General features: G+C 50.5%; 5 protein-coding genes across 7 annotated transcripts; 2 read left to right on the top strand and 3 right to left on the bottom strand.

Annotated features, from left to right (window-relative positions):
- Positions 1-11,155: 11,155 nt before the first annotated feature.
- Positions 11,156-22,942, bottom strand: NELFB (negative elongation factor complex member B). The gene is made up of 13 exons (XM_036394123.2): positions 22,754-22,942; positions 22,465-22,628; positions 22,194-22,293; positions 20,732-20,962; positions 19,638-19,823; positions 17,976-18,088; positions 17,067-17,169; positions 16,047-16,142; positions 14,663-14,805; positions 13,673-13,779; positions 12,671-12,812; positions 11,821-11,929; positions 11,156-11,573 (listed from the first exon to the last, which is right to left on the bottom strand). The coding sequence occupies exons 1-13, from the start codon at positions 22,853-22,855 to the stop codon at positions 11,436-11,438; spliced, it is 1,734 nt and encodes a 577-aa protein (XP_036250016.1). The 5' UTR covers positions 22,856-22,942; the 3' UTR covers positions 11,156-11,435.
- Positions 22,943-24,690: 1,748 nt separating this feature from the next.
- On the top strand, positions 24,691-37,989 carry LOC118693483 (ectonucleoside triphosphate diphosphohydrolase 2-like). Its single transcript, XM_036394124.1, has 9 exons — positions 24,691-24,804; positions 26,807-26,924; positions 28,424-28,574; positions 29,304-29,463; positions 30,982-31,209; positions 33,497-33,757; positions 35,246-35,341; positions 36,349-36,480; positions 37,702-37,989. The coding sequence occupies exons 1-9, from the start codon at positions 24,691-24,693 to the stop codon at positions 37,927-37,929; spliced, it is 1,488 nt and encodes a 495-aa protein (XP_036250017.1). The 3' UTR covers positions 37,930-37,989.
- An 8,854-nt stretch (positions 37,990-46,843) lies between these two features.
- Positions 46,844-48,968, top strand: TUBB4B (tubulin beta 4B class IVb). Its single transcript, XM_036394126.1, has 4 exons — positions 46,844-46,970; positions 47,057-47,165; positions 47,242-47,352; positions 47,761-48,968. Exons 1-4 carry the CDS (start codon positions 46,914-46,916, stop codon positions 48,819-48,821), a joined length of 1,338 nt encoding a protein of 445 aa, XP_036250019.1. The 5' UTR covers positions 46,844-46,913; the 3' UTR covers positions 48,822-48,968.
- On the bottom strand, positions 48,958-64,559 carry FAM166A (family with sequence similarity 166 member A). The gene is given in 8 exon segments (XM_054516944.1): positions 48,958-49,046; positions 50,679-50,796; positions 53,588-53,613; positions 53,616-53,681; positions 55,161-55,266; positions 57,098-57,372; positions 60,999-61,168; positions 64,504-64,559. Coding segments are annotated over 8 exon segments (906 nt in total).
- A 3,750-nt stretch (positions 64,560-68,309) lies between these two features.
- On the bottom strand, positions 68,310-132,931 carry LOC118693440 (discoidin domain-containing receptor 2-like). 3 transcript variants are annotated; one of them, XM_054516955.1, is made up of 18 exons: positions 132,872-132,931; positions 104,856-104,987; positions 100,673-100,775; positions 98,007-98,235; positions 94,109-94,256; positions 93,387-93,492; positions 91,640-91,826; positions 87,916-88,162; positions 85,118-85,210; positions 84,479-84,636; positions 84,044-84,239; positions 82,184-82,428; positions 79,176-79,297; positions 78,645-78,842; positions 75,146-75,380; positions 72,210-72,359; positions 70,819-70,856; positions 70,339-70,480 (listed from the first exon to the last, which is right to left on the bottom strand). In XM_054516955.1, exons 2-18 carry the CDS (start codon positions 104,917-104,919, stop codon positions 70,432-70,434), a joined length of 2,568 nt encoding a protein of 855 aa, XP_054372930.1. In that variant the 5' UTR covers positions 104,920-104,987; positions 132,872-132,931; the 3' UTR covers positions 70,339-70,431. The 3 variants fall into 3 exon arrangements, with proteins under 3 accessions (XP_054372929.1, XP_036249916.1, XP_054372930.1); XM_054516954.1 differs by lacking the exon at positions 70,819-70,856 and having other exon boundaries at positions 68,310-70,480; XM_036394023.2 differs by lacking the exons at positions 70,819-70,856; positions 132,872-132,931 and adding an exon at positions 116,880-116,960 and having other exon boundaries at positions 68,310-70,480.
- Between the last annotated feature and the right edge of the window lie 7,793 nt (positions 132,932-140,724).

Genomic DNA, 140,724 nt, shown 5'->3' with positions numbered 1-140,724 from the left:
AGTGCCTCAGGATTTGGGGCTGCACCGAGCCAATATTGTTCACGAGTGTTACTGAGTATTTCGCAGCTGAGAATTTTTTCTCCTGTTGTTCTCTCACTCTCTTATTTTGTTTTCCTTGCTGTTATCCCTTACCTGAAGGTTCAGCTGCTGTTTTCCCGGTGTGAGGCTCCGACAGGCTCCTGATGTGCAGGAAAGCTGTGGCCACAGCCTCCAGGCTCCCCAAAGCACAGCTCCTCTCCCTCCCCCTCGACCTCCTTCCCTTAGAGTGGAGGATCCAGCTGAGATCTGGTTGTGTCACCAGATCACAGAATCCCAGACTGGTTTGGATTGGAAGAGACCTTAAAACTCATCTCATTCCACCCCTGCCATGGGCAGGGACACCTCCCACCATCCCAGGTGGCTCCAGCCTGGCCTTGGGCACTGCCAGGGATCCAGGGGCAGCCCCAGATGCTCTGGGCACCCTGTGCCAGGATCTGAACACCCTGAGATGCATTCAGCCTCTCCCTTTTTTTCTCCATGGACACAATGCAATACTTGTGCCTGGAGTTTCTAGCAGGATAAAAACACAAAGTGTCTTGCTATGACACTTGTATGAACCCAAAAAAAAAAAAAAAAAAAAAAAAAAGCTCCCCTAATAATCGTTTTTAAAACCATCTTAGTCAAAATTCACCTTCTTCCAGTGCAATATTTCCATGAGTGAAACAATAAGCCCTCAATAACTATTTATGGTTATCCAGAACCAGACCTGTGCCCAATGGAGCTGTGGAGCTGCAGAAAGGGACCCAGAGGAGGGGCAAACCCAGGGAGCCCCAGGATCCTCCTTCCCACAGCTCCTGCACAGGCAGGGAGAGCTGGGCAGTGCAGTTCAGGTGTGACAAACACATCACAACCCTCCCACCATAAACTCAGCTCAGGGAAGGTGCTGCCCACCCAGCCCAGCTCACCTCACCCACCTGAGCCAGAGGCTCCTCAGAAACTTTCAACCCTTGGGTGTGTAAGCACAGACAAGTGTGCAGCAGCCAGGGCTCTGATGATTTTCTATTAAGTACCAATTTAACACACATTAGGGAATGCTAATTCCATGCTAGATCTGCACATGAAATCAACCCCAGGGTCCCCAGACAAACACCTCCAGGTGCTGTGGGACTTTCCCTCAGGCAGCTCATGAGGAGCCCAGAAGTGCTGAGTAACTCTAAACTGGGAGGAGAGGAGCTCAGGGAGGGAGTGAGCAAGTGAATGAAAGCAGCCAGGACTGGAGGTGTCCTAGTAGCTCTGAAAATGGGAATATTTGAGGTTCTCCATGAAGGGATAGTGGAGCTGCTCCCATGGCAACAGAGAGAGTTGCCAGGCTGTGGGTGATGGGTTCCAGTGTATGGCAGAGTCAGACATGGGGAGGGGGGGACACCAAGGACAACACTGATATTTTATACATGTGCAATTTTTGATGAGTAAACCCAACGTGACTCCTTTGTTCCAGGGGAGAGAAGCTTCTCCCACAGGGAGAGACATTACCAGGGCAGGAGCAGCAGAATAACTCCTAACAACTCACTCTGCTCTGTAAGAGATGCTCCAACAGCTGAACAAAAATAATACTTAATACTACATAAGGTAGAAAAGCCAACAATTCATGAGCTGAGAGCACAGCAGCTGATTCCCAAACTGTGACTAGCCAGGAGCAGTAAGTTCTGTGACAAATGAGTAAAAAATATTTAGATTTTAGAGTGATTAAAGCCCAGTTTGGCAGGGCAGGGTGCTGCTGAGGGACCCCTGTGGTGGCCACGGGGTTCAGGGGGTACAGGACCCCCCTCACTGGCATGTTGGTGTTTCCTCTCTGCCCTCAGCCTGAAGGTAGATTTAGATGAGATATTGGGAATTGGGAATTGTTCCCTGTGAGGGTGGGCAGGCCCTGGCACAGGGTGCCCAGAGCAGCTGTGGCTGCCCCTGGATCCCTGGCAGTGCCCAAGGCCAGGCTGGGCAGGGCTGGGAGCACCTGGGACAGTGGGAGGTGTCCCTGCCATGGCAGGGCTGGGATGGGATGGGCTTTAAGGTCCCTTTTAACCCAGACCAGTCTGGGATTCTGTGATTCCACAAGTTCAGCCCAAGGGCAGAGCCTCAGTGTTCCCCTGAAGTCTGGTGGGAGCAGAACCTGTGAGGACCCTTCATGCGTCCAAGCACTGCCAGCAGAGCCCAGCAGGTGTCTGCAGGGTTGGGAGCCATGAACAGCTGGGCTCTTGCCCTGTTTGATAATCATCAGTACCCAGAGATAAGGCAATAAAATGTGTATTCAGCGTTATCACTCAACACAGGCACCAAACAAACTCACCTGCAGAGCCTGGAGCTGCTCCCCAGCTCTGCAAAGGGCTCTGATGGAGAGCCAGCACTCCTCACCCTGTCCCTGCTGCTTTCACACAGCCCTCAGCAATGACAACCCCTGGGAGAGGCTGCAGGACAGGAGAAAACTCCCCAGCTTGAAGGAGAGGGAAGCAGGACCTGGGCTGGTGTCAGAGTGAAATAGGAGCCAGGTCTCATAAGCTTTTGGAGGTCTATTTTACACTTAAGATCGTTTAGCTACTTTAGAAGGCATAAAATCAGCAGGATGGCTTCTGTTGCAGTGTTGGAAACAAAGAGGTTTTAATGAAAGGCAAAATAACAAACTCTTTACCAAGAAAAACTCATTTAGGTGCAAGAGGCCCTCCTGCCTTTGGTAAAACACCTCACAAAAGCCATTGGTTTCTTCGTTCTCTTCTTTTTTTAGTAAATTGCCCAGGTGGGACTTTTTGGCTCTTGTCCAATTGGCCATCCTTAAGTTTGAGGTGAAATCTTCCAGGTCCTATGAGATTTGAGATATGAGGCATTTTCACCTAATCGAGGAGAGAAACTTCTGGGCTTCTTTCCTTTTTAAGGGGACAAAGGAGAGTTTTGTCACTCCCTCAATAAGGGGCACATTCGTACATCAGAGGGGCTGGAACTCAGGCAGGCTGTGGAGAGCAGGGAATGAAACCAAACCTGGGGACACAAAGCAGAGTGCCCAGCTCTGGTGGGACACAAAGCCAAGCAGAGGAGCTGGAAGCAGGCACAGAAGGGATGCAGCTGAGCCCTGAGCAATGACAACACCTCATTCCTAAGCAGCAGCAAGAGCAGGTTGGAAATTCCTCTGTAAAACCAGGCTGGACATGAGGCCAAGCTGCTTTGTCCAAGGCTCAGTTCAGCTGGTTGGGCTGGAATTAAAACCCAGAATAATTCACCAGCCCTTCACCCCTTGCAAGCCCAGCTGCTGCAGCATTCCCAGTGTTTGGGCTGGGCATTGCTGTGACAAAGGCTCTGAGGTACAGGACTGTGTCCCTGTCTTGGTTTGGAAAGACAGGAGTCTGCTAAGGAAGGCAGGAGCTTCCCCTGAAATGGAGAATGTGAACTCTCCCCACCCCTCCCAATTGCTATAAATTTTAAATTAAGGGGCTCTCAGGAAAAAAAATATGGGAGCAGGAAATAACAGTCCTTTAATAGAGAAAAGAAAAAAAGGATAAAATCAACAATGCAGTGAACGAAACCAACACTGCCAGAGTCAGAACCCAGCCTGACACCCTGTGGGTCAGGGTGTTGGTGGCAGTCCCATTGGAATTGTGGCTCAGCCCTCCTGCAGTGTCAGGGGTGGCTCTGCTGGAGCAGGGATCCTGTAGAGAAGGATGGATTCTGCCTCTGAAGATCCAGGGGAAGGAGAGGCAGCTGCTGTTCCTCTGGGGAATCCCGTGCGGAAGCCGTGCTGGTGTCTCCAAACCTCTGGATTATATCTGGGTAGAAATGCTTGGCTCCTCCCTCTGGGCTCACATCTCCCAATGGGATGCTGTAGTTCTTATCAGCCATGCAGGGACATTCAATGGCTGTTATCAGCAGATGTCCCCTCCCAGGAGGTCTGAATGTGGTCACTCAAAGAGAGAGATCAGGCAAACTGCCCACTTGACAGAGGTGATCTGCCATACAGATGGCAATTGAAAACATCTTGCATTGCAATCTTCAACAGTCCCTCTGCTCCCCAGGGCCCATTTCCCTCAGTCTGGGTGTCAATCCAAGCCTCTTTATTCCTGAAGAGATTTTAACAACCAGAGGTGGAGGTACCAGTTAATATTTATATTCATTGCAGCCCCAAGGGCACCTGCAGCACCAACAATCACATTCCTTCAGGCTCCTGGGAAGCAGCCAGCGTCCCATTCTTCCTCCTGGAATGTGGTGTGGCTGAGTAACAAAGGGAAAACCCACCTTCCTGAGGCTCACCATTGCCCCAGAACTCACACAGCCCCCAAGGTGCATCACAAAAAGGCAGCAACAACTGGTTTATTACAGCAAATCAGATTGACCTAAACCTTGCTGCAATTTTTGGCTCTTTAGAAGGAATTCCTGAGTTTCACTGCAAGGACAATGATCTGCATTTCCCTTTTGGGGCCCAAAGGCTGTAGGATCCCTGCAGCTACCAGGGCAGACAAGTTCTGGAGTCACCAAACCTCCCACACAGAGGTCAAACTGAAACATCAGGACAAGGAGCTCTTGCAAGAGGAGACCAAAATTCCTGTGGCACCCAAAAGGTCCAGTGACCCCCCCAGGCAGAGCCCGGCCACAAACACCTGCAAGTGCAAGTGCCTCTGCTTAGACACAGCACTGGCCAAGGTGCATTGGAGGTCCTGGTGTCCCCAGATCCCCCAGCAGGGCTCTGTTGGTTTCAGGGTTCTTTCCTGCACCTCCATAGCCAAGCCCATGAATGTTGTCCTGCTGGGTGTAGGTGAGATGGAAAACTGATTCCCTTCCCTGCCCTTTGGCTGCCCTTCAAGGAAGGAACCTGTAAAAATCCCTCTGGAATTCTGGGATTATTCAGTGGACACTGAGCAGAGACCTTGGTGCTGGTTTGGAGAAGGTGGCTGGGAACAAACCTGTGACCCACTGGAGCAGGTGTTTTGTTGTTTCTGGCACCCAGGCTTGGTTTCACAAGTGCCTGGCGACACCTTGACCAAGGTGTGAGCTCAGGGGAATAAAGCACAGCAGGCACAGCCCTCTCTCTGCTCTCTCAGCACACCAGGGCTCCCTTCCTTCCATGGAACAGAGAGGAGAGTGGACACAACCTGCCAGAGCAGCTCTCAGCCTGCAGAGCAGAGAGGAAAATGGAGTTTCTGAGTTTAAAAGAACAATGAGCTTTGCAGATTGTGTCAGCTCCTTCCACAGGCTCACGTGAGTCAATAATTAACAGAAGAAAGAACAGATGCTATGAGACACATTTCTTCTGAGGGTATTTACTTGCTTCTACCTACAACTGTGCCTGAAAAAGTGGTAATATGAAACTGCATTCCTAATCACTGGCTTGCTTTGTATCAGATTGGTAATGATTCATTACCAGGATTTTGTACACATTTCACCACTTCTTTGTTCTGTTAACCCTCATCAGGCAACTCAGCTTTGGCACAGCAAATTGATGCTGGCCTGAGGGGAAAAAATTAATATTAAAACTACAATAACAATTGTCTCCTGAGTCCTGGACTGGTTTTTTATGACAATAGCACAAGAACCAGCACGGTTTATTCTGGCTCAGGCTGGAGGGCTGGTTATAGGAACTACAAATATTACAGGAATATTTGAGGGCAGGGAGGCCCTGGCACAGGGTGCCCAGAGCAGCTGGGGCTGCCCCTGGATCCCTGGCAGTGCCCAAGGCCAGGCTGGACAGGGCTGGGAGCACCTGGGACAGTGGGAGGTGTCCCTGCCATGGCAGGGGTAGCACTGGATGGGATTTAAGGTTTTAAGGTCCCTTCCAACCCAAACCCTGCTGATTCTTTCTCCCTTTCTTGCCACAGAATGGCATTCACTGTTGAAGGACAGACCCCAATTCTCACTCCTGGGCTGCTCTCTCCAGCCCAGCAGATGTGAGGCTGTGAGATGTGAGCATTTCCCAGGGATGTTTTTCCCCTTCCCTGGGCCCAGGCCCTGCTGATGAGGAGAAGCAGAGCTCAGACTCAGCCCAAGGCAGCTCTGGCAGCCCAGCTGAGACACCTTTGCCCCTTGTGCAATTGTTTTGCTAGAAAAGGAAGCAGGTTTCACTGCCTCCAGTTGTTCAGCCTCGTCCTTCTCCTCAAACTCCCCTGGCAGGTCCAGCAGGCTGAAATCCACCCACTCAGATGGTTCAGCTGCTTTGGTGAATTCTCCTTCCAGCTGGAATGACCTTGTTATCTTTGCTGTGGGCTCCCTGTGCTGCTGGACTCTCCTCAATTTGCTGATGGTCATTTTTGCACCACAGAGGGCAAGAACAGGGAAGGGACTTGGGAAAGAGCAGGGAATGCAGAGGATGCCCATGACCTGTGTGATGTGTCTCAGCACTGAGTGGCCCTGGGGGGAGCTGCCCTCAATCGAGGTTTTACACCCACCTGAAGCTCTGAGGTGCTGATTTGCCCCTTTTTTTTAATGCTGAGCCTGGCCCTGGTGGAAGGGGAGTGCTGGCAAGGACACCCAGAGCATGCCTGGGGTTCAGAGCCATGGGGAAGGAGCTTGGTCCTTGTTAACAAAACAGCCTGGAGGGCAAATTAAGGTGAGAAAGGCAAGTGGAGAGAGCAGAGAGGTCACAGAAGGATCTGCCAGAGCTGCAAGGACAGAAAGTGCAGAAATACTTCATCCTCCTGCAAAGCTGCTCCAGCAAGGCTCCCATGCACGGACACATCTGGAGGAACAGGGGCACTTGTGTGCCAGGACAGGCTTCTCACTGCTGTCCAAAAGGGAACATAGAGTTCTGACACCTGTGTGTCACCCATCAAAACTGAGATAAAGGCTGGAGAGCCCCATGTGCTCTGCCTCTGCCTCCAGAGAGACCCAGAGCAGCCAGGCCCAGGTGTGGCACAGCCCTGCCCCACAGAGCTCTGCTGCTGGGCACCTCCAAACACCCCTCCTGAGACAGCCCCAGCCTGAGGAGAGCTCAAACAGCATTGAGAGCAGATAGAAACACCTTTAATGCACCTACAGGCAAAATCAGGGATGTTCTCTACCCTCAAATGGCTGAATCATACTGAAAAAGTAATTAAATAACTAAGAAAAAATTACCTCTCTCCCAGCTGAAACTGGGACAGGAGTTAACAAGATTTTTCATGTCGCTTCATTTTCTGGGCTAGATGCAACTCCTCCAAAGCTGAAGACAGACATTCATCCCAAGGAGCTGGATAAGGGGAACTTCTCCTCCTTTACAGGGGAAGTCACAAACCAAATTCCCCACCACACACAACTCATCAGAATTAACCTAAAGGAGACTGCAAAGCCTGAATCCTGCAGCAGCACTGCCAGAAAAGTCCCTTGGAGAGAGATCACTGTTTTCACTGGTTTTGGAGAGAGCACCTGCACAGCAGAGAACAGTGACCTCTCTCCAAGGGACTTTTCTGGCAGAGCTGCTGCAGGATTCAGGCTTTGCTGTCTCCTTTACCAGACACTGCTTTCAATGTCCATCTTCCCTCCAGCCACCTGCACCATTCCCATTCATTGTTCCCAAGCATTTTCCAGTGGGTGCAGTGCCCACAGCACCAGGACAGGGGGTTCTGCCCAGGAGCAGATGCTCTGCAGCATTCAGAGGTTGAGGACACCTGACAATGGTTCAGTTGTCCACCTCTTGTTATCCTGTAAATCACAGCCCAGCTGAGCCTCACTGAGTTCCTCTGATGCCTCAGGAAAGCCCACAGACCTGAATTCTTTGTGAAAATTCTCTCTGCAGTCAGGCTCAGTGGGTTTGGAGAGAATTCGTGGTTTGTTCGTGTCACAGGGATCCCACCCGTGCTGTAAAGACAAACTGTGACCTCCAAGTGTGAGCAGGGAGCGATTCCAGCTCCCCATGTGCCAGTCTGGGAGATCTCAGGGCAGGCAAGGCTGCACCACCCTCTAGTGCACACCCACAGCAGTGCCTGTGCTGAAAGGCTGGGAAAAATTCCCTAATCCAGCCCGGCTGAGCCTCACCCGAGCTGGGCTGGCACCAGCCCTGCAACAGCAGCTGGGAGCAAAGGGAGAGAGCTCTGAGAGGGAACCCCAGAGCAGAACCAAGGGGCATCCTGGCCTTGGCACAGGGAAAAGCCACTGCCCTGCACCCAGCACTGTGCACACCCTGCACCCCAGATCCCTGGGACCCCAGATCCCTGGAATCCCAGACCCCACACCCTCAGATCCCTGGAATCCCAGACCCTGCACATCCAGCAGCCTGCACCCCTGGGATCCCTGTAACCTGCATCCCTGGCACCCCAGCACCCTGCACCTCACACCCCACATTCCTGGATCCTGGCAGCTCAGATCCCTGGAATACCAGGCCCTGCAACCCATATACCTGTATCCCTGGAATTCCAGACCCTACATTTCCAGCACCCCAGACTCCAGGACCCCTGGCAGCCCAGATCCCTAGAATCCCAGATCCTGCCCCCCACACCCCTGTATCCCCAAATTCCAGATTCTGGACATCCAGCACCCCACACTCCTGGATCCCTAGCAGCCCAGATGCCTGGAATCACAGATCCTGCACCCCACACCTCTGGATCCCTGGAATCCCAGACCCTGCACCCCACATCCCTGTATCCCCAGAATTTCAGACTCTGCACACCCAGCACCCCATACCCCACACTCCTGGACCCCTAGCAGCCCAGATCCTTGGAATTCCAGATCCTGAATCCCATATCCCTGTATCCCTGGAATCCCAGATGCTGCACCCCACACCCCTGCACCCCTGGAATCCCAGATCCTGCACCCCACAGCCCTGGATCTCTGGAATCCCAGACCCTGTACCCCATATCCCTGTACCCCTGGAATCCCAGATTCTGCACCCCATATCCTGTATCCCTGGAATCCCAGATCCTGCACCCCATATCCCTGTATCCCTGGAACCCCAGACCCTGCACCCCATATCCTGTACCCCTGGAATCCCAGATTCTGCACCCCATATCCTGTATCCCTGGAACCCCAGACCCTGCACCCCATATCCTGTACCCCTGGAATCCCAGATCCTGCACCCCATATCCTGTACCCCTGGAATCCCAGCCCCTGCAGCCCAGTGCAGCCAGCTCAGCTCCTGCCATGCAGGGTTTACCTGCACAACAGGGGTCTCTGTAATTCCTGGCACAGGAGTGAAACCTTTCTCATCTCAAAACATGGAAGATTTTCACTACCAAAACGTGCAAGCAGGAGGAGATGTTCACTGCTAAAATTGTTTTCTGGAATTGTGTCTCCTTGAGCAGCACCAGGCCAGGAGAGCACGGACTGGCAGCCACTCCCTCTCAGCTGCCCAGCTCCCCCCTCCTCAGCCAAACTTGCCACCAGCACTGGGAATGGCCAGTTCATACTCTGGGCTTGAGTTTCTTCATGGATATAAAAAAACTAGGAAAAATCACCATTGTGTGTGTGACAGTTCCACAGGTACAGGCCTTTGTACCAAGCAGTAAAAAAAATAATCATCCTGGATGAGAAATTCCTGCTGCAAGAGAGCAGCACATCAGCCTTGGGATATGGGAAACCTGAAGTGACCAAGAGAATCCCCAAAACAATCCTAAAATAACCTCAAAGTCTGAGCAGAGCACGGGCCTGAGCAGGTTCATGGCCAAGGTTTGGCAGCAGCGTAGGATGTTATTTGGTCTAAGTTACCAGGACAGTTTAAACAGTTTGAAACCAAAACTCTGCAGGAAAGACCCAATTGTTACACCCAGGTGCTGTTTCCAACAAATCCAGTATCAGGAAATTGTTCCACAGGTGCTGTTTCCAACAAATCCAGTACCAGAACTGCTGAGAGGCTCCCAAAGGCAGCTCTGACCCCAGGAGCTGCAGTGGAGACAAGAGGAACACAGGAAATGTGGGGTACAGGACAGTGCCCCTGTGTCAACCACAAACATCTCCCACCTTTCCTGCTCCCCCACAGGGTATCTCCTTCCTGCACCAAAGCAGAAACAAAGCACCAAGGTGGTGAAGGGAGGGTGTCACTGCCCTCACACAGCATTTCTGAGCTCAGGAGGAAGAAAAACACCCAGAGCAGGAGGGAGCAGCACTGGGGAGGGAGCTCCACCCCTCCACTTAACTCCTGTGTTTGTTTGGGTGTTTTGGACACAGCTTCAGGAAACAGAGGAGTCTCCTGAGCATGACTTGGCACTCAGAGCTCGAGTCCCAGGAAACAAGAGTTGATGGGGGAGAAAGAAGAAGGAGGGCTTAGGTTGGGTATCAGGACAAGGTTCTTTCCTCAGAGGTGGTTGGGCACTGAACAGGTCCCTGCACACTCCAGCTGAGGCAGAAACAAAAGCAGAAGTGGAACAGAAACAGTGACACAAGTGAGCCTTGAAGGACAGGCCTGCCAGCCTGGAGGAGGGAAGCTCTGGGTGACCCAACTGCAACCTTCCAGGGCCTGCAGGGAGCCTTCAAGGAAGGTGGAGAGACTCTTTACAAGGGCCTGGAGTGCCAGGACCCAGGAATGGCTTCCCAGTGCCAGAGGGCAGGGTTAGATGGGATATGGGGAAGGAATTGTTCCTTCTGAGGGTGGGCAGGCCTGGCACAGGTGCCCAGAGCAGCTGGGGCTGCCCCTGGATCCCTGGCAGTGCCCAAGGCCAGGCTGGACAGGGCTGGGAGCACCTGGGACAGGGGGAGGTGTCCCTGCCATGGCAGGGGTGGCACTGGGTGATGTGAAAGGTCCCTTCCAACCTAGGAAACTTCTATGATTCTGTTTTTTCACAAACTGAATCTCACTGCACCTACACTCAAGCCCTACTGTCACTGAGGAATATCCCAGCCTTGCTCTTTGTAACTGGCTCCAGGACTCACCTCAAGCTACTCCTTTGGAGAAAAGTTGGGAGGAAAGGGGAGAGACTGGTTCAATTTCTGGCTCTCTTTGTGGAAGCCCATCTGAGAATGGGCTGTTGACTGCTGCCCAGGTTGGTGGCAGCACTGGACACCTCTCAGAGTGCAGCACATCTCACCATGTGCCACACGAGCTGGAACCTCAAACAGGAACTGGTTTCAGTGGAGCTCATCTCCTCTGAGTCTTCCTCCTCTTGAGCATCTTGTCCAGAGACCCCCAAGGGGCAGACCAAGGCCAAAGGAAGCCATGTTCAGCCCCAAGAGCCCACACCACCTGCTCAGCCACACAGGGCTCCACACTCACTGAGCAGAGGTTAAAAACACAGGATGCTAAGCTTAAAAATATGCATTTTCTTTTTTTCTTTTAAAAATGTACAGTCAGATTTCAAGTGGATCTACAAGAAGACACTCAGCTATCTTTAAGAAAAGTAAACCTTGCAATGCACTGCATACAGTTTTCTAACCAGCCAGAGTCAGTGAGTTGGGTGAACTGCAGCAAATCCTGAAGGAGCTTCAGTGGCTTTGTTTTTGTCTCCACCACGTGGGCACAGACACCCAGAAGGCAGCAGAGGCTCAGCTCCTCTCCCCTCAGGCCTGCCCTGCAGCCCAGCTCAGCGTGAGGCTGGGGTGGGCACGGTGGGCAGGGGCAGCTCCATGGAGGGAGTCTCAGTCACTTCAGCTGGGCTGGGCTTGTGCAGCTCCAGTTTCTCACTGAGCTGGTTGTAAAGCTCCTTCACAGCTTCCCCACTCTGCAGGATGAGAATCAGGGACAGGGAAACAGGACAGTCACACTCCATTCTAGCCAGGGACACCAAGTGTGCTTCACCCTGTGTGTTTAACACAAACCAACACAGGAGGAGGAAGCCACCATGTAATTAATTAGGCCACAGCTTGGTAGCCTTGGAAAGCAGAGCTGGTGTTCCATTAAACAGTGTCTGGCAAGGCAGCTGCTTTCACTTGCAACCAGAATTCCCCTTCTCCTGCTTCCCTTCCTACCTGCTTGGTGGGCTCCAAAGCTTTCTGCAGAGACTCCAGTTTGGCTGGGGCCACTTTGTGATGCAGATGCAGCAGCAGCCTGAGCACATGTCTGTGCACGTTCTCCTTCCTGCAAGAGCCATTTGAAAGCACAGTAACCAAGACAAACAAACATCTTGAGAACAAGGAAGACAGAGCAACAGAATAATTCAACCCACCACAGACTGCATTATAATTATCCCAAAACCCCTGAAAATTGCAGCTTCTGGAAGGGGCTAACTTAGTGTAAGCACTATCACTGCCTTAGACCTTCAAGGATTCAAGGAATTGTTCAACAGGAGTGGATTACCTGCACAGCCATGAGGAGGGAGGCGGAGATTTTAAGCACAGAGAGTGTGGAGGGAGCAGCAGAAGCAGCAGCAGATGCTGCTATGCTCCAGCAGGAATTTCAGCCACTTTTAGGGAAGCTTTCTGGAGGCTGAACTTGCCTGCAGGCCACCAGCTAAACCAGAGGGAGTGACCAGAGGTAACAACAGATTTTTGCACACTGCTGATACTGCAAAGAGCTGAAGTTAACTCTGCATAGCCAGAATTACTGCAAAGCCTGAAGGATATTCTCCTTTGCAACTCCACCTTAGGGATAGTGAATAGCAGTTTAGATAATAATTCACAGTCAAGACATATCCATCTGGCTGATAAAAACTTCATCCCAAAACATGCACCTTTCCTTAAAGGAAAACAGCATCAGGCTGATATTTCTGCTGCCTGTGAAGAAGAATTTGATGAACTACTAAACTATTGCTCAGAGCAGTAAAAGCTCTGTCAGGCATTCTGTAAACTCCCTCTCTCCAGTGAGAAAAATCTGCTTTACCTGGAGCAGGCAGTGAGGAAGAAGCCATCAAAGAGACTGGTGCAGAACTCCTCAAGTGCAAACTCATCACTGAGCAGGGTGAGGTTACCAGTGAGCAGGTGCAGGAAAATGTCACTGAAGGCCAAGTCACTGAATGTCTCAACTACAAAACATGGAAAGAGACACAGAGTGACAAGGATGTGCCAACACCTGTCCACACAGCTCCTGTTCATGCTGAAAATCCTGCAGTGAGGTTTCATGATGGAATGGTTTGGGTTGGAAAGGACCTTAAAACCCATCCAGTGCTACCCCCAGGCATTGTCAGGGACACCTCCCACTCTCCCAGGCTGCTCCCAGCCCTGTCCAGCCTGGCTTGGGCACTGCCAGGGATCCAGGGGCAGCCCCAGCTGCTCTGGGCACCCTGTGCCAGGGCCTCACCAGAAATTCTCAGAGGGAAGAATTTCTTCCCAGTATCTAATGTAAGCCTACTTCCTTTCAGCCATTTTTTTCTCATTTCCTTTGGTAACAGGCAGCCCAGGCAGGTGGCTTTGATCCTCAGACATACAAGATTAGGAGCAGATTGCTCCAGAGCCCTCCTGCAATTCATCCCAGAGGAGTCAGTGAACAAGATAATACTGGTGAAAAAATTAAGGCTGTGTTCAGTCTTATTTTGTTACCAGTTTTTCCACCACACAAAGCCAGGTCCCAGCAACTTCTGGCCACCTGCAGTCACTGTGGGCAGCAGCAGAATTGGGGCACCTGCTCTGTTATCTTCAGATTCATTCTCAAATGATCTCATTGTTAATGGAGGCCTTGATGTAAGGAACCACTGACCTCAGCACTGCCCCTAAACTCTGACATCAGCAGAACCCAAACACTCCTGCAAGGACTCACAATTAAGTCACCAGAAGAACCAAAGGCAGAAGAACATCATGTCCGTGGTGTGACATCCCTGTCACTCCAGGTTTAGTGGCCTCCTGGGTGTCCAATACAAAGCAAACAGAAGATGAGACAAAAACTTACCAAGTGCTGGCAGGAGCCTCAGAAAAGCATTCTTGTTCCTCTGTTTGGTGATGTGAAGGATGTAATAGAGCCCAATCTCACAAGCTATTCTGTTCTCCTGTAGGAACCTGTTATGGCACAAGCAAAGTTTATTCATCAATCAAGCAGTATTTTTCTAATTTTTAAGAGGTTTAAAGTACTTTTGGGATGGTTATCAAGCAGGTACAGCTGTGGCTAATCTCAAACCCACTGAAGAGCAGCTACTCAGTGAGTGAGCAGATGAATCATCCCTGTGTTCACTACCACACTCCAGAAAAACTGAACAGTCAGCAAACAGCTGTGTTGAACTGTCAACATTTATAATGTATTCCTGATTAAAGTGCTGATCAAAATGGGCTTTAGAAGAAGCTCAAATACTCAAAAATTATACAAAATCCAATGTTTTAGTCTCCCAAAAGTCAAACATAACACTATGACAGAGGAGAGCACAACTACCAGGACCCAGTATCCCAGATTCTGGCACACAGACAAGAGTTGTGCTAGAAATCAGTGGAAGATCTGAACACAGCAGAGCACACAGAGGTTTTAATTATCTTTCTGATGTCCCTGGAGTGACAGGTTATCAACAGAGAGAGTGTGGGTGTCAAAAATGCCAAAACTTTATGATTTCCAATAGTGCTCTTCAACATGAGCACTCACCCAGCTGTACCCAAGTATCACCCCAAACTCAGCATCCACTGCCTGGGAAGCTGAACAGAAACACCAAATACTCTCATATTCAATGACAGAATGCTCCATTATAGGAAATAGTCCTTCATGTAGATAAATTTTATTTGAGGGAGCACAAGGGAAAGCTGGTTTGTTAAAGGGAAGGTTCAAACTCGATGAATTAGCACTGAATCTCATCCCAGGAAGCCCTGCCTTTAGCACAGGCAGTTTTCCCCTGCCGGGTCTGGTTGGCTCCCTGCTGCCTTGGTGCCAGACCCTGCAGGGGGTGGGCCAGGCACGTACTTGGTGAAAGCCTCGGGAATGGCGCTGGGGTAGGGGATTGGTCCCTTCTCCTCCGAGGGCAGCTTCTGATCCACTGTGAAGGTGTGGTCATCCACCACAAAGGACATCAGCAGCGGCAGGAACCTGGTGATCAGCTCGGCTTCCTGCGAGGGAGGGAAGGACAAAGGGAAGAGAACAAAGCCATCATCAGTTACTTCATGCCACCTGATGGTCCTGAAGTGCTGTGACAAAAGCAAGGCAGTGTGAGGAGCCTCATCCTACTGTGAGGAAAACCAGCTTACAGACATCCAGTTCCAGTCAAAATTCCTGAATAATTCACTTCAACATGTTCCATGGTAATTAGGAAAACTCTGCTTCATCTCACTATAGGAACACTCCTGCTCAAACCCTTTCTTTGGACAATCGTGTTCCATTTCTTCTGAGAGGCCCTTCCCAGCACTGCTCAGGCATGGGATGTGTTCAGGATGACATCAAACTGCTGATGTCAACAATCACTGACTCCCAGCATGGCCCAGGCTTATTTGTGGTAACACAACCACAAATAAATCAGATTTTAAAGACTGATTCAGAGACTCCCTTTGGAAAGAAACTGAGCATTTTCCCTTATAGGTTCATGAGAGAGCACAAGTGACAGCACTACCTTCAGAATTACTGGTCCCTCTCGCTGCTACAGTCCCAGTGTTATGCACACCCTCCCTGGGTGAATTTAAACATCCAAGCAGCCAGGAGTGGATGCATTTTAGAGACTTCAAATGTGCCCCTGGATGTTTATAAAACATTTACTGCTTTATTAGCTCAGAACAGAAACAGCAAATTCCTCCTGAGGAACAGCCCTGCTGTGCAACACCAGGGTTGGCCCTCCTGCCCTCAGCTGAGCTACACCAGGGATTCCTGTAACACTGGGAAAGGATTTCCAAAGCATGGAAAGATTACAGCTCAACGTGGCATTACATTAAACTGCTGTAACAGAGAGCTGGGAGGGAAAAAACATTCTTCTTGCCAATGAAAAGCTTCTGAACTGCTACCAGAGTTTGAGACCAGTCCTGGAAATCCTGCTTTCCTCGTGCAAGACATGTTCTACAAACACATCAGTTGTGTGCAAGACTCCAGGAAAAATGAGAGAGCAACGAGCAACCAGTGGAGTATTTAACAGAGGTACAGGCTGATTTTACAACAGTAAGGACCAGGCACCCATGGAAATAAAAAGGTGGGTAATGGAAGCTCTCAGCATGTCCAGATCAGCTGCACTGTGACCACTGTTTTTCCCCAAGAAAGCTTTGATGAGACATTTGGAGAACAAATGTTTAATCAGAAATGCAATAAAATAATAAACAAGTCTAAATTTGATTACTTGTGTTAAATTCTTAACATCAAAAGGGCTCACCATTTTTGGTTCCTTGAAGACTTGGCTGTCAATCATGTCCCAGGCCCCCTGTCCCAGGGACAGCATCCTAAGGAGCAGCAGCAGATCCGGGCTTTCCTCCAATTTTAAGGGAAGAAGAGAAACAGCTATTTTGATCTTCACATGAGATATTTATTTGGAAGAAGTGGTTTATATTCAAAGCTGTTCTGGATTAGCAGCTTTGTCCAAGACTGCTAAAGGCATTCAGTTCAAGTTAATTGAAAACTGATCCTCAAATGGGCATCAAATAACTGCCACACCTCAGGGTTTGGGGAGGGTTTGTAAATTTATAATGCACCAGGAAGTTTGAGCACATCTTTTTAAAATGTGTCCAGCCCAATTAGTGCACTGGAATATAATGTGTGAGAGGATAACCCAAGTCATCTCAGCAGAAGAAAGGAGGAGAAAGGCTGTGTAAGAATGGATTGTTTGTGTCCTGAAACCCAAACGACTTTCAGTCTTAAACTGTCACAAGGAAGTTGCTCCATGCAAGAACATTTAACAACTCAGGGATAAAACAGCAAGTGGCTCCCATTGCTCAGACACCTGTCAGGGTGCCCTTCTTTAACCCTTCAGCACCTCCTGCAGACTGCACTTGCAGGAGCTGTGTTTTATCTCAGGCACCAGACCAGAGCTGTGCAAACAAACCCATGGCATTCAGCGTGGCAGGAGGAAGGTGCTGCTGTCAGACAAACTGATGGAGGGACAAAGCAGGGAGGCACAGATTCTACACATTATTCTGTATTTGCACAGCTGCCAGCCAGAATGAGCCATGCAAAGAATTCATGGTCAGTTTGGAGAGTTCCAACATGCCCACCATGTCCAAAGAGCTCCTGCAGAGCTCTGCAGGAGGTGCTGCAAATGGACAGGAGTCATGTTTCCCTTGTTCCAATTGCCACATTTGAGAACTTAATGAGAGTTGGATGGTGCCAGTCCTTCCCTGAGGGCTGTCAGTCAGCCCAGAGCACAGCCCAGGTTAGCTACACAAGCTGCAACGCTTACCCTGGGTAAGGTGTCCTGCCCAACCAGGTCTTGCAGGTGCCTTATGGTGCTCAAGGCTAAGGTGTTAATGGCAAAGGGATCACACAGGATCATTGACAAGTCCCTGAGAAGAAGTAAAAACCAAACACTTGTCATACACAACCAACAACCCCATTGTACAGGTCCAAACCCAGCTGTGTGCACCTGGTGAACCTTGTCCTGCCTTGTAAAGAAATAACACTCATGGTGGTTTTGATGTGAAAGAGCACAAATAACAACTGCAGAAAGTCTTCTGCACTGAGATCAAGCACAAAATCCCCCACAGCCAGCTGAAGGTCAGCTGGGAGACAGCCCACAGACAGTGGAGCTCTGGTGGCCCCAGCTCTTTGAGTGGCAGGTTTTAGCCATCTCCAGAGTGCTGAGGACAGAAAGGTCTCAGAGGCTTTTGAAAAACAACAAGTAAAAGTGAATTCTTAAATAGTTTAAAATACCAATGGACAAAATCTGAAAGTACCAGCTAAATAAAATACTGTGAGGGCAACCTTGCAGAAATATAAGTGTACCAGATCACAGCAGGGTTGTCATTCGAAGCTAATGAAGTACTTCAACTGACAAACATCAGCAGCCCATTTTCTCTGGGTTTAAAGCCAGAGAAGTCATTCATAATAAGTTATTCTGACTCCTTAAGAAAGGCTAATGAATTTTGTTATGAGGCCACAGGGGAGACTCAAGGGTGGCAAGTGAAGCAGTGCAAGCTCTGCCACCAGATGTGCTTGGCTGTGCCCCAGCACACTGAGGGATGTTTGGGATGTGACTGCACAGAGGGGCTGTGGAGGTTTGCTGGCTTTAGGGAAGAATGAACAGCTGTCAGATGCTGTGAGTGCCAGGAAGCCAGTGTCACTTTCCCAATGAACAGCCCAAGTGCCTTACCCCAACACTTGTTCTTGTCCTTTCTTCACCCCATCCAGGAATCCTTGCAATTCCCGAGCTCTCTTGTTGTCCACGAACTTCTCCCGAATGCAGGCATCGAGGCACCAGGTGAACTGCCAGCAAATGGAGGGAGCTTTATGAACTCATTCAACCAGCAACAGAACACATGATGTCAGAGAAAACAGGCTCAGAATGACCTCAAAATATCTGCAGTTGAGATGCTTCATTAGGGCACCTAGGCACAGCACCACACTCGTGACAAACACCCCAAAAGCACGTTAGGAATGCCCAGGGAAGTTAACCTGGGGTCACTTTCTCCACTTCCAGGGAAGGCATTCCCTGGCAATTAAGGAGCAGGCATTTATTAAATCCACCAGTGCCCTGCACACCTGTAGATTTACACAAGCAGGAGACTGAGAAAGAAGCAGCATTACTTAGAAACAAAAAATGTGGTTTATTTTGGCCATTGCAATAGCACTCCCACTCTCTAAATAAAGGAATATTGACAGTGGAGGTGCTCCTTCTTTAGAGCTGTATTACTGAACTATTTTTTAAGCAGAATACATGTAAAACTTAACAACTACCTCAGAGAAAAGGCCTTGTTCCAGGTCAGAGTGATGCTACCACAAACAAGGGGCCAGTAACAAGATCCTGCTGTGACATTACCACATCTGTCACTTCCCAATATTTGAATAGTTTCATGCTTTCATTTTCATGTTTTCATTCATGTTTCATGTTTTCATTTAATATTCCAAGTATTTACTGTTACACACACAGTTTACTGACAGACAGAGCAAATCTACAACTGGGAGGGAAGCGTGGAGTAAGAACCTGGGGCCAGCTGATGTTTTTTATTATTTTTGCAGCATCCACATAGAATAGATGTCAGATTAGACATTGCTTTTAACACTGCCAAAGTACCCTAAATTTGAATGATGCATGGACTATGAAATGAAAGCAAACTGCTGGTTAACTGTAGTAAACCCCATAGATTTAGGAAAAGCACCATGGAGGATATGAACAATAGGAATGCTGAAACAGCAAAAGAAAATTCCTGTTTTCCTGTCCTCCACCCCTTAACCTACCTCTGTAACCCTATAAGGCAATGTCATGTTAACCCCTTACCCATTGGTCAAGCTTGGATCCTTTCCAACCCTATAAAAGAAGCATACTGTACCCCATTAGGGGAGAAAGAAGAAGAGCAGAGACCCTTCATGGACCTCCCCAAACAAAGCCATCTCCGTGGAACAGCCTGCGCCTTCTCCTTCTCCTCTCTCTCCGTCTGCTGCAGCCTCCAGCCCAGGGCACCACTGCCTAGCAAGCAGAGCTGAAATCCTGAGAGCTTGCAGTCACTATAGAGCTGATAATCACCATGCTTGCTGGATGGTAGCCCTGCGGCCTTGGCATGAGCGAGCGAGCTTCGGGCACCCGGTCCCTACCCAGGGACTGAGCTCCTGAGCCCTAGTGCTCTGCTTTATGATAAGGCCAAATAAGAGGCCTTATTAGTTAACCAAGATGATGTTTTCACCCAAAGGTCTGAGGAATATAAGATGACATTTAGGTCCAAGGTCTGAACTCTCTTTACAGAAAGGACTCATCTTCTCAGGGCTTTTTCCAGCAAATTCTCCACAAATACCCCCATGTGCCCCACACGACTGGTACCTTGTGGCAGGGATCAACAGTGCAGATCTCACTGATCTCCAGGTCGTGCAGGGACATGAGGAGCTCTGCCCTGAGCGTGCAGTAGTGGACGTTCCTGGTGCGCAGGAACAGCGTCCTGAGGAACTGCAGCACCATGTCATAGAGCTTCACGTTCTTCCCGATCATCTGCGTCAGCTTCTGCACCACCTGAGCTCAGGGGGAAACGTGGGCTCAGCACCACGAGGTGCTCTCATTCTACACACACACAAATGTAAATTCATTATCTAAGGTGATTTACCAAGACTGAAACATCTGCAGGGATATGAGGTCCTGAAGAGGAATTGTTTACCCCAAGTTTTCCAAGAGCATTTGTTTGAGACATTCACCAAATCTTCAACAACCACAACCTGGTTTTGTCTCAACCACTAGTTTCTTTTTTCTACCCTTCTGATTCTCCCCCCATCCCCTCAGGGGAGTGACCTAGTGGAGGTGTGGTGCTGAGTGTCCTGCTCTGCAGTACAAACCTGGAGTAAATTGCACCAGGGCACCTACACCAAATGATTCTGAAAGCAAAACAGGCCTAAAACAACCCCTCATGTAACAGATGTGCTGCCCTCTCTGAAATTAAAGCTTTATACTGCCTTAATTTAATTCAACTTTTCTGGATGCCAATTAACTACAACTTTCTACATCCTTAAAAAAAATAAAGGCAACTTCAGTTAAGCTATGTCCACTAAAAAAGTTCCCAAGAAAGCAAATTTAACATATCAGCATACTCAAACTGATGTGGTAAGAGATGCTCAGCCTTAAGAACAGCTGAAGTGAATTAAAACCAGACTGACCAACAGAGAAAAAAATCTGCCCTTTCTTTTTTTGAAGTGCATAAACAGCTTAGAACATTCATCATTTATTACACAACAACTAAAATAATTCCTGCTCGTTTTCATCAAGATGTGTAGAAGAAAATGGCCTGGTGTTCCTTGCAAAGAGTTTGTCCAGCTAAACAACTTCAGCAGTGAAAGTGGGCTGGAAGAAACCAGCCCAGGTTATGTGATGGTTGATTGAAAGCTGATAAATTCCCCTCACACACACTGTGAGGGTTTCCTTGTCCTTACCTCTCCTTGACGTCTTGTTTTGGGAGATGGACTGAAGAAATTTTGCAAGAAGGAAATATCATTGCTGAAGAGAATGTTCTCCTTCTCCAGGATGTATTGCTTCAGCAGGGGTGACACCTCATCCCCAAAGAGAGCCTGGTTGTCCTGCCAGATCTGTCTCTTCACCTCCACAGCACAGGCCTTGTACAGGTCCTTATCAGCCATCACCAGCTTCAGCTTCTTCTCAGGGACCTGCAATCCCCAGAGCAGTTACACAGTGAGCAGCACCTCACCTGCCTGCCTGCCCATGTAACCATCCAAACCATGGAATCACAGACCCTCCTCAGCTGGGAGGGACCCCAAGGATCATCAAATCCAGCCCCTGTCCCTGCCCAGCCCCCCCAGCAGCCCCAGCCTGGGCATCCCTGGCAGCGCTGCCCAAAGGCTCCTGGAGCTCTGGCAGCCTCGGGGCCGTGCCCATTCCCTGGGCAGCCTGGGCAGTGCCAGCACCCTCTGGGGGAAGAACCTTGCCCTGAGCTCAGCCTGAGCTGCCCTGGCCCAGCCCCAGCCGTGCCCTGGCTCCTGTCCCTGGCCCAGAGCAGAGATGGGAGCTGCCCCTCGGGAGGAGCTGCAGCCCCGGGGAGCTCTGCCCTCACTCTGCTCCAGCTGAACAACCCCAGAGCCCTCAGCTGCTCCTCACAGGCCCCTCCAGACCCTTCCCCATCCTTTTAGCATTTTCCAACAGCTTTGGATGTTTTTTTGTCTTGTGCCCAAGCAGCCCCAGGACTCAAGGTGAGGCTGCCCCAGCACAGAGCAGAGCAGGACAATCCTCTCCATGCCCTGATCCCCACCTCAGGCAGCCTGGGCATTCACCCACCTGGTGTAGCAGTAGAGCAGCCCTAAGAGACTTCAACAACCAAATCACAAACCATTAATTCTTTCAAGGAAGAAAAAAGATCTACTTTAAATCTCCAGTGCTGAGATTTGAGGTGATATCCAAACTCAGTAATTTACTGAAGTTCCAGCAGCGTTTTGAGTCCATTACCTTGAGTGCAACATGATGCTTTTAGTAAGGACACTCCTAGAGATTTTTGTTTCACAGATCTGATTCTACCTCCTGCCTAGTTTTAATTGCACTCTTCAAGTCTTACCTTCCACTTGTCAGAGATTTGTAAAACAGCTGTGGAAAAATTCACCTATCAGCAAACTTGGCTTTTTAGGAAGCTGCATGGATTGAAGGAAATAGGGAAACAGTCTTGTCTGATTATGAAAATGAGAAATGTTTTTTGAATTAGTCCACTGAGCTATTAGCAGACACAAGAATGTACTGAATCCTCAGTCAGTCCCTGACACTGAACAACACACGTGCAGAAGGTGCAGAGGGAGCAGAGCCCACCTGCCAGAGGCACACCAGAGATGTCACACCAGTGACACACCAGTGCCACACCACATCACACCAGACCAAGCAGTGCAGTGCTCCCACCTTGGGCAAGTGCTTCATGACACACATGACCACGGGCTGTATCGAGGGCATCTTGACCAGGGAAAAGCTCTTCTCTAGGAGATCTTCCAGCTTCTTGTATCTGAAATCATGGAAAAACACCACACTAGGTACCATGCAGCAGTAAAGGAACAAAGTGGCCACCTCAAAGCCACTGGAGCCCTGAGGAACCTTTAGAGAAGTCACTCATGCACGGCACTTTCACACAGAACTCCCAGCTCACTCCAAGGAACCAAGGACACTGCTGACAAACCTCTCCTCGACCTTCCCCTCCAAAGCGATGGCAGACACTCTCTCCAGCAGCTTCTCCCGCAGCTCATCGAACACGGACTGGTGGAACTCGAGCCGGGGGGTGCCGTGCAGGTCCAGGAAGGGCAGGGCATACTGCAGCGAGGGCAGCAGCACCCCGTTCTCCGTCTGCAACACAGCCAGAGGCAACTGACAGCGGCACTCGGGATAGCAAATAAAGCCAGGAAAAGCCCAGACAGCACTGGGGGCCGTGCCGTGCTCTCGGTCCCCGCTCAGCACGGCCTCTAACGCACCTGGAACTGCTCGATGGCCTTCAGCGGCTCCGTGCAGTTCGTGAGGGTCTCCTTGAGATCCTCGCCGTTGGCCACTCCCAGCTCCTGCAGCCCCGCGTACATGTCGGCCTGGCCGGGCCCGCGGGGCCGCTCCTGGCTCAGATCCCGATCCCGCTCCCGGCTCAGATCCCGCTCCCGATCCCGGCTCAGATCCCGCTCCCGATCCCGGCCCCGGTCCCGCCTCAGCTCCCGCCCCGGCTCCGCGCGGTGCGCCCCAGCCCGCCCCCGCCGCGCGCGGGCCCCGCGCCGCAGCACCAAGGTTCCGCCGCACCAAGGTTCCGCGGGCGCTGCCCTGGCTGTCCCGGGCTCCCCCCGGCCCGAGGAGCTCGGTGCGGCTGGCTACGCGCCGGGCAGGGCAGACGGGGCTCAAGGAGCCTTTGGACAGCGCTGTCAGGCACATGGAATCACAGAATGATGGAATTGTCCGGGTTGGAAGGGACCACAGAGGGTCATCCGGGCCCACCTTCCTTTCCAAGCAGGGCCATCCCAGAGCACAGGGCACAGGATCGTGTCCGGACAGTTCTGGAATATCTCCGGCAAGGGAGACTCCACACCCTGTCTGGGCTGTCTGTTCAGTGCTTGGTCACCCACACAGGAAAGAAATTCTTCCCCGTGTTTGGGTGGAACTCCCTGGGTGTCAGTGCTGCCTCTTGTCCACTGCTGGGCACCAGCAGAGTCTGGTCCATGCTCTGACACTGCCCTTTAGACACTCATACACATCGATGAGCTCCCCTCTGGGCTGTCACTTCTCCAGGCTGAACAGGCCCAGCTCCCTCAGCCTTTCCTCACAAGAGAAATGTTCCAGAGCCTTGACCAACTCAGCAGCTCTCTGCAGGACCTGCTCCAGGAGCTTCCACATGGTGGGACTCATGGGGTGTCCTATGCAGGGCCAGGGGTTGGACTCGATCCTTGTGGGTCACTTCCAGCCTGGGGTTGGACTCGATCCTTGTGGGTCACTTCCAGCCTGAGAGATTCTGTGATTCCATGTTCCTGTGCAGGGCCAGGGGTTGGACTCGGTCCTTGTGGGTCACTTCCAGCCTGAGAGATTCTGTGATTCCATGTTCCTGTTGAGGGCCAGGGGTTGGACTCGATCCTTGTGGGTCACTTCCAGCCTGGGAGATTCTGTGATTCCATGTTCCTATGCAGCAAAATTCCGAGTTCCTGGGGGTGTCTGAGGCTTCCCTCATCATGGGCATACAGCAATGAAAAGAGGAAACATCACCAAAAAGAGAGAAGTGGCCTTTTTCTATTCCTGGTTTGATTTTCAGATCTATGACCAGTCTGTGGACATGAGCAATCAGCCAAATGCCTCAGTGTGAGCAGCCACAGAGTTTTCTTCACAATTTCCATTTGCAGAGATGAGACTTTGTGGCACTGTCAGGAGAAAGCAGGCATGTATTTCATGAAGCCTGAGCCTTGGTTATTTTCCACAGGGAGGCTGTCAGGAAGTGGGGCTCAAGCCCTCAGGAATAAAGTAAATCCAATGACAAGCAGTTTCCCCACTTCTAATGTGGAAGCTCACACTGCCAGACGTGGAATACCAAAGGGATGAGTTTTGGCTGCTTTCTGCTCATTACCCAGCTGAGTTAAGCCCACGTTTGTGTTTACCTCAGCCCCGCTGCCTGGGGCAGTTTCGAGGTTGCAGCGGTGCCGTTGCACAGCTCGCCCTGGGACGGGCACGGAGCCCTCCTGTTCTGTCTGGGCAGCAGGGATGGAAGGGAAAGCAGAGCAGCCTGACACATCACAGCCAGGCCCACGCTCCCTGTGGTCCCTGTGGCTTGGGGCTGGGCTGAACTCAGAGCCTGGCCCCGGCCACGCCTTTCTGCTCTTTTTAAAGGGTGTAGAAGAGCCGGGTTGCTGTGCACTGCTTCCTCTGTGGGGAGAGGAGAGCGCTCTTCATGTCCTGGCGAGAGCTGCTGCCCCCCTGGCTGGTGATCGTGGCGGGGCTGACGGGCATCGTGCTGCTCTGTGTCTCCACCAAAGATGTGCCTGTGGCCCTTCTCAGGACCAAGGTAAGGGCTCTCCAAGGGAGGAGACAGGCAGCTAAGCTGGGCTGATTTGTTGCTTTTGACATTATTTTATTATTGAGCTGCTTACAAACCGAGGAGGGAACTGGGACAAGACTGTCAGGACAGGTTGGCATCTTTTAACATGCTGTAGGTTTTCAAACCAGAAACAAACCCACCACTTTGATTGGTCAGGGAATACAGGCTGGATATGGTCCATGGATCTGTGGAGATGCTCAGGGCAGGCTGAGGGGAGGCAGCCCATGGCAGGAGCTGAGCCAGAGCAACAAAGAACCAGTGGTGTCAGTGCAGGGAAGTGCTAGGTCCCACTCCAAAGTCAGTAGGAATGTGCCCCTGAACTGCTGCTTCTGTCCTAAAAACAAATTGTCTTTCATGCCTTCTTCTCTTTGGTCCTATCTTGATTTCAGTCAAAGAGCCAGTGTGCTCCTCACAGCTGGGTCAGGTCTGAGGGAGTTAATGCCCACCTGCTCTCTCTCTGATGCTCCCGTTGCTGAGGTGAGCTCAGTGGCACACCATGGTGTAACCCAACAGAAGGAGGCTAGCCTGTGTATTTAGAGATAGCAGCCCTCCTCCATGCTCCTCTCAGAAACAAATCTGGATTAAAAACCCCTTAATGCTCCTTGTTCTGTCCTTTCCTGGTGTTGAGCTGGACATAAATGTGGTGATCCCTCCCCTCTCCCTTGCGCTCCCAGCAGCAGCCTCTAATTTTCTGAAGGAGGAAAAAAAAAATCCATATTTCTCCACCAATGCCATTCCTTTCTTCCTCTTCTGCAGCAGCCAACATGTCCCTGCTAGAAACCCGAGCTGTCACTGGTGTGGGAGGGTGCCAGCAGGCTCGGGCAGGGAGCTCCAGTTCCTTCCCTTCCGCATTGCTGCTCCAGCCCAGCCCCAGCCCCTGGCCTGGGTGCCTGGACTGGTGCAACTGGGAGCTCCAGGAGGGCAGCAGGCAGCCAGCCTCACTGAGAGCCTGCAGCCAGCTCAGTCTGGTGCTGAAACCCTTCTGGTGGCATTAACATCAACCTCTCAGGAGGTTTCTCCTCCCACTCAGTCACAGCTCTATTTGTGTGTGAGATCCAGCTTCGACCACACACTGCCATGCAGCTCATGGGTTTCCTTCCTCTCTGGGTAGGAGATATCCCAAACTGGGGTCATGTAATAGGAGCAGAGGAGCCCCAGGCTAGGTCTGGAGCTATTTTGGATGTGGGGACATCCAGAGCCGTGCTGCAGGGTAGTCCAGTGGCCTCCACTTGCTCATCATATACTGAGAGCAGCAAGGCTGGGTCAGCAGCAAACAGACAAACACTGGGGACAAAGAGACAGAGAGCTGCCAGGGGACAAGGGGCTGAGCTGCTCATGTCCACTGCTGCTGCTCTTCCTGCCAAGACATCATCTCTGTCTCTGAGGGCTGCTGTGCTGTACAGTGTCTGTGCTGGTTGCTGCAGCTCCCACAGCTCTGCACACATCAGGGCAAACCTAGCCTGTGTCACACCATCACTGCAGTGGGACATCAAAGAGACACAGGGCTCCTTGGGACAAGTGAGCTGCAGCCCTCCAACCTCTGCACAAAAGCCTGAGCAAACCAATCAGCAGCAGTTTGAGTCCCAGAATCTGTGGAGAACTCGTACAGTGCCATCTCCCACTGCTTTAGGACCTGTTTTTCCTGAGCTCCAGGTGGCTCAGCTCTCAGGAGCAGCCCTCTGCCTGCTTTCAGGAGCAGCTCCAGCACATGCCACTGTAGGGCTGATGTATTTCTGGGCATTTCTCCACTCCTGCTGTTCCTCATATATATTCAGAAATGCAGATGGCTCCCTGCAAATCCTCATCATCTTCTGGCTTTGGCTGCTCTTTGAATGTAACAAGCAAACTCAAACACTGCAGTGCAGGCCCAGGGGTCACCCAGAATACTGTATATGCTGGGTAACCCTACAATATCAATCAGCATGCATTCAGTAGTGGTTTTCAGTAGAATGTTCTGGGGTTTTTCCAGTATGGCATTGTTCTGGATGCTGGCCCATCCCACACCATCCTTTTCATCTACCAGTGGACAACCACCAAGGCAAATGAGACCGGGGTGATCAGAGGATGCAGTTCCTGTCCTGTGCAAGGTAAGGTGCCCATTTCCTGCTCAATGGTCTGTGAGACTGCCATGGGATGGATGGAAAAACAGAGACCTGTGCATGGACCAGTGCCACAAATTCCTTGGCTCCTGCACCACCCAGCTGTGCACAGAAATGGTGAAGCACAAGTTGCTTCTTTTCAGCATGGCTCTTCTCCACTGGGCAGATTTAGCCACACACAGCTGGACATCAGGCACTTGGCAGTAGCAGTGTCAGGATTTTGGGGCTGCTGCAGGCAGGGAAGCATGCAGAGGGGATGTGCTTGTCCTGATGTCCACATGGATCAGTGGTAGGACCAAGGCTGCTGGAGCTTCTCACCCAGGAGAGGCAGTGAACAGCAATGGAGACAAATCTGACTGCAGGATGACTCCTGGTGTCTTCTGCCTCCTCCTGACTGTGCCATGGGCAGTGAGTGGGGTAGCTCCAGGACAACAGAGCTTGAAAATTGAAAAGACTCCAATCCCCTATATGGCATTTGACAGCACAAGCATGAGTTCAGCTTGCCTTTAGGTGTCCAATTTCAGAGAATTTTGGGGTTTTCCTCACAAATTTGAATCAGTTTGGCCCTGCCAATGCCAGCTGAGAGGGTTTCATGCATTAATGCATGGGGTTTTCCTTCCCTATCTCCTAATCTTGCTTTGATGTTGAAGCCTGGTTGTAGTGGGATGCTGGGAAGGACTGAGCCCTCAGCAGCAGTGTGCTGTGGGAGGGCAGCTGCACAGCAAGCAGGGAACAGGGTTTGTGCCCTTGCAGGCTGTAAACAGCACAAATCACACACAGAAGATGCAAGAAGGGCTCCCTGAAACCTTGTTCATGTCCCTCATTCAGTGGCTGGGTTAAGCTCTGTGAGGCAGTTTGCTGCCAGCAGCAGCACAAGAGGCCCAGGCAGGGCTGGAGCCCAGGTGTGAGTGGCCCTGCCTGCATGGCAGCACAGCCACAGAGAGCAAAGCACCTGCTGAGGGAATCAGGAGGGTGGGGAAGGGAGACTCTTCCTGGGTAGTAGTTCAAAACCAACATTTAAGACCCCATGACTTGCTGGAAAAATGAGTCAAGGCTGGCACACAGCTTCCCTCTGCAGAGCACTGGCTTCCTCCAGGGCAGGGGTGTCTTGCTTGCCAGCAGGGGCTCAGTGGCTGGAGGACAGAGGTGACACATCAGCCTCTGTGTCCTTTGCTTATTTCTATAGCAACTAAAGCCACACTTCCTCCTCTGTGGGCTGAGACAGCCTCAGCTGTTGCAGCAGTCATGTGGCTGGTATAGATGTCTCAGCTGCAGAGCTACAGTAGTCTTAGGTAATTTGGGATTTCTATGCACATTTTGGTCCCAGTTCCATATTTTAGCAGGATGGATACCTGGAAGACCTCCTTCATTCCAGCTGTGATAGGTTCTGTCTTAACCATGTCCTAGGATAGCAATTTTTGGGGTAACAGCTCTCACAGTTCTCCCATAACTTCCCTTGAAATTCCATTCTGTTCCATGGTCCTCAGGTCCAGGAGTCTCCAGCTACTCAGATTCTCCTCAGAAAGCTGGGAAGAGCTTGGAGCCATGTTTGAACTGGGCCCAGAACGAGATCCCAGCAGAGCAGCACAGCCAAACCCCCCTGTACCTGGGAGCCACTGCCAGCATGAGGCAGCTGAAGTGAGTGAATGTTGCAAACCCATACCCAGAGACCAGCACACATCACGGGATCATTCTGTAACAGGCAGGGTGAGCCACCCCTAATGTGCTAGCCAGGTAAAGCTTCCCCAGGCCCTGAGGAGAGGAGCATGGCATGGCTGTGTCTCCATGTGCTGCCCCAGGCAGCCATGAAGATGACAGTCCTGCAACTGCTGCCAGGCTGGCAGTGTCTCCTTCACAATTACACTTTCACAATTAGTGCTTGGGAAAACACCCATCAGTGTGGAAGCTCAAGTGGTTTCAGTTTGTGTGACAGCCCAAGGGCTTCTCATCAGAACATTGGAAATGGTGGTGAGAAGGTTCCCCTTATCCCACACACTCTTGTGGACCTCTTGTCAGTCACCACATTACTGGGACCTTTATCTCCTTTTAGACACTGGGGAAAAGTGAGGTCTGGAGGGGAGCAGGCCAGTGGGATAGGGCCAGAGGATTTCCTCAGTGACAGAGAGTACTGAGGTCCTAAATTCTTAAACAGTGGCACAATTGTTCAAACCAGCTCTCTGCTGTTCTTGTCCCCAGTGCCATGTGAGGGGAGAGGGAAGCAGCAGCAGGAGTGGGATTGTCACTGTGTCTCGGGGCTATTCCCAAAGCAGGGAGCACAGCAGAGGCCCTGCAGTGTGCCCCCACTGCAGGCAGCTCCTGGCAAGGTCCTGTAACATCAAATGTGCCTTCTTTTTCTTTTGTGTTTAGCCTCACCCATCCCATCCTCTCTGCCAGTCTCCTTGCAGCTCTGACTGACACCCTGAAGTCATCCCCCTTCAGCTTTCAAGGGGCACAGATCCTGTCCAGCCCAGAGGAAGAAGCATTCAATTGGGTTGCTGTTAACTACGTCCTGGAGAACTTCTTCCAGGTAAAGGATGATTCTCCCTGGGGCACACAGAGCTGGGCTGAGCAGCTCCTGTTAAGAGACAGACACAAGTGGTGGGATGGGTAAACCCCTGTATTTAAAACAATGCTTCAGCACAACTTCCACTGCCTTTCAGAGGAGGCAGCTTAGATCCAGCACCAGCTGGTTGAGGTGAAGAGGTGAGGCTCTGGCACAGGGTGCCCAGAGCAGCTGGGGCTGCCCCTGGATTCCCCCACCCCTGGCAGTGCCCAAAGCCAGGCTGGACAGGGCTTGGAGCAGCCTGGGACAGTGGAAGGTGTCCCTGCCCATGGCAGGGGGTTGGAATGAGGTGAGCTTTAATATTCCTCCAAATCCAAACCATTCTGTGGTTCCATGGTCATTACTAGGCTGAAGAACCAAATCTCTGCTCTGGCCTTCCATGAACTATCCATGCATAGGACACATCCTTCCATGACCTATCCATGCATCCTTCCATGAACTATCCATGCATAGGACACATCCTTCCATGACCTATCCATGCATCCTCCCATGAACTATCCATGATAGTTCCCTATCAGACATGGGGCTCCCTGGCCAGCACATCCAGGATGCTCATGTGGGTGACCTTACACAGCCTGGCCATGGGGCATCCCCAAGAGCTCCAGTGCAGCTGTAGCTCAGTGCCTCTGTCAAACAGGAGTTGCTGGTGTTTGAGGAGTGCTGTGGGATTCCCACTGGAGTCCAGCTGGCCCATGGGGAGTCTTGTGGATGGCAGAGAAGCAGATTCTGTTGCTCTCTCAGTGAGACACCAGGGAGGCCTGCTCTGTATTTAGAAAGCACTTGCTAAACAAAAAGAAAATAATTTCAGTTTCCTTGTTTCACCCATCACTTCTCAAGCCAAAGGGTCTCAAAAAGAACTCAGAGGGCAAGAGAAAGTGGGTTAGACTGAGTTATTCCTCATCAGGGATGTGAAAAGTAATTCTGATAACCAGCAGCAAGCACTCACCGGTTAGGGGATTGTCAGACCTGTTGGCAGCCTCCTCCAGCCAGGCACAGAGTGTTTGCCCCATGTAAACTCTCCTGCCTGCGCTGCAAACGTCAGCATTGCCAAAGTCAGTTCTGCAGGACTCCAGAGATGATGCCACAGGGTTCCTCTGACAGAAGGATCACTTTAGTATCAAGGCAGCACTTGAAACCCATATCTGCCCTCTTGGAAACGTCCCTGCCACTCCCCAGCACCCTCTCACTGTCCCCTTCTCCTGCCTGCTGGGACCACTGCCAGTGCAGCCATCCAGCCTGGGCAGCCCTGTTTGCCCCCACAGGCTGGGGGAAGGCTCTGTGCAGGTGGCAGTGCCTGTACACTGGCTCTTCTGTTCCCTCCAAAGCCACTGCTTCAGCATCCTTATGTCCTGTGGGCAAAAAAGAGTTGGGCTGTGGGCACCATGGAGCTGCTTTCCCTCCCTGTGCACTAATGGTGCCACTTGGCTGTGACCGAGATGCAGAAGTCTCAAGGATTGACCTCTCTTGTTCTTTTTGGGTCAGTACGACTGGCAAGGGCAGTTGGTGCCCTCCAGGAAGGGCATGGCAGCAGTCCTGGCCGTGGGAAGAACCTCAGCACTGCTCACTTCTGAGCTGGAAGAGGAGCAGCAGGCGCCAGAGGAGGGAGCGAGGCTGCAGCTCTACGGGCAGACACGCAGGGTGCACACCCGGCACTGCCCCTGCCACGGCACGGAGCAGCTCCGCAGCAGGCTGGTGTCTGTGCTCCTGCAGGTGAGGGTGAGGGTGAGGGTGAGGGTGAGGGTGAGGGTGAGGGTGAGGGTGAGGGGGAGTGTCTGCTCTCTGTGCTCCTGCAGGTGAGGGTGAGGGTGAGTGTGAGTGTCTGCTCTCTGTGCTCCTGCAGGTGAGGGGGAGTGGGAGTGTGAGTGTCTGCTCTCTGTGCTCCTGCAGGTGAGGGTGAGGGTGAGTGTGAGTGTCTGCTCTCTGTGCTCCTGCAGGTGAGTGTGAGGGTGAGTGTGAGTGTCTGCTCTCTGTGCTCCTGCAGGTGAGGGTGAGGGTGAGGGTGAGTGTCTGCTCTCTGTGCTCCTGCAGGTGAGGGGGAGTGGGAGTGTCTGCTCTCTGTGCTCCTGCAGGTGAGTGTGAGTGTGAGGGTGAGTGTGAGTGTCGGCTCTCTGTGCTCCTGCAGGTGAGTGTGAGTGTGAGGGTGAGTGTCTGCTCTCTGTGCTCCTGCAGGTGAGGGTGAGGGTGAGTGTCTGCTCTCTGTGCTCCTGCAGGTGAGTGTGAGTGTGAGGGTGAGTGTCTGCTCTCTGTGCTCCTGCAGGTGAGTGTGAGTGTGAGGGTGAGTGTCTGCTCTCTGTGCTCCTGCAGGTGAGGGTGAGGGGGAGGGTGAGGGGGAGTGTGAGTGTCTGCTCTCTGTGCTCCTGCGGGTGAGGGTGAGGGTGAGTGTGAGTGTCTGCTCTCTGTGCTCCTGCAGGTGAGGGTGAGGGTGAGTGTGAGTGTCTGCTCTCTGTGCTCCTGCAGGTGAGGGTGAGGGTGAGTGTGAGTGTCTGCTCTCTGTGCTCCTGCAGGTGAGGGTGAGGGTGAGGGTGAGTGTGAGTGTCTGCTCTCTGTGCTCCTGCGGGTGAGGGTGAGGGTGAGTGTGAGTGTCTGCTCTCTGTGCTCCTGCAGGTGAGGGTGAGGGTGAGTGTGAGTGTCTGCTCTCTGTGCTCCTGCAGGTGAGGGTGAGGGGGAGTGTGAGTGTCTGCTCTCTGTGTTCATCCAGGTGAGTGTGAGTGTGAGTGTCTGCTCTCTGTGCTCATCCAGGTGAGTGTGAGTGTGAGTGTCTGCTCTGTGCTCATCCAGGTGAGTGTGAGTGTGAGTGTCTGCTCATCCAGGTGAGTGTGAGTGTGAGTGTCTGCTCTCTGTGCTCATCCAGCTGAGTGTGAGTGTGAGTGTCTGCTCTCTCTGCTCATCCAGGTGAGTGTGAGTGTGAGTGTCTGCTCTCTCTGCTCATCCAGTGCCTGCTCAGGGCCACAACGCCACCAAATGGCAGCTGCACGAGGTGTGGAATTGAGCCCAGTGTCGATCACTGGAAAGTCAATCCCTCTTTAGTAGAGGCTGTTTCCATACATTAGAAAAACCCAGTGCATTTGTAAAGCAGACACACAGGCACCAATTCAAGGGTTTCCTACTTACAGGCTCTGTTTGGCTCCTACTTAACACACACAAGCAAAAATTGCTCTTCAGAGGTGCCAACATCACCTTCAGGGTGAGGAGAGGCAAGGCTTGCCTTGGCTCCCAGGAACTGCTCCTCCATCCTAGAATGGGAGCACCCAGGAACCAACTGGGACCTTCCATTTGGGATAGTTCCTTTGCTGACTTTAACCCTGAAGCATCTTTAAAAGAGCAATATTTCATTTTGAAAACATGCCAGTGTTTTGGTGCTTCCAAACTTTATTTCACTTGGGGAAAGGGGGGGAGGAAAAGAGTAGTATAGGATGGTACAAACTCAAGAATCACTGTAGTCCTCATCAAAATTATTTTTTTCAGGAAATAACTGCTCCCTGCCCCTTCACTTTCTTCCCTATAAACCCCACTTGCCCTTATTTATCCATCACACATTGGACACCAATTTCACCACAGTTATAGTGCTAAATTGCTAGAGATAAGAACCACTGATTCTTGCAGGGTTGAACCATGCTAGAGATAAGAACCACTGATTCTTGTGGGGCTGAACCATGTGGAAGGCAGATCAGAACAGCCTTCCTCTTGCAACTAGAAAGAGCACAGGATGCATGAGATTGTATTTGTGCTCTAAGGGAGGGTGGTAGGGCTGGGACTCGTCACCTCTCAGCAGGTCCGGTCACTGCACTGACCCTGAGCTCAGCTGGGACCTGGCTGGGCTTCGTGGTTGACTCAAGATTTGCCATAAAATTTGGCAAAGCTTTCACAGCCTCCCTGCTCAATCTCAGCACTGGGTGTTTGGGGAAAGCTGTTCCTAACCTTGTTACATTTTGTCTTCCTGTGTGAAGCCCTGGGATGCCAATGTCCTCTCTTGCTCCTTGTTTTACTCTGCCTCCAGGATCAGAGAAGTGCTAAAACCGTGTCCAATCCCTGCTGGCCCCTCAGCTACTCCCAGGAGGTGCAGTGGCAGTCAGTGCATGCTGGGCCTTGTGCTGCCAGTGATGACACCTGGGACATCCCTGGCCCCAAGGAGGTCTTCAACATCACAGGCTCCAGCAACCCTACAGCCTGCATGAACCTCGTGCAAAACCTGCTCAACTCTTCCTCCTCCTGCAGCTTCTTCAGCAGTGGTCTCAAGCCCCTTCAGACCAGGCTTCTGGTGAGTTCTCATTTACACTGGGATAAGCAACTGGCATGAGGAACCCATGAAATGGGACCAGTTTGGCCATTAATCAATACAGTGGGAATAGATCCAGACCATGACACTCCTCCCTCTCCCCCTCTTTGCCACACAGCTGTTCAAACATGGACCACTGGCTTCCCACAGGGACTGTGGGGGAGCTTTTTTCATCTACGTCTCCTCAATGTTGCTGCTGAGACCAACTCTAGGGCTCCATGGAGCCAGCAGGGATGGGACAGTCAGGAGCTGTGTGCTGAGCAGGAGCCAGCAGGGATGGGACAGTCAGGAGCTGTGTGCTGAGCAGGATCCAGCAGGGATGGGACAGTCAAGAGCTGTGTGCTGAGCAGGAGCCAGCAGGGATGGGACAGTCAGGAGCTGTGTGCTGAGCAGGAGCCAGCAGGGATGGGACAGTCAGGAGCTGTGTGCTGAGCAGCTCTTCCCACACCAGGCCTGTGGTAAAGCTGGAGATCCTCTGCCCCTCTCTTACAAACTTCTGGTCATGCTGCCCCACAAGCACCTTTCTGCCTGAGAACCTGGGCTTAGTGGCCAAAGTCATTGGATTGTTAAGCCAGGAGTAGCTCAAGATCCTAGGACAAGCTGAGGGCATTTCCAGGGAGGGTAACTATGGAAATTTCCCCAGCTCCCTGCTCCTGAGTCTCCCATGGACATGGTGCTGAGGAGCATTGGGATCATCTCCTAGTCCTCAGCACTGGTGAGGTTACACCATGAATATTGTGCTCAGTTTTGGGCAAGAAGGACACTGAGGGGCTGGAGCATGTCCAGGGAAGGGAACAGAGCTGGGAAGGGTCTGGAGCCCCAGGAGAGGCTGAGGGAGCTGGGAAGGGGCTCAGCCTGGAGCAAAGGAGGCTCAGGGGGCCCTTGTGGCTCTGCACAGCTCCTGACAGGAGGGCACAGCCAGGGGGGTCGGGCTGTGCTCCAGGGAACAGGGACAGGAGCAGAGGGAACGGCCTCAGGCTGTGCTAGAGAGGTTTAGACTGGATATTAGGGAAAATTTCTTCACCAAAGGGTTGTCAGCCCTAGCATGGGCTGCCCAGGACAGTGGTGGAATCACCATCCCTGGAGGGATTTAAAAGCTGTGTAGGATGTGGCACTTGGGGACATTGTTTAGTGGTGGGCTTGGCAGTTCTGGGTTAATGGCTGAACTTGATTTTAGACATCTTCTGCAACCAATATGAGTTTTTGATTCTACGACCAGTCTACTTATCCAGGCAGGGCCAGGAAGGCTGCAGGATGCATGCTGGGAACAGATCTGTTTCCATCTCCACACAGCAACAGCTCTGTTCATGTCCCTTGAGCCCTTCCAGGGCACTGGAACCAACCCTGCACACCAAGGGCACCCTGGCAATGCTCAGCCACTGCCCCTCACTTGCCTAGGGGCAATTTCTGGTGTGCAGGGCAAGGACACAGGGCACAGTCCCACCTGATTGATTATTTCTGCTGTTGTAGGTGGTTTCTGAGGCCATGGACTTCATGAGAGGAACTGCACCTTCTCCTGACTTGGGCCAGGCTGTCCAGAGGCTGTGTGGGATGTCTGTCAAAGAGGTAACTGTGGAGTAACTCTGTGTGCAGGGAGGGAGGGAAGCAAGGAACAGTTTGCTGCAAAAGCCCTCAGGGCTCAGACTGAGAGCTGTAACTAACCAGCTCCCTCAGGGAAAAATTTGGATTTGTCTGGATTATGTGGATTTTGGTTTTTTGTGGGGCTTTTCTTTGGGTTTGGTTTTTTTTTGTTTGTTTGGTTTGGTTGGTTGGTTTGGTTTTTTTTTTACTTTGAAGAAACAAGCTCCACTTATTTTCCTTCCTCTCAAATCCCAGCTGCTGCTGGTAACACCTAGACCTAATTCAATGAAAAGTCCACAAATACCTTTTACAGTATTTTAAGGAGTAAACAGAAAGGTTGTCTACTCACTCCTGCACATCACCTTGGTCTTTCTGTTATCCTTCTGTCCTTAAGTGCAAGGGACACGTCCACTCAGACTCCAGGTTGCTCCCATTTCACCTGGGCTCGTGGAGCCCAAGCCAGAGGGAGTTTGTCACTTCTTTCCCTGAGTTGGTGGTTATGAGGTCACCCTCATTTGCATTTCCACTAATGGAGCATCCACAGTAACATTCAAATGGGGCAATTTCTCCAGCGTTTGTTAATGAGCCATAAGCAATCCCCTAAAGCATTTTCTTCTGGAAGGAGGAGAAAGATCCCAATGTTCCAGTTGGGAGAAAGGCTGCAGCATCAGCTCAACCTAATTAGAGAGCAGGGAATCAATCCTACCAAGCAAGTCACCAGCAAGGCAACCTGGCTGTCAGTCCTGCTGCTCTTGGATCTGCCTTAGTCAGATGGCAACACAGTAACAGATGACATGGATTTCTACCCACAGCCCAGGGAGTGCAGGAAACGTGGCTTCAGTCTGCACAGGACACAAACCCCTCCTCCAGTCCCACAGCCAGTTTCACAATAGGAAAGGAGAGGCTCTAGCAGGCCTGAAATTCAGCTCTTATTTACTTCTCTTCTTTTTCTCCCCCATCTTCTTTTTTTTTTGTTCTGGAAATGGCACCAGCTGGTTAGGGAGTCCCAAGCAAGCCTGGATACACTTGTTGATTACTGCACTGTGTCTGCCTTCATCTTCCATCTCAGTACAAGAGGATACACACTTGACTTTGACCAGCCTGCTTGGACTGCATTCCAGAAGGTCAGTCCCTACAGCACAGTGCTCCCAGTGACCAGGAGGCTGCTCCCAGCACAGCCAGCCTGCTCCCACACGGACAGGCCCTAACCAGCTGGGCTTCTCCAGCAGGACACTTTTGTAAAATGGATTCACAGCTGTGAAAAACAAGAAAACCAGTGTCAAAGAGCCAGGGATTAGACTTGTCCTCTCTGAAAAACACATGGGTTAAGAAAAAAAATTCAAAAATCTTCTGTGGATCAGCACTATCTTTAGAAATCTGTGTTGACAGGGAAGGAAGTACAGCTTGACCTCCACTTAATGCTAAGGACAAGCTGCTGGTAACATTTCCTGAGCCAAAAGGTGCTTCCCTACCTTTCTGCAACCATCTTCATACTCATGAGGGTTGATAAATACCTTATCATCATAGAATCCTAGACTGCTTTTGGATTGGAAGGAAACTTAAAGCTCCTCTCATTCCACCTCTGCCATGGGCAGGGACACCTTCCACTATCTCCAATCCCCATCCAACCTGGCCTTGGACACTTCCAGAGATCCAGGGGCAGCCACAGCTTCTCTGGGCACTCATCACCCTCCCAGAGAAGAATTTCTTCCTAATATCTAATAATCTAACCTAATCTGTAATAAGACCTGAAATTGCCCCAGGATCTGGAGGCCCTAAGGACAGGGGAATTAGATTCAGGTCATCCCCTTCACAAAAGAAAAGAAAGCCTGTTCCTAGACCTCTTCACAACTGACAATCACAGCCATGGTCCCACTGAGCAGGGCCAAGTAGTGACCATCAGAAAAGGCAAGGTAATGAGGTAGGTCCAGGATCCCCAGGGAGCCCAGCCTGGAAAGACAGAGACAAGCAACCTAAACCATAGGTCTGAGGTTCAACCAGGGCCAGAGAGACAACCATCCACAATGCAGATTTGAGATCCACTAGAACAACCCATCAGTAAGCAGAGAACAGCCCTCCCTGCAGCAGAGCTCAGGAGAGAGGGGGCTGCCCAGGCCAGAGCTGACATGGAGTGCCCATGCCCACGGGCAGAGGTGTGGGTGGAAGTACCATTAAGGCCTGTTGGTGTTCTCAGGGCACTCAGAGTGGGAGAGCTCCTCTCTGCAAGCCAAATCCTTGCCTCAATCTCAGATAATACATCCAAAGCCTTGGGCCCATGCACACAACCACAGCTGGGGTCCAGGCCATGCTCCTTCTCTTCTGACCTCTCCTTTTTATTTCAATAGATGGGTGACAGATCATCTGGCTGGACTCTTGGCTACCTGCTGAGTCTGACCAGCAGCATCCCCCAGGACAGCCCAAGCTCCCTCAAGGGCATCGAGCCGGGGGTCTGGTCCTTGCTCCTGATCCTCTTCGTGGTGCTGCTCGTGGGCTCCTTCCTGCGCATCTCGTACCAAGTGATGGCCAAGGAGAGCAGCCCCAGCCACAGGAACAGCAGCGTTTTCGACGACTGATGGTTCTCTGTGACTCAGGACTTGGCAGAGCACAGTTAACAGGGTCCAGACAGAATCACACTGGAGGATGTAAGTGAGTTTCCTGCAGGGCTCCCAGCAACTTGCTGGTACTTGCACTGCTGTACTTTGAGACAATGGAGCCTGCTCCACAGGAAGTCTGTGATTCCTGGTGGATGGCAAGCTACTCATTCTCCAAACAAGAACAGCCTGCATGGCTCTTCCTTGGGCTACAGCTGGGATTACTCATGTCAGACATGAAATGATGCCTCTGAGCAGGCAGGCCCTGAGCTGTTGTGAAGCTAATACTGTATAATCCTGTCAAATCAGAAGAGGTGGTGTCTGAAAAATGTGCTCTGTCCTCTTCTGTTGCCTCTCAAGAGATGATACCTGCAGTATTGCCATTAGTGAAGACTGGAGGGGCATTAAAACAGAGTCAGAATATAAGAGCCAACTGCTTCCCTGTTCTAGGGAAATGCAGGTATGTTATGTCTGATCTGTCTGTGCTTCCATGTCAGTGATGGTGGCCACATGGCCCTTCCAATGAACACTCCTCGCTGACCAGGAATCCTTCAAAACCAATCCTTCTTAGTCTTGGCCTCTACAAAATGTGCAGAGGATCAAAGGAGAAACACAGGGCACAGACACAAAGCTGAGTTTTTGTCTCTTAGCTGAGTCACGGCCACACAGGGTTAAAATTGCCAATTTAAACTCTTTAATAAGGACTCAAATGAACACATTTAATTTCACATTTACTAAAGCTGGGCTCCTGCTGGGCTGAGGCTCACCTGTTTGTTCATTTGCACTGACCTGCTTCTCTTGCTGACTCTGGCAGTGTCTCAGCTGACACTGCCCTTTAGAGCAGAGCAGACTCAGGAACAGAAGCTTTCTGAATTGTCACTTTCATATTTCACCATGACCAGAGCTACTTTATGATCTAATAATCAGCATTCCCCTGGGACCTGGCAGTCATTCCAGCTCCTCTGCTCTGTTCTGCATGTCTGAAAGATGAGGTGCTGTCCAAATTCTGAGTTACTGTGAGAAAAGGGATCGATTCACAAGCACTGTCCTTTGACTAAGGCATTTAGAGCTCTCTTCTCAACTGCTTCAGAGAATTAAACACACAGACTGTTAAGAGCCTCGGGGACAAGTGTCTCCAAGGCTTTTCAGACCACTTTAAACAGAAATGTAAATGCTCACAGATGCAGTGGTGCGCCTTGCAGGATTTTTAAAGCTACCATGGCACCTAAATCCTTTCAAATCTGATTATTCGTCCCTTGTGCTCCCAACTGATAATATAGGACACACACACCCCATAATATTGGGGTATTCATGCATTTTCAGGTCAATTAATGAAGGCTTGGAACCTGCCAGTCAAGTTTAGAGGGCTGTGGAAACAGACTTAAGCTTCATATTCATTTCTTTGAGTTGCACGTTAGATATTTTTAAATGTATCATGTCATTAAAGATGTTTTAATAGACTGTCTGTGTTATTCTTGGCAAGAGATCAAAGCAGGGGGGTTACTGTGAACACAGAGTGAAACAGGGAGCAGGATGGGGGTGCTGCTGCTGCCTCTTCTCGAGAGCTGTTTTGCTGTGTACTTTTGGGGTACACACTGAGAACCCCTGAAGGCACTTTCCAGTGAAAGAAAAAGATTTCAGATAACCTGACTGCTGGGATTTAGCTGATGAGAGACATGCCTACACCTTTTGATGTGTTCTTTGCTCAAACCATCTGAAGAAGGTAGGAGGCATCCAGGCAAGGTGGCAGAGAAAAAATAAAGAGGTTATCATGGAGTCAGCAATATCAGGGAAATTCCTGAGACTTCACTCATCCTGCACCTGGAAATGCAATCCTTTAACAGAGCTCTGCCTCAGTGACCTGACAGCATAGGGGTGAGCTCTGGGATTCCTGGCTCACATTTGGAACATGCCAAGGAAGAATCCCAGCACTGTCAGAAATGGAAAGAAGCCAGTGAGATGCCAGGAACTCCTGGACTCCAGGTGCCCTGGCCTGTCAGCCACTGCACCTTCCTGAATTGGAATAGATCACAGGGTCCAAGAGGAAAGGATGTCAGCCAGACCTTCCCCAAGCTCTTGTTTAGAAGCTTTGGGACATCCACACAGATAATAAGTGAGTAATTAGGCAATGAGCTCAGCGTGGCCTCCTGACACTCACTTTTGCCTTGCACATGCCACTGAATTAAATCCCTGCCCCTTGAGCCACCTTGACAATGAACACTGCTCTGCCATGAAGAAAACCACAACCACTTCTTTTTCTGACAGATATAAACATTTATAGATGTTTTTACTAGATGATAAGATAGATTGGGATTTTTAAACTGGTGTTTTGGTAATAAAGAAAGGCATAAAATAATAAAATGGGAACCCATGAGAAGAAAGGAGACTAATACTGGTAATGTATTCCTTCCTCCCTGCTCTCTATAGAGCAGCTTGTTCATGTCAGCCCCACAATAAGTTTGCAGAATAAATCTCCAGGTTGCCTGGACAGCCAAAATCTACTTAAAAGGAGATTCTAGATGAACTCACTCACTTTGAAACAAAGATGCTTGCAGGCCTTTGGTTACAATTCAACCTTGGAAATGATAAATAATGAGGATTTCCTAACTGTCTGTAAATTCTTTATGTTTATATACAGGGCCCTCACTTCTCACTCAGGCTGAACCATGGCAGAGATCTTCTGGCAGATAATAAAGTCTGCTCATGGGCAATGGCAGTTCTGCTTCTGTCAGCAAATACCAATAAGAAGGAAATAAAAGTATTAGATTAAAAAAAATTAACACCAGAAAGCACTTTCTCTATTTTAGCTTCAGACACACAGCAGGGTGACTGATCTGCCCCTGGCTATTAGGGCTTAACTGTCATTTAGGCATCCCAAAGCACCATGGATTCTCACCAGTACATCCCATCTGAGTTGTTCCAATCAATTCCCATGAATACTGAGGAAATAGTTTGTTGCCTGCAGTTCCCCTCTGCAGCACCCACAGGGCCTGAGTTGTTTCTTTCTTCCCATTCTGACATACCCAGGCTCCCTGTGGTAGGAGAGACCCAAGCTGAGGCCTTGGAATCCACAACTCTTATGGAGAAAACCCAGCAGAAGATGAGAGGAATGCCTTTCATGGCTGGATTTAGTAAATTTTCATGTTGTTCTTCTACCCTGCCTCTGATCCTGTCTCTGAGTGTCTCTCCAGAGAAGCAGGCAGCCATATGATGTTTATATCCTACCTCATGGACTGTCACTCCTACTTCAAGAGCTAATTCTGAACACACTGAAGAAAAACAGGCCTGAAGGAATACTGGGATCAGAAAACCTGCAATTTTTGCCACAGCTTTCTTAATATAAAAGTCCTCTCACAATGCCATCAAACCCAGGCAAGTCCCAGTGTTTTGGTGTTTTCTGAGTGCAGACATCAGTGCACACTGAGGTGACCAGGTTCCCCCCATGTGAGATACTCACAGCCCTCCTGCAGTGGGATGCTGCCAGATCCCTGTTCAGGTCACACAGACACAGAACAGGAACTGCTGCAGTAGTGGTGTGCAATGCCAGGGATCAGGCACGAGAGGGAGGCTGGCACAGCACCCCTAAAAGCCTGAGGAAATCTCTGACACAGCCAGCAGCTTCTCCCACAAATGACATCACTTAGCAAGGAGGCTTCTCTGGGAACACCTCGGGGATGCAGGGGAAAGCCACTGCAGTATGGGAACTCTCTGTGTGGGATGTGAAAGCCACTCTGACCAGGGATTTAAGAAGCCATGGCAGTGGAAGAAGTCCTGTGTGCAGGGAGACAAGCACTAGCATGGAATATGGATGAAGGCTGTTTTGGAAACAAGAAGGAGAAAGAATAATCCCTACCAGGAAGAGAAGTGCCCTGAGAATGAAGAGGAGGTTTGAGAGAGACAGAGGAATGACAAAATCAACTTTTGTGTGAAGGAAAGCTTATTTTTGTTCACAGCAGGGGTGTCACCATATGTGCACCTCATGACCGAATTAGTCACCACTTCTTGGTGGAAAGTCTCAGGGGAAACAGATCCTCCACGTGGAAGAAGGCAACAGCTATCAGGCTTATCACTGGACAGGGAGCAGCAGCAGAGCTGTGGAACCTTCATGGGAACAATGTTCAAAGTTCACAGGTTTCAAACATGAAGGAGATGTAAATGGCCAATTAATGCTGAACACTACACAAAGTAAAAGCTGGTTTAGCATTACCTTGTCTCACACTATGACAGAAAATGTTAAACAGACCTGGAGTGAAAGCTCTGAAGGGACAGACTCACAGGCCTGTGAATGGAGTTACTCAGTGGAAATTATCAAACCAAGTGGAAGGAGCTCTTCTTCCACACCAATCATAGTCAAACCACAGGACTCATCAGGACAGGAGGCTGTTCATGCCATAAGTTTACATGGCTGCAAAAGGTGGTTGGATAAATTCATAATAACCCATTGGGGCTATTAAACAAAAAGTTATTTGCTTGTGGCTAAAGAATTGCCCCAACCACCTGCCACATCCATATCTGTTTGCCCTGTTCCTCTTTGGTAACTGCTGCAGAGCATTAGAGACAAGATGCTGGCCTGGGTGGGTCTGTGGCTTGATCCCATTCAGGTATTCTGATTCCCCTTAGGCACAAACCCCACAGCTGCACCTCTCACTCACTGGTCTCTGGAAGCAGCCTCTCACCTCCATAACTTCCATAGCACAGGAGCAGTAATTTCTGGAAAACAAGACTGTTTATCCTTAGAAGTAACAATCAGACGAGAATAAGAAAACACCTGCACATACCCACGTCTCACTTCAGTGTTACCACAAACCTGGAACGACCCCAACACCAAAAACCCTCTAGTTCTGGAGGCAGCTCCCACCCACACTCATCCTCCAGTGTCCCTCCCTTAACTCAGGGCTTCAGGTTTTTACCTACAGAAACAGAATCTGTGATTCCTGTCTGGGCTGCTGCCAGCCCCAGGTGGAGGCTCAGTTCAGATCCTGTTTCAGACAAGGCTGCAATCTCACTGGTTAAGCAGCCAGAGAGGATGACAGTCGCTGTGTGCCTGCCTGCTGAGGGGAGGGATCAGCTCTGTACACACACACAGACAGCACTTGTTCAGTAGAAGGGGAAGGTAATATGCAAAAGAGAAAAGAAAGTCCCTCCCCACTCTGGCCAAACCAGTTGTGTTTACAGTAAAATCTGTTTCCAAGCAAAAGGCAATACAGGTGGTTACAAAACCAAAACAATTGCAATAAAAAGTTTTTAAAAACTCTAATACCTAATTCAGCAAAACAGAAATGCGATTTCCAACTTGTTTTAACTTCCCTGTGTGTCTCTTTGGGTTATACCCAGGGTCTCTGGCCATGTAACACTGCCCTGCTGTTTTCTAGGACCCCTCTTACAGCATTAATTTATGCAGCACTTACAGATGGGATCTGCCCCTAAATGAGGTGAAACCTCCCTGCTTGTCACTTGCAGCAGAGCTTGAGGAGAGCTTTCAAAGTAATCAAATACCAGCCGAGACAGATGTCTGCAATGAAAACACAACGTGGGAGCCACAAACATCTCACCTCAGCGCTGCTCCTTTCTCTGCCCTCCCAGCTGCCTTCCAGCATTCCCTACTCTGGCAAGCTGCAGCCTCTCCACTAAACCAAGAAATGCACTTCAGCATTTGGCTCAAGCAGGACCATGGAATTTGTTGCTTTTTGTCCCAGAATTTGCCTCACACTCAGTATTCCATGCAGAGGTTCACCCTGGAGGAATGCTCCATGTGAGCCAGGGTTCTGGCACAGAGCTGCTGTGGCATTTGCTAGCTCACCCCCTGGCACACACTAATTAATGCTGGCCTGCCACAGCCTTAGAAATACCAGGGCTGACATGGTCAGCAGCTCCAGCAGCTCTCCATGGAGATTCCTCACTGTGCTCCTTCTCAGAGAAAAGTACTGGCATTTTAATTTAATTTAGAAAATGGAAAAATATTTAAGATAGAATTGTCCTTTCCTGTGGATGTGCAGGTAGCTAAGAACTGAAATACTCACTGACTGGGCTAGAATTAGCAAAAATTAACATTGCACAAATAATTTGAAGTTCCTCCTCCTTAGACATTCAGGTGGCTGAATCTCCTGGGGAAACTTCTAGAAGCCCAGAGAGCAAAGCTGAGCTGCTCCATAGGGTCCTAGCCCTGCTCCACTGGGTTCTGCAGACAGGTATAGGAGCCTTAACCAAGCAGAGCATTTCCACTCTCACACTCCCTCTGGGAATGCTGGGGGTGGCAACAATTGCTCACTGCACACATTACAGAGCAGCTTCCCAAACATGAAAGGCAGTGCAGACTGGAGTAGAGGCTGTGGGAAGCACAAAGGCTCAGGATTGCTCATACAGTGAGGGCATGCATGGCACTAATGCACAGGCCTTGGCTTTCTGGCCCTGGCTGAAAAAACCCCAAACCTGTACCTGCATTAAATACAGCAGCACTTGTGGCAGAAAACCTCCCCCAAGCCCTGCAGTGGCTCCCCCAGTCCATCTCAGGGCAGGTTTTCCAAGGTTTCCCAAGCACACATGCCTCTGAACGCTGTGCTGAGCACACCTGAAGAGAATTGATGCTGAATGTGCCTCCCCAGACAGCACCACACAGGCAGCACACTCCACATTCCCTTGTTTTAATCAGAAAGAAGCCAGGATTCTTTTTCTACTCTGAAGAGATGGCATCACATCCTGCAGAAAAAGCTGTCTTGACTGATTAGCACAGCCTTGCGTGAAACCTTGAGCATGTCTTATCCAGATTCATCCTGGCTGCCTTTAGTACCTAAATGATGCTGCAGTTTTTGGAATTGGTCACCTCAAACACCATCACAGAGAACAGAAAGGTGATGTCAGAGGACTCCACTGAGCTGGAGTGAGCTGAGATATCCCTTTCCACTGATTCCAGTGTGAACACTATTTAATCAATGCCTGTAATTAGCAGGATAAATCTGGACCCTAATGGCTCTGCATTACTCAGCTATCTGAGGCAAAGGGAGCTGCATGAACCTCCTGCATTCCGGCTGTGGATGTGAGGGATGAGCTGTGTGTGTCTCACAGACACCTCAGAGGCAGACACAGGCCTTTCCCAGGACCCTCTTGGTCACTCCTGATGCCCTGGGGCTGCTCCAAGTGTTCCTGGACTCCTCCCAGCACCTCTGCAGGAATAGGTTGTTTATATGCCAGAAATATCGACCATCAAAATCTTTGTATTAAGCCGACTACCAGAGGCCATTCAGCCTCCAGCCAAAGCCTTCACGGGGCTTCTATATCCTGCTACCTCCTCCTCACCTGACCCAGGCACAGGATTGGATTATTGTTATCCAGGCACAGATTCCAGGATGTGTATGAGCCGTTTGTGTGTCACACAGAGCTGGCCTGTGTCAGCAGAATCGAGGTCATGGCTGCGTTTGCCTCAGCCCACCCCACGGCAAGGCAGCAGGACCAGACTCCCTGCCTTGGGAGCTCCATTAGGAGCCTCTTCCAAGTTTTTATTCCAGTATGAAACAAGAAGAGATGCTGGGACTTGTAGACCAAGCTGGCATCACAATGAATAGACACAACCATAAAAAGATTCTGCTGAAACAATAATCAAATATGCTTAAAAAAACTGTGACCAATGGATGCACTGTCTGGGCAAGAATGTGCTCACAAAGCTGGGAGGTAGAATAAGGGACAAGGAAAGGCGAGGGTGGTATTTATCCAGCACGGGGTGTCTGGCTGCCTCATGACACGGCTGCAGCACCCACACACAGCCCAGGATGGAGGCACCCATGTGGGGAGGCCTTGATAAATAAGCAATGTCTACCTCAGATCCCAGGGCAGGAAGGAGGCCCTCACTGGGGCCTTCCCCTCACATCACAGGGGCCCCTACAGAGCTGCCACTGCAGGGCTCAGAGCAGCTCTAAGCCCTCGCAGCCCCTCACAGCAGCCAGACCCCCCACTGCCCTCACAGCCCTCTCACTGCTCCCTATGCCCTCAAAGCCCTCAAGCCCTCACAATTCCCTCACAGCCCTTACAGCGCTCCCAAGCCCTCACAGATCCTCCAGCCCCCAGAGTCTTCTCACAGCTGCCAGACCCCCTGAGCCTTTAGGGTCCCCCGAGCCGCCACAGGAGCCAGGCTCCCTCAGAGCCCCTCTCAGCCTCATCCTGCCCTCACACCGCCCGCCCCAGCCCTTCCCGCCACCCGCGCGCCATGTCGCCATGGCAACGGCCGCGCGCGGCCCCGCCACCCTCGGGCCGGGGCCGCGCGCCAGAAAGTGCTGGAATGTCGCTACAGCCCGCGCGTGCGCCGCGGGGTCCTTCCCCCACCCGCCGCGGCGCTGCGGCGGCGGCTGGAGCGGGACGGGGGGGACGACCCGGGAAAGGAGGAAGACCTGGCTGGAGGAGCGGGGGCGAGGGGCGGGGGGAAAGCGCTAAGGACCCGCGGGGAACCCGCCCTGTCCCGCAGTGAGGAGGAGCCGCGCCTCCGCTGCGCAAAGCGCGCACTCGGCTCCGTGAATGGGCGGCTGCGGCGGCCACCGCCCAGGGCCCGCTGCGGAGTCACTGCGACGGTTACCAGGGCACTTCGTTGTCCGCCAATCAAACGGCGTTAGCTCATCCCCCACGGCCGGCAGCCAATCGGCTTCGACATCAATCATTCAATTGAGCCAATAAGAAACGCCGTGAGCGAGCTGAGGCGGGCACTCGCGGCTCCCGGTTGCCTAACTGTAAAGCCAACAGATAGGGGGGCGGGGCGAATGGGAGCCGTCAGTTTGAGTGACAGCGACGCAGCCAATTATATTCCGTCATTTGTAGAGCCTCGCTATAAGCATCCAATCGTTGCTGCGAAGGGCCTCCTGGGCGGGGAGAAGACGGCTGCGCGCGCACTCCGCTGCTATATAAGGCCTGGCGGTTGCTTCTCGCAGCCAGAGTCGGTTGGGGAAAATCTGGGGCTGTAGTGAGCGCTCGGAGCTGCCGCCATCATGAGAGAGATTGTGCACCTGCAGGCCGGGCAATGCGGAAACCAGATCGGAGCCAAGGTCCGGGCGGGGAAAGAGGGCGCGGGGGCGGGAGGGGAGCGCGCCCGGTCCGGCGCGGCCGCCGCTGACGCGCTTCTCTTCGGCAGTTCTGGGAGGTGATCAGCGACGAACATGGTATCGACCCCACCGGCACCTACCACGGGGACAGCGACCTGCAGCTGGAGCGCATCAATGTCTACTACAATGAGGCCACAGGTAGGGCCCGGACCCGCCCCGCCGTGCTCCCCCCGGCCCCCCCGGCGCGGTAGTCATGGCTCTCCCTGTGTTGCAGGCGGCAAGTACGTGCCCCGCGCCGTGCTGGTGGACCTGGAGCCCGGCACCATGGACTCGGTGCGCTCCGGGCCTTTCGGGCAGATATTCAGGCCAGACAACTTCGTGTTCGGTGAGTGCGCGGGGGCGGGAGGAATCGCGGGGTGGGGCGGGCAGGGCACTGCGGGGCTGCCCCGCCGCACATGCTCTGAGGGACCAGCCCGGACGGGGCTAATCCTGGCGTGGAATACCGGGATTGCGGCTGGGAGCAGCTCCGAGGTGGCACCAGAGGTCGTTGCTTTTCGGTTTTTCGTTACCGCCTCCGTGCGTGCCACCGGGAGAAATGGAGTGGCTGCTGTATCATTGATAATTAATGTTAGCCTGTGTCTGGCGAGCCACTGCAGAGGTGCCTGTGTGAAACCACAGCCCTGCGCTCGATAAGATGAAAGCTTTCATGGAGCCTGATGCTCTTAGGCTTTGCTTGCAAGCAATAAGCAGGAAGCAGTGACCGTAATCTAATACGAAAATGGCTCTTTTCCAGGTCAGAGCGGAGCAGGAAACAACTGGGCAAAGGGCCATTATACGGAAGGTGCTGAATTAGTCGATTCAGTGTTAGATGTTGTAAGGAAGGAGGCAGAAAGCTGTGATTGTCTCCAGGGCTTTCAGCTTACTCACTCCCTGGGTGGTGGCACAGGCTCTGGCATGGGTACCCTTCTCATCAGCAAAATCCGTGAGGAGTACCCAGACCGAATTATGAATACTTTCAGTGTGGTGCCCTCCCCTAAAGTGTCAGATACTGTAGTAGAGCCCTACAACGCCACGCTGTCGGTGCACCAGCTGGTGGAGAACACGGACGAGACGTACTGTATCGATAACGAGGCGCTGTACGACATTTGCTTCAGAACACTGAAGTTAACGACCCCCACCTACGGTGATCTGAACCACCTCGTGTCAGCCACCATGAGCGGTGTCACCACCTGCCTGCGGTTCCCGGGCCAGCTCAACGCTGACCTGCGGAAGCTGGCAGTGAACATGGTTCCCTTCCCACGTCTGCACTTTTTCATGCCCGGTTTTGCCCCGCTCACCAGCCGTGGGAGCCAGCAGTACCGGGCTCTAACCGTGCCAGAGCTCACCCAGCAGATGTTCGATGCCAAGAACATGATGGCGGCGTGTGACCCTCGTCACGGCCGCTATCTGACGGTGGCCGCTGTCTTTAGGGGCCGCATGTCCATGAAAGAGGTGGATGAGCAGATGCTAAACGTTCAGAACAAAAATAGCAGCTATTTTGTTGAATGGATCCCTAATAACGTTAAGACAGCAGTCTGTGACATTCCACCTCGCGGCCTCAAAATGTCTGCCACCTTCATTGGCAACAGCACGGCCATCCAGGAGCTGTTCAAACGCATTTCTGAGCAGTTCACTGCGATGTTCCGCAGAAAGGCTTTCCTGCACTGGTACACGGGCGAGGGCATGGACGAGATGGAGTTCACAGAGGCTGAGAGCAACATGAACGACCTGGTGTCTGAGTACCAGCAGTACCAGGATGCCACAGCTGAGGAGGAGGGAGAGTTCGAGGAGGAGGCTGAGGAGGAGGCAGAGTAAAGCTATGCAGTTGAACACCTGTAAATTTTGTTTAAAGTTGTATGAACTCTCTCATTCAAAAGTTCTGTTTGTGTTGTGTTATTATTGCTGTTTCCGAGTCACTCCCAATGCTGTACAGGCACCATTAAAGCAGTTTTCACAGTGCAAGTCCCCGTCTCCTCTGTTCCCACCGGTACGATTCCCGCGTGCCGTCCCCATAGGTGAGCCCGCAGATGTCCTGCAGGTCTGCAACACAAAAACAATAAAACATTGGGCTTAGCACGAGCACTGTCACCCTGTCCATGGTAACCCCCCTTCTGTCCCTGCCCTCAGCCAGGTGCCTCTGCTGTGTCACTGCCATGGTGTCAGTCTGGAGTGGGGACTGAAGCTGTTCCCTGGTGTTCTCTTACACTCAGGTACTGCTGGAGGGGGGCACATTTAACAGGGAGGGTGGAATTAACTCCAGGCTGTGTCTAAATTTAGGTACCTGCCTGTAGCCTGGTGCAGCCTGGCCTGGCAGGAGCTGAGCAGGGGTCACAGGAGCTTTGAGCTGCCTGGGCACAAAATGGTGTCCCAGAGCTGCACCCAGCACTGGGTGTTCCTGCAGCAGCTGAGCTGCTCCCTGCAGCTCCTCAGCACTGCAATCCCAGCAGGGAGCCCTGGCCTTGCCCAAGGGTGCTGGCTGCACTGTCACAAGTGACACCAAAGCTGTCCCGTGCACACAGCCCTGCTGCAGTGATTTCAGAAATCACAGTAGGGGTTTGGATAATCAGGTGTTGATGCAGCCTCTGCTCTTTGGGTGAGCTGAACACCTGACAGGGGTCTGGCCCTGGTTTGTCTCATGAAAACCCTGTATTAACAGCAGGTTTTTACAATGGAACCGATTCATGTTTGGTGTCACTTCAACTGACAAAGCTGTCACCGAGGAGCTGGACAGGAGGGAGCAGGCTTCTTCCCTGCTAAAAACATTCTGTTCAGTGTTCTGAATTCTAACTGCTTTTGTTTAAAAGGGTTTTCTGCCTTAATTAATTTTCTCCACCCAGAGCCGGACTGGTTGGAGCAGTTAAGGCTGTGCTGACTGGTGGCTCCAGAGGCAGGGAAGTGGCAATGTCTGCAGAACAGGGCCCAGTGTCAGACCTGCACTCAACATTCTCCTCTCTGGGCTCAGCCTCCCCATCAGCCACAGCCCTGCCTGGAGAGTTGTTTTCCCACTCTGCTGTCAATCCTGCCATATTTCATATCTTCTCTCCCATTTCCCCCTCTGCACTGCAGCAAGGATGTGCAGCAAGTCCAGTTCTTCCCAGCTGAGCTCCATGATTTCCCACCCACATTACTGAGCTGTGAGCAAACACAGCAAGGCATTCATTGCTGATTTGTTGAGATTTTTTAGCCTGGTACATTAATGCTTTCAGGTGCATGGACACACTTTCCCCTTACACACCAAATTCCTCCAGACCTCTCCTTCCAGGCAGCCCAAGACAGGGCTCAGGCAGGGACCTTTCCTGATGGCAAATACCATTTCCCTGCACTTCCTGTGCTTTCTCAACCCCTCCACACCATCTACCTTTTCCTTTTTATCAGACTTCAAGCTTTTTAGAGCAAACCCCTTTCCTGGCACGTGACAGGTGGGATGTCACTGAGCTCAGCAGGGGATGGTGGCTGGAAATGTGAAGCCTGGGAGCGCCTGGCAGTGGGAATGCTGGGCTCTCCTGCAGCCAGGGCATGGCAGAGTTCCAGCACCTCAGCACGGACCAGAAAAAACCCACGTGGAACACCTCAGTGATTGTTCACTGCTATGCCACTCCAGCCAGTAGCAGCACTACTTAACCCAGTAATTAGCATTAGTGACTTTCGTTTTCTCTCAGCTGATGAACTTACGTGGTACAAAGCCCATGTAGTTGGGGATGAGTCCAGCACGGTTGTAAATTTTGGTGTCTGGCCAGTGTGTCAGGGGGAATCTCCTGCCCAACGTGTAAGGTGGATTTCTCTCCAAAAGCTGGAAAACAAAACAAAAAAGACCCCACAACAACATGGAATGGTTTATTTTAAAACACACTATTTTTACCAAAGTCATGTGCTTTGACTCTGCATTATATAAAATATTTAAGCCAACATAAAGCAATTCTCCTTCCAGTCCTGCTTTTTTCTAATTAAGAGCTACATTGCATTGTCCCTTTTTCCACTCCATAAATTTTTCTCCTGGCAGATGCTGGCAGCAGTCCCTGCCAGCTCGTCCCCCATGCCCACAGCATGGCTCAGGTGCTGTCCTTGGCATCCTGATCCAGGCTGCAGAGATTTATTCCCTTGAGGGCCATCCCCAAGTCCCAAAGCTCCTGCTCTGCTGTTCCTGGAGCTGGTGTTCCTGTGCTGTGGCTGTGTTTGGGCTTCACCCCCTTTGTGTTTCCATGAGTCCCACCAGCAGGAATGGCCTGGAATTCCCAGGCCAGGAGGAGCAGGAAGGCTTAGGGAGCATTAGCTGAAGGAAGAGTGCAAATCATCTCCTGCCCTCTGAGGCTGGGCAGCAGCATGGGTGTCACAGAAGCCCTAAAGGTGTCCCTGGAGCTGTGTTTGGGATGTGGAGCGGGGATGTGGGTCACGGAGCCCAGCACACCGAGCCCTTTGTGCTGGGAGGGAGCCCAGGCTGCGGCTCCTCCAGGGCGTTTCTGCCGTGCTGCTGCCGGCAGCGAGCAGCGATCCATGGCACATCTGTAACCGAGGACAACAAAGATTTAGGGCAGCAGATTAGTGGCTTGAAGTCAGAAGCCATCTTAGCTGGAATTGTGGTGTGATTCTCCCTGCAGCGCGTCCGCCGAGCCCCGCAGCCCGGAGCGCTGAATCCCGCACGGACGGACGGACGGACGGACGGACCCACCCCGGCTGATCCAGGGCATGGCAGGCGTGTCCGAGGGCACCGGGGCAGGAAGGGTGACACACAGCACATTCAGGGATAAATGCCCGGGTTCTGTTCCGTTTGCTCCATTTCAGTCACGGCAGCCGGCGCTGGGAAATGCAGCTCATGCCAAGCTCGGCGCTGCCCTGCGCTCCCCGCTCGGTTCTGCCCGGATGATTTCCCTGGGCTGGGGACGCTCAGCCCGGGACGCTTTTCCTACATCAGCCCCATGCGCTCGGGGATGGAGGCACGGCCCTGTGGCCCGGGGGGCTCAGCCTGTGCTTAATGCGCTGATCTGCTGGACCAGAGAGGCTGCTGCACCCCGGGGATCCTGCTGGATCCCTCTGCACCCCGGGGATCCCTCTGCACCACGGGGATCACACTGCATCCCGGGGATCCCTCTGCACCATGGGGATCTCTCTGCATCCCGGGGATCCCTCTGCACCACGGGGATCTCACTGCATCCCGGGGATCCCTCTGCACCACGGGGATCACACTGCATCCCAGGGATCCCTCTGCATCCCAGGGATCCCTCTGCACCATGGGGATCTCTCTGCATCCCGGGGATCCCTCTGCATCCCAGGGATCCCTCTGCATCCCGGGGATCCCTCTGCATCCCGGGGATCTCTCTGCACCCCGGGGATCCCTCTGCACCACGGGGATCCCTCTGCATCCCAGGGATCCCTCTGCATCATGGGGATCACACTGCATCCCAGGGATCCCTCTGCATCCCGGGGATCCCTCTGCACCATGGGGATCACACTGCATCCCGGAGATCCCTCTGCACCCCAGGGATCCCTCTGCACCATGGGGATCCCTCTGCATCCCAGGGATCCCTCTGCATCCCAGGGATCCCGCTGCATCCCGGGGATCACAGCACACCCTGGAGATCCTGCTGCATGTAAGGATCCCGCTGCATCCTGGGGATCCCTCTGCACCCCAGAAATCTCACTGCACCACGGGGATCTCACTGCATCCCAGGGATCTCACTGCACTCCAGAGATCCCTCTGCATCCCGGGGATCCCTCTGCACCCCGGGAATCACACTGCATCCCAGAGATCACACTGCACCCCAGGAATCACACTGCATCCTGGGAATGACACTGCACCCTGGGGATCACACTGCATCCTGAGGATCCTTCTGCACCCCAGAGATCCCACTGGACCCCGGGAATGACACTGCACCATAGGAATCACACTGCACCCTGGGGATCCCTCTGCACCCCGGGAATCACACTGCATCCCAGGAATCACACTGCATCCCAGGGATCCCGCTGCATGCAAGGATCTCTCTGCATCCCCGGGTCTCACGCAGTGCTGGGGGCAGGGAGGGGCGTGTGGCTCTGAATGCAAACTCTCAGCTGCTGCGGGAGGGATCTCGTTTTCAGTGCCCGAGGTTTATGTGTCATTGTATGGGAGTTCTTACAGCAAGGGGATAACAGCTTTTCAGGAGGGATATTTCTGCATCCTTCCCAAAAGGAGGAGAAAGGAGGTCGAGATCTCTTGAAGATAAATTGTGTTAGGAAAGGAAAAAAACCTTACAACCAAATAAATGATGTATCACAGGAAGTCACCAGCACTGCCAACCAGACAGAGGAGATGTATTCTATAAAGGAAGTGCAGATAGTTGCATCCTGTATTTCTGCACCCAGAGCAACATTTTTAACAGCCACTCTTGACCCAGCCCTCACTATATTTCCTTAATCCTTTTATGAACTCATTTACCATCCTTTAATGTCCCAAGGAAACAAGTTACAGAATTTAATTGCTGGTGGTTTTTTCAATGTTAACTAACAGCATTTGATTTTGCTTGTACTTGTACCCCAGATCTAATCCTACTCCTGAAATTTCAGCACCTGCATTATGCACATTCTCATTTCAATAATCTATAATTTACCTGGCGACGGTCAAATTCCTTCATGGCTTCTTCACACCCAACAGGTAGGTCATGCCAATGTTGTCCAGGGAGCAGGGGATGTAGCCAGTGTACCCTTTGGGAGGAGGCAAAAGAGAACATTTTCTGCTTGAGAACATACAGAGATCATTTAAAGATCAACCACTCTAAGAGTAGAGGAAACTGGGAAGAATATAAAACCTTAAAGTATAGGAAGGAAAAATGAACCTGTTTAAATTGTAAAATTGACTCTTATATGTGAGGTATCTTCTCTGAAAGAGGTTTTTTGCCTTATCATTCATCATTCCCAAGGAGAACACAACAGATTTTTGTCGGTCTGCACATGGTATGGAAGAACCATTTCAGTTTCTTAGTCCTTTTTTTTTTTTACATGTACAGCTCTTTCATGTTTTCTCCCAATTTAATACACATTCAGGGCTAACAATGGCATTTCCAACCTTTTTTCATCATCTCCTCTCCAACAAATTCCCACAAAAGAAACTTTATAAAGTCTGAAACTACACAAAATCTAGCGAGGTAGAACCTAAAAGGAGCCCAAACTCCCCCTTTCCAAAGGAATGTTTTGGAGAGGGAAATTTGTCTTCTGCACCCTAAAGCCTGGACACTTTCTCATTTGAACTGGGATATTGTGATCCCTGTGATCCTGTGACAGCATCTTAAGGGGTGACAGCATCCCAAAGGGTGACAGCATCCCAAAGGGTGATAGCATCCCAAAAGGTGACAGAGCAGCCCAAAGGGTGACAGCATCCCTGTCCTAGGGTGACGTTCTGATGCTGTATCCCCATTCCTGTGTTCTGTTTATGCTGGATGTTATGTTCTGTGCCTTCCAGACTGGCTCTGAAGAGTGAAAGTTTTGTTTTGGTTTTGCTCTCAGCCGCTCCCCCACGGCTGGTGGGACACACAGACAGGGCAGTGCATGGTGCTGCTTTTGCTTTTTGCTTTTGCTTTTTGCTTTTGCTCTCACTCTTGCTTCTGCTCATTAGTTAGTTTAGCTAAGCAGTCCAAATTTTCCCTGGACTGTTTCTCCTTTCCCTTTTTTGGAACCACTGGAACCTGCTCCGGACGGGGACCTGGGCAAACACCGAGAGTTTGCACCTTGTGGCTGCAGCAGCTGCCCCAGCACAGGAGGGACTGAGAGCAGAGTGAGCACCCCCAGGAGAGACTTTCTGAATTTGTCATCATTTCAGAGCGGTGACAGAGTGGTGTCACCTGGTATTGTTCATTTTGTGTGCTGGGGGTGCTGTGCCTGGTAAATAAACAGGTTCTTTCCACTGTCTCTCCAAGGAATCCTTCCCAAACCGGTTGGGGGGAGTGGCTGTGTGGGTTTGCTTTCTGGAGGGGCCCCCTTTGGAGGTTTTCTCCCAAATTTGCCCTAAACCAGGACAATCCCAAAGGGTGACAGCAGCCCAAATAAATGCCCTTTCAGGGAGTGCAGCAGGGATATTTTCCATCCCAAACAAGGTGGAGCCACGGGGCAATGCCACTGAGGTTTCCCCTGGGCAGAAGGGTCACATCATTTCCTCAGAGTGCTGCAGGTGCCCTGGCTGTGCTTTACCTAAGGTGACTTTCTGTCGGATGGCATTGGGCACGGGCAGCACTGGCAATGTGGAATCTGCTGTTGCAACCCCTCCTGGCAGTGCCACAGCTCCACTTTCCAGCTGCTCAAAACAAAAAAGAGAAATCAAATCAAACACCAGTAAAACCTGCTTCTCCCCTCAGCTGCACTGCTTAGATCACTGCCAGGACTGGGAATGGCAGCTGCCATTTCCAGTTCTTCCCAGCTTCACTCCAAGAGCCACCCCAGCCATTTCTGGGAAAGCCAAATTATGAGATGAGCAGCCCTAGAAGGGGTTTGCAAAACCCCCATGGAGAACAGGGGGAGCTTTGGGCACTGAGCTCCTGGGTAAATCTGTTTCTGAGGGCAAGGAGCAGGAATGCCCCTTCTTGGGATTTACATCCAAGCCAGCTTTTGACTCCATACGTCAAACCTCTAATCTCTGCCTTCAGAGGATTTCAGAAATCCTGGGATTTCTGCAGGAACGTGACAGAGGCTGTTGCTGGCTCCAGAGATAATATATGTTTTATTAAAAAATAATAAACATAATAATAATTTTTTAAAACCTAAAACCAAAACAAACAAAAACCCAAAACAAACAAACAAAACCCCAAAAAAAATCTCCCCACCCTCCAAAAAAAAACCAAAAAACCCCCAACCAACCAAAAAAACCCCCAAAAAACCAAAAAAAAAACCCAACCAAACAAAAAGAACACCATGAAACATGTTGGTGTGGAGGGATATTTGGCTGTGCTGTGCTCAACAGCCCCCAGCTCAACAAGCAAATCCCAGCACTGGTGTTCAAAGGAGAGGCAATGATGGTGGGAAATTCAGGTGGGGCAGATACAGGGGCAGAAACCCAACCAAAGGTGCTGGGACTGCTCTGGTTTTGGGAGAGGAGGAGGAGGAGGAGGAGGAGGAGGAGGAGGAAGGCAGCATCAGGGCTCCAAGGACACCCTAAGGAAGGACAAGCCTGGCTGCCCAGCACAGCATAACACAACTTTAGGGACTGGGATTGAAGCCAAACCCAGCCAAAGGAGAAATTAAGCGTTTTTGATTGGAAAGTGCAATTAATGATCAAAACCATCTCCTGAAGATGGAGTGGATTTGCTGCTGCTGGAAACATTTGTGTGTCTGATCTTCCTGCACACAAACTCCTAACTTTGTGCCCTTGCCATTTGTTGGATTAAGCCCTGCTCTGACCCAGACATGGGGCAACTGAGAGGTGTTTTAAAAGCTTTTATTCTATTTTCAGTCTCATGTGAAGGGTGAGACAATACAGATGTTATAATTCACATCATCACAATCAGAAGCTTTAAAGCATTTACAGCATAATGTAAAAAGCTAATTAAAGCTAATATTATTAAAGCTAATAAGCCAAAAAATACTCATGGTGTATTGTAATTAAGAAATAGTTAGCTTCTAATCATAATAGCATAAATCAGAAGCTTTAAAGCATTTACAGCATAGTGTGGCTAAAGCTAATAACCCAAAAACACTTATAGTGCATTGTAATTAAGAAATCGCTTCTAATTGTAGCAGCGTAAATTATAACATCTGTATTATCTCACCCTTCACAGGAGACTGAAAATAGAATAAAAGTTTTTTAAAGCACATCTCAGTTACCCTATCTCTGGGTCAGAAAAGGGCTTAATGTGGGTCAGAAAAGGGCATTTTGTGGGTGAGAAAAGAGCATTTTGTGGGTGAGAAAAGGGCATTTTGTGGGTCAGAAAAGGGCATAATGTGGGTGAGAAAAGGGCATTTTGTGGGTCAGAAAAGGGCATTTTGTGGGTCAGAAAAGGGCATAATGTGGGTGAGAAAAGGGCATTTTGTGGGTCAGAAAAGGGCATTTTGTGGGTCAGAAAAGGCCATGATCCAACAGGCACTCACACCCGTGTGAAATCCCCTCCTTGCCCCTCACCCCCAGCCCCACTCACCGGTTTTGTCCCTGCACAGTGGCACTGGCAGGTCCCTGTCCCTTTGCCCAGGCGCTGTGCCAGGGGTGCCGGGGCCAGCTCCCTGTGCAGCTGCTCAGCCTCAGGGTGTGGGGCCAGCCCCGGGGGGCTCTGCCAGCCCTGCTGGGCACCGGGCACGGCCGGGGGGCTCTGCCCATCCACGGGGGCCTGCAGCGGCTCCTCCAGCCCCGTGGGCACAGGCTGCGGCCCCAGGGGGATCTCGGGAGGGCTCCTGATGCTCTGGTAGGTGACATAACCTGAGGGACAGACACTGAGTTAGAGGATGAGGCATTCCTGTCATCCCCCTGCCATGGGATGGAGCCTGGAGGTCAGCAGGGTAGAACCAGAACAGATCAATTTGATAGAAACCACAAGGATCCACTCCACGCACATCCCAGAATAGCTACAAACTATGAACTCTATTCAAATTAAATGTAAATAACTAAAACCAAAGGGAAGCTGCAATACCTAAAGAATGTACTGCAGGAAACAATGAGATATGGAATTTCTGCTTTGTATAGGCTTCCATATTATTCCTACAATGATTTGGATGCATCATTATTCCTTGCAGCCCTCTTGGTTCTTCAATTTCTAAATCCTGGGAACAGTATACTTATGCCTGCTGAGTTCTTTTTTCACAAGTTTTGTTTCCATTTTTCCTCTGATCCTCATCAGCCCCATCAATAATCCAGCCTGCACAGAAATCCAGCACAAATCCCAGTTAAATAACATTTATTCCAGCTGTCACTGAAACAGTAAAATATCACCAAGTTAAAAAGTAGAAAAGGGGGAAAGCCAAGTTAAAAAGTAGAAAAGGGGGAAAAACCCTTCAATCCTTAACTCCACGTGGCTGTGTCAGCACACCCCAAACAGAGCCCCCTCCAAGGAATTCTTGCTCTGGCACCATTGCTGCTCATCGAGGAAAGGATCTGCTGTAACACTGGCTGGAAAAACATTATCTCACATCCAGCAAATGCTAAATATCTCCACTGTGAACCAGGGACAGAGCCCTGTCATTTGAGATTCTGCAGGGACAGCTGAGCTTGGCAACTTTTCTCTGATTTCCCCTTAGAAATCGGCCCTGACGTGGCTCCCCAGCCCCCCTGGCTCAGGCACTTTCTCTGTGCCAGCAGTGAAACCCATTTCCCCCCTCCTCTGTAGTTCCAGAGGAGAATCCACCTTTTCCTTCTTGGACAACTGTTACTGTGTCAGCCTTGTCTTTTTCAAACAAACCAAATTCCTCCCATTTTTGTGCTCTCAGGCCATTTTTTCCCAGGTCATTACAGCCTTCCTGTGAGCTCGCCTTGAGAGCACATCTGCATCCAGGCTGCCCAGGGATTGAGGAGCTCCCTTCCAGCAGAGGCTCCATCTGCAGACAGCCCATCCTCTGCAGTGCTGGATTAGTGCTGGACTCACTCTTAGAGGTTTTGTCCAAGCTGAATGATTCCATGATTTCTGTAAATCTGCAGAAATCGGCACAATCTGCCCTTTTCTGCATGAGTATAAACTTCTGGTGGGCATTTAGGTGTGCAATCTGCCCATAATTACATAAGAATGTGTATATATTCTGTATACAGCTTTGTGAAATATATATAATATGCTCTATGCAATGAATTATCAAGTATCCAGGCTGGCACCAAAATGAAGAAAAATCCTTGATTAAAATGATTTTTCAATCCAATGTGCAAATTTTAAAGCAGGTTTATTTTTTTACTTCATTATTAAGAAGAATGTTGAATCTACTCTCTTTCTCCCACAAACCAAAGGAAAAGGAAACTGAGCTTGTTCTGTACCTGAGAAATCCATGTGAGCTCCTTTTTATCACCCTGGGGTTTGCAAACTGATTGATTCTGAAAGGCTGCACAGTGAAGCACTAAATGAAAAGCCAGGAGAGCACAGTGCTTCTGATTTGAGGAAATATCCACATTTCCAGCTCAGGTTCCAGTTGCAGCATGGATGATGGATAATTCAGCACATCCCTGGCTGATCTCATGGAATCACAGAATGTCCTGAGCTGGGAGGGACCCCAAGGATCATCAAATCCAGCCCCTGTCCCTGCCCAGCCGCCCCAGCAGCCCCAGCCTGGGCATCCCTGGCAGCGCTGCCCAAAGGCTCCTGGAGCTCTGGCAGCCTCGGGGCCGTGCCCATTCCCTGGGCAGCCTGGGCAGTGCCAGCACCCTCTGGGGGAAGAGCCTTGCCCTGAGCTCAGCCTGAGCTGCCCTGGCCCAGCCCTTCCCTGGTCACCAGAAGGAAGAGATCCCCAACAGCAGAGCCTGATTGCACCTGCCAGCAAGAAAACAAATGGGGTTCAACTGATAGAAACTATCAAAGTATTGGTGCCCATCAATGAGACTTTATCAAAGCCAGGCCTTGAGAAAAAATCTTGAGACCGAGTTTGCTAAAGGAGCCACAGGGCCCACACTGCCATGAGCTCATTGATCACCATCACATAAAACAATCACATAAAACACCCAGGAGGACACCAGGCAGCACCTGGGCAGGGTTAAGGGACTGCTCAGGGCCAGCTGGGCAGCAGGAGCTGTGGTGACCTTGTCAGCACAACCAGGGCTGGTTCTTCAGGACCTCACTGAGGAGCAGCAAACACGAGCACCAGCACTGGCAACCAGGAGGGAACCAAAATAATGAGAGAGCAACTCGGTCAACTGGTTAGTTGGGTCTGTCCAAGGTGTATTTTAGAGCAAGGAAATGCAAATTCAGATCTCCAGGAATGAAGCCTGTAAACACCACCTGTGGGGTGCAGGCCTGGATCCTGGAGAACAGGGCCAGGAGCAGCAGAGAGGCCCCAGGTTTGCAAGAAGCTGCACGACACAAATTCCCAGTGAGAACTGAGAGAGCAACACTGGGGTGTGGCCATCCCCAGGGAAATAAAGACCCAGATCCCACAGGGACACATTATCCCTGTGTTCAGCATGGAGGAAACTCATTGCCACTGTCCAGGGCATCCAAACAGCCATGGGATGTGCAAATGTGTCCCCAAAGGGTGGCACATCCCCAGGGCCTGCCCAGGGCAGCCCTGAGTGCCTGCCTGGGGCTGCTCAGCAGGGACACAGCACTCTGCACAAAGGGCTGGGACTTGGAAGGAAATTCCTGCAAATTCCCAGTGTTGGGAATCCACATGAGCCTGTCTGTGCTTGATGGAGGAGGTGGGGCCTGTTAGCAAAGTGGAAAGGGAAAAGAGGGAAAGGAGGGGGGGAAAAAAGAGGGGAAAGAGGGGGGAAAGGGAAAAGAGGAAAAAAAAGGGAAAATAGGGGGGAAAATGATGGAAAAGGGGAGGGGGGAAAGGAAAAGAGGGAAAAGGGAAAGCACAGGAGCCCTTCTGCTGAGCTGAGGAGGAGCAGCAAGAGACAGAATCAAGGCCAAGCTGTCAGAGCTGGAGCAAAGTGAGCTGTGCACCAGGCAGGTGAGCCAGAAAAGAATCTGATTTAGGAGACCAGACCTTCCCCAGAAAAATGGATTTTAGCCTGTGGAATTGTGCTGGGTTTGATTGGGATAGAGGTAATTTTCTTTATAGAAGCTAATACAGGCCATGGTTTGGATTTGTGAGCAGGCACCTGTAGGGGGTTTAGTTGCCAGCCAGGTTTAAACCACAGCAGGAATTCTGGAAGAATTGGGGAGTGAATTAATGATATGCCATAAAATTGCTTATCTTCACTGAACTGAAGATAACCTGGGAACTGAAACTCTCCACAGCACCAGAGTCCCCATCCTCATCAGCTGAGGCCAAGAGCTGCAGCACCTCACTCTGCTGCTCTCCAGCTGTCAGAGCTGTGATTGCTCCCAGGAAAATATCCCATTTCATCCAGGGACAGAGCCCACTGCTGGTAATTAACACAGTGCTCATTAGCAGGGTCCATTTGCTCACCTGGGTGGTCAATGTGATAATGGTACTGGAGGAGGTTTTCCCTGGGGTCCAGTGGTGCCAGCAGGGACCGAGGGCTCTTCCTGACGTTGGGATCTGTCAGCAGCTTGTGGGTGGTTCTGCCATAGGTGTCCCCAAACGTGAAGGTGAACTGAGGAACGTAGCCCCCATAGCTGAGGAGGAAACCAGAAAGGAGCCATCAGTGAGATGGCAGTGGGGGATGTCCACTGCTGGGTTAATTGTGAATCCCAGACTGGTCTGGGCTGGAGTGACCTTAAAGCCCATCCAGTGCCAGCCCCTGCCATGGCAGGGACACCTCCCACTGTCCCAGGTGCTCCCAGCCCTGCCCAGCCTGGCCTTGGGCACTGCCAGGGATCCAGGGGCAGCCCCAGCTGCTCTGGGCACCCTGTGCCAGGGCCTGCCCACCCTGCCAGGGAACAATTCCTAATTCCCAATATCCCATCCAGCCCTGCCCTCTGGCAGGGCAGATCTGCTGCAGTGTCTGTACCTTGGGCAGGCCCTGTCCAGAGCCCAGGGAAGGGGAAGGATGGGATGAGCCCAGGGAAGGGGAAGGATGGGATGAGCCCAGGGAAGGGAGGATGGGATGAGCCCAGGGAAGGGAGGATGGGATGAGCCCAGGGAAGGGAGGATGGGATGAGCCCAGGGAAGGGAGGATGGGATGAGCTCGGGGGGAGCAGCACAGGGGGAGAACTGAGACCACAGGTGTGGTCACAGGAGCCAGCAGGGAGTGTCTGTGTTTCACATGCATGTTCTCCTCTGGCAGCACAAACTGCTCATCAGTTCTCAGGCATGTACAGGCACAGGCCCTTGGTTCATGGAGAAACATGGGTGAGGTCAGGAAGCAGCACCTGTGGATGTGGATGGGAAAACTCCCAGCCCAGCCTGGGCTTTGGCAGCACCAACATCCACAATCCCCCAGTTAAAATACCATTTCCAGTTCAATGTGCCCCAGTTTAAACTTTGCAGTGCCTCTCTGCTCTGACACACTGTAACTGAGAAAATCCCAGTGTCTCTTGTTCAGTATTGAAACTCAGAAATCAGAACAATTCCTCTCTTGCACCCCCCTCTCTCTGCCCACAGGGAGGGGTGGGCCCAGGCTGATGAGCCCACCCAGGCCCAGGGGGGCACAGGGAAGGTGGTGAGTCCCAGGAACAAACACAGCTCAGGTTTTTGGGATCTCTCCAGGGCCCAGTCCCTGGGATGGGCACTGTGACTTGTGGCCAAGGGCAGGGCAGGTGCTGGAGCTCTGGGACACCATCAGACACTCGAGCTGTCCCAGTCTCACATTTCGTAATGCTGATGCTATTCCAGCACTGGAGGAAGGAAGAGCAGCCAGTTGCAATGGACAGAAATATTCCATCAATGAGCCCAGCGTGGATCCGGGGCTAAAGCCAGATGATGCATGAGGATCATAAGATGATGAGTAAGTCCTTTCCCTTCCAAATAGCTTAAACAGCAGCCAGCAGAGCTGTGCATTTACTCTGGGCAGGTTTCCCCACTCTGCATGCAGGATTCCTCCTGGTGCCTCATCCCCAGGGGTTCTCAATGAGTTTTGCAACACGGATGATAAACTGAGCAAGGGCACAAATGACACAGCCCAAATAATTACAGGATGGCTGGAGGGATTTTGATCCTGGACAAAATAATGGCTGGGCTGAGAAAGGGCTCTGTTCCCCTGCAATTAAGCAGAGGTCACTGAGCCAGTGGGGATCTGCCATGGAAGGAGTCACAGGTAAATCCTGGGGCAGGGCTCAGCCCCAGCAGGGCTGGTTGTGCCCCGTGCTGGGGCTGATGAGGGGACCCCCTTTTGGGGAGCCCTGTTTGGGCTCAGGCTGGTGAGCAGTGAAACCCCTCTGGCCCGAGGCTGAGCCCTCTCACCCCCCCTTGCTCTGCCCTATCTCCTCCATCAGCACTCCCAAACCTGCTCTGCCTCCCTGCCAAGCAGAGCCTTGGCCCTGGGCCATCCTCGCTTGTCTCCAAACCTCCCCAGCTCTGCAGAGCCAGGCTGTGCCCAGGATTCATGGACTGACCCCTCTCTGCCCACCCAGACCCTCCCAAGCCATCCCTCTCACTGGGTTTAGGCTTCCCAGTCCCCTGGAGCACCGTGGTGCCTTTCCAGACCCCTGCTGTGACCATTGCCTGGCTCTGGGGCTCTCTTTGGGGTGTTGTAGCTTTGCTGGCACAGGGGGGTGCAGCACATGGGACACCCGGGGACATCCTGGACACAAACGCTCCTCCTGTGACACCCCAGTGCAGGCTCTGCTGGGGATGCCCTCCAGGCAGCTCCTCCTCATCCTCAGCACCCACGGGGGCTCAGGGGGTGCTCCGAGCCTGCACAGCACCAACAGAACAGCAGCAGGGTTTGCCTCCTCCACCTCCTCCTCGCAGCTCTGGAGAGGAGCAGCCCCAGCTGCTGTGTCCATCCCGGGGCTTGGAGCTGCTCCTGATGGAGCTGCAGGCAGGCAGGGCTGAGCAAGGCAAGGAGTTGGGGATTTTGGGGCTGCAGTTCCAGCCACAGCTCCCTCCTTGCTGTCCCTGGTCTGTCCCCCAGCACAGCTCTGATGGCACACAGGGAATGTCACATCAGATGGCCACAGCAATGCAAAAATGAGTAAAAAACCCCCAGGCTCAGAGCTTATGTAAGCGGGAAGGTGGAGAGATGGAAATGAGACTCCTGCCTGTCACTGCAAGGGGAAGGGCTGGTTGGGTCACCAGCAGGAGCAGCCCTAAGGAAAGTGCTCCACCCTCCCCCTGAGCCCGGGCTCTGCCTCCCCACACCCGCCTGGCATTCCCTGTGCCAGGGCTCACCTCAGCCTGGGCTATTCCCAGGGGCTTCACCTGCTTTTCCCCTGGGGCCACCCAGCCCTTCCCACCCCCTTTGCACATCCCAGCCCAGGTCTCACCACAGGACCCCACACACAAATTCACAGCAAATCCCAAATTCCTGCCATTCACATCTTGCCTTCTCCCCCTGCCTCATATCCAGGCTTTCTTCCTTCCAAGCCTTTAGAGGAGAGTGTCACAAAGAGCTTTGGGAAGAAATCCAACTTATGGAGGAGATGACAAAACTTCCCAGTCTCTGACCCAGCAGCAGGACAGGGCTCCAGCCCAGTGACCAGAGGGTGTCACATCTGTACAGCCCCTTAGTCAAAGAAGACTTCCAGAAATCCTTGATGCAAATATTAAGACAGTTTAGAAGCCAAGCCCTGCACAGTGGCACTGCTGGCATTTGGTAGCTTAAAAGAAATGGGGAGAAAGGGAGGAAAAGAACCACGTTGGCTTTGCTGTCCATGTGCCATGGCATGGTCTGTGGCTCTACCCCTGTGTAAGGTGCTGCTTCCCCTGGAGCTGGGTCTCCTTCAGACCATGGATACTTGGAATATTCAATAGTGTCTTTAAAAAAACCCAAAACATCCTGAGTCATGAACACTCCCTGACCCCAAGCGGAGCCATGTGCATTGGAAATGGATGTTTTGGATGAACTCACCCAGGGATGTGGTAGGGGTTTTCAGGGAAGATGCTCTTTCTCCTGGAGCCTGCCATGATGATGTTACAGCTCGTGCTGGGCAGGGGGGAGAGGAGACACAGCTCAGTGCAATCACCAGGGAGCCTCTGTGATGTCAGCCCCAACAGTTCCACCTGCAGCACAACACCCCTCAGCTTCTCCTGGACACAGCTCTGTCCTTCCCCGCCTGGGCGTTTGGGAGGAGCACAGGAATTCTACAGCATTTGTCAGGATTCCTGAGGGCCCCAGCCCTGGACCCAGCAGTGCCAGGGAGTGGCCCCAGCACAAACACAGCTCCATGTTCACAAACAAACACAGGACCCTGTTCACAAACAAACACAGGACCCTGTTCACACTCACAGCTCCATGGTCACACTCACAGCTCCATGGTCACACTCACAGCTCCCTGTTCGCACACAGCTCCATGGTCACAAACAAACACAGGACCCTGTTCACACTCACAGATCCCTGTTCACAAACAAACACAGGACCCTGTTCACACTCACAGCTCCATGTTCACACTCACAGCTCCATGTTCACAAACAAACACAGGACCCTATTCACACTCACAGCTCCATGTTCACTCACAGCTCCATGTTCACACACAGGTCCCTGTTCACACTCACAGCTCCATGTTCACACACAGGTCCCTGTTCACACTCACAGCTCCATTTCACTCACAGCTCCATGGTCACACTCACAGGTCCCTGTTCACACTCACAGCTCCATGTTCACACACAGGTCCCTGTTCACACTCACAGCTCCATTTCACTCACAGCTCCATGGTCACACTCACAGGACCCTGTTCACACTCACAGCTCCATGGTCACACTCACAGGACCCTGTTCACACTCACAGCTCCATGTTCACACTCAGAGCTCCATGTTCACACACAGGTCCCTGTTCACACTCACAGCTCCATTTCACTCACAGCTCCATGCTCACACTCACAGCTCCATGGTCACACTCACAGGTCCCTGTTCACACTCACAGCTCCATGTTCACACACAGGTCCCTGTTCACACTCACAGCTCCATGTTCACACTCACAGCTCCATGTTCACACACAGGTCCCTGTTCACACTCACAGCTCCATTTCACTCACAGCTCCATGCTCACACTCACAGCTCCATGCTCACATCCCCCAGGGCCTGGCTGCCTCTCCCCCAGGCCATCAGGGACATCGAGGCAGGGGCTCAGGGCTCCCTGGGCTGCAGTGGGGGCTCAGCCCCCCCTCCTGTGCCTGCTCCCCTCTGCCCTGGCTGTTTGAGGATTCCCTGCTGGTTCCTGCAGGGTGAAGGTTGTTCCCATTCCCAGCACCTCATGGCCCTGGTGCCTTGCTGGGTCTCTCCCTGCCCCGCTGGAGGCAGGCCCAGGACAGGAGCTCCTGTTTGCTGAACAGCCCAGGGGTGGTTTGAGCTGGAAGGGACCATAAGAATCACCCAGTGCCACCCCTGCCATGGCAGGGACACCTCCCACTGCCCCAGGTGCTCCCAGCCCTGTCCAGCCTGGCCTTGGGCACTGCCAGGGATCCAGGGGCAGCCCCAGCTGCTCTGGGCACCCTGTGCCAGGACCTGCCCACCCTGCACAGGGAACAATTCCTAATTCCCAATATCCCATCCATCCCTGCCCTCCTTCATCTTGAGGCCATTCCCCCTTTTCCTGTCCCTCCATGCCCTCACACACCCCCTGTACATTGAGTTGATCAGCTCCCAGATCTTTGGGAAGGAAAACATGGAATATTTTCCATGTGATCATAGGACTGGTCACTGGTGCAGTTTAAACTTCTTGCATATGAGATGTTTGAATTAAAAATTAAGTATTTATGAATGTGCTTGACTTTTAGACATCTCACTGAGCTGAGTGTTCTTCAGCCCTTCAAAAAGTATGTAGTAACTTCTGAAGTTGAAAATCATTAACTTCTTTCTCCCTAAATTCCCTTCCAGGTGACTGGAATTGCAATTGGAGCTGCAGTCATGCTGCTACTTGAAGTAGTTTTTCTGTTTGTCATGTATGGGATAAGGAGACTAATTACCAAGTACTTACCATGTAAGTTTTAAACCCAATTTTTCATAAATCTTGAGTCTTTTTGTAATTTTCAGTGGTAGTTGTTTGCTGCAGAGGTGTGGTTCTTGCAGAACAGCAGCTTTAAAGGATGGAGAACTTGTGTTGGTTCCCTTCCCCAGGTGTGAGCCCAGAGCTGTCACAGGCAGCACCTGCAGGTTTCATTTCTTTGGGGTGTGAGCAGTGTCAGCCTCAGGACCAGCTGTGAATTCTGCAGAGGAATTCACCCCTGCTGCGATTTCACTGTCACAGATGGAGAAATGATTGAATTAGAGGTTTCCTTGGGGAGATTAAAACTGCCCAAGCCTTCAGTGTGTTTAGAGAGCCCTTTATCTCCTCTGGGGCTGAGGTGGAGCCTCAAGGCAGCCCTGCCTGGGTCTGGCTTGGCCAGGGCTGGGCAATGAGGGATCCCAGGGTGGTTTAAACCCCAAACCCTGCCCACAGGAGCTGTTCTGGAGGCAGCAAAGTGCCCAAGCTGTGCTCAGGTGTTCTCCCAGCTGCTGCAGGGGGTTTCTGATGTGATGCTTCTGTTCCAGAGCAACTTCAGCCCCACGTGCCTCAGTACAGGTTCCGCAAGAGGGACAAAGTGATGTTCTACGGGAGGAAGATCATGAGGAAGGTGAGGGCACCTGGTGAAATCCAGTGTAAAGTTGAGAGGTGTAAAGTTTGCAACACTTCAGTGGCAGAGCCTGGCCCAGGGCCTCCAGCCTGTAAATGTCACTGGGATGTTGTGGATGTTTCAGCTCTCCTGCAGTACTGACTGCATTGCTGGTGGAGCAGCAGCAGCTTCTCTTTCTGGCCAGACCTTTCCTCTTTGAAAAATATTTGCAGCCAGTGAAGGCAGGAATAAATCAATGAATATCTAACTCCTGTAGGGAATTTAATAAATATCCCAGAATCCCAGACTGGTTTTGGTTGGAAGTGACCTTAAAGCTCATCCCAGATTGCTCCAAGCCCCATCCAACCTGGCCTTGGGGACACTTCCAGGGATGGGGCATCCACAGATTCTCTGGGCCACCTGTTGAATATTTGAGGGTTGTTCTTACCTGTTAAGGTGCCTAATTTCCCTCAAACTTAGGTCTGAGAAGATCAAAATGCTGCTTTGACTCCTGCCCTTGGTGCCTAAACTGAGAGATCTGGTTATTGTCAGCCTAAACTGTATTTGACTTTGCCCAAATACCCTGAGCTCTGGCCAGGGCTGCAGGGCTCAGCTCAGAGGGGCAGTGACAGACCCAGAGGCAAAGGCACAGGATGCAAGAGAAGGGCCCACCAGGCACAAGGAAAAAGTTCTTGGGCACAGAACAGCTCTGGGACAGGGTCAGGGACGGCATTTCCAACCTTGGAAATTTTCAAAGCCCAGAGCACCCCAAGGGAACTTTGAAATCAGCTCAGCTTTAAGTGATCAGGTTGGTAAGGGACCTCTACAGGCTCCTCCCAGCCTAAAGCATCAGAGTTTAACACTGAGATGAAGAAGCTGTTCATTGAAATGCAGCACCAACCAACAACCCCAGGCCCACTGAGGTCCCACCAGCACAAGGGGATTTGGGCCAGCACCTTTCCAGCATTTCCAGAAACTCCCTTCAAAACTCTCTTCATTTAATGGTCTGTGGCTGCTCCCTCCAACCCCAGGGGTCACATCCTCCCCAAAGAGCTACTGAGCAACCCCACCAAAGTGTCAGCTCTCAGGGCAGACACCTGGGTACAGAAAAAGAAGTGGAAATTCACTTTAGTCAAGGTTATCATTAGAATTTATTGATATGAGACAAACTTTGTATGTCACCATGTCAATGGAGGAACAGCATGTCCAGATGTCACAGAGCCCATGCAGGGACTCTCCCTGCCCTGGGAGCACAGGAGACCACACACCCCCAGCTGGGGGGCACTGGGGACATTTCCTGGGGCAGGAGTGCTCCAGAAATACCTTGGATACCTTGGCTGGCTGATTTGGCAAACTGCAGCACCCAGCAGAGACCCAGGGAAAGGCAGCTCACTCCAAGCCCCTCCAGTCACAGGGGGAAAAAAGAAAACCTAACCTAATGGAGGGGGGTGAGCTCCAGGAATCCCTTCAGGGAGATGAGAGCACTTGGGCCCTGTGGCTCCTCAGAGGAGCAGCTGGGGTGGGGCCACATCCCCAGCAGGACAGCCCAGCATGGCTGGAGCCTTCCCAAGGAGCAGCACAGCCATGCCACGCTCCAGCCTGGCACCTGCCCAGTCAGAAGCAGGGTTTCTCTTTTAGCACAACCATCCCTGTGTTGTAACCACTCAGACATTCCCCTCTCAGCAGTGCCCTCTCACAGCACAGCCAGCCTGTCATCCATGCTATGATGAAAATTATCTTTATAATCTTTACTGGAAATACATTTTATGCTGGATTCTACTTAAAAAAAAAAAAAGCCAAGTGCTGAGCTTTCATCTTCTCCCAGCTTATGAAATATTTGGTTTGGTCCTAAGTATCTTGCTAAATGATCAGAGAGGGAATAGCAGAGTATTCCCCAGGCACCTGGTAAATCCACAATGGATTTATTGTAGAAACACACTAAACTCTCTAACTCGCTCCAAATGGATTTCAGAGCCCTCTAAAACCCTGCCAGAGAATGAGCTGTTTGTGACAGGACACACGAAAAGCAACCCCAAGTTCAATGAGTGACTGAGGAAAAAGGACAGGGGACGTGCCAGCCCAGCCCCTGTGACAGGGCAGTGACAGCCTGGCCATGGCACCACTGCTGCACACCTGGAGAGGAACCCCTGGCTCCAGGCACACACAGGTGGGAGCTGTGTGCTGCTCCTGGGAGCTGTGACAAGTGACAAAGAGGGCTCTGCTCTCAGCCATCCGCCCCCAGCCCATCTCAGTTCCCTCTCACATGTAACAGCATTGATCTAGAGATCTCATATTGATGGGTAATTATACAGGATTAATTGCACATCAGTCCATTGTGGCTACAAGTTCATTAGGTTAATAACTCTACATAGTGACAGTAGTACAGTATCAGCTACTTCTCAATACAAACTCCCTACCCTAACCTTAATTTGTAGGTCAGAGGAAGACCTTCTAACACAGTGACCTCCCAATAACCTTTAACATTCATTTTAAAATCATTTTTTCTAGAAAACAAAACAAAAAAAAATCCAGTGTGGGGAAAACGCACATATATAACCAAAGCAGTGCTTAACAACCACAGGAAAACAGAACATCATCTTGGACTCTTGTTTCAGCATCTTCTGTGGACCCTGGCAGTGTCACTCCCAAAGGGATCCTCAATGCTCCGTCAGTTCCCAAGTCCATTAAACCATTTCCCAGCTCCAGATGTTTCTGGCCTCTCACCATTGTCTGTAGCAAGAGCACACAGAAACACTTGCTCATGTGCACAAGACTTCCATCAGATTCCATGGAAGAGCTCTGGAAGGCTGCAGCCTTTCCTTCCAGAAGCCTTGTTCTCAAGTGGCAGCACTCTCACCTTCTCTTCCAGCCAGGAGAGAGCTCCAAGTCCCTCCAAGTTTTACTCATTCCTTCTGCCCAAAGCTGTATGGGTATCCAATAAAACCCCTCTCACAGTATTCCCAGGAAATGATTCAGAAGAGGAGATGATTTTTCAACCAAATGAGATCCTCTGGTCCTGTGTGTCAGACCATGGCCAAGAGAATGAGCAGCTGCCATGGACGTCCCAACTGCAACAGTCAGGGAGGGGAGCCTGACTGAGAGGGACAGGCAAAGAGACCCAAAGTCACTCTGTGCTCGAGCTTGCCTCTTCCTGGACTCAAATGTTTGATTCCATTTGTTCTAGCAGGAACTGGTGGATCATGTCAAAAGTGGGACGATCTTTGATATCCCTGCTCCAGCATTTCAGCATCAGGTCGAACACAGGGTTAGGGCACAGAGGAGTCTGGGACAGATAGATCTGAAAGGAAGAGTCACAATGTTTCAGGGGGGTTCTCACAAAGGAAATGAACCTTTAGTCAAGTAACACCAAGAGACAGTTTCATTCCAGGGTTACAAGACACAGCCACCATGCAGTGTTTGGAATCCCTCCAGCTCCAGGCTGGCAGTGGAGTCTGGACAGAGCCTCTCAAACAGCACCACGGACACTTTGCCAACTTGTCTGATGAGCTGCTCACAAAACAGGCCTTTGTCCCCCAGAAAACATGAATGCTTCTGGGGCATTTGTCCTCCAAGAGACAGCAAAACACAAACCAAACCCAAATTTACCACAATAAAATCCAAGCACTTGCAACTCACCGTAGACAGCCCATGAGGCTTTCTAAGCATCGTGACAGCTTGTTAGCAGAGACAGAAAAAACACCTTTTAGAGCTTATCTACAGCACAGCTTGGCAGAAGCATTTTATTTCTCCCTCTCATTTTTTAGGCTCACTTCTTGTAGGCTCTTGGCTAATCATTAGTATTGGGAGATGGTGAATAAACCCCAGATCATTTTATTTCCCTTAATTCTCTGCTTAATTCCCTTTATTTCCCTTAATTCTCTGGTGCTAAAGGTGAATTTTGGGGAGAACTGTTCTCCACAGCTTTGGGTACTGAGGAGATGGAGTGTCCTGCACCATCACTGGTATCTATTGAAGGCAGCAGCAGTGGGGACAAAGTGACACAATAGCCTTTCAGCAGCTGGAGATGGCCAAAGGCTTCTTGGAGATACTACAGGGAGAATCTAATCCCTGGGAACCACCAACTGCTCCTTCCCACCACAAATCCCTCCTGCTCCCTCATCTTGCAGAGGCAATGCTGGTGGGAGAGTGCTGACAGAGGAAAGGAGCAACAGGACTGTGTGGGAGAACCTGGAAAAGCTGAAGACAGGGCAGAGTGAAGTGTTTTAGAACAGGAAATAAACAGGACAGGGCCAAGGGGTTCTTCCAGTGGGACTCCAAGAGAGGAAAACTTGGAGAGCAGTGAGCCCAGAAAAAGGGAGAGGAGAGGGAAGACAGGTGAGAAGCTGAGTAGGAGCCAGGTGAGAAGCTGAACAGAACACAGGACAGAGGTGAGAAGCTGAGTAGGACACAAGTGAGAAGCAGAGTGGAACACAGGACACTGGTGAGTAGAAGCAGAGTAGAGCACTGGACACAAGTGAGAAGCAAGTAGGACACAGGAGAGAGGTGAGAAGCAGAGTAGGACACAGGTGAGAAGCTGAATAGAACACAGGTGAGAAACTGAGTAGAACACTGGTGAGAAGCTGAGTGGAACACAGGAGAGAAGAAGCAGAGACTGCTGCAGCTGAGGGCAGCAGGGAGGGGGAGGCTGAGGGAGCGAGGGAGGCAGGGAAGGAAGGAAGGAAAGGAAGGAAAGGAAGGAAGGAAGGAAAGGAAGGAAGGAAAGGAAGGAAAGGAAGGAAGGAAAGGAAGGAAAGGAAGGAAGGAAGGAAGGAAGGAAGGAAGGAAGGAAGGAAGGAAGGAAGGAAGGAAGGAAGGAAGGAAGGAAGGAAGGAAGGAAGGAAGGAAGGAAGGAAGGAAGGAAGGAAGGAAGGAAGGAAGGAAGGAAGGAAGGAAGGAAGGAAGGAAGGAAGGAAGGAAGGAAGGAAGGAAGGAAGGAAGGAAGGAAGGAAGGAAGGAAGGAAGGAAGGAAGGAAGGAAGGAAGGAAGGAAGGAAGGAAGGAGAGCTGTTTGTTGTGTTTGTTGCTCACCTGCCTGCCCTGGCTGCGGAAGAACTCGCCCGTGTTCTCGATGACCTGCTCGTCCGTCAGGAGGCTGTAGGGCTGCTCCTTGCACAGCACAAACATCTCCCACAGGGTCACCCCAAAGGCCCACACGTCACTGGCTGTGGTGAACTTGCCCTGTGGACAGAATCACAGAATCATGAGGTTGGAAGAGACCTCTGAGATCATCAAGTCCAACCTGTGCCCTGACACCCAACCAGACTGTAGCACCCAGTGCCATGGCCAGTCTGTTTTTAAACACACCCAGAGATGGTGATTCTACCACCTCCCTGGGAAGAGCATTCCAGTACTTTATTATTCTTTTGGTGAAAAATTTCTTCCTAATATCCAGCCTATCCCTTCCCTGCTGTAGCTGGACACTGTGTCCTCTGGTTCTGTCAGTGCTGCCCAGTGGAAGAGACCAACCCCACCTGTCTGCAGCCTCCCTTCAGAAGGTGTGGAGAGCAATAAGGGCACCCCTGAGCCTCCTCTTCTCCAGGCCAAACAGCCCCAGCTCCTTCAAACATTCCTCACAGGGTTTGTGTTCCCAGCCCCTCTCCAGCCTCATTGCCTCCTCTGGATGCTCTCATCTCAACTTCCTTCCCAACGTGAGGGGCCAGAGCTGGGCACAGCACTCCAGGTGTGCCCTCACCAGCACTGAGCACAGGGGAAGGATGACCTCCCTGCTCCTGCTGGCCAGAGAGGATCTGCTCAGCCCAGCAAAACCCATTTTATAAAGCCCTCCCAGCCTGCACTCTGTGCAGCCCACACCTGGGTGCACCTGGGGAGATGCTCCAAGCAGAGCCAGCACAGCAGCTGAGCTGCCCCCAGCCACACCCATGGGCATGCCTGGGCTCCTCATAGGGCAGCAGCAGCACCTGGGGGCCCCACAAGCCCCAAGAAGGTGCAGCTTTCACAGAGGCAAAGCTCTGTAACAGGGAGCAGGTCCCAGAGAAGGACAGGGATTTCTGTCTCTCCTGTGACAGTCTGTTTGCAGCAGGATAAAATAAACTGAGGGAGGGGGACAGTCACTGCCTACCTCCACCCAGAAGAGCAGAGCCCACAGAAAAGCCTTTGAAAGGGAAGCAAAGCCCTCAGGGTGAAAGCAGAGCAGAGCAGACTACAGACTCTTAGAGAAAGGCCTGAGATAATTTTAATTTTTGCACATGTAAGAAGCCAGTGACAATCTTCTTGCTGTCCCTGTTTTCTGTCTTCGAAAAATGTGCCCAAACTGGCTGTGTTTGGAACAATGTGTTTCTGGAGAAGTAAAAAGAAGATTGCTCAGAAAATAACACAAAACACTTGAGGGGCTGGAGGGCCTGTTTGGGCAGAAAACATCCCAGCCCCACTTCAGCCAGGCTTATCTGGCAACCCCTGCAGTCTGTCGAGGTTTGGAGGATGTTCACACGGGGAGGATGGGAGTGATTTATGGTTTAGATGCAGCCATAAGCAGGAAAAAAGGGTGGATTTCAGAGAGCTTGGGCCTGGCAGCCTGTAGAGCAGAGGTAATTACAATTTTTCTGGGTAGCTGTTGTAAGAAAGTAACTCAGCAACTACTACAAGGAAAAAAAAAAGTTAAATATTCTCCAGACTGATGTGTTTGGGCTGTGGAACAATCTCCTGAGGGAGAGAGCAGGACCCTTGGATGTGAAAAAACCCCACAGCCTCAAACCAGACACTTGAAACCCAGGAAGTTTTGTCCCTGCCCCTCTCAGTTTCCCAGCTGGAGGGATAAGCAGAACAAGGCAACTTCCTCAAAATTCCAGCAGGAATGTCAGGCACTCATGCCCAGATGAGGCCTTAGGGATGGGATGCCATCCAGAGAGACCTGGACAAGCAGCTGTGGCCCACAGGAACCTCAGGAGGTTCCAGCAGTGCTGGAGCTGCCCCTGGGTCAGGAGGACCCCCAGGACCAATCCAGGCTGGGATGAGCAGCTGGAGCAGCCCTGAGAGGGAGCTGGGGATGCTGGGGGTGAGAGCTGGAGCTGCCCCAGCCCTGAGCCCCTGCCCTGGGCTGAGCCCAGCGTGGGCAGCAGGGCAGGGGGGATTGTGCCCTGTGCCCTGTGCTCAGGTGAGACCCCACCTGCAGAGCTGCCCCAGCCCTGGCCCAGCACAGGCAGGAGCTGGAGCTGCTGCAGAGATCCAGAGGAGGCACCAGGGGGATCAGAGGATGGAGCAGCTCTGCTGGGAGGAGAGGCTGGGACAGCTGGGATTGTTCACCTGCACAGGAGAAGCTTTGGGGGGACCTCAGTGTGGCCTTACAGGGCCTGGAGGGGCTGGCAAGAAACATGGAGAGACAATTTACAGGGGTCTGGAGTGCCAGGACCCAGGGAATGGCTCCCAGTGCCAGAGGGCAGGGATGGATGGGATGTTGGGAATTAGGAATTGTTCCCTGGCAGGGTGGGCAGGCCCTGGCACAGGGTGCCCAGAGCAGCTGGGGCTGCCCCTGGATCCCTGGCAGTGCCCAAGGCCAGGCTGGACAGGGCTGGGAGCACCTGGGACAGTGGGAGGTGTCCCTGCCATGGCAGGGGTGGCACTGGATGGGCTTTAAGCTCCTTCCAACCCAAACTATTCCATGACATTTTGTATTTCCAAGGCCAGGCTCCTTTCCCAGGATCTGAGTTATGTCCAACACAACCCTATGGATTCCTCACCATGGGCAGCACAGATATTGATATTCCCAGATATTGGTGATTGCCTGGCACAGCTGTGCCAACTGCTAGGGAAGGGAAGGGAAGGGAAGGGAAGGGAAGGGAAGGGAAGGGAAGGGAAGGGAAGGGAAGGGAAGGGAAGGGAAGGGAAGGGAAGGGAAGGGAAGGGAAGGGAAGGGAAGGGAAGGGAAGGGAAGGGAAGGGAAGGGAAGGGAAGGGAAGGGAAGGGAAGGGAAGGGAAGGGAAGGGAAGGGAGCTTTGTGCAGTGCCTACCAGCAGGATGCTCTCCCAGGCCATCCAACGGATGGGCAGCACAGCTCTGCCCTGGATCCTGTAGTAATCCCCACTGTAGAGGTTCCTGCTCATGCCAAAGTCTGCAATCTTGATGGTGTGGTTGTTCCCCACCAGGCAGTTGCGAGTGGCCAGGTCCCTGTGCACAAAGTTCAGGGATGCCAGGTACTTCATCCCTGAGGCAATCTGGGTGGCCATGTACAGCAGGTTGGAGTGGCTGCAGCAAAGGGAAACACAACAAAGAAAAATCACTGGAGTTCCCCCACACTCAGGACTTCATTGTATTTGATGTGTTAGTGACCTGTTGTTTTATTTTCTGCTATAACAGTGGAACTAAACTGTCTCATTCCAGCCAAGATCCTGAGCTGAGTAAGCAGGAACAGACAGGCTCTCCCTGAAATTCAGGCCTTCACAACCTGACATCCTTCAGATTTTTATTTTTTTTTCAATATCAAACATTAATCTCAAGATTTTCAAAGAGTTCGTGCATCAAAGCACCAACTTTTTGCAGAGAGACATGAAAAATTGAGCTCAGAATCTCATATCTTAAAAACCACTTAGCCTGGTATTTCAAACAACACCACTCTCGAATGCTTATATTAACATAAGTGTGTCACTTCACATTAAAGAGAGTTGACTTGGTTTTAAATATGCTAAACATTACTGAAAATAGAAACAGATGCATTTTCCATCTAATTTAATTTTAATTCCTCCATTAGCTAAATGAAGATAGGATTAATAAAGCTGCAGGACACACAGACAGAGTTTGGACCATCAGACTCTCAGCATTCTTCCCACACTATTGCTCTGTGCTGCTCTCAGCCTGTTTCCCACTGCTGATGCTCAAATGCTTCACACGACCAAGAACACATCTGATAAACTGCTCACAGTTTGTATTTTTCAGTAAAGGTCAGAAAAAGAGGTCTTTGCCACCAGAATACAAAGATAAAGGAGACTATCACACAATCATGGAATGGTTTGAGTTGGAAGGGACTTTAAAGATCATTTTGTTCCACCCCCTGCTTTGGGCAGGGACACCTTCCACTATTCCAGGTTACTCCAAGACCTTCCCAGCCTGGCTTTGGACACTCTCAGGGTTGGGACAGCCACAGCTTCTCTGGGCACCCAGTGCCAGGGCCTCACCATCCTCTGAGTAAAGACTTTCTTCCTAAAATCTAATCTAACCCTGTCCTCTGGCACTGTAAACCCATTCTCCCTATCCTGTAACTATCTGTCTGTATAAAAAAGTCCTTTTTCCTACTTTTTATAGGCTGCAGAGCAGTAACCACTCCGCTGTGCCCTGATAACCTGGCTGTTGGCCTGTGGCACAGCAATGGCCTCCAAGATCCCAGGTTTTCCCTTCCCCTGCTCAGCTGTGGCTCCCTCCCTGCCTGGGGCTGCTCTCCCCATCCTCCCTGTCCCACCTGAACCCTGGCAGGGTCCCATCAGCAGCTTCCTCCTGGCTCCTGCAGTTCCCAAAGCTCCACACAAGCAGCTCCATGAGCAGAGGGCCAGGAGGGGATGGGGCTGGATGGGCCAGAGCCCTCAGCAGAGTCATGGTGGTGCCTCAGGGCAGCACCCCAGAGGCAGAGGGGCAGAGCTGCCTTTGGAAGAGCAGTGAAGCTGATGGAGAAGAAGCTGAGGGGGCTCAGCCTGGAGCAAAGGAGGCTCAGGGGGCCCTTGTGGCTCTGCACAGCTCCTGACAGGAGGGCACAGCCAGGGGGGTCGGGCTGTGCTCCAGGGAACAGGGACAGGAGCAGAGGGAATGGCCTCAGGCTGGGCCAGGGGAGGTTTGGGTTGGATACTGGGGTAAATTTCTTCACCAAAATGTTGTCAGGTCTTAGCACAGGCTGCCCAGACAGTGCTGGACTCACCATTCACCATTTAGAAGCCATGTAGATGTGGCACTTTGGGGACATGGTGGCTTTGGCAGTGTTGAGAGAACATCAATGTCCTTAGAGTGTATCTCTTGATCTTAGAACATCAATGACCTTAGAGTGTATTTCATGATCTTAGAACATCAATGTCCTTAGAGTGTATTTCATGATCCTAGAACATCAATGTCCTTAGAGTGTATTTCATGATCTTAGAACATCAATGTCCTTAGAGTGTATCTCTTGATCTTAGAACATCAATGATCTTTCTAACCTAAATGATTCTGTGAGCAGCCAGCCAGAGACAGCAGGGAGATGCATTTCAAGTACCAGAGAGCCATCAGGACTGAAGAATGTGTGATCCCTGTGCATGAAAGGGCTGCTCCCACCAGGGATGCACCAAACCCTGGGTCTGCAGCTGGCTGGGGTGGCTGCACCTTGTCACATCCATCAGATGCCCTCAGCACCAGCAGAGCCAAGCTGCTGGTGGGGCAGGGGCATTCCTGTCACTGCCAGGACACAACCCCTTCAGAGCTGTCTCTGTGACACTGTCTGCCTGGCAGGGACAAAAGGAGAGTGGAGGATCAGTGGGAGACAATGAAAAACTAGAGGTAGAGCCAGGTAATGGAAAGCAAGGAAGAGCAATGTGGGTGACAGTGCTGAAGTAAAATGAGAAGCAAAGAGGAGATAAAGAAAGAACATTTTGAGGTTTTGGCCAGGGAAAAAAGCCACAAATGTAAAGGTGAATGAGGTTTCAGATGGGCAGAAGGGGCAGGAGACTGGAGAGAGCTGGAATCTATTTCTTCTCAGACACAAATCCTCTCTCCTCCTACAGCTCCTGCATGTCCTGCCTGCAGGACACCAGGTTAACACTCCTGACAGGACCACTGACAGGGCCTGGCAGCAAGGCTGGTGCTGTCTGGCCAGGGTAAAACCCAGCCAGCTCCTGCCCAGCACATCAGGGCTGGCTGTGCCTGCCTTGAGCCTGAACTTCCTTTGGGGAGGAGCACACCAAAGGCTCAGCAATGCTGCAGCTCCTGCTCAGTGCAGGGCTCCTTATCAAGCAGAATATATTAATCTACATGACTCTCCTCTGGGAAAAGCATTTCTGCAAGAGCAGAGATGTTTTTATGGCAGATTTAATCCTTCCATTGAGGAGGGAGACAAGTGCCACTGCTGACAAAATGTGGTTTTCTTTGCCAAATATTCTCCTTTTGTTGGCTGGTGAAATCTTCTCCTTACTGAAGCTCCACACTCAGCTCCTCTCATGCAATATTTTTTGAACACCAGAGAACATATGAACCTTCTTAAAAACCTGATTTTCATTCCCAAATTCTTGTTGTAGTGCAACTGATTTTCCTATCAATGAAATATCCACTAACATAGAAATGGTCACCTCAATAAATATATCTAAGGTGGTCTCTGTGAGCAGAACAGCTCTGTCAGGGGCACTTCAGGGGAACACAGAGCTCCAGAGGCCTCAGGAACAACCCCACACCACGGCAAGGGCCAGGCTGCAGGAGGGTCCCTGCTGGCAAGGCACAGCAGGTAAAACTGCCAGCTCTGTTTTGCTGATTCATCCCAACAAGCCAAGCAGCTTCTCTTACGTGACACAGGGGATGTTGTTGGAAATGGCAAACTTGCTGTAGATCTCCCTGTGGGACAGGAACTGGTTGAGGTCCCCGTTCTCCATGTACTCTGTGATCATGCACAGCGGGTCCTCCCGCACGCACACACCCAGCAGCCGGATGATGTTGGGGTTCTTCAGCCTCGACATGATCTTGATCTCCTTCAGGAAATCATTCCTTGTAAAACAGAAAACATCTTTGAATGACCTTGAAAACACCTGAAGCTGTTCCTTTGTCTGAGGACAGCACAAGGGCTGTGTTCTGAGCTCAGAGTGATTTACACTCTGCACGCACGAGTGTGAAACTGGTTCTGAGCTCGTGTTCAGCAAACAGAATTAATGCAGCATTTCAGGCTGACATTGCAGCTTCCCCTATCCCCCATTCCCTTCTGTGTCCTGCTCCTCCAGGAACACATGGAACACACACCCCAGGCACCCTCCCACAGCAGTTGCCCTGTGCTTGGGGGGTGTTTGTTTCCCCCCCAGCTGTTGGCACTGCAGGTGCACTCACCTGGCTGTTTTGTTGACATCTGATCTCAGCATTTTCACTGCCACAAGAACAGGCTGGTGAGTGAATTCTGAGGATGAGACTCCTAGGAATTCCAGCAGGCCATCAGCTTCACAGAGGTGCACCTGCAGGGCAGAGGCAGCTGTAAGAGCACACACAGGCAGAAAACCAGAGGAAAACAACATCATAGCCAGGTCACCGGTGGTCACTGCTGGCAGAATGAACCAGGGAATGATCCAGTGATGGTGACACAGCTGTGATCAGGAATGACCCAAGGGCTGGCCCTAGATCCTGACATAGCATTGCCCATGGCCTAGGAGCCCACAGGGACCAAACCAGGCGAGTCCCCACACACTGGGTTTTCTGCACTGCTGCAGCAGCCTGGGCCAGCCCAGCTCACCCAGCACCCACTGGGGATGTGCAGGAAGGCTCCTGAGCCTGGATGTGTCTGCTCTGCACTAAAGCACCTCACACAACCCCAGAACCATCAAACCATGGCCTGGCTTGAGGCATTGCTCAGACTTCACTGAGGAGCATCCAAGAACTACAGCCAGTTATCCAAAATCCTCAAATTCCAGAGGGGAAAAAAAAACAAAAAAGGAGAAAAGTGTGTGCATATGTGTCTCTGATATGAGCACCTCACCTGTAGGTATACCCAGAGATAAATAGATAAATACTCCAATGACTACACACAATTCCAAATTTCTTCCAGTAAATTAATGGTTAGTGATATAAAATTACTGGCAATGTTATACAAAAAGGGGTGACAAGACACTTTCTTAAGAAGTTACCAGACTGTGCATCCAAATGGAGAACTGGGTGGGGAAAGCAGACAGACCTGAGGGTGTGGATAGGAAAAAGCACTGGAAAAGAGGAGCAGACTGGATGTGTCAGTCAGAGACTTGCAGCAGTGAGGGGAATGTAATGGGAGCATGATGAATTTTGTATGAAGAGAGCAGCAAGAACTGATGTCACAGGCATGGTGAGGGGGAAACTGAGCCAGCAGAGAAAATGGGACAAACCTGCAGAACAGGAATGAGGGTACAAAGATGCTGCTGCAGTCCCACAGAGAATGAATCTGCTGTGGGAAAGCACAATCATGAGATCTGGGACAGGTCAGAGCCACAGGACTAAGCACAGGTAATTCCAAGGTGATGTGTCACCAGGGAGGGGTGGTGCTGCTACCTTGGGAGCAGGGAAAACAAAAGATTGAGAGGAAGGAAAAGTGGAGACCTGAAAAAAGCAGTGAGCCGTTTGTAGGAGCACACAGAGCCAGAGCAGTGGAGCAGAGCACATGATGGCCAGTTTGGGAAAGACTAAGGAGAAGGAGAGACACGGAAATGTGGTGCAGCACATTTGCAAAAGAGCCTGCGATACATGGAAAGGAACAAGCTCTGAATCCATCCTCAAGGAAAATGGAGATGGGAGAGCCATGTCCAGTCAATACAGAGGAGGAGTTATTACAGTTTTTAGAAGGACAGCGTGAGAGGGAAGGAGAAACCAGAAACAAACCAATGAGAAAATCCTCTCTGTCCCACTTTTGGAGCACAGAGCAGGATGCAGGCAACAGCAGAAAGGCTACACTGACAACCAGGTGAGGAGGATGAAGATGTCAGCACCTCCCCAGAAAACAGTGAGCCAGGAAGAATTGAGGGGACAGGAAAGAGGGTGGGGTAGGGAAGGTGGGGAGTCAGAATGGAGGAACCACAAAGATGGGCACATCACAGAGCAGGAAGCAGTCAGAGAAGGGCTGTGCTTGCCAAAATGTAATAGAGAAGCAAAATTTAGGGCTGTGAGTGAACAAAAGCTGGAAAGAAAAAAAGACAGTGGAAAAGTGAGAGCAGGAGAGGGAAAGACCTGCTCAGGATGGAGCTACAGCTGGTGTGAAAATGAAGCAGAGAGAGAAGAAAAAGCGAGGTGAAAACGTTAACAGCTTGAAAGGAGCTCAAGGAGCCAAGAGAAAGTTTGGCAGATGACAGATGTGTGCATCATTCTGCCTGAGGCTGCTGACAAACTGGGCTTGACAAGCAGCAATGCCAGAAAATATGAGGGTGCCACAGTGCTTGGAAATGTCTGTCTTTGCTTGGGTCAGTGTGCAGAACACCCCAGAACCTCCATCTGTGACTGGGAGAGCTGTTCTAGCAGCCAGGATCAGTGTTAGCTGGACTGTGGAGAGTTTCCAAACCCACATGTCTAAAGGTGGGTGGCAACCATCGCATTTGAGATGTCCATGGAAGATGTGAAAGTCTGAATTCCCAACCCTAGGTGGGAATTTACAGAGATATAGATAGCAAACAGAAAAAGTTTGCAAGAGCAGTTCCTCTATTGATGAAGACCCCAGTGGTATCAAGCAGAGCCTCACAGCTGCTCAGTGGCTTGGCCTGGGGGATATCAGCTTTCCCCAAGGGCGATTATAATTTTAACTAAAAGGGCAAACACACATTTTAATTTTAACTAAAACACTGGAATGCAGAACCCTCAAATCCCACTGAGCAACACCTCAGAAGACTCCTGTGTGCCAGGCACCTCCTTCCTGCTGGAGGACAAGCAGCAGAGTGGCTGTATGTAGGGGGATAGAATATAAGAAAATAAAGATAGTGTAGAAAGTAATCTTACCCCTAAGGAGTTGCAGCTGGGCCAATTATCAAAGATTAGGAATAGGCCTGACTTTAACAGGCCACACTGTAAGCAATGAGAAGAAGAGTGCTGTAAAGAGTGGGGTGGCTGGGTGAGAAGGGGGCTGGAGTCAGTTGGCTGCTTTGTGAAGAAGAAAGAGTCAGTGCTCTGAGGAGCTGCCCACAAGAAACACCAAGAAGGTGTGAAACTTTTGCAATAAGGAGTCAACAGTATGGAACCCCTGCAATGAGACGACAACAGGCAAACACCCATTATAATTTTAACTGAAACACTGGAACGCAGAACCCTCAAGTCCCACTGAGCAACACCTCAGAAGACTCCTGTGTGCCAGGCACCTCCTCCCTGCAGGAGGACGAGCAGCACAGTGGCTGTACCTCTCCAAACTGTCCTTCCCCCAGCTTCTCCTTGAGGCGCAGCTGCTGCCGGGGGAACTCCCCCACAGAAATGTCCTTCTTGGTCAGGGAGTCCACGGTCAGGGCAGGCACTGCGTACATGTTGTTGCCAGTGACCCCCTGCAGGTGCACGATGTCGGTCTCAGCATAGTGGGGCACGTTGTTCTGGAAGCCTTGGTGAGGAGTGGACTTGGTCAGGTCGGGCTCAGCGTAGTCCCCGCTGCACACTGAGGGGAGCAGAGACAGGGGAGTCACACCCCACTCCCTCAGAACCACTGGGGCCCAGTTCCCACTCCTCCCAACCCCATCTCTGGGAATTTGCTGCCTTGTGCTGAGGGACACCTACATGGGACACGTGGGAAATAAATTTGTAGAGAATCCTAACAGAAGACTCACATAGTATGTATCTGTATGCAAACTTTGAAATAAAAAATACTAATTAAAAATACCATAAAATAAAACAGATATTATTAAAAGAGAAATAGAACTAGAAACAAGTTTCAGAATATATAATAAAGAAATAAAGAAATATATAACAAAGAAATAAAAAAAAATAGAAAAATAAAAGAAATAATAAATAAAGAAATAAAAATAATAAATAAAGAAATATATAATAAAGAAATAAAACTAGTTACTTAAAAAAATAAAAAAGATACATTGTACTAAGACCCACCAAGAGTAATTTTAAATGATTAGCTTTAAAGCATTTACAACATGGTATAGCAAAAGCTAATAAACAAAATACACTTAAAATGTATTGTAGTTAGGGAATAATTACCTTCTAATTACAATTATAACATCTATATTGTCTCACCCTTCACATAAAACTAAAAATAAAATAAGAGTTTTTAAAACACCTCTCAGTTGTCCCATCTCTAGTCAAAAAAGGGCTTAATCCAACAGGGACACACTGCTCTGTTTTACAAGAACAATACCTGCGAGCTGCCAGCAAATTCCTGCTCAACACAGCCTGTTCTAGCCAGCCCAGACAGGGAGGCGAGTCTGAAGTGATTTTCTGTTTCTGATTTATCCTAAGTACAATCAGTTCCCATTACCTGGTGCAGGGATGTTGTTTGCAATGTCAAACTTGCTCTAGATTCCCTCCTGTAACAAGAAGTGATGGAGGCTTCCATTTCCCAGGACCCCTGGTAGCAAACTGCCCTTTCTCTTACAGCTTATTCACATAAATATGGGGCAATGCTTTAGAATTAACTCCCTGCAAGGTCAGTATTACCCAGAACATTTGTTCTGCTTCAAATTCACACCCTGGCTCAATCCAATCAGTCTCCCTGGGTAGAATAATGCTGGATCTTAGCAACTTGTCAGTGTGAGGAATGCAGCACTGCCCTTCCATTCACTGAGTACTAAACATTGTTGGAAACATTCCCTTCTGTGGGGGTCCAAAAGCTCCCCAGGGCTGGAAGCCAGGACACCACAGACAATTCCCTGCTCTATTTCCTTCTGGTGTTTCTACAGGAATTTCAGAGCCCTGGCTGCAGGAAAAGGTGTTAAAGGTCTTCTCCCAAGAATGCTGCAGGCAGCATCTCTAGAAATGATGTGTGATTGCTCTGACTGCCCAAACCAGCTGCTCAAAGATGACCTGGGTAATAAATAAACAGTCTTCAAATAAAACAATAAAAGGCCAGACCCACTGCTGCTCCAGCTGTCACAGCTCCATGCCAAGAAGTGCCAGTGTTCCACAGCACTGCCTGAGCTCCCTGGGTTATTGCATTGCACAGGAGCCAAAGATGGCAACTTGGCCACTGACAAGTGGCACATTTTACAATCTGACAGAAATTATAAAAGAAGACACATGCAGCTTTCAGAGACTGATGATGTTACCTGAATCCTCTGCACTTTGGGAGAGCTCTGGAAGCTTTTGCAGCAGTGTAGCTGGCTGGTGGTATTCCAAATCCAGAGGGAAAGCACGTTCATAGGTGGGATTTGACTGGTGGATCTGGGTCTGGTTGTTGGCAATGGTGTAGCTGTAGAAGGAGAGGCGAACAGTGGCATCCTCCTCCAGGATTCGACGTGGGGCCTGCAGAGGAGAGGAGAAAAACCAAACCAAAACACTGAGGCAATGTTCAGCTGTTAAGTAATGCCTTGGCTGCAACCACAGCAACTTCCAGTAACGTCTTGGACAGGGCTGGCATCCTCCCCTGCTGTGACAGCAGCTTTAGCCACTCCATGGAGCTGTGCTTTTCACATAGTTCTGAGCTCATTAGGGTTAATGATTAGTTCTGAGCTTGTGTCTACAAAATAGCCCCATTGTATTACCTTTTCCAACCTTTTTTGAACATATTGCTTCCAAAGAATGATGATTATAATCATCAGGAGCAGCAGAATAATAGCCACAAGGCAGCCCACGAGGATGGAGGTGTTGGAGTCATCTGCCTTCTCCCCTATCCAGGTGCTGGTTACAGAAGATGTGGTTCCTGCAATCACAGAGAAGGAGAATCTGGGGTTAATGCACCAGAGGTTTTCTGTGCCAGGCAACTCCCTACAGCCTGGTAGAGAAAAGATCCTGGGCAGCTCCCTGAACATTAACACCAGCTGTGTTCACATTTTGCTCTTAGCAGAAATTCTCATTTTGGAGGCTCAAAGAGCTAAGAATTGTGCAGAGAACTTCTGCAATCAAAGATTGCTGTGAGCAGAAGATTCCTGCAATGGATCCATCCTAGAGCAGACAGTGCTCAGAGTTTCACTGGCTCCACACAAGTCCCCAGCCCACGTTCTGGGGCAGCCCTGGCCAGCTGAGGCTCAGGGGACTCTCACATGCTGCCCTGTGCACCAGGCACTGATCAGGCCATCCCCAGACCTCCAGAAATGGAGGGAAATACCAAATTAACTGGGATGCTCCTGTGGAATTCCCCAACACCAGAGCCCTTGGCATGGCCAAGGGGCAGAAGCCCTTACCCCAGGTGCCCTCAGTAGCATTGTGCTCTGTTTCCAGGAGCTCCGTGGTGCTTGTGGCTGCTGTGACAAAACTGGGATTCACACTCTCCATGTCTGTGGAAGGAAGGGCAGAGTGTCAGCCCAACAAACCCTCCCTGCTCCTGCCAGCAGCCCCTGCAATCCCAGCCCCAGCAGGAGGGAGCTGGTGTTCAGGCAGCAGAGCAGGAACAGGAGGGGCTGCTGTCTGCAAGGTAAGCAACAAGCAGCACCCAGGGAATTCCTCCCTCAGGAACGTCCTCTCACTACAGCTGATTAGAGACTTAGGAGTAGAAAGCTACAGCCACACCTTTCCCTGTCAGTCCTGGTGGTTTTCTCCAAAATTTTTGTCCTTTTCCCTCCAGAGACTTTTAAAGCACCTCTGCATCACAGTTAAGACATAAGGAAAAAAAAGTCAGCCTCTATTTTTTAATAGTAATTTTTTTAAAATAACTTTTTAATCTGCTAAATTTGGTCTCATAATCTCTAGATATACTTGAATTATTCCTAACAAAATATTTGGTAAAAAGAAGCAAAAATCAATGTCATAGCCAGCAGGCAGCTGGGGAAGTGGAGGCAGGTACTGGTCTCTTCCCTCTGGTGACCAGTGACAGCACTCAAGGGAACAGCTGGAGCTGTGTCAGCTCAGGCTGAGCTCAGGGCAAGGTTCTTCCCCCAGAGGGTGCTGGCACTGCCCAGGCTCCCCAGGGAATGGGCACGGCCCCGAGGCTGCCAGAGCTCCAGGAGCCTTTGGGCAGCGCTGCCAGGGATGCCCAGGCTGGGGCTGCTGGGGGGGCTGGGCAGGGACAGGAGCTGGATTTGATGATCCTTGGGGTCCCTCCAGCTCAGGACATTCTGTGATTCCATGAGATCAGCCAGGGATGTGCTGAATTATCCATCATCCATGCTGCAACTGGTGCTGGCACAGGCCAATTGTGCAGGCAGCCACTCCCCCAGGAACCTGAGCTGGAAATGTGGATATTTCCTCAAATCAGAAGCACTGTGCTCTCCTGGCTTTTCATTTCATGCTTCACTGTGCAGCCTTTCAGAATCAATCAGTTTGCAAACCCCAGGGTGATAAAAAGGAGCTCACATGGATTTCTCAGGTACAGAACAAGCTCAGTTTCCTTTTCCTTTGCTTTGTGGGAGACAGGGCCTGGACTGGATGATCCTGGTGGGTCCCTTCCAGTTCAGGATACTCTCTGATTCTGTTACAGACATTTTCTGAAGAAACCTTTTGCTAGGATCTTTTCTCCTGAGAAGCTGGGAACCTTCAGCTTCTCCATGTTTTGCTACTTTAGAATGTGATTTAGGGAATTGTTTACCCAGCATGTGAATTGTTTTTACTTGATGACCACTGCCAGCCAGCTATGTCGAGGCTGTGAGCAGTCACAATATTTTATTATTCCTTCCTTTCTAGCTTTCTGATGTCTCCTTTCTCTTCCTTTAGAATAGCTTTAATATATCATTTTCCTTTAATACAATATATATCATAAAATAATAAATCAGCCTTTTGAAACATAGAGTCAAGATTCTCATCTCTTCCCTTGTTGTAGTTATCTGCAAATTCCACATGATTCTGTGACCTGTTTCAAAAAAAAACAACTGCTCTACAGTCCAAGTTTTGGTTGCCCTGGTCGTGCTTCTCCTCACATGCATCAGCATCAGCCTGGAAAGCACCCACTGCACCTTTCAGCCCCTTCAGTCCCTGTACAACTGTGGGAACCCAGGAAATTCCTCTGGCTGCCCTGGAGGACTGGAGACCCTTGTCAGGGGGCTCAGAGACCTTGGCACAGAGCCCAAGACCCCTGTGCCTTTGATTTAGCCCTTGGAAAAAACAATTACCAACCTTTATATGAAGGATTACAAGCCACAGAAGTTTAAGTAGAATAATAGTGAATTTATCATGGGGTGGAAAAGTAGATTTTGGGGGTTTTAGAATGGGGGTTCAGGGGGCAAGATGGAGGAATCTGGGCATGTCCAGCCCTTCTTCTTCTTCTTGGCCTCCATCTTCTGCTGTGATCTTGGCACTTTTAGATTGGTTTAGAGTAGAAGCTCACTGTCTAACATGGGTGATAGGTATTGGAAAATAATTGTAAATAATGTTAATATAGTTTTTAGTATAAAGACATAACACTGCCCAGGGGCAGGCAGAGTGCCTGGAACTGTCCTGCAGAGTGGACCTCAGCTGGACAGGAGAAAATATTTTATAGATAAGGAACAATAAACAACCTTGAGACCAAGAACTGAAGAGCTCTGACTCCTTCTTCAAGCACCAGGGTGGGAAAAGAGACTTTTTAACTTTTCTCGGGCAGATGCTTTAGTAGGGGTAAGCATCAAGATTTAGGGCCAGGCATAGTGGGGTATCTAACCCCAGTGTGGGCCCTGGCTTTCAGGGAGTTCAATTAATCATTGTTCTAAGATCTTCTTTGATGGGGAGGCCTTATTGGCATCTTGGGCTTGTGACAGCACAGTTGCTTTTTAATCTTAGCTACTTGGATAACATGTGACTACTCTTTAGGCCGTTATAAGGTTAATTTGGGTCAGGCACAGGATTTACCAACCCTAGATTTGCTATGGCTAAGTCAAGTTTACACTCATTGCTGAATATTAACTACTGCTGAGTACCCTCAGAGGTCACTCTGAGCAGCGAGAGAGCCCGAGATACAACCTCCTCCTGCCCCTGTGCAGCCACTGTCCCACCAAGCCCACACATCCTGCATGCACAGCAGCTCCTCTGCTCCCTGTGCATTCCAGGAGTGCCTGGCTGAGGGAGCTCTCACCTGACTGGAAGGAAATCTCGCTCATCATCATCCAGGTGTCGGCGAAGTAGAAGCGGCACAGGATGGCCTTGCCCACGCGCTGCTGCAGGGGCACGGTGACAAACCTGGCACTGGGGTTTTTGTCATCCAGCACCGTGGCCACCCCCACGGGCTCGGGCTCCCAGTCTGCGATCAGCCTGGGCTTGAACAGACACTCCACCCTCTGGAAGATCTTCACCCCCTTGGAGAACATGTTGTTGCAGTGCACCTGAGAAGAGGAGCAGGGGATCCATCAGAGAGGAGATTTACTGGCACCTAAATCAAGCCCCAAGGGTGTTCCACTCAGGAAAATTTTCCATTCCCAGTATGTCCCTGTATGAATGCAGAATGAGTGACTTCTTCCAGTGTGCAATGAGCACTCTGGGCAAAAAGCTGTTCTGAAACAGCTCAATTTTACCTGCAAAAGCTACATTAATGGTCAGATCCCGACAGGCTCTTCAAAAGGCCCATATAAAAATCAATCAAGCCTGTTATTGATTATTCAATGGTTAACTTTAGATTAGTATGAATAATCAATTTTGGATACCCAATCACCCCTTAATCAAGGGTTACCCAAAGTTGATTAATTGTACTAATCTAAAGCCTTGCAGACCAATTCTCTTTGAACATTTAACCTAAGAAGGGAAGGAAAAAACACACCTAAACTCTTAGTGTTAAAATGCTGGTATCATTTGAATTGCTTGACATAAGTAGCTGGAATTGTTAGGCCACAAGCTGAACTTTATTTGAACTACATGGCCCTGTTCTTCAAGTCAAAGATGGATTGGAATGAGCCCTGGAGCTAATAATCTGATCATTAATAAAAGTAAAGATGGATTGTAGTGAAACTTGCATGTAACAATCTGATCATTAATAATAGAATAGACAAAGCTGCAGCTTAAATATTACTCAAAGATCAATGGCTGGAGTGAACAGCCCATAGATCCTGGTCTGTGAACTGGAACAACCATGTTAAAAAAATGAACTACTGAACCCACCACATCCCCCACAGAAACCAGTCTGAGAGGCCAGTGTGCAAACAATGGCACAGCAGCCATTTGGTAATGAAACAGAGAAGAGCATGGGGAATCCAGACCCTGATACTGCCCTTGGATTCTTCTTCTGTCCCTCCTGGCATGAGGGGTCCCAGGCATTTCTTTGTCCTTGGTCGCTCTTTTGAGATACCAGCTCAAGGTATGACATATCACAATTGATCTCTGCCATTAGATGAGAATTGTGTCCCAAATTTCTTTGCATTTAGAAACTTTTAGCAGCTGCAGCTTAAGTTAATTCCTTCCAAAAGCCACAAACCAGGACAAACCCAAGCAGTGTGACAAACCCCCTGACATACACCTGCTCTGGTTGCACACCTTGAAGACAACTAAAGGGTCTCAGTTTTAGGGAAATCATCATCTCTCCCATTCTCCTAGTGGCTCAGCACCAGGGTGAGCTCTGTTATGCTCAGAATCTGTAAGCAGTTCTGTTAAGCTCAGGGCCACAATATCTCAGCACTGTGGCCACTGACCAGCAACCAGAAGAAATAAGGTGACTCAAAGCCTTCAGTATCCCTCAGCCTGCTCCATTCCCACAGCCACAGTGGTCCAACCCCTCCCAGAGACCCCAGGAATGATTTCCTGGTGACTGTGGAGCATTTGCCACTGTGACAGCAGCAGTTCCCAAATCCCCTACAGCCCTGAACCCTATTAATTGCTTGGCCTCTGCAAGGTCCTGCAGTGAAGCACTAATGAGGACAACAGGCCTGATGAGTAGCAAAAAGACAAAAGGACGGTATTTGCATATAATTAAGACCAGATGAAGCTTAGACAACATTATTCATTAAGGAGAAACAGTCATTCATAAGCAGGCAGGAAAGCCTGATGCCTGGAATATACAATTTGTGCCATATTTGGACAGGAGTTGGATCTGTTTCCATCCTGGACTGATACAGAGACATTTTCTATTGCAAACATCTCCTACTAAAGTCCAATTTTACAGCCTGCAAGCCTATGCAATGCAGTTGCAATGTTACTGACATTAATTTTTAATAGTTTCTTGAATACTAGGAAAGCTCAGAGGACTGGGATAAAGCTATCAGATAAGATGCAAAAATTATCCACAGACCACTTGGTCTGTACAAAAGAAATGCAAAGCTGAAGGAGGCAACATTCAATAAATAATGAAGATTAATTTATGCTAATCAGAACAGCTTTTTAATTAGATGGTAGATGAAGTAGCTGTTCTTATGATCTGATGTGTTTGTTTTATAAAGATGGTTGTGTTTATGAGACAGATTTTTGGAAGGCATCTGTCTCCAATTAGCATAGTGTGGGCTTGTGTATTATATTAATTTGATTAAACATTATCAACTAGTAAGTCTTACAAATTTTAAGGCAGAAATTCTTCTCTGTTTTTCTAAGAGGAATGCATTCCTAAATCAACATTATTTGCTGCTTTTTTCAATGGCCTGAGGGAGACAGCAGAATCACCAGCAATAAAATAAACTAAATAGGAGGGAGGGAGTTTCCTAAAATAATCTCAAGGACTGACTCATGTCAGGGTAGTGAACTCAGGGACAAAATCTAAGTGATGCTTTCCACACTGGACTTTTATCCTGGATATAATAACTTGGAACTGATTTTTAGCATGATCCCAAAGCCTTAATGACCACTGGCTCCCTCTGTCTTGGCTTGGAGGATTAATATCATCACAAGATTCACAAACAAAGAGGAATCGTCCAAAAGCAGGAAATTGGTACCATTCTTTTATGCAATTTGATGGAAAGCCTGCATCCAGACCCAGATTCTGTACCAAAAAGAGTAATCAGCAAAGAAAGAAAGGATTGGGTGGCTGCTCCAAAAATGACCCTTGGTCTCACCAGGAAGGCACTGAGAAATCTGCCAACTTAGTATACTGAAGCAAAGATTAAAAGAGTGGTTTAATCATGGTTTAGAAGCAGAAGGTTCCTGAGAAGGCAGGACTCTTTTTTTGCCAGCAAAAGCAGGCAAACAGCCAAGGGTTGCAAGTTAAAAATAGACAAAATAAAACCAGAGTAAGTAACCACCAAAACAATTTACTTAAGGATGTGGTGGGTTCTCCTTCATTTGAAATCTCTACAAGAAAAGCCACCAATCCTTTTTAAAAGATCCTGCTGTTTACTACAGACTCAAAGTTCAACTCGTGCTTTTCCTGTGTGTTTAAATAATTTCCCACAGCACAAGCACAGGCTGAGGCATCCAGAGAAATGTTTGGTCAAAATGGAAGCACAGCCACATTCCTTTACCTCAAGGGTCAGTAAATCCTACATCCTAAATCCATCCCAGCTGCCTAAAAACTGTTTCAGGTGTCTGCTTTTTATTCCTTCAAGTCAAATACTGGGAGGAGAGCCTGAGCTCTGAAGAAGCAAGTGCTCATCTGCTTCACGTGTCTACACTGGAAAACTTGGGATATGTCCTGCTCAGATTCTGGATTCAGGAGGCACTTCAATTGGGAAGAGTTTGTGGAACTCAAAACTCTTCCCAATTGGGAAGAGTTCTCAAGGCCAGGTTGGATGGGGCCTGGAGCAACCTGGTCTAGGGAAAGGTGTCCCTGCCTGTGGAAGAGGGTGAAGCTTCAAAGTCCCTTCCAACCCATTCAATGCTCCAAAGGGGCAAGCTGGGAGCCCCCAGACCCACAGGCTGTCCCCTGGAGAGGGAGCAGGCTGAGTTACCTTCATGGAGGTGAAGTTCCTTGGGCGGTCAAACTGGAACTCCATCTGCACGGCGCCCGTGCTGAAGCTCTCGTTCCTCCAGCCCACGTAGTCATAGCCCGGCCACACGCGGTACTGGTGGCTCTGGGTGAAGTCATCCAGCCCCAGCACTCCATCTGTGAGCTGGCCCAGCCCTCCATACAGGTGCCTGGCCAGGGAGAACCAACAGTCAGCCAGAGCTCCAGTGGGAAACCACATGCATCTTTTAACTGGTTCCACTGGAATTTCCAAAACTTCCATTTTCCTGCTCTAGACCCATCCTGGGCAGGAACTCACTGTTCTTATGCAGCAGCACCTGGATGTTGTTTGGGCTGAGATTTTAGCATCATTCCCAGCTTGGGAAAAGGCAGAAGTTTTTGCACTGCTGTGAAGGACCAACAGCAAAGCTGAGCTACAGGCAGAGCCTTGGAGAACAAAAACAGACACTGTGGAAAATGACACTATGTTCTGCCAACAGAGCTGGAGCTGCAGCATCTCACCAGGCATGGCAGGAACACTGCTCCATCCTCTGCTGGGGGAACTTGTGGGGAACATCCTGCAGGCAGGCACAGAAAGGCAGGAAAGTGGGAAGTGAGACCATGGGCAGCTCATGAGCCACAGCCAGGCCTAACCAGATCATTTCTGGCATTGTTCCTAAGAGAAGAATGTTACTGGATCTTTCCAAGGCTGACTGGACTCTTTGCCAGGACCCTGCCTCACCCCACTCCTGTGTGAGGGTGCAGAGCCCCTCAGAGTTTCCCAGCACTGTTCCAGAGTAGAAGATGCCAGTGTGGCACAATTCTGACCCCTCTGCAAGTCCACCCCCGCTGAGCCCTCCTGTCACTAGACCACAGGTACAGGTGCCTTTGAACTCCAAGCCAGGATTAAGAGCTGGAAGAGGCACATTCCTACCAGTCAGGCACATGAACTAGAGGCTAAAATAGTTTCAAAGAGTCCTGGCTTAGCAGGTTGGGTTTTGTGCTTACATCTGCAGCTCCCTGACATTCCCAGGGACCAGCTGTCCACCAGACTCAGGTTCCTAAGTTAGTGCTGAACATTCAACACCTATTCTGTACATAAAAACCTTTTTTTTAAAACATCCAAGCTCTACTGTGTCAGCCCAGCTTGAAACCAACAGATATATATATATCAAAACATTGTTACCAGCATTTTCCAACGTCCTACAAGCATGAAGAAGTGTTTGTTTGGGTGTTGCCATAAGGTAGGAAAACCATAAAGAAAGGCTTCATAAAATCAGACCTGCACTCCTTGTCAGGCTAGCCCTTTGTAAGTCCCTATGTGAAAGGGAGACTTATCTTAGTGAGAGCAGCTCATTAGCATAACAATCTATTCCTGGGTGAAAAACAACTTACACCTGTATAAACTGTTTTTACACTGTTAGATAGAAAAATGGAAACTATCTCTCACAAAGAACTTTTCCTGCACATACACACCAGGGGTTTGAGTGACCAATCCATACAGAATAACAACTTGTTTCTGACCAATAAATTGATTGGCAAGAAAGCTCCTGGCCAATGGGAGTGACACACAAGATCTGCAAAACTGTATAAAAAGGAGTTCTGTGAATAAAGAATGGGCTTTTTCCAACATGAAAAACATGGAGTCCCAAATGGTTTATTCCAATATTTGGGATACAAGGTACCAGTGACAGGGTGAATAGGAAAGAATTTGCACTGTAACAGTGAGAGACCAGGACAGCTTCTCCCACCTGCGTTCCTGGTAGCCATCGTAGGTTGAGTCATTCAGATAAACGATGGGGAAGCCAGGAGCTGCTATTGTCCCTCCTTCAGGGATGCTGTAGGATGCCAAACCATCTGAAAAAGAAGGCCATGCACCTCAGAAATGCAGCAGCAGCAGCCTCCCATGACCTGTGTGTGTGTGACATTTCTGTATGTGACACAGACCAACAGCAGCAGTGCCAGGGATCCCCTCCGCACACCTCGGGGGGCAGGAGAGCCCCAGGCAGGGCTGCTGTGCAGTGCCAGGCTGGGGGGGTATTGTAAATCAAAGGCAACCCTGACAAAGGGGAGAGAATGATGAGGAGGACTCTGTGGATATCAGAAAGCTAATTAATTACTTCATTATACTATACTATATACATTGCATCTAAACTGAATCTGCCAAGCACTCACTCTGCACACACCTGCTCACACTGCACTCAATCTCGTGGCTGTCACCCAACAGTCCCAACACACACACACACACACACACACCTGGCCCTGACAGGCCAAGGAAACAAAACATCTTCACATTGGATAAACAATTTCCATATTTCATTCTGCTTTGGCACAACACAGGCACAGCGAGCGATAAGAATTGTGCTTTTCCCTTTCTCCGAGGTTCAGAGAATGTGAATCTCAGAAATCCTTGGAAAGAACTGTGCCTTGCTTTTCTCTGTGGAGAGAAAGGTGGCAGCAGGGAGGGGCTCACCGTGCCAGACGCAGCCATAGAGCTCCACCCTCATGCACACGGTCATGGGCGCCTTGGTGACGGGGATGAGGCGCACGAAGCGCGCGATGATGGGCGGCCGCAGGTCCTTCAGCACCACGTCGTAGGTGTCAGTGTTCCCTTCTATCACCTGCAGGACACAGAGCCTTAGCTGCAACCTCTGTGTTGGAACCCAGGACAGCCTTCTGGTTGCCCTGGATGGCTCGAGCCCCTGTCAGTGGGCTCAGAGACCTTGGCACAGAGCTAAGGACACCAATGCCTTGGATTTTAACCCATGGAGAAAATCACCAGCTTTGTGAGAAGATTTACAAGCCAGGAGAGTTTAAGCAGAATGATAGTTTGTTACGGTGTGGTGTCATGGTTTGCCTCAGATAGCTTGGGTTTCTCCCTGAAGATTTCTTCCCCACCTCTCCTTCCCACACCCTGACCCCTCCCAGCACTGTCTGTCAATCCTGGAATTCCAGAAGGGCCTCGAGTGATTGGGCTGAGTTCAAAAGATGCCCTCTACCCCTGGAGGGACATTGGGCCATCCAGGTGTCCTCTGTCCCTTGAGACTTCCCCCCCTGGTTGGTGGTCTCCCATCTGCCTTCCCTCCCTCTCTCCCCGGGGTTCAAAGGAACAGAACCACGCAGTTCAGGGAGTTCTGTTGGAGCTGGTGCTGCATTCAGAGGCTGTGGGCCAGAATAAAGCTCTGGATCCAAACCCTCCATCAGAACCAACTCCTTTCCTTCACCATCACCTTAAAGCTTCTCCACAGAGGGAAACCTGAGGAGCACCAGAGCTCCTGCAGGCCTGGACTTGTCTGCAGTGCCCAGCTGCAGCACCCAGCCAGCCAAAAGTGTCTGTGGGGTGAAAACACCACACACTCAGCCGGCCTAAAGTGTCTGTGGGGTGAAAACACCACAGTTCCCACTTTTTGGTCAAGTAGCAAGGGCCAGACAAACTCAGGCACATCCTGTCTGGCTGTATTGGTAATTATTCCAATAACAGCTTGTCACAGGATGGAAAAGTAGAATTTTGGGGTTTTTAGAATGGGGTTTCAGAAGCCAAGATGGAGGAATCTGGGCGTGCCTTGTCCTTCCTCTTTCTTCTTCTTAGCCTCCATCTTCTGTGTGTTGGTGGCACTTTTGGATTGGTTTAGAGTAGAAACAGACTGTTTAACATAGGTGATAGGTATTGGAAAATGATTGTAAATAAAGTACACATAGTTCTTAGTATAAAAAACTAACACCACCCTGAAGGTGGTCAGTGTGCCACGGACCGACTTGCTAGACAGACCTAAGCAGGTCAGAAAAAGAATATATATTTTATTATGTTTATTTTCTGTATAGATAACAGAAAATAAACAACCTTGAAAACCACAGCCAAGGAATCCTGACTCCTTCTTCAATTGTGGGGCTGGGAAAAAAAGACACTTTGTAACACTTTGGGGTCATCTCAACACCAGAGACTTTGGGACCTCTCCCTTTTATTATTGAAGGGATGGCACCACAGTCAGGCTAAGAACGATTTCTTGCTCAGATAAACTTCAGTCTCAGAGGCTGTGAGATTCACAAGAGCAAGCAATTGGCCATAGCTCAAGAGTAGTCACAAGTTGTTCATTACAAGACAATATGTAACTTTCTAATCCAATGGACAGCTGCCACAAAGTTTATTTTGCTTTTCTAACCTATCACCTTTACTTACTTCAACTGCACTGTGGATACATTTATCCAGTGGGTTATTATCACATGAACACAGATATGTTTCTATTCTAACATCTAAATTCTTAGCTTACTCTATACAGTTACACCCCTATATTATAAACCCTTCAAAACCCTTCACCATCTTATCAATACCGTTTCCTACATTATAAACCCTTCACCATCTTATCAATACAGTTTCCTACATTATAAACCCTTCACCATCTTATCAATGGTTTCTCACTTACTTCAGGCATATTCTTACTTACTATAACTTTGTAGTCATAACTATAAAACCATAAGTTTATGATTTCTCTACTTAATGTCTGTGTATTTTATTTTTACATCAATCCAAGCTTCTTCCAAGGCTGCAGATCAAACCCTTCAGTGCCTGTGGGAGTTTCTATCTTTCCATTTCCCACACTCCCTTGTTGTGGTGCTGGGCAGCAGAGTGGTGCTTCTGTGTCCCCTTGTTTGGGACTGGGGAGTTGCCAGGTGGGATCTGCAGGGGGGAGCTGCTGCTGCTGCTCCTGTGGCTGCTGGGGTGTGAGGGGTGCTGCCATTTCACCTCCTGCCCACTGCAGACCCCCCCAGGCAGCACTGAGGGAGAAGAGAGAGGCAGCTGGGGGTGAAGGTGTGAGTGGATGTTGGAGATAGTTCCAGTTACTGGATGAATGCCCTTCCTTCCAGGGATCCATGGGTTCCAGCAACAGGAGCAGAGCTTGCCCTCATCCCCTGGTGGAGGGTCCTGATGTCCTTTCTCCACAAGCCAACACAGTTCCAGAGGTGCAGTGGTCGTGCTGCACAGGAGGAATCTTGGACTGAGGTGTTCAGCACCACCTCACCCACCCCATGCTGCAGTGCAGTGACAGGCAGGGACCCTCAGCCTTCCCCTCAGTGCCACCATTGTCCTGGGAAGTCTCCACTGTTTATTTTGACTTCCCCTCCCACCCCACAAACAGCTTTTGTAACACGAACCAAAATGTGAGGGATGGGCAACATAATGGGAATGGCAAACAGCTGATCAAAGGTCTGGGTGAGCAAATAATTCATTAACAAGATAAAAGCTGTCACCAAATACTGCACTGCAGATCCTGATGGGACTTCCAAAGCACCCTCAGTGCAAGGAAACACCACACCCAGTACCTCTCTAGTCTGGCTTAGGTCTTCAGATTCCACAAGGCAGCCTGAGGCAGGGTGGCCAGGTCAGACAGCTGCAGGTGAGAGTCCCAGGGGAAGTTTAACAAAGCTTATGAACACAGCCCCAGCTCTGTGCTCAGGTCTGGAGACAGCATGAGGTAACTGTGGTGAGCAGGGAAGCCTCTGAGTGTGGCTCAGCACATTTCCCACTCTCTAAACTCTTTCCTCCTCAACATCCACACACCAAACACTGCCATCAGACACCCAGAAACTCCTTAATTCCCTGCCACCCACTCCAATTTTAAATCCCAAACAGGCATCTGCTTGGCAAGATGCAAGATGCCCCCAGGGCTGTGTTCTATCCCCACCTGTCAGAGCTGGGGCAGTTCTCTGCTGTCCATGGGCAGTTTTTTCTTGATCTGTCCCACAGCCAATCCTCCCTGCAGGAGATCTCTGCTGTCCATGGCCACTGAGTGTCCCTGCAGGGCTGATCCAATTCCAGCATCCCATGGGGAGATGCTGCACCCAGGGCAGGAGCCAAGCATTCCTACCTGGATCCAATCTGAGCCTGGCACAGCACAGCAGCCTTTGCCCAGTGCATTGCCAGAGGAGCAGCTTCTGCTGCCCTGCATGGCCAGAGGGAGCCCAGGCCCATCTCCAGCAGCCCTGGAGCTGCAGAGGAAAACTCCCCCCTTGTGCAGGATCCCTGCTCCAGCAGAACCACAGCTGGCACTGCAGGAGGGCTGAGCCCCCATGGGATGGGACTGAACCCTGACAAAGGGTGTCAGGGCATGTTCTGACTCTGGCAGTGGGGGGTTTTCTGCTGTTTTGTATTACTGCATTTGTATCTTAATTTTCCTAGTAAAGAACTGTTATTCCTACTCCCATATCTTTGCTTGAGAACCCCTTAATTTCAAAATTATAATAATTCAGAAGGAGGGGGTTTACATTTGCCATTTCAGGGGAGGCTCCTGCCTTCCCTAGCAGACACCTGGCTTTCCAAACCAGCCAGTCAAGCAGGATGAGGAGGATGTGCCCTGCAGCCCAGGCTCACTCACCCTCCCTCCCTGGCGGTTCCTCCAGGAGATCCAGCGCTCCCCGTTGCGGCTGTAGTCGATCCGGTACGCGCGCGCAAACTCCTTGCCCGTGGCGCGGGCGTGCCGGCCCTGGGTGCCCACCAGGGTGATGAAGAACAGCTTGTGCAGGTCAATCTGCAGGAACTGCACATCTTCAGGCTCCAGCAAACCAGCTGGGCACCAGGCTCCATCCCCCTCTTCCCTCTGTAACCTGAGGGGAAAATCACACGCGTTAAAAGGAGTCAGATTTCCGATTATTAATTGAGGGGACACGCAGAACTTTGAGGACTGGGAGGAAGCAACAAAACCAGCAATGGCTACCAAATCCTCTGCCTTGGGATGAGGTCAGCTGAGACTCAAATCCTACAGGTTTGCCCTATACAGAACAGCTCCTCAGTCCCAGACACCTTTCATTAACTACCTGGAGTAATTTTTCCCCCAGACATGAATTTCCACATTGATCAGAAACAACCCTGCTGCTCAGTAGGGAGCTGCTGGCTGCTCTGTAGTACCTTGCTGCTCAAGTGCATCCTCACTGCTCCTAAACCCCATGTGGTAAGGCCTGAACTTGACCACCTCCTGCAGCTCTACAAAGCTCAAAGATGAGCCATCTTAAAAATACATTTTAGAAAGAAAAGATCTGTTGGAAATTATTCTGGGTAATTTCAATGCATATTTCACATTTCCTGCAGTCTTCAGAGCTGCTGGTGTAGGATGCTGCTAGGAGAGTGAAAGGAAGGTCTCTGCTCCTAAGCTGAACATAGTGAGAGCTGTAGTTGTGACAAATTTATCTGCACACCAAAAATGGGTGGGTTTTTTAGCAACAGGATTTCTTAGCCAACAGCAAGCCCTTGAAGCACCCTTGGCTTTCAGACAGTGACCCCATCTCCAACTGATGGGATCAGTGAGGGCATCAGGGAAGGTGGTACCCAGGAGGAGACACAGAGGGTCAAGGCTCAGGCCAGAGAAGATTTTAATCTCTGGCTGGTCAGCTGTTTGTGCAAGCCTTTCTTACACTGGAATAACAAGTAAAGCTCTAAAAAAGGCAGGAAGGGTGACTGCAGTGACAGGGACAGACATCTGCATGGGACAGCTCTGACCTCTCACCACATGAGGTCAGCTTCATGCCTTCACCCTGTGGACATCCAGCAAGGAGAAGATGGTAACAGATGGCAAGTGGTGCCCAAAGTGTTTGCAGCACTGGAAATAAGCCACACTCAGAGGAAAAATCTCCCAGGCTTCAGACCCACAGGCCTGCTCAAACACCATTAAAAACACAGCATCACTGCTCTACCACAGACTGAGAAAAAATAATATTTGAGCACTAGGAGAATTTTATGGTTTTGGAGTGCCTGAATTCATTAAAAAATATATGTATCAAAATCAACCTGAAATTTCAGTCTGACTTGCACCAAAGCTGTAGGATGTTTGATATCACCACTACAAGCCATTCCAAGGAAACTCACATTTACAACTCTTTTATGAAACATCAGTTAACAGCTTTGAGAGAAATAAAATGACCCCAAAAAAATTAAAAGCAAAGCTTATGATAAAAACTGTAGGCCTCCTTGACAGTGAAGAAAATAATTTAGCTGCTTGCTTAACAATTCCTTAACTCTGCATTTCCAAGGTTTTTGAGGCAGAGTGAGCACAGCCCATTTCCTCAATAGGATGCTGTTGAAAAGTTCATCCTTGTAAAGGATTTCCTATGATTTAGTTTAAAGCACTCCACAAGAATCCCAGGGGCCCTGTCCCTGGCTGACCTGTAAGTCACAAATCCTTTGGAGATTTATTCAGAGTGACTGAAAGATGGGCTCAGAGGCAAGCCTGAGCCTGCAGTCCCATCCCCTGCTCACAGCAGAGCCAGCTCCAAGGCTGCCCTGTGTTCCTCAAGGCCTGGTACAGCCAAGTCCCCAAACACTGGGACACCACCACCTCTCTGGGTCCTCCTCCCACCACTTCATCCTCATGGAGAAGGATTTTTCCCCTTAATATTTAACCAGAATTTCCTGTATCACAGCTGTGACCGTTGCCATGGCCTCCTGGCCTTTCACTGTGCACTACCCAGATATTTTGTTTGAATACAAAAAGCAGCAAACAAGGTTTTAAGGGTGGGGGATCTTCTTCCTCCACCACATATTGGGTATCTAAGGGAAAAAAAGTGTAAGAATGTGCTCTTTGTTGACAGAGTGACAAAACTATCTTTTGTCTTCTTAAAAAGGAAAAAAGCTCAAAAGTTTTTCTCTTTAATTAGTGAAAAAGACACCTCATAGGACTTAAGGGACTTCACTTTAAACTTCAGGATAGCTAATTAGATAGGAGCTAAAAAGTTTTGCCTGAGCAATTTACTAGGACAAAAAAAAGAGAGAACAATAAAACTAAAAATAATCACTTTTGTGAAGTGTTTTACTAGGAGCAAAAACCTCTTGCACCTAGCTCAGTTTTTCTCTTTACAGAGTTTTGTTATTTTGCCTTTAAAACCTTTCTGTTTCAAACACTACCACAAAAACCATCCTGCTAATTTGAAGCCTTCTAAAGCAGCTGAACTATCTTGGGTGTGAAATAGATCTCCAAAAGCTTATGAGACCTGGCTCAAGGAGACCCTTATATCAAAAAAGGATGAAATGAGGAGTGAGAGGTGAACCCACCGTGCATACTGGGGCCCTGTGGAGTCGTACCACTGGCTGGAAGCAGTGATGTCCTCGTCCCTGATGGTGCCCTCGTGCATCCCCAGGGGGTAACGACAGATGGCTGCAAAGGGCAACACAGGCAAGCAAACAACAAAGGTCAGCACTCATCCCTTTTAAAACCACCAGGCAAGTTTAATTAAAAGGCTGTCATGCCCTGAGAATAAACATGGTCATGCTAAATTCAAGAAGAATGCAAAAAAAAAAAAATTGAATGCAAAAGAATGCAAAAAAAAAATTGATTAAATACATCATAATTATCACAAATTAAAATTATAAGTAATACATTAGAGTATCATTAGTAGTATCATTCAGCAGAGCTCAGCAAGGCAAAAACTTTACAAAGAAACATTTTAAGAGCATGAAATCCCAAATTATATTATTGTTAATATTGAATAGGCCCATTTTACAATGGCAAATTATTCATCAATAATGATGTGACATAAAAAGGAAGCTTTTGTCCAAGATTTTTCTTCTCCTGGAACAAACTGGATGCTTGACTTGTGCTCAAATGGGAACAGTTATTACCTTCAGCAGTTCAGATACAGGGGAGAAGTTAAACACCTATTAGAGATAAGTCATGGAAGCATCTGCTCTGTCCTGCCACTGCAGGCTGCAGCTCCCTCTGACCCTGAGCCCCTGTCCATCCATCCTGCCTCCTCCCAGCCTGCTCCTGCCTCAACTGGAGCCAGCATTTCACCCAGCTTGGGAATGCCCTCTCACCTGGTGCCTCCATGGAGCACAGACACACCTGGCTCAAGCCATGCATCTCCAAAAGCTCCCCACAACAGTTCCCTGCAGAAGCAGCTGATAAATCCCAGCTGGCCTCGAGGTTCTCTCTCTCCTGCCAGTCTCTAAACATGCCCTGGAATATCAGAGATGTCTGGGCAAACTCTAAATCTGAATGTATTCACTGCCAGCCACAGGGGCAGTTCTGGCTGCCTCTCCCTCAGGCAGGGCTGCCCTGGGTGTCCTCCTGGGTTCCCAAAATCCCAGATGGGCTGGGTTGGAAGGGACCCTGGAGATGATCTCCTGCCACCCTCGTACCAAGCCTGGACACAGCTCAACAGGAGCTGCACTTCAAGGGTCCTCTGGGTCCCTTCCAAGTCAGGAGATTCTGGCATTCCATGAAACCCATTCAGCAGGCTCAGAAGCTACAAGACAGGACAGAGGCATGAAAACCTGAATGCTGTTATCACTACACAGAATAAAGCACCTCAGGCTGCATCACGGCCTGACAGATCTGATGTAGAAATGTTTGCAAACAGAGGGTGGGGCTTCAACAGGGTTTGCCTGCAGCTGTTAGGCACTAGATCAGTGAATGTGTGATGTGCTAAGCAGTCCTAAATCATGGGGTAAAGGAGATGGCTGGTGAGGTGACAACGTTCACTAATGATACCAGGTTATTTAATATTTAAAATATTCAATATTTTAAAAATTCAATATTTAAATAGTAATAAATGTGAAATAATTATTTAATAAATTAAATACTTAATATTGTTAAATGGTAAATATTAAAAATAGTATATTTAAATGCTTTAATATCCATTTAATATTTTTTTAATCATGGGAATACCTATAAAACAAACTAGAATTAGCATTACAGCACTGCATGTATTCATGGTCAGATGCCAGGCAGATAAGGAATAGAGCTCTTGCTCCTTCCTTCCATCAAAAGGCAGAGAAGGCAACACAGATGATGAAGGAAAGACCTGCAGCCTCATCTTTACAAAAGGGATTACTGAAATATGACAAAGATAATTTACATTGAACAATAGATATCGTTGCTGTCTCTCAGAACACCAGAACCAGGATGCATCAAAAGGTGAGGTAGGAGAGTTCAAAAATAGAATATAAATCCTTAACCTATTAAACACTCCAGTGCCACAGTTTCCCATGAGTTCAACAAACCAGCTGAAGAAACTCACAGCCACCACAAGCAAATAAATACCCAAGCAGTGGCTCTGGAGGCTGCAGTGAGCTGAGGGGATCCCTGGGGTAAAACTCTGCTGTGTGCCAGCCCAGCCAGAGCCAGAGGGACCTGGAACCACCACAGAGTGATAGCAGCTTCCCCGCAGGTGAACTCAGTGTGTGGTGTCTCTCTCCTTGGATTCAATCAACCAGGCAGCAGTGGAGAGCTCTCTATGTGACTGACACATGGATGGCACCTGGACAAACCAACATTCAGCCTGGGCTTGGTCAGGGGGCCTGAACTCCCCACAGCAAACTGGTGCCTGCTGGGATCCAGCCAGGAGCCCCAGGCACAGCTCCCACCCTGCACAACCAGGTTATCTGGGGAGCCAAACCAGCCCTGGCTGTCTTCATCTCACCTGTCCCAGCACAGCCCAGCACACCCTGACCTGCTGCTGAGCTGTGGGTAAATGCACAGAGATGTTCCAAAAGGGTGGGGTCAGCATCTGAGAGCAGAAAGTGCTTTTTGTGCTGCTGCAGAGGCAGTCCTGTGTGCTCACACCTTATTTAAAGGTCAGACACACACTGGCCAGCAATGCCATGGAGAGCTGCTTAGGAAGGACTCTGGGGGACTGAGTCTTTGTGCAACCCTGCACAAAACCCATTTGGTCACAACTCCAGGGCTGGCAGCAGAACCCAGTGTGTCCTTGCCATTGAGGGATGCACTCTGAGGGTGGCCACAGCTCTCACCAACACCAGCAGCATGAGGCTCTCACCAAATGCACCTATTTTGAGCAAAACCATCCTTGGGCTCTGTCCAGATGCCACCAGGACCCTTTGCTGGGCACTCAGGAGAGCTTAGGGCCCAGCCTGTCTGTCAGGGAAGCAAGACAAGAGACTCAGCAGGACCCTGCTGCACAGGTCTGAAATCAGCCCCAAATGTGGGTTACAAGGCAATGAGGACAAACTTCAGGCTGAGGGGGACAGGATAAGCCATGGAGCCTGTGGCATCAGAGCCAGGAGCACCAGCTGGGCCAGGTGCTGGAATCTGTCTGGGAAGAGCAGGGCCAGCCCCAGGCAGAGGCACCAGAGCAGCTGGGGGAGCTGAGGAAGCAAAGCTGCCTGAGGATGTCACAGGCAGAGCTGAGAGGGGTGAGGGGTTATTTCTTGATGGAAGATTCTTGCAGCAATCACAGAGCTGTGCTCAGAGCCCAGCCACCTCCCTGGAGCTGGTGTGGAAGAGCTGTTCCTGCAGCAACCACCACCCAAAGGAACCTGCACAGGGCTGGCCCTGCTGCCTTCCCTCTCCTCTGTGAGGTTTGAAACAGATGGCAGCCCCAGTCCCAGGCTGGGCTGTGTGTGTGGTGCAGGGAATGCTGTGCAACAGGGAGCACAGGAATGCTGCTGAGCTCCCACACAACCCTCACTTCACTTCTGGCTGCTTGCAGCACAACCTCAAACCTCTGCAAACATCCACAGGCCAGAGCAGGGTCAGAGCCAGCCACAAAGGGCTCCAGACAAACAGAGCCAGCCCCAGCAGGGCCAGCCCAGGCCCTCAGGGTAGCCCTGCTGCCTCACCACACCTTCAGCCAAGCTGGAAAAGGATTAAACTCATTTGTTTCACAGACTGTCTCCAGTTCAAAACACCTCATCACAGGAATTTTTGCAACACATTGCAGACCATTATCTTACTTATCTCCATCATGGCTGTATCCTGTCAACTGGTGTAGGATAAGAGGCCCTGCCCTCCACAGGGACTCAGGCTCATATCCTTGTCTCCACCCTATCTTTGTGCCAGGCAAGGTTTACATCTGTCCTTCCACACTTGTCTCTCCAGAATGCCCCGTGCTGGCTGGACAGCTGGGGCTGATGCTTTGCTAACTGGAAATTTGTTTTCCACAGCAAGCACAGAACCTCTGAGCCACTCTGGAGCGAGGTTTGTTCTGCAGGACACACAGCCAAAGTGCTGGAGGGAAATTCAGAGCCCAAGACAGGCCTGGGTGGCAGAGAAAGGACAATGTCCATGTGCCTGGGCCTTCCAGGGATGGGCAGGAGTGTCCCACCCCAGCACAGCTGCCCAGGAATGTCTCAGTGCAGAGGACATTTGGGAGCTGCATCAGTGATTATGTCTACATGCAGCCCTCACACTCAATCCCCAGGAGAGGCAAAGAAAGGAGAGGAGGAGCACACAGAAGGTGGGAGAGGAGTCCCCTCCCAGCCTGGCAGCTCCTACCAGGGTTGACTTCGGTGCCAGAGGGCTCAGGCAGGGAGGCCAGCAGCAGCATGCAGAAGATCATGGTAGCAACTGGAGGTGCTGCACAGGGTCAGACGAGTCCTTCAAGGGCAGCAGCTGCCATCTACATCTCTGAAAGACAAAGCAAAGAGAGAGGATGAGTCCTCCAGAGTCAGGACTGCTCTGTGTCATTGCCTCGTGATGGGCTGGGCAATCTTCCCTGCCTTCAAGAGTGCCTTTGACCTCAGCCCTGCTCTGCTCATCACCAGATCAGAGGCTTAGAGAGGAACCAATGATCACTTGACTGTTCACACCACCCCTAAAGCTCCCAGTGCAATCCATCTGCCAGGCCCTCAGCTGCCATGGCTCCTGGGTGGATGGATGCACCCTTTTAACTGCAATTAAACACCTCCAGTGCAAAGCAATCTCTCCCTCAAAGTAATCTCTCCCTCACCAATACTTCACCTCCCTTACTAAATGAACAAACAGTGAAACTGCAGCTACAAATGAACCTGGGCAGTCCAATCAGGCTCCCCAAGCAGGCTTTATCCACCTAAACATTGGCACCAAGTAGCCAAGCAGGCACCTTGGAACTTGCCACACAACTTAAAGGTCCAGAGCAGGGTAAAATAATCTCTCCCTGCACATCCACACTGCTGCAAAAAGTGCATGTGCACTCACACAGGTGATGAGCACACTTCATTTCCTGTTTGGAAACAAGGAAAATAGCAAAGGCCTAAATTGGCAATTTCATTGGAAAGCCATGATAACACCTAAAGGAACAGGTCAGATCAGCAGTTTTGTGAATTCTTTGTGCCCACATTCACTACAAAGAGCCTTGAGAGGCTCCATCCTGGAGGATAATTTTACAGAAGACAGGTTAGAGGCTCTGTCTCATAATGGAATGCCAGGAGAAAAGAAAACAGAACAAATCAATAAATGTAAAGTTGCCAGGACCCAAAGCTGTTTGCCCAAGAATCCTCGGAGTTTCAGTAAAAAGGCAACACTGAATGTTGGGATTTGTTAGTGAAGGAGGAGAGGCTATAAAAGGGCCCACCATTGTGGCAGTGCATGCATGCATGCAGGAGCATCAGATGCCATTAGCTCAGAGATTGGTAACAAAAGGCTCTTTTTCCACCCAACATAATTAAACTGTACAAGCCATAGCCCTGAGCTGCCCTGGATACCCAAGGAGCACAGCTCCTTAAACCCAAAGGTAAAACCTTTGGCTTGGGAAATCCCCCAGCTGCAGATTGCTGGACATCCAGAAGCTAAATCGGGGTTAGAATCACTGGAGCTTGCCCTGTTTTTATTCTCTTTCCTAAGGATTTGCTACTGGCCATTGTCCCTGCTGGATTCCATCAGAAAAGATGGCTCTGAGCCTGAAAAACAACTGAGGGCCCTCTTGGGAAGGGAGCCAAACACACAGGCAGGAGGGGGAGCTCATGCTGGGTGGCTGTGCCCAGCCAGGCAACCAAAAAACTCCTTAAAATCACCAGGTCCCTCCTGTCCCAGCCTCCTGCTGGCTCCCTGCACAAGCCCCCTGGCCAGGCTGGGAAGGGGCTGTGATGTCCCCTGTGGGTGAGCCTGCAAAAGCAAAGCACAAGCCCAGAGCCCAGCAGGAGGGTCTGGTGACCACAGATGAGGTTTTGACCAAACACTCTGCAGCTGTTTGTTCATGCCAGGCCATCCTTTCCTCCTGGAATGGAAGGAGGTGAATCAAAGTGAATCAAAGCATCCTTAGAAGAGGTCCAGGAACAAGCAGGAGGAGTGGATGGCATCTCCTAGCATTCCTAAAGGAATTCCATGGGGAAGAAGCAAAGACAGTAACTGGGGCAATATCTGATGCTTGAAGAAATAAGAGGCTGGGAAATGCAATTTCCAGTTTTCTGGCTCCAAAACAATGGTAGAGCATTTCTCTTTGCCTCAGAGTTAATCTGAGAGACCTCAGCCCCAGCAGCCTTCCCCAGGAGCACATGCAGCTCTGGTTTGGACCAAACAGAATTTGGTGATGAAAACACTTAGCAGAAAGGATTGCTGCTGAAAACACAGATTCCTACTATCCCAGGGCAGACTGCAATCCCCAGAGAGAGGAGACTTTGTGTACTCAACTGGAGGGAGACTTTGTAGAGAAGTTTTGGGGCAGAGTTTGAAGACAGACTTGGTGGGTGCTAATTTATGCAGGTGATTTTCTAAGGTGTGCTGGGAGCTCCCAAAGCAGGACCTGCAAGGGAACTGCAGAGAATTCAGCCCTGGGGGAGGAGACAGTCCTGTGGCAGGACCTGAGAAAGGGACCTGTCACCAACACCAAGGCTTTGACTTGAGCCACCTTCGTGCAGGAGGTGATGGGAGCTCAGCAGAGACCTGTCTGGGGGTGCCCTGGCCATGACCCAGATCAGCTGCAGCCCAGGGGTCAAGTCTGGCATAGATCCTTCCTGTGGGTGCCCAAGCTGCACCAGCCACTTGCTGGATTAAGGGTTTTTTTGACCTAGAGATGGGGCAACTGAGAGGTGTTTTAAAAACTTTTATTCTGTTTTTAGTCTCATGTGAAGGGTGATACAATACAGATGTTATAAGTCACGCTATAACAATCAGAAGTTAATTATTTTGTAATTATAGTATATAATAAACATTTCTTAACCTATCAGTTTTAATCACACTATGCTATAAATACCTTAAAACCAACCATCTAAAATTACCCCTACTAGTGAGTCCTACAACATCTTTCATAATTCTATTTCTCTAAAGTATCTAGTCTTATTTACAAAGCCACCCTTTGAAACTTGTTTCTAGTTCCATTTCTCTCTCAACAGTATCTTAGTCTATAGTATTTTTATATTAATATTTCTTATCTCAAAGTCTACATACTATGTAAACTTTCTATCAGGTTTTAAGAATTTTCTACAAATTCATTTCCCACAGCCACTGACCAGAGCTGCAGCTTGTTGAGGAGGCCCTGGAAGGAGAAGAGCAGCCTGGAGATGTGTCCCAGGTGACTTCTCAGCTGCATTTAGAATTTCCCAACAAGGAGCCCTTAAATGGCCAATGACACCACACACAGACTGCACACCCCCATCCTCCCTACAGAGCCTGGCAAACTGTGTGAGCTCCACCAAAGCACACAGGGATTTCTCTCCAACCTGTCCAGGAATAAGGGGAAGGATGCCTGGACAGCACTGAAACAGGGACTGTGGTTAGGCTGAGGGCCCAAGCCCCACTGCTGGAACAACAAAGAAATGAAAGCAGCCCCACACAGCAGTAAATGTTCAAATGCCTCCATTTCCCATCTGGTCCAAAAGCCCAGCAAAGAAGGATCAAGAGCAGGGCATCTTCCACCCTCTGCATCAGCACAGCCCTCACAGCCCAGCTGGGGCTCACCTTGACACTTAACATGAGCGCTTTCCTTTGATAACAATAGCTGTGCTGTACCCTGTCCTATCAAAATGACAACACCAGTGTCACAGCAACTGAATAAATACACCACAAACATCTCCATTATCTCATCTGAACAAGCACCATAAGCTAAGTGCCCATTTGTTTTATGACACCTTTTGTACTGCCACAGAGCCAGTCTCATCATCACCACATTCAGGTGGTTAAATAAGGATGTAAAATATCAGGAAGGAAGGAAGGAATGAGGTGTGGGGACAAGGGAAGTGACACAGCAATGCCCAAGCACCATTTCAGCTCCTGCCACCCAGCCAGCACTGGAGAAAAGGTACAAACTGGGGGGCACTGACAGGTGTAGGTGCCACCTGAGAACCAGGGGCTTCTCAGGACTTGATGGGCACATGGACCTCAGCAGGCCCACAGAAATAGCATGGCTTGGGGGAACTGCAAGCCAGAATTGGAATATGCAGCCATAGAGGCCAGTCTGGCCTCCAGGAGAGGAAAGGAAAGCTCCAGAGCTGATCCAGAGCTCACCTGTCAGCAGCTCTGTGCCTACAAAAGCTGGCTTTGAATTGGGCCCTTGCCTAAAGGGTGTCCAAGACAAGCAGGATGAATCCTCTCTGGATGTGTCTCCATTGCTGACAGAAGAAAAGGCTGGTCTGGACTAGTCCTGTTTTCCCCAGTTTGGTACCATGAATTCTCACCTCTGTGTGTGGCAGAGGTGAACATTTCCAGCAGTACAGCCCAGCCCAGGCACCTCAGCAGCTGGTTCAGGCTCTGCTGGATTTGTTTTTCCCACCACATTTGGTTCCCAGTGCTGGATCACCAAAGTGCCTGTCAGTGAGTCCTGGGAGAGGTGATGGACACAGGGAGCAAACATTGCCATTTCTCAGCTCTCTCACAGCTGCTGCAGTGCCAAGCAGGGGCAGCAAGAGTGGTTTTCACCCTCCAGAAGGTGAAACATTTTGAAGGAAGTTCAGCCCCACTCAGGAGCTCCAGCTGCAGAAATCACTGTTTGAAGAATTACTGATGTTTTTTGGTGCTGAGTCTCAATCTCATCCAGGAATAGATTGGATACCCCAGTTGCACACTTCCCAGAGCTAGGGCACACTGGCATTATTACTAAATACAACCCTCTGTACAGTCTGCTTGGGAATCATCTTACTAAGGACTTTTCCTGTGTAAATGGCTCAATACTTTCCTTTCAGCTCCATTAGTCCTTTGCTGTACTCATGCCTATCTTCCCACCCTGCCCACACATACACACCAAGTGCCAAAACTACAGCACAAGCCTGAAACCAGTAAAAACAGGATTAGCAACATCCTCTGAGAGGCAAGAAAGTGTTAAACTCTGTTCCCAGGCCCGACTGGATCAAGTTGCTAATTGCTAACAGCTGGCTGCAGGAGAATAAAATCCTGTTACAATCATTGGGAGAATGGAAAAAAAAATCTACTTGTTGAAAAACTCACCAAGAAATGCAAAAGAGGGCACTTTTCCCCAATAAACCCAGCAGCTAGCATGCCTGAAAAGCCAGTCCATGCCTCCACAGAGGAGCAGCTGGCTGTGACCCAGGGCACAGCAAAGGCTCAGCGAGCACAGGAGGGAGCTGTTCTTCAGTGATGTGCATGAGGAAGGTGGGACTTGGAGCTCCTCCAGGCCCTGTTCTCCCTCCAGAGATCCATTACAGAGGTCTGGCATGTTTGCAAGCCTCTCTAGATCCCAACTGAAACAGGCATTTGTTTTAACTGGTTCCTTTGCAGATCATTATCCCGGAGTGGGAGCTGAGGGTTTGCTGCAGGAATCCCACTCCAGATGCCCAGAGCCACACCAAGAAACTCCACAAGACACAGAGAGTATCACACACAGAGCTCTGTGTACAGCAGGAGAGGCTATCCTGAATCAAAGCATCCTCAGAAGAGGTCCAGGAACAAGCAGGAGGAGTGGATGGCATCTCCTAGCATTCCTCAAGGAATTCCATGGGGAAGAAGCAAAGCCAGTAATCAGGGCAATATCTGATGCTTGAAGAAATAAGAGGCTGGGAAATGCAATTTCCAGTTTTCTGGCTCCAAAACAATGGTAGAGCATTTCTCTTTGCCTCAGAGTTAATCTGAGAGACCTCAGCCCCAGCAGCCTTCCCCAGGAGCACATGCAGCTCTGGTTTGGACCAAACAGAATTTGGTAATGAAAACGCTTAGCAGAAAGAATTCTGATCACTTTTTAAAATGTTCTGCTTAGTTTACAATTCAAATGCTGGCACAAGACTGACAAAACAGAGCAGGGCTGCTGGCCAGAGAACATGGCCACCCCCTCCAGCAGAGCTGCTGCAGGGTGAAGGATGGACCAAGCCATGCTGCTTGTGCAGGAGCCCTGTGAAAATAGGGCAACAAATTTCCCCTCAGGTGAGCTCAGAGTGGCGTCTCCCTCTCTGGGTTCAATCAGCCAGGCAGCAGTGGAGAGGTCTCTATGTGACACGTGGATGGCACCTGGACAAACCAAGTGCCAACAGTGACACCAGAATTCATTGTGTCAGAATAACAGGGGAGCTGGGCAGGGCCAGCAAGATCCTGGCATGAAGTGCAAGGCTGCAACAGGAGATTTGGGATTTAGGCACCAAGAGATGGTCAGAAAGAGGAAAAACCCATTGCAATGTTTGGAACATGGTGGGGGACATTGGGCAGAAATAGTGACAACTCTAAGTCATGTCCAGAGCAGGACAGATAAAAGCAAACAGATTTTAGGAGAAAGGGTTGGGTTAATCAAAATACATGTGAGAAGTAAGCCACAGAACAGGGAAATTGAGACAGGAATAGGCTCCAGCATCATCTTTGAGGAGGCATTGGGAGACCTGTCACAAGAGACACAAATGTGGGATCAAAAGGACAACATTCAGGAGTGGCACTTGGGGTGGGACAGGGACACCACAGAGCTGAGTCTGAGGCAGTGGCAGAGGAATGGGAACACCAAGGACTGGGTGTACTTCATGGACACCCTCTGGAGAGGTGGAGACAGGCCTGCCCTGAGGCTGAGGATGGTCTGAGCCTTGTTTCCCACGTTGTAGCCAAACATCTTAATGGGGTTATGAAGAAAGTGACACCTCACTCCTGCTGGATTTTAGGAGAAAAACAGCATTTCAGTCACCCACACCACAGCATGTGACACGGGGAAGAGCCCATGGATTGCCATGAGGCAGTGCCTCACCCACAGCCCAGAGAGATGCTGCTGGTTCTGCACAAGGCCAGTAAATCCTCCAGCTTTTTCCCACTGCCTGTCAGCCAGTCCTACAGGAGTGGGGTGTCCTCAGTTTGTGAAACTGCCCAGAGCACTTCTGTCACAAAACCAGACTTGGGGATAAATGAACGTGCATTAAATGTAATTTAATCCATCCAAGTAACAAGGTCAAAATTAGAAACCATTAGAAAGATAAAGCCAAAGATAAGGAAATGAAAATTCACTGCACCACAAGGTGGGTTTTAGCTCAGCTAAACCAAAAACCAAAGCTTTCCCCCCAAGCCAGGGCACAGGAACTCTGTGCTCATCTCAACCAAGGAACCTGGAAGTGCTTCCCATGACCCAGCCAGACCTGCCAGGGCCCTGCTCAGGACAGGGCCATTCCCCAGGAGCCCCCAGCCAGCAGCAGAGGCAGGGGAGCCTCCAGCACCCCCTCCAAAATACACATCCCCTCAACTGCAGAGGCTCCAGTTCCCAGCTCCAGTGCCACTGTTTCTGTAGCACAGAAGTGGCAGGAGAACAAGACTGGGCACAATCCAGCAGTTCCAAGTACCTCCCTTGTCCCTGCCCAAGCAGCAGTGGCCCTTACTGTCCCTTTCCAGAGCTTCCTTCCCACCCTGACAGGCCCAAAGAGCACTCAGCACAATGACATTTTTCAATGTTCCTGAACACTGGCATCTCTCTCCAGCTTTTTTCTTTTTTTTTATCAATCCTTAAAATACATCAACTAAAAGTCAGCAATAGTTCTCTCAAGACCTGCAATCTTCCACTGCAAAGTCTCACATAGCAACCATCCCCAGGACATGTTAACCACAGAGATGACAGATGGGGTATTAAGAGCACTCAATCTAAACCACCTTCCTCCCTCCCTGTTCTCAGGGGGCTCCACCATAACCTTTTACTTAACTGTGCTCTAACTTGCACTCAGAAGGAGATCAGGTTGCTGAGCTGCAGAATTATTTGGGCTGGAGGAGATTCCCCAAGAGAGCATCTAATCCCAGCTCCTACTCCACGCAGGGTTAGCACCAATTTCAGAGCAGCCTGCATGGGGCTTTGTCCAGCTGTGTCTTAAAATCCCCCAAGGATGGAGGCTCCCCCCACCTCTCTGGACAACCTCCCCACTGCTCAGCTGTCTGAAGAAGGAAAACTTTATCCCTCTTTATCCCAAAGCAGAAACTCCTGTTATTTCATTGACAACCACTGTCAATCCTCCTGCTGTGCACTCCTTGATAATCTGCTCCTGGGTATTCCAGAGCTGCCTCTTGTCCCAGCTGAACCCCCCTGACTCCACCAGCTTGCTCAGGGAACCAAGATTCAGTATTAATTTACTTAATAGTTTCTCCCAAGCTTCTCCCTGGTGAGACAAAGGCTCCTTCCAGGCAGATTTTGCCCTGACTCCCACTGGCTTGTTCACAGGGAAACCAGGGAGTAGCTGAGTTTGTCCCACACTGGTGTCAGAGCACAGCTCCTCACCCTCTGCTTACAGAGTGCAGGGATCACATTCCCACTGGTGACTATTTTTGAGGGGTATCAGGTGGCACTTTCTAAATCAGCTCATTGAACACAGCACTGACCAGCAACAGGGACACTGAGGCTCTGCCACCCTGGCACAGGGCAGGGCTGGGATGAGGATCAGAGCCCCCCACGATGCCCAGTGGGTGTTTCTCAGCTCAGAGCCCACCAGCAGTGCTGAGGCAAGCAGGAAAGCAGGAAGGACATGCCAGGGATCAGTTCCTGCCCAGGGGATCCAACACAGTCCTGCTCCCAAAGCAAAGCTCCTCTGCCTCCTGAGAGCAGCAGCCTCTGCTCCACAGCAGGGTTGCATCCCTCAGGATCCAGGTTTATGGTGCCAATGCAGCTACTCTTGGCAACCAGTGCAAGAATCTCATTAAACCCACAATTTGAGGTGGTTTTTTTTTTTTTTTTTGGACATGATCTGCTTTCCATCAGAGCACAAGGATTGCTGAGCATGCTCCTTCTTCAGCGTGGCAGAGGTTGGTCTGCACTGCCCGCTGGTTACCTGCTCCCTTCTCCATCTTAAAACACTGCTACAACATTTGTTTTCCCAAACTTCTGGAACTCCTTTGGTCTTCCCAGATTTATTACAAATTGGCAGCCAGGATTCAGAAAGCTGCTTTGGCAATTTGTTTTAAACAAACAGGTTCCAGTGTTGCTCAAGTTTCAAAATACTCTGAAATGTTATCTTGGGTTTAACACCCTCCCTGGTTACCAGTGCAATGGGAGGTATTCTGAGAGAACATCATCCTGCTTCTCCACAAAAATGGAAAAGAAATGTTTCACTTCTCTGCATTGTTATCAGCAGTCAGTTGGGTTTAACCTTTCCCGACAATATAAGCACCACTGATGAAATTTATTTTGTTTTACAGATATTAAAATATTTCTCACTGCACCATGATATATTTGCTGTGCTTTTTCAGTCATCTTTAGCTTTCCTTATCAACTGCCTACCTTCAAAAATACCAGTAACAGGCCCTTATCTACAACCTTTGTTTTGCAAATTGCTCACAGTTGAGCCTATTTAAAAGCTAAAACACGATTACTGGGGGAAGCTCTTTGCAAAACCAGAAGAGAAGCAAACCCTTGCACAGAGCTGCACATAGTACCTGAGAACTGCTGATTTTTGCAAGGGTAGAAGCCAAATTCTGAGACAGTTCAATGAAAATCAAACCAGAAACAGGATTTTGGAACATCTACTAATTGAGCTGCCCTTCCAGTCTCCCTCACACCACCACAAATGTTGATGATATTATCAAAAGCTACATTTTATGAGTTTTGCAATTTCTCTTCATATGTGTAAAAACAAAACTCAGAGCACCTGTAGCTGGCAAAAAGCCCCTGCCCTTTGCCTGAGGAGCACTGTGGGCTTTGCTCCAGTGGCACCAAAAAATGTTAATAAAAATGGAGAGCCATGCCCTACAGCCACAGGAAGATACCAGGCTTGAAGAAGCTTTCCCAATATCAGAAAGAAGCATAACTTACCAGCCCTCACTGCATTCCACAGACTGCAATAACTCCAAATACCAAAATGCAGTGAGTGGGAAGTGCTCCAGGCCCCCCACAGCACCCCAGCAGCCAGAGGGGACAATTCTGGCTGTGACCTCAGTGGGTACCATTCCTCCAGAGGCTGAGCACAACTCCAGCCAAGGCAGCCCTGTCTGGGTACACACAGCTGTTGCATTTGGCTTCAGCAAGCTTTGTTTACGACCCAAAGTGGTTTTAAAGTTTAATTTATGAAGTGCCTGGCAGAGATGGGAGCAGTGAGTGGCAACACTCACACATCACCTGAAACACAGCACCAAGCCTGGAGACTCCAGGGAGGATTTCCAGGCAGCTCCAACCATGTTGCACTGGGTTTGCTATTTACTGGTACAGCTCTGCAAGATAAAATTTAACTTCCCATGCACAGAGATGAAGGTACCATTAATTAAACATTCCAGCAAAATATCTGCCATGATTAGAGACAGTTCAGAGAAGATCTTTGCTTACCACAATGTATTTCAAGCAACCAAAGCAAATGTTCTGCTTATAAACAAAGGACAAGCCAAGAACACAGAAAAAAATCTTGAGCAGCATTTCACAGCTTTGGCAAGGCAGAATGACCAATTCTGATTAAATTTTCTCGAGACAACAAAAAACAGAAGCCCACAGAGATGTAATAAGATTTAGCAATTATGCATAAGGCAGGTAGCAGTAGGAAAATCATGGTATTGTTTGAGGTAAAGGCAAGAGAAACAGGAGAGATGAGAAGGGAAAAAAGAAATTTGTAAAACAATGATGCCTAAACCAAAAGAAAAGGTCCCCATTTACCTCTTTTCCATATTGAAAATGAACTGAAATTAAAAAACAACAAATTAAAACAGAGGAAATGAAATTCCACAGCATACCATGTGCATTGAGCCTCTGGGACATATTGCCACAGAGCAATGTGGGAGTAATTCAATAAAATATTGGAAGTAGATCTCCATAATAAGAACATCTGCAATTCCATTAACAGAGTGAAAGAGAGCACACTGGAGATAAGTTTTGCTCTAGCCAGGCATAAGCAAAGCAGTAAGTGATGTGAGCAGGGGTTATCTCCAGCACGGGCAGGTTATTCCACAGCTGGCTGCACTCAGGCTCTGGGGCTTTCCTGGGCCTGTGATAAGATGGGTGCCTGAGTAGGTGGGCTGTGATCCCAGCCAGTTTGGCAAGCTCTGCCTCTCTGGATAGAGATCACATTTCAGTTTTCAGCAGCTTATTGTGCAGCTTCTCAAAAAGAGAAACAACAGTACCCACCTTTTTTTTTTTTAAGAGACTATCCTCTGTGACACAAAAAGAGCAGATGAAATTTCAGCCAAACCTATTAAAGAAATACCTGTGGAGCAGTGAGCAACCCTGAACACTCTAAGTGGAAACACAACTATTTTGGACAGTTCTCAGCGCCTGAAGAAATGGGTTTACTGAGGAAATAAATAAGATTTTATCTGGAGGGGCTGCTACCAGAGAGCCCTATGGCTAACCCTAACAATGAGGATTCTCAGGAGCACCTCCCTGCATATTCATACTCCTGTGTTTCAGGGTAAATGGGAGCCTGAGAAAGTTTAACAGTGACCAAAACTGCAGTAGGTGCTTCAGGAGGGGACAGGGTCTGCCTCTCTGTGGGAGAAGAGGTGAGAACACAGCAGTGCTCCCCCACAGAACAGGAGCTGCTGGGCTCAGGGCACAGGAACACGTTCCCTCACTTTCCCACAAGACCTCGCTGCCAGCTCCAGCTTTGCACATCTGTCCCAGCCTCAGCCCTGGCACCCCTCAGAGCTGGAACACTGCCCACACCCCCCAGAGCCCCAGAAATGCTGCCCAGAACCCAGCCAGCAGCACCCTTGTGCCCACAGAACAGCCTGCGTACCCTGGGGTGCCCAGGCACATCCCTGAGGGAATGGCCACGATTTGGGAACCCCCACAGAGCCCCAGAAATGCTGCCCAGAACCCAGCCAGCAGCAGCTTTGTGCCTACAGAACAGCCTGTGTGCCCTGGGGTGCCCAGGCACATCCCTGAGGGAATGGCCACGATTTGGGAATCCCCCTAGAGCCCACTGGTGCCCAGAACCCAGCCAGCAGCAGCTTTGTGCCCACAGAACACCCTGCATGCCCCAGGGGTGCCCAGGCACAACCCTGAGGGAATGGCCACGATTTGGGAACCCTCCCGGAGCTGTGGGAGGGAAAACAGGCTGCAAAGAGCCACCCCCTCTCCCTCCCAGGCAGAAAAGCCTTCACCTCCCAGCACAAACCCCCTCCACCGCTCCCAGCAAGCCTCCAAAGGCTTTATCCAAGGACAGAAACAGGAGGGGAGAGAAGGGAGAGAGCTGACACCAAGCTGAGAGCCAGGTTAAGCTGCAAGGACCCTACCTGCCTCTGCCAGGGCCTGCTGAGCACAGGGAACAACTGCTATGCCTCTTTGGAGCTCCACAGGTTGAGCCAGGCTGTAGTTTCGACATTCCTTGCAACTTTCCACCAGCACACACATGATATGTTCAAACTTGAGTGACTCCTCCCTCCTCCCTCCCTCTGCACACACAGACAGGCCCAGGAGATGGCCCTGCCTCTGTCATCCCAGTTCCTATAGCAACTCCTGACCCAGCAGATGGAAACAGAGCTGTTTTCTAGGCAAATCTGCCTTCTTGGATTCCTCTGCTCTTCCCTGCTGTTGGCCCCTCCTTGCTCCAGTGCTCTCCCTGGGGGCTGCTCCGCTGGCACCTGGCCCAGACTTTGCCTGGAGGAAGGCCAAGCTTTGAATTCATTTAGTAAAACCACAACATAAAGCAGCTCTCCTGCTCAGGAAGCAGGGCCCGTGTAGTCCCAGGGGCAGAGCCAGCCTGCACCTTCTGGTCGAGCACAGCTGCCCGTGCTGGGCAGGAGGATCCCAGCAGGAACATCAGCACTGCTCATCCTCATCCTGTGCCATCCATGAGGAAAGGTAAAAAGAGACAGAACTAGTCATTTATTAGCAAGTCCAGCCAACAGAATTATTATAACCCCAGGCACTTCTCAGACTTCTGCTTCCAAAGCCTTTCCTGGAAGAGGGAGAGCCCAGCTGTGACACCAGGGCTGTCTGTGCTCATCACAACTGCTCACCCCATTGCTGTCCTCAGGTCAGGGCCCCACAGCAGTGGAGGTCACCAATGGAGCTGTCTGAGAACACCACATCACATTCAGTACCCCCTCTCTAAAAATACAGAAAATTATGGAAAATAAAGAACTCAAACCAGGCTGTGGCATTTCAGGGGAGATAATTACTAAGGGTGACAGTGGGATTGTCATGAGCAGGTGGTTCTGTGGTGACAGGACAAGCAGGACTGCAGCTGGAAACAGGGTCAGCAGGTCCCTGTGAGACCACCCAAACCCAGCACAGGGGCTGCTACAGAGCTGCTACAGAGCTGCTCCTGGGCTGCACAGCCCTTCCACCCCCAGCCATCCCTGCCCACATGGGCACTGCCCTGGCCACTGGAGAGCCATGGGGGCAAAGCAGGATGGGGACACGCTGACATGGCTGAGAAGGGCACTGGGGCTTGAGAGGAACCTCTGAGGTAACTGGGTACAACCCCAGCAGGAAGCACAGCAGCACAGGAGAGCAGAGAGCAGCAGGAATGTGCTGACCCTGCCAGCTGGGAAATGCAGGTGCCAGCCTGCCTGCTGAGAGGGAGCTGCTCAGCAAGGGAAGGGCTGCAATGTCTCTCTCTCACACCTGGCAGGGGTAGGACTCCTCCCAGGGCCAGCAGGGCAGGGCTGGGAAGTGATGCCAGAATTGCACAGCACTCACAGGGTCTCCACAGCAGGAGGGTGAAGAGGGGACAGCAGCCATCCTGCAGAACCCCACAGGCTACGTCAGCTTCCAGCAGGAACCCCAGCAAAGCCTCAACAGAGCAGCAGGTATTTGGGTATCCCAAAGCAAGAAAGGACCTCAACAGAGCAGCAGGTATTTTGGGTATCCCAAAGCAAGAAAGGACCTCAACAGAGCAGCAGGTATTTTGGGTATCCCAAAGCAAGAAAGGACCTCAACAGAGCAGCAGGTATTTTGGGTATCCCAAAGCAAGAAAGGACCTCAACAGAGCAGCAGGTATTTTGGGTATCCCAAAGCAAGAAAGGAAGCAGACATGAAGCACAACTGTGCCCACACTAAGTCCCAACTGGAAGATGCAGTCAGGTGCCACCTTGCTCCCATTTTCCTCCCTAGCTCATCCCAACCACACAACCCACCTCTGGTCTGAGAACAGAAAACTCTTTTCCTTTTCCCCCGTGGTAATTTTTCCATGCATCAGTGAGTTAATTAGCACAGAGGGATGGGACAGTCCCTAAGGCTCCTGGATGGCTGGGACATGAGCAGCAGTAGGGTGCATGTGGGAAGATATCAGATCCCTTTCTGCCTGCTCCAAAGGGGTGTTACTCATTCTGATAATGCCCTCCAAGGCACTCTCCTCCCAAAACAAGGATGGCTGCCCTGAGGACACAGTGGGACATGGGAACCAAGCTGGATACAGGCCCCTGGGGTAAACTGGGACCAAACAATTCCCTTTGCAGGACACAGGGCAGATTGTGGCAGCAGGAAATGCTGGACATCCAGAAACAGGGAGTCCAGGAGTGGCATCAATAAAAGCATCAAAGCAGATGCATATCACACAAACATCAAGGGCTTAGAAAAAGCTCCCAATTTCCCGTGGTGCTGGGAAGAGCAACGGCTCAACTCACAAACAGATCTGAGGAGCTCCTTTCCCAGGGGAAGGACATTGCTGTGGAGGCACAAAACACTGCTGGAAAACTGCTGAGCTTGCAGTCAGACTCACTTGAGCAGTTCAGCACAGAAAAAGGCTCTCTGCTGGATGCCCTCTGAGATGTAACTTGATCCCACAGTACACATCCACTAATCAATCGAGGGATAAAGCAAAGCAGAAAACAGTCTTTTTTTTTACTGGAATGAGCCCAAATATGCACAATAACAGATCCCACTCAGAGCTATTGCAAACTCAAGTGCTTGGGAGAGTTTTGCATCTCACATCGCAGAGGGAGCATATTTCTGCAATAGCATCATTGCTTCTCAAATTGGGTATTTGAGAGACTTCCTAACGACCTCATAGCAGCACATGTGACCACTAAGTCATCTTCTCAAAGGACCAGGAATAACATCAGCAGACCCTGTTTTGGTTGTGCACAGGACAGCTTTCCTCAGCACAAGCAGGTTCCTGAACAGTGAGGGAGCAGAAAGGAGCAGGACTCAGCTCAGGCCAGAGCTGGCATCGTGATTGTTTCTCCAACAGATTCTGTTTGGCCTTGGAAAAGATCCATCCAATTAACAGATGAAGACCCATTAGCACATACTAAATTCCACATACAAATTTAGACACAAAAGCTTGTTTATCCCAATGCAGGCCAAATTTGTTGGGTTTAAGGCATCTATATGATAATGTAAATCCCAGAAGTATTCCAAACACATTCCAAGAGATAAGAGGTGAATTGACAAAACATGAAATAATGACTTGAAAGGGCCTCCTTTTTTTTTTTTTCCTCCCAGTGCTTAAAAATAACCCGCTATGCTGAGCAGCAAAGCAGGAATTAGGAATTTTTGGGTGATGAACTGGTGAGCTGATCACATTGGGATGGGGAAGTTGCCTTTTGCTGACCCCCAGCCACCCCCAGTCAGGTGGCACTGGGAGAAATGAGTGACCACCACCTGTAATTATGTTAACACTGAGGTGAAGGCAGCTACACCAAGAGCTCAAGCCACACTGATGGCCTTGAACACCTGAGGAGATCCCTATCCCTCCTCTGCTCCCAGCACAAGGCTCCTGCAGAGGAAAAGTGACAAAATCCCACTGTGGAAATGCACAGGAGACCTGCACCAGACAACTTCCCAGATACCAACAGTGATATGGGAACACACATCCAAGCAAGAATAAGGAACATCAAACAGCACCCAAGAGCTTCTTCTGGCAGGTCTCCCCTGCAGCAGCAGCACAACAGGTCCACAAAACCTCCTGTCCCTGCCCAGGGGCTCTGCTCCATGGGCCTTACACTTCCTGCCTCCCACCCAGCCCAGCTGTGGCAGGACCTGCACCTGCCTTATCCCAGGAGGGCTCCAGCAGGAGCTGGTGATGCTGTGAGCACCAACAGCTCCTGTCACACAGGACCAGGACAGCACCCAAGTGGCCTTGGGCTAAACACAGACACAGCTGAGGAACACAGGACAGCCCCACTACGGAGGCTGGACCTGCACAGTGTTAAAGGTTTTTATTCTTTCAGTGAGAGGTGGTGAAAGCCAACTCCTGCCTTCACCTTTCCAGGAACTTTTGATGGAACACAGAAGCCTGCTGTGAAAGTGCTCTGTTTACACCCTGCAGCCCTGTCCTGTCTTTACCCAGAGTGAGTGTGTTCACTCCCACTACCCCATGAAACATCTGCTCAGCCCAGCTCTGCTGGAATCATCCTCCCACTGCAAAGAAACCCACTTCCAGCCATAAACCTGGGAAAGAGAGAAGTGGGGCAGAGCTTGGCATGATGAGGAGGGCAAGTTTGAGATATGACATCTTCCAAGAAATACTGACAAACCACCTCCACACACCAGGTGCTGACTAGAGCTGCTCTGCAGGGTACCAGGAGGCTCAGAGCTGACAAGACAGAGCATGTGGTGACATTACAGACACCTGATGTGGGACACACCCTTCCCAAGGGGTGCAAAACAAGGGCTCCAAGGGGAGCACTTACCTTCCACCACATTCCACCCACCCCATGCCAAGGGAGATTTCTTGCTCTGAAGGGAGATGATCAGGGTCCTCAAGAGGGCAAGTACCAGAGCAGAACTTCTTTACCTCTCAGTCACTTCCCAAATCACCAGGACAACCTCTGGCCCAGCCATGGGACAGATACCTTGTCATGTCCTCAGCTGATGAAGTTCTGCAGCTGTGCCAAGCTCTCTCTCTCTGGGCACACAGGCAGCTGCTCAGCAAAGCCCTGTCCTGCTGGGACTCAGAAGCAGAGGCCTCATGCCACCACAGCTCCCTCTCCCAGGAGCCAGAAGGGCTGGGGAGGTGGCAACAGAGGAATAACAACTCTTCCCCAGCTCCAAAAATCTCTCTCAGAGCTTTAACATTACCAGGAAAGCTCCAAACAGGAGCAGCCTCCCATTTGCCCTGTTTAAACAACAGGGTCCCCATCATGGGCTGCCCCAAAGGTGAGGGTGAGGAGGGGTAAGCCCAGGTCAGAAGCAGGACAGTGAGCTCAGCTCAGCCTCAGTTGCTGCAGTGACAAAGGCCCAGAGCACACGTCACCCAGAGCACAGAGCTGCTGGCACAGAGCAATGCTCAGCACTTGTAAACACCCCCTGGCCATCACCGCTGATGCAACCACGGGAAAGGGGCAGAGAAAACCATTATGTGCAAACAGACATCCCTCCCTATCCCTGGACACCAGGACCAGCCCAAGCAGGACATCTCCAGCCTTTCTCTTGTCTGCTTGTTGAGCCAAAACCCCTCTGGCATCCTGCAGCAGATGAGGATCACTGCCACAGCAAGGAAGGGCTCAACTCCCATAAAAAAGCTCTGGGGTTTTGACCCCTAATCCCTGGAAGCAGCTGGTATATTCAGCATGGCCTCTTTCAAAGCTGGCCTTTCTTCTTGAAGCACTAGTATCTAACATCCTGAGTGTTATCCTTCACATGTTCTTCCCCACCACAGGAGCAGGCAGCTCTTGCTGCCCATCATCCCTGTCAGGAGTTTGGAGCAGGGACATGGTGTAGGGTGTTCGGACAAGCAGAGCTACACAGGTCCTGGGACTGCTGTCCCCCCTACAGTGATACTTCCCCACATCTCTCTCCCAGAAGTTTCCCAGATAAATCTGTGTTGTTATATCACATCTCAAAACTACAAGCTATGGGGATCTGAGGAGGCCAATGTCTGAGTAGTGATTCCACATCCAGCTCAAGAGAAAAGCTAATCAACGTCCTTCACCAGAGGTTTTATTGCAGACACGTGGAAAACAACAGCAGAAAAACCAAAGCAAACCATAAGCACTGGCTGTAAGCTTCATCAAGGAGGAACAGCACGAGGGAAGGGAGAGATGCAGCACCAGCCATGTGATTTTCCAGCAAGGGACACCAACCCAACTGAACCATGGAACGGGCAGGGCTCAGCTCATGGCAGCAATGCCACTCCAGCTCCTCCCCTGCAGCACACAGAGCTCTGCAAAAACAAGTGGTGCATGGAAAAACTGGTGGTAACAAAAGAGCTGCCAGCCAGCGTCAGCCTGTCACTGACCCCCTGCAGCCCTTTACAGCTGCTGCTCCAGGACCCTCTGGCCACACAACCCCAAACCTGACCTCTGCACTTTGGACAGAGTGAGCACATGGAGAGCAGCTGACAACAGTGATCCCCACATGTCTGTGATTCCTCAGCAAGGACCCTCATCTTCAAATAACCAGAGCATGCACAAGCCCATGCTCCCAGCCTTTCTGGCTGCCCTTTCTGGCATGGAAACAAAAGACAGGAGCAGTTCAGATGTGCAAGATACCAAAGGGCCCCATAGCAAGGGAGGATTTGTAACCCACCCAAGGACACTGCTGCTCACTCACAATACCAGATTCATCCTACACAAGGACTGGTTTGCACTCTAACAGGAACACAACACAAATCTGCAGAGCAGATGGCAGTGCCAACATCAGGACCAGACCACAGGAGCTCTCCTTTTCAGTGCCCATGAAGCATTCATATAATTCCTGTTGCAAAAGGGGATGCATAGCCCAGGGATCCAGAGCTGAGCCTAACAAAGAGGCCTTGGCTAGGGAAGCTTCCACCTCCTCAGCAGCTCTTTCCACCTCAGCCATTTCCCTTCCAAGCAAGGCTTCCTGGCCCGAGCAAGCACGACGGGTGTTGCAATCCACAGTTCTGTCTGAAGAAATCCAGCCCAGCCCAGCCACAGCAGCAGGCCTGGTCTGGCCTATGTGCCATCCCTGGACACCCACTGTGTCCAGAAGCTCGTGCCCAGTTGGAAGGCATGTTGCTCCTCAGATGTAGATAGCTGTTCTGCTCCCTTTAACATGCAGGACCGTGATGGTAACTCAGATGTGCACACACTCATCTCATGGGAGCTTTTCTGAAATAAATGCAGCAGACTCTGGGGAAAATCCTGTCCCTCCCATGGCAAGGGGCTGAGGAGGGTGGATAAAAGGCAACTGTGTGCCTTGTGCATGTGTGGTCTCAGTGTGGGCAGCATTGATCCCACACTCAGCCTTGGGGCAAGGGATGCTTAGGGGTGCTCATCCTGTGCCTCCTGACAAACAGAATTCCAATAGGGAAAACACCCATGAGCTCATTGCAGCAACAGGACATGTCCTACAGGCAGTGCTCTACCTGCAATTCCCCATGCAAACACAGGAAAACCACCTGACAGCATCCCTGCCTTTTCCTCAGAAACAGCACGAGGGTCTGCTCATGTTCCCCATGTTGGCACAGAACAGGATTCAGATCCATTACACATTACATTAACCCTACTGGGACATTTCCCACAGCTCACTCAAATGTTTTCAAACCTGCAGGATGAGGTCATTCCAACCTAAATGCATAACCCACTCTCCAAGGTGGTTCACTAGGTATAATTTCCAAGCAAAAGCAAACAAAAGCTAATCTGGTGTGATACCCTGCTCCATCCCCAACATGTTCAAGACTTGGCCAGACAAAGCCATGGCTGAGCTGATCACTCACATGCTGGAGACAGTCCCACTTCAAGCAGGAGGTCAGGCCAGAGCCCTCCAGATACCCTTTCATCCAGTGCTTCCATCATTCTGTGGCAGCAAATGAGAAGAGGCAGAGTAATTACTGCCAGCAAGGAAGGCTTGCATCGAGTTTCTCTGGAGTAATCCTTCTAGATAATATTAAAAGCTTGGTTAGCAGAGATGTCAGCACTGACACAATGAGGGCTAATTCTGTCCTGGCAGGAGTACTGAGTGCCAGGATCTGAGCCCTGATGTACTGCATGGGTCTCAAACAGGGTCAGCACACTGCGTCACTGCCCTTGCACCAATTAACACCCACCACAAGAGAGGCCTTTTGGGAAATTTAACTTCAGCCATGCATTCAAACATAATAGTCTGCAATAATCCAAGAATACAGATTAAAAGCCAGACAGCCAATAGCTCTCAAGACATTAGAAGCAACTAGAAAATTCATTTCCCACTATAAGTCTTTACTCTAGGGAGGTCTCAACAGTACTGCTGCTATTTGGTGTCCTTCCAGTGCTGGGAGAAGGCCAAAAAATGCCGTAGCAGAGACTGAACCACACTAATGGGTGGGTTCAGTCCTTGGGAAGAAGGCAGAGTGTCTACATGAGGTGCAGTCTGGAGGGTGATGGGGAAGCAGCTGCTGGCACTGAGATGAAAGAGGGTTGCTGGTCAGCAGAGGAACTGCCATCAGTGCTGCTCCTTCCAGATGTCCACCCATGGTATCCACACATGACACTGGCCAGCAAAGCTCATTTTCTAAATGTAAAAAGCCCTGTCCAGGTTGCCCCAGAACATAAAAGAAACATAAGACTGCTGCTAGCCAAGTATGCAGACAGAAGGCATCAAACCCATGGAAAGAAGAAGGACACTTTGTGAAGTTATTGGAGTAATATCCATCACAATCCAGAAAAATGCAAAACACTTAAAATACTTAAAAACAAAAAGTCCACAGGATGAATTCACAGGATTGGGACCTTCACTCAGGGAAAAGTGAGGGAGCTCTGTATGGCAGCTCTGCTGGTCTGATTTGTTGCCCTCAGCAGCACAGGGGCAGCACCTCAGCACAAACAGCAACAGGGCATTGGAGGCACATTCCCAGCACCCCCAGCTCATCTCCACTACAAATGCAGAAATGAAAGATAAACATTCCTGGAAGATCACATTACCCAGCACGAAGAGATGACAGCTTGTCAGGAGCAGCAGAAACAGGCTGAGCTCAGTGGAAGGAGTCATCATAGGCTGACATCTTCCTATTGGAGAACACTGATACTCCAGCTATTTCTGCTACAGTATTATTTAATTATTTTTTTTTACCTTTTGATAGGCAGAAACAAACAAGCACAAGTGAAATAACATAACAGTAATTGAGATGGACAACAAAACCTGACACTTCGCTAGTTTAGCCTCCCCCATGGGAGGGTAACACAAATGGGGGACACCACAACTAAATGATAAATGCAACAAAAACATGCCCAGACTCTCATTCTTCAAGGGAAAATAAGAGCTGCAAAGGCAGTGTGCTCTGCAGGCTCCATCTCTGTATTTGCTTGTTCTTGAGCAGCTCTTCGTTACTGATGGGTGGGACATTTTAACACCTTAAATGCTATTCCCAGAGAAACTGAACTAATTCCTCCTTTTCACAGCACTGAATTCATCTGGTTGGAAGAAAATACCCCGCCCTATTCCTCTGGCCTCCAAACTGCAGCTGGCAGCCTCGGGACACAGGACAGTCCTGGGGAAGAAACACAACTGTTTACTGTGTTTGTCTGTCCCTCCTCCCCCCTTCCCCCGGGCACACAGGAGCTGATCAGCCCCGTGCCATCTCCTGACAGGAGCTGACTTGTTCCAGGTTCATTGCTCACCACAGCTCTGCACTGCAGAGCTCTGCAGACAGATTTGGGCAGAGCACCCAAACATCAAGAAAGAAAAGTCACATCAGGTCAGGAGAGCATCATCCATGCTGGGAGCAGTTCCAAGCAAACACCCAAAGCTGCTGCATTAGGAGAAGACAGGCCCCAAATCCAAACTTTGGAATGACTCCACCCAGTTTAATTCCTTGGTCATGCATTCTGCAAGCATTAGCTCTGAGTGGGCTGGGGTTCTAACAGCTCCACACTTGAAGCTTCATGGACAAAACAAGGTTTAGGCAGCACTTTTCAGAGTACAGATCATCACCTCCCACATGTACCCTGCCAGGTCTGGGATGACCATCAGCCAGGCTCCAGGAGGACAGACCCAGCAGGATCCCATCCAGGAGCAGAGTGAAGGGTGAAATGGTTGAGCTGCTACAAAAAATATACAACCTCACTGCCATCCATCAGAGCAACAACTGTTCTACCAGTCCTTTCCATCAAAAAAAGGGACAATTAGCTAGTAAGGGCATGGAACCCAAGCAACTTGTGTTCACAACTATTTTAGCTAAAGAATAAAATAATACCTCATAGAAAGCATATCTTTAGTGTATGTAGTACGTGCATTAGTACACACTCTCAAGTAAGCCAAATGAAGTTTGATAATGTACATACAGGAGTTTTTCACTTTCACGTGCTTGACTTTCTACCTGTGTGAAATTAAACAGTGGAAGAAGCTCCTGATAAACTCCCATGGAACAAACATGCTTAAGCGACAGGGAAAAAAATACCAGGAAACCTATGCTGATCTGTAAATTCCACTTTCAATTATTTGTTTCAAAAAGAAAGCTCACAGGAGTGACTGAGAGGAGACTACAGGCACAACATGGCTATGGAGTAGTAAGAGGTTTTAACACATCTTGCCTTATGCATTCCTGTCTTCAAGTTGCATAAAACGCTGATAGATTTAAAGTTTGGGATTTGAAGCTTTCCCCTCCCAGTCTGACTCCATTGTTAATTTTTTTAAGAGATTGGGATCAAGTGGCTCTTTGGCTCCTACTTCTGCAGCCAATAAAAACTCCACCCACCCCCAATCCATTTTTGCATAATTAATGCCTTTGTGATTGGCAAGAAATTATTTTAGGCACAAAGAGGAACTGGCATCAGAAAGGCACCTTCCTACCTTGCCTGTGAGAACAGGTTGTACTTTAAAGCCACTGGCAACAAAAGTTCCCTATGCTGGGAACACCACCCAACACCACCTCAGAACAGCTTAGCTTAACTTTCAATACTCTCAAATGATGGCTGTGATTATTTTGGAAGAGTAGCCCAGTTGCCATCAAGAGGAATGGAAACCAGCATCCCTTCTGAGAGTGAGAGCAGAGATTGCTGGGATCCTCTGCAGCAGAACACCACCATCAAGTCTTCCCTGTTCAGAATGTTCTCATGCATTAACAGAAAAAACACCATCAATTCTACATAAATTCCTTTGCTGAAGCCAGCAGCAAAACGTCTGTGGAATTAAGGCAGATGAGAGCCTTCCCTCACTTGGGCTTATCCCAACCCCACACACACTAAAGAGAGAAACAGAGCTCAGGAAAGATGAAATACTTCCTTGCCATCATCTCCCGTTGCTGTCCAAGCAGCAAGCCCCAGCACTTGGGAGCATCCCTGGGTATTGTGTGCTCAGAAGGCTCCTGTTGCAGCACAAAGCCACCCTGAGCTGGCCCTGTCACAGCCTCTGGGGCTCCGTGTGTGCCATGAGGACACCGGGCATGTGACTCGCGTGTTAAAACTTTCTGGCTCACCAGTCGAAGTTCAGATTCTTTCCCTGCAAAACACACTGCATGATCTCATCTGCAAGCAATCAGCCTGAGAAATCAGCTTGTTAAAGGAAGCTTCTAGGAAAGGAGAGAAGCCTCTGGAGGATTTGGGGGCCTATATGATTTTAACCACTTTGTTAAACCCCAGCTGCTCTTCTCCCCATTGGGGTCAGACAACCAAGAAACCATTTCTCCTCCCACACAACTCCAGACAGGACACTTAGCCAACACCTAACTGCAGCATCCTATTTGCATTGTCCACAGCCTGAAAACACTCACATTTTCAAGCAAAACTCATCTCAAGCAGGCACTGAAAGAGTGCAAGGACAAACTCAGAGCTGCAAGCTGAGCAGCATCCAGAAAAGCAATTCATTAAACATGCAACAGTGATCATCTCAATGTGTAAACCAGAATATCTTCTGAATTTCTGGATGTGTATTTCAGCATTTCATCACAGTCCTCACAGGGACCCAAGACATTCACCAGACGACAGGAATAACCAGTACAGTGTGAGCTCTGCAGAGGAGTAAGGAACAAGCAATAAACGCCCTGGAATGCCAGCTTTGTCCTGAGATTGCTCAAAGTGATGTAACAGAATTTTACCAGAGTTTCTGGAGATGCTGCAGGAGCCCTCCATGCTCCCTGTGCTACAACATGCCCTGGTGGCAACACCTTTTCCTGCCCAGTGAAAGCCCTGAGGAAGCAGCACTGCAGAGTGTAGGACAAAGCACAGCATCGGATTCCCAGCTGCACTCCCAGTTTGGCTCTCCAGGGCCCTGTGGTGAGCAGAATGAGTCCTGTGCTCACACACTCGGTCACATTTGCATCCCCTGAGCTCCCAGAAGCAGGACCACCACTCTCTCACACTCAGCAGGGAGGGAGGGAAGATCAGAGCAGCATCCTGCCTTCTTCACTTCCTTCCAGGCTGTCACACCCTGCCTCAGCTGCTCCCAGCAGCATCTCCCAGGCAACCCTGTCCCAGCTGCCCCTTGCTGGTCATTCAAGTGCTTTGAAAGACTTTCCTTAAAATTCTTGCATAGAAATCACTGTTTAGTGTTCAGCACGAACACAGGAGGAAGGGGGGAAAGCCAGCCTGTGTCTAACAAAGGAGATCTGAAGCACTGAGCCCCTGGCTCTTTGCAGCTGGGGATTATTCCAAGTGAAATGATTATTCACCACTTGCAGCACCTATTTTCAATTCCACTTGCAGAAGTAACTGCTCTGAAACAAGCAGAAGGCAACAAAGATCAGGCAACACATATTTATTAACATGAGAGCAGAGGGAAAAGTTAATCACACTGGGTTCTCCCTCACTTTGCATCCTTACAAAAGCTACTTTATATACATAAAGTAACTTCTGCAAAGAATTTACTTTATATAAGAATTAGGAACACCTCAGCCTGTAGTTGTTGAAGCTGCCGTGCAAATCAGGGTGAGGGATTTAGCCCTGGACAATGCAGGATCACAGTGATGCTGCAACTTTTTTGGTCAATGGTGGCACCTTCTAGCTCCAAATGACACTGTGAAGCTCACAGCAATTTAAAATAACTGCCTTGAAAAAAATTTATGCTTTCTGTGTCTTTAAGAAATGCATCGCTCTGACTGCAAACATTCAGGCTAAACAAAATGTTATGAGGAAAAAGTCTCCTTCAAGCCTTTTACTCCCCAGCCAAATTTCTAATTTTACCAAATTAAGAGCAGACATTCCCCTCACCCCAACCCCAACCTGATGTCCACTACTAAAATCAAGGTACAGGACAACTGCCCCCAATTCCTAGAAAAACACAGCTCAGAAAATCCAAAGTATAAAGGGAGGGGGGTAATACTGAAGGGCTCAGCTGCTGGCTCCTCTGGTGCAGCTCCTCAACCAAATCATGAAAGAAGAAGAAAAAGGAGACTTTCCAGCTCAAGTTCCAAGTCCTTTTTAAAAATCAGTTTATAACCACTAAAATAAACACAGTAAGAACAACTGTGCAGTAACTGGGAACCTGCAAAAACAGCTGCAGTTTAAGAGCAGTTTAGGCAATGTCTGGCAAACACCAGCAGATACAACAGCCCAGGAGGATGGCAGCACACTGGGGGATGAAACAGGGAATTTCACCCACAAGCTCATGGAGGAGCTGCACAAAGTTCACACACACTGGGCAGAATCAGCTATTCTGTGCTGTTTACTGCCATGGTGAGCGTTTGCTCCCTCTTAGAACTGCCTCTCTCCCAAATTCCAACCTCCTCCTGGCTTCTCCCCTATGCCCCACCTGCCCTGTGCTGCCTCAGCCCAGCCAGGAGTTTCCTTAAACACCTGACACCTGGGCAGGCACACTGCTGTCCTGTGACCCAAAAACCTTCTGCTGGCCACCCAAAAACCTTCTGCTGGCCGCCCCAAAAAACCTTCGGCTGGCTGCCCCAAAAACCTTCGGCTGGCCGCCCCAAAAAACCTTCTGCTGGCCGCCCCAAAAAACCTTCTGCTGGCTGCCCCAAAAAACCTTCTGCTGGCTGCCCCAGGGCACAGACCCCCACTGCACCCAACCTCCCCAGGAAACAGCCACCCTGAAGGGAAGGAAGGGCAAGACAGCTGGAACAAGCAGACTTCTCCAAGACACCATGGCTTGGATATTCTAAGTCACTTTAGGACATCTCCAGAACAGCAACCACAGCAGATGGTGCAGAAGGACAGCACCAAGCAGCACCTCTGAAGGAAATCCATCCAGAGCCCTATGACATCTCACCTTTGAGCTCCCCAACAGAACTCCCCAGGATTTGGGCATTCTGACTTTCTTTAGAACTGGAGATCCAAGTCCCCACTCGGTGTTATCCGAGGAGCCACATGCTTTGAACATCCTCCTTTGCTGCAGAGCTGACAGTTTTCAATTACAGCCAGTTGGAGTTGTTCTTGGCTCTCCATCCCTCACCACAGACCTGTGCTCTCCATGGCCGGGCTTCTCAGTGTGCACATAAAGCAAATTCAGGAAAGATGCAGCAAATAAAAGCCTTCCTGGACACTGACTGGAATTGGAAAGGCAAAAACTCCTAGGACAGGAAAGGAGACAGCTCTGGGGAAGGAGGAGATGACCTGGGCCATTTCCAGGGGAGGAAAGCACAGGGAGCCTCAAGTCTCGCTCTTGGAAGTTTTGAAGTTTTTAAGTTAAGTGGGACATGGGGTAAAGCTTCTAATGTACACTAGATATGAGAAATCAGGTTTTTTGAAATGAGGGTGGGGAAGCCCTGGTTGCCCAGAGAAGCTGTGGCTGCCCCACCCCTGGAATTGTCCAAGGCCAGGCTGGACGGGGCTTGGAGCAACCTGGGACTGTTGAATATATTCCTACTCACTGCAGGAGGGTTGGACTAGAAGAGCTTCAAAGATCCTTTCCAACTCAAACTCAGTGGTTCTAAGATGCTGTAAAGGTCAGCCTGCAGCTTGTGACCATCAGAAGGATAGAAATCAGCAGCAAAAGAAAGCTCACACCACCTGATACCTGCCCAGGGGACAAGCACACACCTGGATAATAGATTTAGGGCTTCTTAAAATACAATTACTTTCCTAATTATACACCAGAGGCCAGAACCCACAGGCTGAGCAAGCCATGAGCAGCACAGCAGTTAATTCACAGAGAGCTCCTCTTGATTTCCACAGCCCACATTACCCAGACATCAGACTGAATGGACATCGGAGCCTTTCTAATTTTATAGTCCACAGAGACAAGGCAGGGACGGCTGATGGAAGAGCAGCAAGGCCTCTGCCCACACACACCACTGCTGCTGGCTCTGCAACTGCAGAGCTGCTTCTACTTTTTTTTTTAAAGATTTTTTTTTTTAATGGAGTCAGCTGAAGAGAAAATGAAGAGCTCGGCATTTTAAACCAAAGCATTTCAAAATGCTTGTTTATCTTTCAGCCTCAAAAGAAGAGAAATAAAGTGAAACAAAATCTCAGTCATTCCCTCTTAAGTATTCCTCTCTGCCTCTAACAAAGCACAGTGCCCTGAGCTCCACTTGATCACTTTTTCTTTTCTTTCCCCTTTGGCTTACAACATTTCAATTAGAGAAGCTGACACAAAACAGTCCCAAATTCTCATATTTTATCTTTTCCCCATCTTACGTCTCCATTAAAGAGTATTTAGAAGGCAGGGCTGCCAAAGGAGCAGCACATCCCACACAAAAAAATGGATGGGGAAACACACCAACGAACAAGCAGTAGCATAAACCAACAAAAGGCTACAATAAAGTTTTTAAACCAAAGTTTCCACACAGAGGTCTGCTTAAGGAATAGAAAAATGGAAAGCTCTTTTTCTCACACGGAGTAAACCCCAGGCAAACGAGCCATGAGGCAGCACGAGTGCCCAACTCTCAAAGTTGTGAGGAAGAGGCAGATCGCGGGACCCGAGCCGAACAAACCCGCCCGCACCGCGGTTCCATCGCACCGCGCACGGCCCCAGCACCGCCGGCGGGGCAGCGGAACCGGCCCGGGCGCGGCTCCGGCTGCGGGACCCGAGAGCACCGGCGGGAAGGGCCGCAGCGGGCCGGGGGGACCCGCACCCCGCCGGGAACCCCCGGCCGGGGCGGAGAGGCCGAACAAAGCCCCGGCTCTCGCTTTTCTTCGCGGGGCTCCCGGGCACATCCCCGCCTGAGCCCCGCGCGGTCTCGGGCAGCGCCCCCACAGCTTCGGGGGCTCCGCGGGGACCGAGCCCGGCGCGGCCGCCCACAGCCCGGGGCACCCGGGGAGCCCGGCCCGGCCCCTCCCGGCCCTGCGGGGGCACCGCCCCGGCACCCACCGAGCCCCGCAGCGGCTCCGCGGTACCCTCGGCACACCAGGAGCGCCGCGGGGCTCCAGCGAGCGGCGCCCCGGGGGCGGCCCCGCGCTCCGACCGCGGCGGGACCGCAGCGGCCGCGCCGCCCCCGCTCCGTCCCGCGGGGAGCCGGGCCGGGAGCCGCGCTGGGAGCCGGGCAGGGCGGGGCGGCCCCGGCGCTTACCTGGGGCAGGGCAGGCCGGGCGGCGGCGGCGCGGGCTCGCGGCCCCTTCCGGCGGGCGGGCGGGCGGGGGCGGCCGCGGGCGCCGCGCTCTTAAAGCGGCCGCGCCGGGCCGGGGCCGCCGGGAGGCGTCGCTACGGCAACGGGACAGCGGGGCGGGAGCGCGGCGGGGCCGGGCCGGGCACCCGCCGGTGCCTTGGGCCTTGGAGCCCTTCCGTGTGCCCCGAGCGCCGGGCTGGGCACCCGTGTGTGTCCTTGTGCATCAGAGTCCTTTCATCTCCCCTGTGCATCAGAGTTCTTCCATGTCCCCCGAGTGCCAGGACTGTGAGCTACCAGCACTGCCACCCATGTGCCCTGTACTGCAGGACTGAGCATCCAGGTCCCCTGTGCCCCAGAGTCCTTCCATGTCCCTGTGCTCCAGGGCTGTGCAGCCGTGTCCCCTGTGCCCCACAGTCCTTTCAGGTCCCCCAAGAACTGGGGCTGTGCATCCGTGCCCCTTGTGCATCACAGTCCCTCCATGTGCCCTGTGCATCATGGCTGTGCACTCACGCCCCCATGCACCCTGTGGGATGGCTGTCCCCCCGTGTGCCTCACTGTCCCCCCCGTGTGCCTCACTGTCCTCTCATGTGCCTCACAGCTCCTCCATGTCCCCCTCCATGTGCCTCACAGCCTCTCTGCATCCCCTGTGCCTCAGGGCTGAGCCGTGTCCCCCTGTGCCTCATGGTGCCTCCGTGTGATCTGCGTGAGGTGGTTTAGTGCTGCAGGGGGACACTGGTACTGCTGGGTGCACAGTTGGGCTGGATGTTATCGAGGGTCTTTTCCATCCTTGATGATTCCATGTCCCTGTGTGCCTAAGGAGGTGTGCCCCCATATGCCTTGGGGCTGAACCATGTCCCTGTGTGCTCACAGCCCTGCTACCCCCACGTTTGTCAGGGTCCCTCCACGTCCCCATGTGCCTCACCACCACTCTGTGTCCCCATCTTTTTCAGGGTCCCTCCATGTCCCTGTGTGCCTCACTGCCACTCTGTGTCCCCACATTTCCCATGGCCCTGCTGTGTCCCAGGTGCCTCAGGGCTGATCTGTGACCCCTGTGTGCCTCCATGTTCCCAGGTGACCCCCCCTGTCCCAGGGCTGTGCCATGTCCCCTGTCCCCCTCCATGGCCCTGCCACATTCCCAGTTTATCTCCTGTGTTTTACAGCCCTGCCATGTCTCCCTATTCCCCCTTACACCTCAGGTCACTGCCATGTCCCTGAGTCCCCCTTGCCACCCAGCCCAGGTGACCACCACATCCACATCACCAAAGCCATGGTGGCTCTTAGTGTTGGTGGCCACCACTGGCACATGCTGGTGGGGGCCCCTGAGGATGCCCAGGGGCTCCATTACAGCAGCCTCTCATCAAATTACGGGGTTCCATCCTCTTTCTCTGCTGCTGCCAGTGGAGATGGGCCCTTCCCTGGAGCTGTCCAGACACATGGCCAAGAACAAACCAAAGAGAGCAGAAGCAGAGGGAAATTCTCCCAAGGAGGAGAAAGGGAAGGAAAGAAATTCCAGTTACCAGGGAATAGATGTGCTCAGAGGTTTCCAGTATACCAGGTGAAAACAGAGCTAAAACATTAGGCCAGCAACCAGCTGGATGGAGCTACACACCCTCTGGGTGTAGAGTAGGTGGACTTTCTGAAGGTACTATTTGATAGCAAATAACATTAAAGAACATTGTTTTGCTCCTGGAAGCAGAAACCCTGGGTGTTCAGGTAATCTTGTGGTCATAACAACCAAACTTTCTGTCTCCCATAAAGAATTTAAACTCCTTTTTTGCTATGTAAGTGTTCACAAACCAATTTTCAATACCATGGCTTTTAAGTCAGTCAAGTGGCTCTTTGCTGCTACGAGGCAAAGAGAGGCACAGCCCCTGCAATGTCTTCACTGGGTTGCTCATTGATTTATTGCATTCCTATCGTTTCCCCTGGCTGTTGTCTCCTCTCTAAGCCCTAATTACAGCAGCATTTTCAGCCTCCCCTTTCAGACAGCCAGCTGTGCAATGGAGTAGAGCAGCATGGTGAGGCAAAGCAATGAAAAACCACTTTAATATGTTTTCCATGATGCTCCTGAGATATCACCAGTGCAGCTGGGAGTGAGCCAGGGGGTGAAACACACTCCTGAAGAAAGCAGCTGTGTTTATAATTCCCATGGCACACCCCCACAGGGAGCAGCTCTGGTGCCCTTGTGTGGCAGGAGGGGAAGGGGCCCAGCTCCTGCATTTGATGGAGAGTCAAGAAGCTGCCTCAGAGCTTCCTCTGCTAATGAGGGTGTGAAAAATCTTCTCACATCTCACTGGGAAAAACTACTGAGCAGCTCCAGGGGCAGTCTGGATGGGCATGGGGGCAGTCAGGGGTTCATGTTGTAGGATTAGGGAAATATGGAGCAAGGTGCCCCTTTAGGAGCATCTCTGGGCTGCTGCATAGATCATACAATCATTCAGGGTGGAAAACCCCTCCAAGATCAACCATTAACCCAGCACCACTGTGCTCACCACTAAACTATGTCCCCAAGTGCCACACCTACACATTTTTTGAATAAGGATGGTGACATCAGCTCTGGGCAACAAGTTTGAATCCCTCATCATCCTTTCAGAGAAGAAGAAATTTTTCCTGATATCAAATCTAAGCCAATATTAGGATCTCCAGTGTAGGACACATCTTTAGTACTAGGTTAAGCCACTCCTGGGGACACTGCTGGGTCACAAAGGGAATGGCAATCTCTCAGAATGGTCTGGCCTGGCTTTGGGGTATTGCTTCCCTCACCCTCCCCAGGGATGGTTCCAGGTGAGAATGTCCCAGGGTTGCTCCCAGCACACATCTGTATGCTGTTATGCTGTTTGCTTAAAGTCCAAGGGATTTTAGCAGCAGGGATTTGTGCTGGAGCCAAGGTCTCTGTGCCCAGGGCTGGGGGGCTCTGGGGTGGCAGCATGGGGGGTCTGAGATGGCCTAAGGAGACTTGGGTATGGAAAGAGGTTGGAGGGAGGGGTTATGTGAGGAAAGAAGAGGCTGTGGCACCGATTGGAAAGGCTCTGGAGCACAGAACAGGGAACTGGGAGCTCTGGAGAGGAAGGAGGAAGGAAAGAAACAAGTTTTGAGCCAATGTGGGAGTGAAGGCCAGTGGGGTCCAAGGGGCTTCCCCCACAGAGAAGGCACAGGAGCCACAAGCCTTGAGCAGGGCTGGGAGCGAGTCCTGGCATGTCCCTGCTACAGACCCTGTTTGGATACAGGGCTCTGCCATCCAGGGTGTAGCACAGATGCCTCATCCTTCCAGGGCATCCCATGGCTCCCAAAGCCATCCTGGGGCTGCCTCAGCCCCTGCGCGCTCAGCTGGAGCTGGGAAATGTCTCTGAATGGCCCCAGTGGTGCACAGGCCTGGGAGAAGGTACAGCAGGGCTGGGCTGGACAGGGCTGGGCTGGACAGGGCTGGGCTGGGCTGGGCTGGGCCGGGCTGAGCTGGGCTGGGCTGGGCTGAGCTGGACAGGGCTGGACAGGGCTGGGCTGGGCTGGGCTGGGCTGGGCTGGGCTGGGCTGGGCTGGACAGGGCTGGACAGGGCTGGGCTGGACAGGGCTGGACAGGGCTGGGCTGGGCTGGGCTGGGCTGGGCCGGGCTGGGCTGGGCTGGGCTGGACAGGGCTGGGCTGGGCTGGGCTCGGCTGGGCTGGGCTGGACAGGGCTCACTGCCAGCACAGAGCTGTGGACAGGGATGTGAGCTCCCAGCAGTTCCTTCATTCCTGCACTCACCTGAGCTGTCCTGGCCCTGCTGCACCCTGCCAAAAGCAAATCTTGTGGCAAACAGGGATGTAACAGCCAGGAGGAGGGGCTGGCCATGACAGGAACGACCAGACTTCATGCAATAGACTGATTGTAAATGTGCCATTTTTATCGAGCTCATCCAAGTTCCCAGGTCTGAAATGGATTTTTGGAGGTTGTGTTCAGCTCTCAGTGTCTGGCAGCTGGTGAAGGCAGCCTGTGCTTTACCATCTCACCCTGTTTGAACAATAAAACCTCCTACCTATAGAACCCAGGGATGGGGGATGTTCTGTTTAAGGGATCTGTGTCTATTCTGCTGAGCTATGCCCCAGCACACTCATTTATTTTGACAGATTCTGGTTTCCTCTGCAGCATCCTCAGCAATGCTTTGTACCTGAGCCGTGGCAGTTCAGATTCGGTGTCTGGAGCACTGCAGGGCACTGCCTGCCCGTCCTGCTCAGCTCTGTCTCTGCTGCCCTCTCGTGATGCCTCTGCATGTGCTGGCCTTGGGGGAAGACCTTGCCTCCCCCATCGACTCTGAGAGACCTCAACACCAGCACCATTGTTAAAAGTTCTTCCGATTTCCAACAGCATTTATATATTCTGAATTTTACAAAACTTCACAATCTTTCCTTGTGTTTGTGTGTTCTCCCCTCGTTACACAAAGGAGATCCTCTGAAGGGCTCATCCTGAATCACCACTTGCAGAAGTTGTGTACCAGCTGCTCCTTAATCCAGACAGTGCCTTGGCTTTTATTTTTTTTTTTTCCCAGTAGAATTTTTGGGGGTTTGGGGTTTGGGTTTTTTTTTGGTTGTGGGTTGTTGGTTTTTTTAGTGTGTTTTTTTGGGTTTTTTTTGGGTTTTTTTTTTTGTTTGTTTGTTTGTTTGGGTTTTTTGGGGGGGGATTTTGTTTGTTTTGTTTTGGGGTTTTTTTGGGGTTTTTTGGGTTTTGTTTTGTTTTTTGGGGTTTTTTTTTCCTTTGGTTTTGGTTTTGTTGTTGTTGTTGTTGTTTTGGTTTTTTGGTTTTTGGTTTGGTTTGGGTTTTTTTAGGCAATCAGGTCTCTGTGTTCACCATGGGCTGCAGCAGCTCCCTGCTCTCTGCCTTGGTCTGCAGTGCTGCACTCAGCTTTGCCACCCCTGCCTGTGCCACCATCTTCCTCCATCCCTGGCTCACACCTGCCTGCTGTGGGGCACCACAAAACCTCTGAGTCCTGGTTTTCTCCAGACCTGAGGAAATAACTGCTTGTTCCCAAGAAAACACCTGCTCTCTGGGACACAGCTCAGTGAACAGCTGTGTGGGGCTCACCAGCTCTGTCACCATGTGGCATGGAGTCAATTGGAATTAAGTCCCAGGCAAGTGTAAGAGATTGGCCAAGGAGGTGGTGAGATTTCATGCTTGGGGATTTTAAAAGCTGGGCTGGACACAGCTCTGAGCAACCTGGCACAGGTTTGGAGCTGTTCTGCAGAGTGGATGGCTGGGCTGGAGAGCTGGAGGGCAAAGCTTGGGCTGCACAGACATAACCTGGTGTTTTGGGGATGACTTCATGGGGGAAGCCCTGATACATGACAGACATGGGTCTGGCATGGCTTGGAGAAGGGGTTTCATGTGCCTTTCCCCAGGCAGCCTCTTCCAGGAGCCTGGGCTGGGAAAATCCCAGGAGGCCTCACTCAGCCTTTGCTCAGGGTGCCTAAATTAAGGCAGCTGAATCCCAGCCCCAGGGGCTGGCTGATAACACAGCCCAGCAAGCTCAGGAAGCTGAAATTACCATCCCCTGGAAATCCTGCACTCTGCATTTCCTGCAAGGAGCCCCAAGGAGCAGCTCCTGAGCCAGATTTCTTCACTCCTGGCTCCCTTTCTTTCTTTTCCTTCCCAGATTTCTTCACTCCTGAGGCAGCTGCCCCAGCCTGAGGTGCCCTTGCTGTGCAGCCCCCACACATCATCCCTGTCTCCCAAAAACCCCACACCTGCACTGTGTGCCCCTGGAGCTGGGGCAATCCCGTGTTTTGTGCACAGAACCACCCAGAACCCCCTGCCCAGCACAGGAATAAATGGTGGAACTGGGTGAGAAGGACAACTGGCCATTTCTAGTTCAACCACCCCTCAATCAACCCTTTTTCTCAGCATGTCCCAGGGTTTTAGGGATCTCCCAGGTTTCTCCCAAGAAGATTTCCCAGTGTTGAGGTTCATCTGCTGCCCCATCTCCCCAGCTAGAGCCATATTAGCCAACCCAGGCTGATGGACCTCTCCCAGTGACTAAACCAATGCCCAGGCCATGCCATGGCTCCCACCCCACTGTCCTTGCTGCTTGGACAGATTTATTTCCCTAGTATGGCTGGAAAATCTTAATTTTAAAATCTAAATTGTAAAACACGCTGTGAAAATCAGAATTCAGCAATTTATTCTTAGTGTTACCAAGGCAGAGCATTGCTCAGGAGCTTTGAAAATCTCGATTTTAAAATCTAGATTGTAAAAAACACTGTGAAAATCAGAATTCAGCAGTTTATTCTTAGTGTTACCGAGGCAGACCAGTGCAGGGGAGCTTTGCTCTCTGGTCACTTTGAGAGCTCAGCTACTCTATTTTAACTCCTGAGAGCTGACACCAAATTACAACATGAGAATACAGCACTGAGACAGGTCATGCAGCAGCGACAGGCAGGTCAGCACAGCCCAAACCCAGCCAGGAGGGTAACTCTAATTCTGCAGCCTTTTGCTGCAGCTGCTGGAAACCACAGTCTCTAATCACAGTCACCACCAAATCAGCAGGAAAAACCACCCAGCTCTTGCTGCTGGGCTTTCATCCACACCTCTGGTGGCCACTGCTGGCCCATGGCACTGAGCAGAGTCACAGTGTCCCTGGGGAGGGCTGCAGGAACCCAGAGGTGATGTGAGGGGGCCTGAAGCTGATGTGCAAGAGCCCCCAGGTGATGTGCAGGAGCTCAGAGATGATGTGCAGGAGTCACAGATGATGTGCAGGAGCTCAGAGATGATGTGCAGGAGCTCACAGGTGATGTGCAGGAGCTCAGAGATGATGTGCAGGAGTCACAGGTGATGTGCAGGAGCTCACAGATGATGTGCAGGAGCTCAGAGATGATGTGCAGGAGTCACAGGTGATGTGCAGGGCCAGGGCAGCTCAGAGCTGTGCCTGGGAGGAGCCGGCCCTGCAGGCAGTGTTGGGATGGCTCCAGGTTTGCTGTGGCACAGCAGCCGTGCCTGGAGCTGCAGGGGAGATGGTTCCTGCTGTAGCTGGGTGCTGAGGTGGTTCCTGCAGGAGCTGGGTGCTCTCTGAGATGGTTCCTGCAGGAGCTGGGTGCTCTCTGGGATGGTTCCTGCGGTAGCTGGGTGCTGAGATGGTTCCTGCAGGAGCTGGGTGCTCTCTGAGGTGGTTCCTGCAGGAGCTGGGTGCTGAGATGGTTCCTGCAGGAGCTGGGTGCTCTCTGAGGTGGTTCCTGCAGGAGCTGGGTGCTCTCTGAGATGGTTCCTGCAGGAGCTGGGTGCTCTCTGGAGCGGTTCTGTGCCAGCCCAGCAGCTCTCTGAGGTGATGCTGCTGCTGCTGCTGCACAGGGCAGCTTCTCAGCAGGGCTCTGTCCCCCAGCCAGCCTCTCCTGCTCAGGAGCCTCAATTAACACCTGGATGAGGATGATGCCAGCACAGAGGAGCAGCCACCTCTTGACTGGATCTTTCTTCTGACGTGGCAAGTATTTCCTCACGTGGGCTGGGTACAGCACCTTCCTGGCTTTCCTGCGCTTTGTTGAGAGGCCTGAAGGTCTCCTGACAGCCTGGGCAGCAAACACTGCCCCAGACAGATTTTCTGAATTGTTTTTCAGCAGATCTGTGCTGGAGAAAATGTTTTCTCTGGTGTAAGGCAGCATGTCCTTAGCAGTCTGCAGGTGTAGCTCTGAGAGATGGGAGAACTCTGGAAATAACTCAAAGAGTTTTTAAATGCAAAAAGCAGATTGCTGAAATAATATTAAGAAATATTAATAATAACACCAGAGTTTTTATTCACTCTCATTAAAGCAAAAAATGCAGAGCCCCAGAGGTGAACTCTTGGAGTGATTTATGCATCT

The sequence above is a fragment of the Molothrus ater genome, chromosome 20, assembly GCF_012460135.2.
Source record: "Molothrus ater isolate BHLD 08-10-18 breed brown headed cowbird chromosome 20, BPBGC_Mater_1.1, whole genome shotgun sequence".
Taxonomy (NCBI): Eukaryota; Metazoa; Chordata; class Aves; order Passeriformes; family Icteridae; genus Molothrus; species Molothrus ater.
This window is presented reverse-complemented; position numbering and strand designations above follow the sequence as displayed.

Bases quoted from the DNA above. Each gene is read 5' to 3' on its own strand.
- NELFB (XM_036394123.2), bottom strand. From the start codon at position 22,855: ATGTACGCGGGGCTGCAGGAGCTGGGAGTGGCCAACGGCGAGGATCTC. The intron at 22,629-22,753 runs GTGCGTTAGAGG...GCTGTGTTGCAG, and splicing joins AGGCCATCGAGCAGTTCCAG to ACGGAGAACGGGGTGCTGCT. The intron at 11,574-11,820 runs GTAGGAAGGGAA...CTCATCCTGCAG, and splicing joins CTTTGGAGCCCACCAAGCAG to AGTGGGGAAGCTGTGAAGGA.
- LOC118693483 (XM_036394124.1), top strand. From the start codon at position 24,691: ATGTCCTGGCGAGAGCTGCTGCCCCCCTGGCTGGTGATCGTGGCGGGG. The intron at 29,464-30,981 runs GTAAAGGATGAT...TTTTTGGGTCAG, and splicing joins TCCTGGAGAACTTCTTCCAG to TACGACTGGCAAGGGCAGTT. The intron at 31,210-33,496 runs GTGAGGGTGAGG...CTCTGCCTCCAG, and splicing joins TGGTGTCTGTGCTCCTGCAG to GATCAGAGAAGTGCTAAAAC.
- TUBB4B (XM_036394126.1), top strand. From the start codon at position 46,914: ATGAGAGAGATTGTGCACCTGCAGGCCGGGCAATGCGGAAACCAGATC. The intron at 46,971-47,056 runs GTCCGGGCGGGG...TCTCTTCGGCAG, and splicing joins GAAACCAGATCGGAGCCAAG to TTCTGGGAGGTGATCAGCGA. The intron at 47,353-47,760 runs GTGAGTGCGCGG...GCTCTTTTCCAG, and splicing joins GCCAGACAACTTCGTGTTCG to GTCAGAGCGGAGCAGGAAAC.
- LOC118693440 (XM_054516954.1), bottom strand. From the start codon at position 104,919: ATGATCTTCTGCATGCTGCTGCTGGCCTCCCTGCCTGAGCCCTCTGGC. The intron at 85,211-87,915 runs GTGAGAGCTCCC...TTCCTTCCACAG, and splicing joins CGAGATTTCCTTCCAGTCAG to ACATGGAGAGTGTGAATCCC. The intron at 72,360-75,145 runs GTAGGCACTGCA...TTCTGTCCACAG, and splicing joins CCTGGGAGAGCATCCTGCTG to GGCAAGTTCACCACAGCCAG.